The sequence below is a fragment of the Helianthus annuus genome, chromosome 17 (assembly GCF_002127325.2).
Source record: "Helianthus annuus cultivar XRQ/B chromosome 17, HanXRQr2.0-SUNRISE, whole genome shotgun sequence".
Lineage (NCBI taxonomy): Eukaryota > Viridiplantae > Streptophyta > Magnoliopsida > Asterales > Asteraceae > Helianthus > Helianthus annuus.
In genome coordinates this window covers 37257149-37379044 of record NC_035449.2, presented here as the reverse complement: position 1 = coordinate 37379044, position 121896 = coordinate 37257149, and the positions used below count along the sequence as shown (strand labels likewise).

The 121896-nt window shown below is 37.2% G+C and overlaps 9 protein-coding genes, 2 long non-coding RNA genes and 3 pseudogenes across 30 annotated transcripts; 7 read left to right on the top strand and 7 right to left on the bottom strand.

The window, feature by feature from the left end:
• Positions 1 to 7200: 7200 nt before the first annotated feature.
• On the top strand, positions 7201 to 17872 carry LOC110926026. 6 transcript variants are annotated; one of them, XR_004886888.1, is made up of 6 exons: positions 7201 to 8933; positions 9030 to 9208; positions 10085 to 10172; positions 15731 to 15909; positions 16788 to 16875; positions 17812 to 17872. It is a non-coding gene; the product is annotated as an uncharacterized LOC110926026 (long non-coding RNA). The 6 variants fall into 6 exon arrangements; XR_004886887.1 differs by having other exon boundaries at positions 7202 to 8933; positions 9010 to 9208; positions 10096 to 10172; XR_004886886.1 differs by having other exon boundaries at positions 7202 to 8933; positions 9010 to 9208.
• A 7548-nt stretch (positions 17873 to 25420) lies between these two features.
• LOC110921050 lies at positions 25421 to 29197 on the top strand. Its single transcript, XM_022165315.2, has 5 exons — positions 25421 to 25693; positions 27299 to 27433; positions 28139 to 28261; positions 28359 to 28461; positions 28705 to 29197. Exons 2-5 carry the CDS (start codon positions 27339 to 27341, stop codon positions 28939 to 28941), a joined length of 558 nt encoding a protein of 185 aa, XP_022021007.1. The 5' UTR covers positions 25421 to 25693; positions 27299 to 27338; the 3' UTR covers positions 28942 to 29197.
• Positions 29198 to 34447: 5250 nt separating this feature from the next.
• On the top strand, positions 34448 to 37410 carry LOC110922089. 2 transcript variants are annotated; one of them, XM_022166416.2, is made up of 7 exons: positions 34448 to 34603; positions 35255 to 35427; positions 35574 to 35636; positions 35738 to 35785; positions 35874 to 35924; positions 36940 to 37003; positions 37140 to 37410. In XM_022166416.2, the coding sequence occupies exons 2-7, from the start codon at positions 35281 to 35283 to the stop codon at positions 37262 to 37264; spliced, it is 498 nt and encodes a 165-aa protein (XP_022022108.1). In that variant the 5' UTR covers positions 34448 to 34603; positions 35255 to 35280; the 3' UTR covers positions 37265 to 37410. The 2 variants fall into 2 exon arrangements, with proteins under 2 accessions (XP_022022108.1, XP_022022109.1); XM_022166417.2 differs by having other exon boundaries at positions 34467 to 34603; positions 35237 to 35427.
• Positions 37411 to 37980: 570 nt separating this feature from the next.
• LOC110922194 (methyltransferase-like protein 7A) lies at positions 37981 to 39997 on the top strand. 14 transcript variants are annotated; one of them, XM_022166505.2, is made up of 6 exons: positions 37981 to 38261; positions 38507 to 38602; positions 39086 to 39310; positions 39421 to 39469; positions 39583 to 39645; positions 39722 to 39997. In XM_022166505.2, the coding sequence occupies exons 1-6, from the start codon at positions 38004 to 38006 to the stop codon at positions 39913 to 39915; spliced, it is 885 nt and encodes a 294-aa protein (XP_022022197.1). In that variant the 5' UTR covers positions 37981 to 38003; the 3' UTR covers positions 39916 to 39997. The 14 variants fall into 14 exon arrangements, with proteins under 14 accessions (XP_022022197.1, XP_035842864.1, XP_022022196.1 ...); XM_035986971.1 differs by having other exon boundaries at positions 39717 to 39997; XM_022166504.2 differs by having other exon boundaries at positions 39412 to 39469.
• A 2623-nt stretch (positions 39998 to 42620) lies between these two features.
• Positions 42621 to 45484, top strand: LOC110921017. The gene is made up of 4 exons (XM_022165278.2): positions 42621 to 42776; positions 43272 to 43736; positions 44407 to 44441; positions 44528 to 45484. Exons 2-4 carry the CDS (start codon positions 43415 to 43417, stop codon positions 45260 to 45262), a joined length of 1092 nt encoding a protein of 363 aa, XP_022020970.1. The 5' UTR covers positions 42621 to 42776; positions 43272 to 43414; the 3' UTR covers positions 45263 to 45484.
• Positions 45485 to 46648: 1164 nt separating this feature from the next.
• On the top strand, positions 46649 to 47485 carry LOC110922375 (protein DMP9). The gene has a single exon (XM_022166692.2). It carries the CDS (start codon positions 46715 to 46717, stop codon positions 47381 to 47383), a length of 669 nt encoding a protein of 222 aa, XP_022022384.1. The 5' UTR covers positions 46649 to 46714; the 3' UTR covers positions 47384 to 47485.
• Positions 47486 to 48765: 1280 nt separating this feature from the next.
• On the bottom strand, positions 48766 to 51464 carry LOC110921201 (ribosome production factor 2 homolog). Its single transcript, XM_022165490.2, has 6 exons — positions 51366 to 51464; positions 50426 to 50501; positions 50081 to 50284; positions 49481 to 49969; positions 49314 to 49379; positions 48766 to 49011 (listed from the first exon to the last, which is right to left on the bottom strand). The coding sequence occupies exons 2-6, from the start codon at positions 50492 to 50494 to the stop codon at positions 48883 to 48885; spliced, it is 957 nt and encodes a 318-aa protein (XP_022021182.1). The 5' UTR covers positions 50495 to 50501; positions 51366 to 51464; the 3' UTR covers positions 48766 to 48882.
• A 1214-nt stretch (positions 51465 to 52678) lies between these two features.
• On the bottom strand, positions 52679 to 55798 carry LOC110920836 (probable protein phosphatase 2C 38). The gene is made up of 4 exons (XM_022165038.2): positions 54841 to 55798; positions 54391 to 54758; positions 53751 to 53987; positions 52679 to 53212 (listed from the first exon to the last, which is right to left on the bottom strand). The coding sequence occupies exons 1-4, from the start codon at positions 55205 to 55207 to the stop codon at positions 52982 to 52984; spliced, it is 1203 nt and encodes a 400-aa protein (XP_022020730.1). The 5' UTR covers positions 55208 to 55798; the 3' UTR covers positions 52679 to 52981.
• Positions 55689 to 57388, bottom strand: LOC110924001. The gene is made up of 2 exons (XM_022168048.1): positions 56833 to 57388; positions 55689 to 55711 (listed from the first exon to the last, which is right to left on the bottom strand). Exons 1-2 carry the CDS (start codon positions 57386 to 57388, stop codon positions 55689 to 55691), a joined length of 579 nt encoding a protein of 192 aa, XP_022023740.1.
• A 2556-nt stretch (positions 57389 to 59944) lies between these two features.
• LOC118489597 lies at positions 59945 to 60038 on the bottom strand (annotated as a pseudogene).
• Positions 60039 to 60067: 29 nt separating this feature from the next.
• Positions 60068 to 60175, bottom strand: LOC118489593 (annotated as a pseudogene).
• A 66-nt stretch (positions 60176 to 60241) lies between these two features.
• Positions 60242 to 60350, bottom strand: LOC118489594 (annotated as a pseudogene).
• A 2774-nt stretch (positions 60351 to 63124) lies between these two features.
• LOC110922763 lies at positions 63125 to 64878 on the top strand. The gene is made up of 3 exons (XR_002583470.2): positions 63125 to 63372; positions 64561 to 64636; positions 64701 to 64878. It is a non-coding gene; the product is annotated as an uncharacterized LOC110922763 (long non-coding RNA).
• A 15237-nt stretch (positions 64879 to 80115) lies between these two features.
• On the bottom strand, positions 80116 to 81403 carry LOC118489245 (stemmadenine O-acetyltransferase-like). The gene is made up of 2 exons (XM_035986965.1): positions 80868 to 81403; positions 80116 to 80661 (listed from the first exon to the last, which is right to left on the bottom strand). The coding sequence occupies exons 1-2, from the start codon at positions 81380 to 81382 to the stop codon at positions 80658 to 80660; spliced, it is 519 nt and encodes a 172-aa protein (XP_035842858.1). The 5' UTR covers positions 81383 to 81403; the 3' UTR covers positions 80116 to 80657.
• Positions 81404 to 121896: the final 40493 nt, after the last annotated feature.

The window sequence follows — 121896 nt, the reverse complement described above, 5'->3', positions numbered from 1 at the left end:
TCGGATTACATGTAAATAAGTTATGGTTGTACAATATAATTTCGATTACCTTACATTTTGATCTAACCTCAATGCTATTGAGTTAAAAACACATTAACGTAATTTTGTATACTTTATATGTAGATCTTATATACACATTCATATATTTAGGCAACATATAAAATAAAAAATAAAAAACATGTTAAACCGATTAAGTTCACATGTCTTATATGCTTTTAAGGTCTGTGTTTTATTTTTTATGTTTGCAACAAGTAAGCCCTTGATCACTTAATGTTAATCATGAACACAACTTGTTAACAACAAAAAGCTCAAGAAGGTTGATAATAATGGTGCTCAGAGGTCAAAAATCGTTCAGAAGGCGCTAGAAAAAAAAACTTAGTAAACTATGCTCGGCAAAAGGCTTGTAACCAAGCATGTGCACGAAACATGTTTCTTTTTTGGTGGTTGACGGTTGATTTAGAGGTAGGATTAAGATCCATGGAAAATGGTCTTTGAGCTTATGTTACTTTTGTCATTTCAGTCTAGAAATGAAATTTTTTAATCTAGATCCCTAAGGTTTCATTTTATTGTCATTTTCATCCAATTTGCAAATTGGGTTAGAATTTTTTGTTAACTTCTCTTTTTTTGTTGTTTTCCTCATTATATTACGACATAAAATGACAATTGTACCATTCATTTAAACGAGGAAACGAAAAAAAAGAAAAAGCTAACAGAAAATTCTAACTCAGTTTATCAATTTGATGAAAATGGTAACAAAAATGAAACCTCAGGGATTAAGATACAAAAAGTTTCTTTTTTGGACTAAAGTAACAAAAGTTACCTAAACTCAGGACCATTTTGGCATTTTACTCAAAAAAAAAAAAAAACTGAGAGGGTGAGATCTTGGTTCAAGTGTCACGGACGAACCGTGGGTTGTATAGATTTTAAACCGAGTTTGAGGCTGAATCTGGAAAAGCCCAACCGAGAATCCGAGATTTATAATCCGAGAAGTCGCCCTATTTTCAGATTTTCGTCGAGGCTATACAGCAACTCCAATTAGGTAAGTTTCTCTTTTCATATTTCTTTGATTCTTGGTGCCATTTCACTACGGAATTTGGTTTAATGTATCAATTAGGAGATTCAAACCAGTATTATCGTTTCTACAAATTTGAATCCAATGTGTCATGATGGGTAGAAAACCTTGAAAACATTCTGAAATATGCATTCTTCCAGTTGTAGTTTTAGGGTTTTTATTATTCTGATGTTCTAAGTTTGATTGAGCTTGAGGTGTGATGAAAATATTAAGGTTGGTTCATCATGAAATTAAATATTTTTAACTTCTCATATTCTTATATGAGTTGCATTTGAAACAAAATTTCTTATCTAAGAACCAATGTTTTGAAAACCGTATTGGATCGGCCGGTCGGACCGGGAACCGGAGGTCTGACCGGTTCGGTTCAATATGTTGGACCGGATTTACATCGAACCGGGGTTGAACCGGTGAACCGGCGGTCGGACTGAAAAACCGGCCGGTTGAACCGGGTTATTAAGGGATTGAACCGGATTTCAGCATTTTTTTTTCAAATTTAACCCTATTAATTTTAAGAGACCTGCCGGTTCTTACATCCGGTCGGACCGGTTGAACTGGTCGGATCAATGGACCAGTAACCAAACCGGTTCAACGTCCGGTCCGGTTCTGAAAACATTGCTAAGAAGTAAGAACAAAATTATGTTGCATATGAAATATGACACGTCAGGTTGATTTACCTTGTACTTTTGTGATTGATTTATAGCTTTTGATTTGTTTGGTGAGAACTCGGGTTTTCATAGATAAGTTTGAGTTGCACTTAAGTCAGAATGTTGTACGAGTTTGGGTTGGACAACCAGAAAAAAAAAAGTTGGAGCAATGCATAAACATGATCAAATTCAAAGGCTTTGATGTCAATGGATTCGAATGTACTCATTTGTTTTAGATGACTTTGTTAGAAAATAGTTGTTTCTATTGTTGAGTTTAATATGGTAATTTTTGTTGAATATTTATTTATTATCTAGTAGTGACCCGACCTGAAGGAAACCCGTTCGACTTCCCTTCCAATCCAACTGACCTACTATCCCCAATGTTGTAAGAATCACTAGGCGTTAGCCGGTCAGTGGGGTACCGACTAACGATTAATCGGATCAGGATTTTTATATGAAATTTATAGTTATATATATACATACATTTTTATATGTAGTTTTTTAAATAGAGATGTTTTAACCTCTCATTGACCCATTTTCTTAAGTAACTTACGGGAATTTATAAGGTTTGGTCGAAATTTGGCAGGGATCTGGCCAAAATAGGACCGCCATTGACCGCATGCAGTCAATCTCGGCGTTATATCGGTGATATCTCGATGCTATATCGGTTATTGGACATTGAGTTACATATCGGTATTAAATATTGGTTATAATCTCAGTGGCGAGAATATCTGCGATAATCACCGATATATCGTCGATATTTTGTAAATTTCATATCCGCCATCTCGCCGAGAATATCTGTAGGCCCAAATTTGTTCTTTTCCCTTTAAAATCTGCCATATCCAACAAATCAAAGCCCATTCCATTTTCATAATTTTTGGCCCAATTATAACCTTAAAGAACCAGTTGCACATGATTCACACATATCGGCATACATTTATGAACCCTAAATCCATGGCACCTACCATCGAAGCTCCCACAGCTCCCACCCTGTAGCGTCGCTCTTCCAGATTGAGTCTCAGTTGCAATAGGTAAGTTTTTTACTTCTGTTTTCAGCTTTTTTTTGTTTCAAGAGTTTGTTGACGGTACGGATGGTCTTCGTTGGTCAGATGTACGAGAGGCAATGGGAGGAAACGAAGAAGTTGGGCCAAGTACTAGGACCAAAAGATCGCGCTATAGAGATGATGATGATGTTCCAATTCATGTGGAAGATGATCTTAATGTACAATTGGATGAGATGGTTGATGTGGACTTGGAGGAAGATTTTATGGCATATGATTAGGTTTTAGTGTTTTAAGCTATGATGAACAAATGAACAATCGGATGCCTTGGTTGATCTTGATGAACACTTCTTTATTTTGCTATTAATATTATATAGGTTCTAGACTTCTAGTATATATATATATATATATATATATATATATATATATATATATATATATAGGCTCTAGATAGGAATATATATACATATATATTTATGCATGATATTATAAATTACCTTTATCTCATCGTGATAAACGATATCTAAAATATCGGTCCTTGACTGATAACCAATATTTTTCCACATTAACTGCATACGCCTAGTGATTAATCGGACATATATCGGTGAACTCTCGATTAGTGATTAATCAGAGACTAGTCGGGATTTTTACAACCATGACTGTCCCACTCGGTCACTCGTTTTGCCAACTTTAGTTTTAGAGTTTTGAGGCTCTATTAGTTTTAGTCATGAGTGTAAACGTGTGTCTGTACATATACATACATAAAACTTTCTCTTCCACCATTTCTAAATATAAGTCTTGCTATTGTGTGGATGTTAGATAATTTAAGTGAAAGTGCTCCTCAGTTTCTGTATCTTGGGGATGAAACACGGCCTTTTTAAGAGATTTTTTTTTCTGCGTTTTGTGCTCCAATAATCCTTTATTTGACATCAATTATTTTCAGTCAGGTGTTTATTCTCTTCTGTTGAAAGCTTTCAATCATAGTTGTTATAGAGACAAACTTTTAGACTGGGTACGTTTGAGAATCTTGATTGCATTGCTTATAAAGAAGATGCACGTAACTATTTATAAGTCCTTAAGTGTACTTATTTATAAGTACAGGGTTGTTTCAAAATTTGGCCTAAGTTTTGTCAAATATGGTCTGAAGGATCGAAGCTAAATAGTTAAATTGGGAAGTTAATGAAGCCTCAAAGTTGCTATTTTAGAATCCAAATTTGTTTGTTTGCTTCTGAATCAGCTAATGCGGAGTTCACCTGTGATCTAGAGTTTCTAGACAGAAGTTGGAACAGTTCCATACGAAAATTAAACACTTGGTACAAATTGCTTTGAATGGCTCAGACTAATAGTTGATTACTGTTTATGACTGATCAAATCAATAGTTGATTTTAGTTAAGTTATTTGCTCGCATTTGTTTGTTTTCTGTTTATATTAATCGGATTAATAGTTGATTTTCTTGATATATTTTGATTTTTTGACATTCCTGGATTCTGTTGTTACAAGTAAAGAAGATTTTCTTTTTTTTTTTGTGTGTGTGTGTCAATTTGAAAACTAATTGCTGTCAAAGATATGTATTGTTTCCCTTTCTCTCATTTTTTATTCTGTCTATAACCAACTATAACAATGAAATTTAGTTTCTTGACAAAAAAAGTGATCAATTTCAGTCTTTCTTTTCATGTAACTGGCACACGTTATATTTTGTTGAATACATGTTTGATAAAATTTCTGAATGAAATCTTTGTTTATGTATGAAGTCAAATGTTATCTTCTTCAACAATCTTGTGAACAGTTGGCTCTCTTTTACTGCGATTATCTTTTATATAATTCTGCATACAGTTTTTCCCCAGACATATACTTCTATATTATTATTATGATTATTATTATTATTATTATTATCCATAGTTGTTTGAAAACATTTTTTGTCTGAAATTTATTTGCTTTAGTTTAATTATTAGTTTATGAACTTGAAAATTTATAAAAATTTGTAGTAACTTACTAGTGTTCTTAGTAAGCCTTGTTACCCTTTAAAGTGTAATTGATTTTCTAAAAACATCATTTTTAAAGAAAGTAGATCTTTACAACTTATATTCATGTTTTCTAAAAATGTTTCTTCATGGATATTTCTTGTTACATAAGTGTTTCTACACTTTATTAACCACCAAAAATAAGGTTTGTTTATGTAAGAACCAAGATCAAGTAAATCTTGTGTTTTTAACTTGGTTTCTTTGAAAAACCATCCATGAAATTTTAGATCTACAAGTATTACAACTTACTTTGATTGTTATTTTACAAGAAACAACATATTCTTTCAAGTTCATGCTTCTCATAAGGATGATCCATTAACTTCTACCATGTTCATCCTCTCATCTTGCTAGATTATGTTTTTAATCATGATCTAGCAAGATCATATGATGATCAACATCATTTTCACAAGCAATGAACAATCAACAAGTATTACAACACATAAACATTATGATTTCTTATGTATTCAAGCTTATGTTCATGTTTCAAGTTCAAGTTTCTTAGTGTTCTTCAAGATTATCACCATGAATCTTCTTTTAACCACTAATATAAGATGTAAAATAGAGTGTATGATGTTCTTACCACTAGCTCAAGGCTAGGGATGATCAAGTGAAGATAAGAGATGGATAAAAGCAAATGAAAGAGGGCCTTGAACTTCCAAAAGCTCCTAGCTTCTTTATGTAACCTCTAACACCTTGGTATATGCTTGTAATGTATGTAGGATGATTGAATGATAGTGATGATGGTGGTGGTGAGTTCGGCCGAGAGCACAAGAGGGAGGAGAGGAAAGAAGTGTGTGTTCTAGTGTGTGAGATTATGAGGCTTATGTTCTCTTAGGTTATACTTATAACCATTTCAAGTGTTCATCCAAAGTATAATATGTCTAAATGAGGGGAACACAATCTAATATTTTATCAAAATAAAATCAATATGGTGGGGCCATGTATGGGCCGTCCATAGGTGTGTGTGTGGGGGGGGGGTAGTAGATTAGGTACTAACCAATTAAGTTAGTTATTAGGTTAAAATGTAAGTATTAGTTAGACACTTTAGTTACTAGATATTTATGTAGTGTTATGATGTTCGGGGACCATAACTAGTTTGGTAATGTTAAAACAGTGCTTCTAGAGTAAATTTGGTGTTTCGGGTAGTGTCCGGTTGTTCGGTTGATTACCGGTTCGTTAAGGTGCTAAACTATGCAGTTTAGTGATTCCCAACACTTAGGAAAGCATTCAGGGCCATTTAACCATATTTCTGCATAATACAAGAGTGTTTAAATGCTGAAAATTGCTGATTTTGCCGAATTCAACACTTTATGTGAGTTTTAGGCACTTTCCGGCACTTAAACTATCACTAGAAAGGCAATTTTGTGATCCTTAATTTCCTACACACTATACTAGTGTAATACTTGGTTTCTGGCTCATTTTGTGTCTCAATACACTGTCTGTCTATGTACTGAACTCCGTCAGCATTTTTCTGATTTGTCTGATAATTTTGCTAACTGTGTTTCGTGCATCATTTGAGTCAAATAAAGTTCTCATGCAATAATGACATGACATTAAGCAATATATGAAGCACATGTATGTATATGGCAATAATCAGTAAGCAGTTAATTGTAATTCAGCATAGTCATTAAGCACAAATCATGGTTTAATCGTTGTATGGATACCTGAAATTTTGACAGTCGTCACATTTATACTTTTATACTTAAAATTACGAATCCGAACTCTCTACCAAATCCGAATACTCACACACCTTTGTTTCCTCTAATGTAGGGTAACTTCGGTGTTCTCGACTCTCAACGCATCACTCACGTACGCGAGATTTATACGCAAAACCGTGAGTATACTCGATCCCATTTTCCGTTTTATACACTTTGGGTGCAACATGTACACATATAAAAAAGCACGAATCACAATTAAACTTGTTTATGCACATGCTCTATCCATTAATAACATGATACTTGTATTCTCCTTGTTACTCGCCAACTTTTGTTGATCATTATTTTAATACATGCAGGAAACTAGTTGATGTTGATGAAAAACACTACTTAGTGTGGATTAGGAACACACCTGGATTTAAACTTATGTATTCCGTCTCATGTCGTTTTATTATTTCAGACTTGTTGTACTTTTATTTCCGAAACAATGTACTTGTCCTTTTGTAGCATCAATGAAATTGAATTGTTTAAATATTGTCACAGTTAGTCGTTATGAAGTCTCTTGCAATCTCGTCTTCATCTCACTCTGTTGTTTCCACCATCGGTTGGGGTGTGACATTTGTCCTTAAGACCGCCATTGTTGTGCTATGCTCCTAGTGTCATAATCAGTGAATTAATTTGTCTAAAAAGACTTAGAAGGTAAAAAATTCAAAAACATGGTTAACAATGTGACAACCGGTAATTAACGCCTCTTAATTACGCAATTAACAAATGTTTAAGGCGATAATTAATAGTGTTTAAGGCACAAATTAACCTAATTACGCTGTTGTAATGCTTAGGAACGCCTACTCGAGTTTAAAGTACGCGAACGATAATCTGCGGAGAAACTGCTTAACGTTAAACGACGAACTGATGCCGTACGAAATACTGACCACGCCGACAAATACGAATTTATACGTATAATTTAAATCTACGGATTTCATTTTGCGAAACTAGCATGCTTTCGAATGTCACAAAGCGCATACGTGAACGAAAAACGCGACTGTAGGAACGCACCGATAACAAAACGGAAGCATTAGACTCGTGTATTTCCTACAAAACCGAAATTTTATGATAAATTTAGATTCGTAATCGAATTTTAGTAACCACGTTCGAAATCGGATCGAGAAATGCATTAAAAACAACAACCGAAGTAATTTACGCGTTTTAGCGTAGCCGACGAACGTACGCAACTAATATCGAATACTGACACACAAGAGTGTTGATGATGATTACTTGAATGACTAGAAAAAGTTCTACATATTTATTTTCATTCATAAAAAAAGTATAATAGCATTAAAATGATCCTAAGTTCTAGGTCATGAAGAAACAAAAAGAGTTAAAATAATAATCAACTTTTGTCGTGGTGGACATTATTGTCGTTCACAAACATGCACTACTCACAAGTTGATTTTTTTTTATTCATTGAAAATAAATGGATGTACCAAATACATATTTGTATTTATTTTTATGTTAGAAAATATCCCCCATTTCTTTCTTTTACGCAAGCTTCAAGACACAATTATGATTTCTTTTCTTGGGGTGTTGCCTAAACATTTATGAGGCATGGTCAGTGATTTTAGAAAAGATCTAAACTCTATTCTTTTAATTAATCATTCAAATCTCAAGAAGTCACCTGCACTTTTTCATTTCAACCCTATCTCTAAACACGCACACAACTATTGATCTTCCCTTCACTTCACTGTTTTTGTTTTGACAGTATTAAAAAAAGAAAGAAAGAGAATACAATTAATTTACTTCACTGACACACTCAAGATAAATGCATGGCTCTAGATTTTTTTTATTTCTTTCATACATGTCTTTTGCAAACAAATGCACAGAGATACCCAATTCGAAAACCCTCAACCTCCATCTTTCTATACCTTACACACCTGAAACCTAGAGAGAGAGAGAGAGAGAGATCAGTGAGAGAGGGACAGAGCCGGCGACCGCCAGCGATGCTGACGATGATGACGTTGAAGGCGGCGACGAGCCGACAAGTGCCGGTCGTTTTCCGGCCAAACACACCTAAAACTCTCTCTCCTTATGTCTCCAGCCACACTCACCTGTGAAGATGGGAGGGAGAGAGAACGACGTCGACTTCTGTTCCGGCAATGGAGCTCCGGCCACCGCGGTTCCATCTCCGGTAAGCTCCTCGACTTCTTCTTTTCATTTTCAACTTGATCCTGTTCGATCTATGTCTTTCGGGCTGTCTTACTGTCGATTTAGGATATGAATGATGACCGATGATGATGTTGGTGGAGGTTTTGTTTTAGTTCAGTTCGGGTTCTGTTCTTGTTCGGGTTTTCGGGTCAACATTCGGGACCAACCCAAGACCACAAGAAGTATTTCGAGATCAACAGAAGAATATGTCTCCCTTGATTTTCGAGTTACATTAATACTCCAGTCTCCAATGCAATTTTAATTCACAGAATGTGTAATCACAAACACTAGAGCCGGGACAAACTATATCCTCACAGATTATGGATACTTTTACCAAGGTTCTATTTATGAAAATATTTTTCAAAATTATATAACCCATGAAAGGGCCTTAAGCCATACCATTTTAATGTTTAGTGTTTGATAATAATGGAAAGGGATCAAATTCAGTCAATGCGGTCGAAGATGCTCAACACGGTGAAAGCTGGTAAACTCGGTTCACATTTTCGGTTCGGTGTTCGGGTCCGCTGTGGTCAACGAAAGTCAACTGGTCGAAACCCAGTCAACGACAGTCAACTGTCGGGTCAACTGGTCAAACGCGGTCAACTCAGACCCGGTAAAGTTTTAATGACGCGAAATTTAGTTTAGCTCGACATAGATTTCAGACTTTTAGATTTATACGCGACCGAGCTCGAACCGATTCATTTATAATTTAGTTACGTTTTGATACCTTTGACGAAAACTATATATAGTTGATTATATTGATTGAAAAATTGTTGAATTTTGAAATTATACGACAACTTCTATTGTCGGGTTATTCCAAAAAACAGAGGAAACTCTGCCCGATTTTCATAAAAACCCGAATTACACAACGATAGTATATCTTAAAAACGACACCAATCGAAACTCTAGTTTTCGTATAAAACTAAAATATAAAAGTATATGTGTTTTAGTGTCGTTTTGTAACTTATAAACTGAAATTTTAACATTTCGACAAGGCACTAGTTACAACTTAACGAAACCCGACACTTATTTAGATAAATGTATTTATCTATATTTATTCGAACATCGATACTTCCAAGTACTTTCATAAAATAAGTATAACGATTTATATTTATTTCAAACGTCGTTACGTAGTGTATTTTTATAAGATAAATATAATGTTTATATTTATTTCATTACGATCTACGAAAGCTACGAAGAGTCATACAACTATTCACCTACGCCTTTAATTCACGACAACTAACATGACGCCACAAGTATATTTATATTTAAATATATAAATATATATCTTACAACACTCGAAAACTAAGTCGAATTCATGACTTCGTTTTATCCCGATTATAAGCGGGATCAACTAACAATAGTTTGGTTATTTCAAACCAAAATAATAACACCTTTATAGAATCGTTTAGTTAACGATTCGGTAGAGCTCGGACACGTAGTTTAACTACGTCTTTAAACTAGAAACTGATAAGTTATTCCCTGTTAGGAATACTATAGATGCACGCTAGCTACATCACATTCGTGGAATGACACTACGGAATTACTTCTAGCTAGCTTTGCACAGGAATGTCAAGGTGAGTTCATAACCCCCGCTTTTTACGGTTTTACATTTTTATAAATGTTTTCGGGGGTGGAAAGACATGCAAGTTTTTGCAAAAGAAAACACTATTTCGATGAACGAAAGAACATATTTATAAACCATCTTGCAAATGAATTTCAACAAACTCGAAAGGTTTACGAACGATTTATACAGACATACCGATTTTACAAAATGCATGATTTTCATGACAAAAGACGAGAATATTCTAGTTACAACAACGGGACTGGGTTGGCCTGCGTACGAAAAACGAGACAACTCAGTGAGATCATGTCCCCGTTTTCTTTCAACGTTTCAGGGGGGAAATACATGTCAAACTTAGGTATGATTAAGTTATGGAATGAACTCTTAGATCATGTGAGCATAGGCTGTAACTGAGGTGCCATTAATCCTTTTGAGGACCAAGGAACAAAGGTTAGATCTAATGGGTACGGGCGAGCCCCACTCACGGTCCATGGGTGACCACTTAGAGTGCTGTTGTGTCCCAGTCGAGGTGATTCGACACTAAAAATTGCCTACGCGGGTTGAGTACCTCCTATGTCGTCGCATATATTAATGTCCTCGCGAAACATTAATGATCAACATGTTCATAGACGCTTTTCATACCAACTTACAACACTATAACCTTCAAATGTTTTTTATATTCATTTGACACAAACTCATAATACATGTATTTACAAACTTTGATAATGTTTTCAACTTATGTACAAGTAAGAGGACGAGTTGGTCCTGCTTACAAAGACTCTCGTGGGCTAAACTCACAACTTTCATATATCATGCCGAGAAAATGATTTTACTATGTTTTCTCAACAACTTTAAAACCGGTTATCAAAAAGATTTATTTTAAATCTTTTCAAAACAAACTATGAACTCGCTCAACTTTATGTTGACTTTTTCGCATGTTCTTTCTCAGGTTGCATTTTTTAAAACTAAGGAACGGTTGGAATAGGAGAACCCATGGAAATTCGAGTACCTAGCAGGCGTTCACTGTTTAGAAGTCTTAGCCTTTTGCTTCCGCTGTGCAATGAAGATACCGGTCCAGTCACGCCAGCTCTGATATTTCGGGGTGTGACAGATTGGTATCAGAGCTATAGGTTTCAGCGAATTAGGTTCTTGTAGAGATACCTAGGCTTTAACCTCACTTTCCCTCTGGGTACTTAGATTTTTAAGACATTGAATACGTATTGAACGCCTAGGACTCGAATATGGGTTCCAACCGTTGCCGAAAACAATGAGTCAACAATTTTGGTTTTAAACATACACAAGTGTTGTGTTGATACACAGTTCATGAAACAAAGTCATACATTAAGCAAAACTTTGAGAGTTTTGGGATAACATGCATCTAGGACCTTTGGAGAATTTATGTCAAAATCCATTAAAGGTCATTACGTAGGAACTACGACTATTAACTCGGGCAAACACCATCATATTATGTCGTCTATGCTATTTCACGTACCCGAGCAGGTAACCTACGCGGAACGAAACGCTAGTTCACATGGATACATGAAACTCATATTATACGTCAACGGATGTCGGAGCACATCATATTCTACGCAGAACGAAACACTAGTGCCCAAGTATACATGAAACTTAAACTATACGTCAGCGGACGTCGAAGTACATCACACACAACTTTCAAGGCGAGGTCTTTGGAAACCCAATTGGACACGACAACAATGATGCTAACTTTGTCAGCGAGAGAATTACTGCTCGAAATGCGGCAAATAGCCACGCGATCATACAAGCGACATGATTCACGCTGAGGTACGTTTAAACAAGATTTCACACCGATCGATACTTAGTCTAAAGAGACTCGCAACTATTGGTGCTGCACAAGAAGTCACGTGTCTTTGCATTCCCCCTAATTCATTAATGGCGAATATGCTATGTTCGACATTCCATGGTAATGTCATCTAACAACCGGTTATCACACGAACTTCCAGGTAAAGTCCTCAAATTTCTTTTGATGAAATTCCAAATTTTTGCATATAGTGAGTAGATTTTCACGTCTCTACTCCCCCTAGTGGTCGTTGCACCACGAAGATTTTCTTCCATGATAGCAAACACTCAATTGTTTTATTTTTGATGAATTCATATGTACGCATGCATTATTTGTCGCGCATGTTGTTCGTTGATCCGTGAAGACCATTGGAGGGCTTCACTCCAAATTGTCGTTTTATCAAAGCTCAAATATCGTTCGCTATATTTGATCTTTGCATTGTGATCTAGATGACCCGCATTGTTGCGAAGTGTTGACTTTTTGATATCGAGTCAATGAAGTAGTTGAAACTCTTTTCTTTTGAATACATTACATGGTTTGTTCATTGTAACCATGTCGAAATCTCTTGTTAACACATGCATTCATCGTTGGAATGTGACTAAACCAAGTTCAATTGTTGAACTTGCTCGTAATATATATTCGATTCAAGATTCCATATGATGGATTGAGGCCATCATATTCGAAATAATCCCAACAAGCACTTCATTTGCTTTGAACCATAACATGCTTGTTTGGTCTTCGACTTCATTGAATCGTTTCTTTGATCACGATCACCTTGTGGTGGCGTTTTTCACAAGTTTGAAGCTTGCGCTAATCTCGTTGCTCACCTCATGTACGGATTTAATTATTTATTTATTTGTTTATTGATATTAAATCCGCTTTGTTGATTTATCATATTAAAGCAATCTTAATACAATCGTGTGTTAAGATAATGGTACACAAATTCATGTCATATTCCGGTGTACCTCTTAACGGTTCTTTCAGCATCGATCAAACATTTTGTAATATTTATTGCCCTTTCATTTTCGATCGAAAAACATTATTTATTTGTTTCGTTTTCAATTGAAAATCCTATGAGAATTGTTTGAAACAGACGTTCAGATTTACTTCGTTGAATCTCTCACTTGATTTCAAAACAAGGTGATGCTTGTTCAGTCACCACTATTATTGAATTATTTCGATCACTACGACACCTTGTGGTGTCGGTATAAACTTGTAGCTTGCGCTAATCATGATTGATCGTTTCATGCAAAACTACGTACGCTCTTTGCTTGACTAATCATTTAAATAGTCTTAATGCAACTATGTATTAAGACGATGATACACCAGGTTCAGTTGAATTTCATTTCGGTGTATCCTTGCAACTCAACAATGTCAACACGTTGATTTAATATTATTCATTTATTGGTTCAACAGTTGACAAATGATTTCATGATTCTATCTATTTGAGCTTGTTGATTCAGGTTTCAATCATACAACAACCAACGCAAGTTTCTGTTGGTAGTGAATTCTATTGTGTCAAAAATTGATTTGCATATTGTGAACAATCATTTGGAATTTTATTGGTCGAAACTCCTCTTTTGTTGAACCCCGTAAACTTGATCGCATTGGTGATAGTATCACTACGCTTCGTTCACTTGACATGGACTTCTGGAACAAACTCAGTTGAACCGCTGAGTTCTTATTGATGAAAAATGACCTTGAATTCACATATTTCGAATAATTCTTGACTTGATTAGGTGATCATTCACTTTGTTATTATTCGGACTTACCTAGGAATGACAAAACTCTGGGAAGATAACATAGTCTAAATTTCGAGGACGAAATTTCTGCAACAGGGGGAGAATGTGACAACCGGTAATTAACGCCTCTTAATTACGCAATTAACAAATGTTTAAGGTGATAATTAATAGTGTTTAAGGCACAAATTAACCTAATTACGCTGTTGTAATGCTTAGGAACGCCTACTCGAGTTTAAAGTACGCGAACGATAATCTGCGGAGAAACTGCTTAACGTTAAACGACGAACTGATGCCGTACGAAATACTGACCACGCCGACAAATACGAATTTATACGTATAATTTAAATCTACGGATTTCATTTTGCGAAACTAGCATGCTTTCGAATGTCACAAAGCGCATACGTGAACGAAAAACGCGACTGTAGGAACGCACCGATAACAAAACGGAAGCATTAGACTCGTGTATTTCCTACAAAACCGAAATTTTATGATAAATTTAGATTCGTAATCGAATTTTAGTAACCACGTTCGAAATCGGATCGAGAAATGCATTAAAAACAACAACCGAAGTAATTTACGCGTTTTAGCGTAGCCGACGAACGTACGCAACTAATATCGAATACTGACACACAAGAGTGTTGATGATGATTACTTGAATGACTAGAAAAAGTTCTACATATTTATTTTCATTCATAAAAAAAGTATAATAGCATTAAAATGATCCTAAGTTCTAGGTCATGAAGAAACAAAAAGAGTTAAAATAATAATCAACTTTTGTCGTGGTGGACATTATTGTCGTTCACAAACATGCACTACTCACAAGTTGATTTTTTTTTATTCATTGAAAATAAATGGATGTACCAAATACATATTTGTATTTATTTTTATGTTAGAAAATATCCCCCATTTCTTTCTTTTACGCAAGCTTCAAGACACAATTATGATTTCTTTTCTTGGGGTGTTGCCTAAACATTTATGAGGCATGGTCAGTGATTTTAGAAAAGATCTAAACTCTATTCTTTTAATTAATCATTCAAATCTCAAGAAGTCACCTGCACTTTTTCATTTCAACCCTATCTCTAAACACGCACACAACTATTGATCTTCCCTTCACTTCACTGTTTTTGTTTTGACAGTATTAAAAAAAGAAAGAAAGAGAATACAATTAATTTACTTCACTGACACACTCAAGATAAATGCATGGCTCTAGATTTTTTTTATTTCTTTCATACATGTCTTTTGCAAACAAATGCACAGAGATACCCAATTCGAAAACCCTCAACCTCCATCTTTCTATACCTTACACACCTGAAACCTAGAGAGAGAGAGAGAGAGAGATCAGTGAGAGAGGGACAGAGCCGGCGACCGCCAGCGATGCTGACGATGATGACGTTGAAGGCGGCGACGAGCCGACAAGTGCCGGTCGTTTTCCGGCCAAACACACCTAAAACTCTCTCTCCTTATGTCTCCAGCCACACTCACCTGTGAAGATGGGAGGGAGAGAGAACGACGTCGACTTCTGTTCCGGCAATGGAGCTCCGGCCACCGCGGTTCCATCTCCGGTAAGCTCCTCGACTTCTTCTTTTCATTTTCAACTTGATCCTGTTCGATCTATGTCTTTCGGGCTGTCTTACTGTCGATTTAGGATATGAATGATGACCGATGATGATGTTGGTGGAGGTTTTGTTTTAGTTCAGTTCGGGTTCTGTTCTTGTTCGGGTTTTCGGGTCAACATTCGGGACCAACCCAAGACCACAAGAAGTATTTCGAGATCAACAGAAGAATATGTCTCCCTTGATTTTCGAGTTACATTAATACTCCAGTCTCCAATGCAATTTTAATTCACAGAATGTGTAATCACAAACACTAGAGCCGGGACAAACTATATCCTCACAGATTATGGATACTTTTACCAAGGTTCTATTTATGAAAATATTTTTCAAAATTATATAACCCATGAAAGGGCCTTAAGCCATACCATTTTAATGTTTAGTGTTTGATAATAATGGAAAGGGATCAAATTCAGTCAATGCGGTCGAAGATGCTCAACACGGTGAAAGCTGGTAAACTCGGTTCACATTTTCGGTTCGGTGTTCGGGTCCGCTGTGGTCAACGAAAGTCAACTGGTCGAAACCCAGTCAACGACAGTCAACTGTCGGGTCAACTGGTCAAACGCGGTCAACTCAGACCCGGTAAAGTTTTAATGACGCGAAATTTAGTTTAGCTCGACATAGATTTCAGACTTTTAGATTTATACGCGACCGAGCTCGAACCGATTCATTTATAATTTAGTTACGTTTTGATACCTTTGACGAAAACTATATATAGTTGATTATATTGATTGAAAAATTGTTGAATTTTGAAATTATACGACAACTTCTATTGTCGGGTTATTCCAAAAAACAGAGGAAACTCTGCCCGATTTTCATAAAAACCCGAATTACACAACGATAGTATATCTTAAAAACGACACCAATCGAAACTCTAGTTTTCGTATAAAACTAAAATATAAAAGTATATGTGTTTTAGTGTCGTTTTGTAACTTATAAACTGAAATTTTAACATTTCGACAAGGCACTAGTTACAACTTAACGAAACCCGACACTTATTTAGATAAATGTATTTATCTATATTTATTCGAACATCGATACTTCCAAGTACTTTCATAAAATAAGTATAACGATTTATATTTATTTCAAACGTCGTTACGTAGTGTATTTTTATAAGATAAATATAATGTTTATATTTATTTCATTACGATCTACGAAAGCTACGAAGAGTCATACAACTATTCACCTACGCCTTTAATTCACGACAACTAACATGACGCCACAAGTATATTTATATTTAAATATATAAATATATATATCTTACAACACTCGAAAACTAAGTCGAATTCATGACTTCGTTTTATCCCGATTATAAGCGGGATCAACTAACAATAGTTTGGTTATTTCAAACCAAAATAATAACACCTTTATAGAATCGTTTAGTTAACGATTCGGTAGAGCTCGGACACGTAGTTTAACTACGTCTTTAAACTAGAAACTGATAAGTTATTCCCTGTTAGGAATACTATAGATGCACGCTAGCTACATCACATTCGTGGAATGACACTACGGAATTACTTCTAGCTAGCTTTGCACAGGAATGTCAAGGTGAGTTCATAACCCCCACTTTTTACGGTTTTACATTTTTATAAATGTTTTCGGGGGTGGAAAGACATGCAAGTTTTTGCAAAAGAAAACACTATTTCGATGAACGAAAGAACATATTTATAAACCATCTTGCAAATGAATTTCAACAAACTCGAAAGGTTTACGAACGATTTATACAGACATACCGATTTTACAAAATGCATGATTTTCATGACAAAAGACGAGAATATTCTAGTTACAACAACGGGACTGGGTTGGCCTGCGTACGAAAAACGAGACAACTCAGTGAGATCATGTCCCCGTTTTCTTTCAACGTTTCAGGGGGGAAATACATGTCAAACTTAGGTATGATTAAGTTATGGAATGAACTCTTAGATCATGTGAGCATAGGCTGTAACTGAGGTGCCATTAATCCTTTTGAGGACCAAGGAACAAAGGTTAGATCTAATGGGTACGGGCGAGCCCCACTCACGGTCCATGGGTGACCACTTAGAGTGCTGTTGTGTCCCAGTCGAGGTGATTCGACACTAAAAATTGCCTACGCGGGTTGAGTACCTCCTATGTCGTCGCATATATTAATGTCCTCGCGAAACATTAATGATCAACATGTTCATAGACGCTTTTCATACCAACTTACAACACTATAACCTTCAAATGTTTTTTATATTCATTTGACACAAACTCATAATACATGTATTTACAAACTTTGATAATGTTTTCAACTTATGTACAAGTAAGAGGACGAGTTGGTCCTGCTTACAAAGACTCTCGTGGGCTAAACTCACAACTTTCATATATCATGCCGAGAAAATGATTTTACTATGTTTTCTCAACAACTTTAAAACCGGTTATCAAAAAGATTTATTTTAAATCTTTTCAAAACAAACTATGAACTCGCTCAACTTTATGTTGACTTTTTCGCATGTTCTTTCTCAGGTTGCATTTTTTAAAACTAAGGAACGGTTGGAATAGGAGAACCCATGGAAATTCGAGTACCTAGCAGGCGTTCACTGTTTAGAAGTCTTAGCCTTTTGCTTCCGCTGTGCAATGAAGATACCGGTCCAGTCACGCCAGCTCTGATATTTCGGGGTGTGACAAACAAGATAGGGTTACGGGTTACCCATTAATTTTGTATAACTTTTTGAGTAATTTATGTAAACTGTTGTAGTGATTTGTAAAAAAGTAAGTTTTGTTATTTGCTTAAAAATATTAAGAAAAGGAAACCAAATTTCTATATAAATTTTTGAGTAAAGTACTTAAATCTTCTTAATTGTTATATTATATATTCAAGGCAAATGTCGATGGTTTTTCCACTCGCAGCCCCTAAAACTTTCACTAATTTACAATTTTAGTCTCTTATTCTTCCTCTCATCATACAACCCTTCAACTATAGAAAATTGAAATTTTAACCCTTATACTATTAATACATTTTACAACCCCCTCAATAGTTCCTGACATTACAAAAATGATTCCTACTTTTTCCACCTGCTATATAACCCCTTAACTTTTGAAAACTGCATTTTTAACCACTATACTATTACCTCACTTTTGAAAACATTGGTTACCCTTATCCTTTTGGGTTTAGGAGAGGTTGGTGGTCTTTTGATGGATTGAGTGGTAGTGATTTGAGTGGAAGGTTGCTGACTAACAGTTGTTGGAACAACTGGTGTTTCAACCACTGTTGTCATTACAACAGATGATGTGTCATCTGAAGTCTTCTGCTTTTTAGCAGGAGATGATGATGGTGATGAATTTGTTTTTGGTGGTGAGGTGATTTTTGGTGGTGATGATGTTTTTGGTGAGGCAGTGGTTGAAGTGGGAGCAGTAGTTGTTGGAACAACTGGTGTTTCAACCACTGTTGTCATTACAACAGATGATGTGTCATCTGAAGTCTTCTGCTTTTTAGCAGGAGATGATGATGGTGATGAAGTTGTTTTTGGTGGTGAGGTGATTTTTGGTGGTGATGATGTTTTTGGTGAGGCAGTGGTTGAAGTGAGAGCAGTAGTTGTAGTGTGTGTTGAAGTGGTGGCAGTTGTTTGGGTAACAGCTGTTGAAACCACTGAAGTACCAACAGTTGTTGATACAACATGAGTTTTAACATCTGTTGATTTGGGAGATTGATGTCTAGTGGGTTGCTTTCTTTTGACCTTAGGATTTTCTTCATCCTTTGGTTCTGAAATACCCTGCTCATTCATTTCCAAAAAAACTCTCTTCTCCTGTTCAAACCTTGCTTTATCCTTTGCCTCCATATCCCTTTTTACCCTTGCTTTTGCATCAACAATGACATTTGTGGTTACATTAATCTTTTTGGAACCATCTGGAAATGGGATGTCTGCAAGCATACTTGATTTGTCTGGTGCAATATACAATCCATCTTTATATCCCTTCTTTGTCAACTGCTTCATTTTCTCCCCCTTTTTGGCATCAGCTGGTGATGGGTTGTCCACAAAGATGATAGAGGGAGGAGCAGTGCCAGTGGTGTTTAGTAAATGGGCATTGATTGCCTTGATATCTGCCTGGGTGTCTTTAAACCTTGCTTCCATGAGATTTCTGATTTTTTGAACTTGTATCTCATGTTGCTGATCAGCTAATTCTCTTTGGTGGTGTAGCAGAGGTTGAAACAAACTCCACAGCTCATTTGGAGTGAGAGCAGATGAAGGAGCAGCTGTTGGAGTTGGTGCAGCAGTGGGTGGTACCTTTTGTGCTTTCAACAACTGTTGCAGCATGTCTTTGATTTTAAAAAGTGGCCAGCTTTCTTGAAATTGAATTACATCGACTTCGGCTCTACTCTTTTCTTTTCTTTACGTACGTGAAGTTTTCTCAGCGTTTGATGTTGACCAAAGTCGTACCCAAGATCACAAAGAAAAGACGTCGTTCGTGAATGTTGGTTATTATGTTTATGTTAGATGGTTAAGCATGAATATTAGCTGTCGTTTTATGGTTGGTTTGTGTTGATACTTGGGGATAGTATTGATGGTTTGTTAGACAAGGCTTTTGGTAATATGTATTTGTTGTTGGTATGCTTATGATGTGGTTAGTGTGAAATTCATTTTTTGTTACCATATAACCTATATAATAGAAAATAAATAAATAAAACCTAAATATATTGGTGATTATGAAGAAATATGTTTTTTTTTTCAAATTCCTTAACATTTGACTTTTATTATGATTCTTCAACCATCGTTTTATTTTCCTATTGATATGATATTTTTGGAATGTTCCACATAATTATAACAAATTATAAGGAAACAATTAAAATTGATTTATATCAATACATATTTGGAAATATATATCGTTAATTATTATATAAATTTTTAAAAGATTTGTAATAACATTTATTTGTTCTATTTTACTATATGTCACCAATCTATATATATATTCTCCATCACATTGTTGTTTATGTAACTAATCAGCATGGATTATGTAACATGTTTTTAAACTAATAAGCATATATTATCACATGGTTGATAAGGTTTCGGTATGTGTTTTCATTTATGTTTTTGAAGTAATCATATATTATCACATGGTTGATAAGCATATATTATTACAATTGATTTTATTTCATATATGTTTTTCAAGTAATCAACATATATTATGACTGAAATTAAAAATTAATTTAATTAATTTGGTAATTTACAATATATATATTCTTAATTGTTTTGTCTACGTTACATGTGTTTGTAGGTTAATCAGCCACATACCGTTTTATCATTTATTCATACACCTTATTCATCATAGAATTTTTCGTTTATTAATATATATGTATATATTTATTTGTTTAGAAAGATATATTAACAACCCGTGAGTATTCAGGGGTTATAACCTAGTTGTTATATTATATATTCAAGGCAAATGTCGATGGTTTTTCCACTCGCAGCCCCTAAAACTTTCACTAATTTACAATTTTAGTCTCTTATTCTTCCCCTCATCATACAACCCTTCAACTATAGAAAATTGAAATTTTAACCCTTATACTATTAATACATTTTACAACCCCTCAATAGTTCCTGACATTACAAAAATGATTCCTACTTTTTCCACCCACTATATAACCCCTTAACTTTTGAAAACTGCATTTTTAACCACTATACTATTACCTCACTTTACAACCCCCTTCACTTTTGAAAATTGCATTTTTTATCTAACCCAAACTAATCCCTATATATTTAATTAATTTTTCTTTCGCTAATTTATTTTTTTAAACTAATTTATCGCTGTCTTTAAGAACTTTGTAAAATATCATATGACCCACTCGAGATTCTAAAGTTTCGAGTTTACCCCCTTCGTTACTTTACTAATAAAAACTATATTTACGTGCTTAATTATATTTGTGTGCCGGTATAAATTCGAGTTTTCTAGGTTTCGACGTAAAGGTTTTTTGGAAGCAAGTCAGAACAATATAATACGTTTTCGTGCTTATTTTATGTACGTTTTTAGTTGGTCTACTTTTTCGTGTGAATTTAGTTCTAAATAAAATAGGGTCAAATATAATGTGTTCTCATTTGAAGGTATAAATTCAAGTTACTCTACGTTTCGAACGTGCCGCAACGCGCTAGGGGTAAAAATTCAATCCTTGATGTAAATAAGTCTTTTGATTACATGTGTCAGTTTTTCCTTTATACACGTTTTATGCATTTTTTGTATGTTTCTTATGTATGAGTCGGATTACATATAAATAAGTTATGATTGTACAATATAATTTCGATTACCTTACATTTTGATCTAACCACAATGCTATTGAGTTAAATCAGACACGTCACAATGCACGTTTTCATATGGTGGATGCATCACATAACGTTTGGACTAATCCGTTAGATGTTTACAATGTATTCGTGCCGCAACGCGCACAGGTCTAATTAATGGTTTGTTAAAAGTAAGTTTTACTCATTCTTTAAAAAATAATAAGTAAAGGAAACAAAAACATGTCACAAAATGATAAAAAAAATTAAGTATATAAATTCTTGAAGGTTAAACTCTAAAAATATTACTTTTATGATAAACTGTTTATGTAATCAAGTCTTTTAACTTTTTCTATGATGTCTGATGTACTCAAGTCTTTTAACATTTTATATGATGTCTGGTATATGAATAATTTATTTTTTAAATTTATTTTATAAAAGACATTAATGTAATGCTATATACTTTATATGTAGATTTTATATACACATTCATATATTTAGGCAACATATAAAATAAAAAATAAAACACATGTTAAACCGATTAAGTTCATGTGTCTTATATGCTTTTTAAGGTCCGTGTAAAGGACTAAACTTGCAATAAAATACCTAGTAAAGGACACCTCTAAAAAGTGGTATAAAGATAAAAGACAAAACTTGTAATTTTTCCGTATTTTTATGTTTGCAACAAGTAAGCCCTCAATCACTTTAATCATGAACACAACTTGTTAGCAACAAAAAGCTCAAGAAGGCTGATAATAATGGTGCGCATAGGTCAAAAATCGTTCAGAAGGCGCTAGAAAAAAAACTTAGTAAACTATGCTCGTCAAAAGGCTTGTAACCAAGTATGTGCATGAAACAGTTTCTTTTTTGGTGGTTGACTTTTGATTTAGAGGTAGGATTAAGATCCATGGAAGTTAGCTATTAAAGAAATTGGAGTAAAATGCGAAAATGGTCTCTGAGCTTTACTTTTGTCATTTCAGTATAAAAATGAAAATTTTTAATCTAGATCTCTAAGGTTTCATTTTATTGTCATTTTCATCCAATTTGTAAATTTGGTTAGAATTTTCTGTTAACTTCTCTTTTTTTGTTGTTTTCCTTATTTAATTAAAATATATTATGACATAAAATAACGATTGTACCATTCATTTAAACGAAGAAAACAAAAAAAGGAAAAGTTAACAGAAAAGTTTAACCAAGTTTGTCAATTGGATGAAAATGGTAACAAAAATAAAACCTTAGGGATTAAGATACAAAAAGTTTCATTTTTTGGACTAAAGTGACAAAAGTGATCTAAACTCGGGGACCATTTTGACATTTTACTAAAAAAAATAAATAAATAAAAAAACCCTAAAGGGTGAAGTGTCACGGACGAACTGTGGGTTGTATAGATTTTGAACCGGGTTTGAGGCTGAATCTGGAAAAGCCCAACCGAGATTTATAATCCGAGAAGTCGCCCTATTTTCAGATTTTTGTCGAGGCTATACAACAGCGACTCCAATTAGGTAAGTTTCTCTTTTCATATTTCTTTGATTCTTGGTGCCATTTCACTACGGAATTTGGTTTAATTTATGGATTAGGAGATTCAAACCAATCTGTCGTTTCTACAAATTTGAATCCAATGTGTCATGATGGGTAGAAAACCTTGAAAACATTCTGAAATATGCATTCTTCCAGTTGTAGTTTTAGGGTTTTTATCATTTTGATGTTCTAAGTTTGATTTAGCTTGCGGTGTGATAAAAATATTAAGTTTGGTTCATGAAATTAAATATTTTTAACTTCTCATATTCTTATATGAGTTGTATTTTAAACACAATTTCTTATCTAAGAACAAAATTATGTTGCATATGAAATATGACACATCAGGTTGATTCACCTTGTACTTTTGTGATTGATTTATAGCTTTTGATTTGTTTGGTGAGAACTCGGGTTCTCATAGATAAGTTTGAGTTGCACTTAAGTCAGAATGTTGTACGAGTTTGGACAACCAGAAAAGAAAATTTGGAGAAATGCAGAAACATGATCAAATTCAAAGGATTTGATGTCAATGGATTCGAATGTACTCATTTGTTTTAGATGACTTTGTCAGATATAGTTGTTTCTATTGTTAGTTTAATATGGTAGTTTTGTCGAATATTTATTTATTATCTAGTAGTGACCCGACCTGAAGGAAACCCGTTCAACTTGTTTTTAGAAACTACCCATTTGAACCCTTCCAATTAGGACTGTAAACGAACCGAACGTTCAGCCAACAGTTCCTGAACCATGCGGGAAGTTCGTTTACGTTTGTTCGTTTGATTAGTGAACGAACATGAACAAAAAATTATGTTCGGTTATTTAAATGAACGAACACGAACAAATGTCTCGTTCGCTCAATTGCGTTCCACTTTCCTTCTCATTATTCACATCGAAAAACACTATCGACCTTCGTCCAACGATTAAGCTCTTTCAAGGTCTAGTGCCGCTCTTTCAACATCCATCTCTAGCCACCGCCGTCTTTGCTGATTTTATCTATGTTCGTTTGTGATTCGTGAACATGTTCCTTTCTTTAATGAACGAACACGAACAAGGCCTTGTTCGTGTTCGTTTACATCCCTACTTCCAATCCAATGGACCTACTGGTCCCCACTCAGTCACTCGTTTTGGCAACTTTAGTTTTAGAGTTTTGATGCTCTAATTTTTGAACTGATATTTTCAATTCTAGTTCTATGGGATTGCATTAGAACTTAAAGGCCCAAAGATACCCTTAGTTTTATTCATGAGTGTTGTAAACGTGTGTACATACATAAAACTTTCTCTTCCACCATTTCTAAATATAAGACTTGATATTGTGTGGATGTTAGATAATTTAAGTGAAAGTGCTCCTCAGTTTCTGTAACTTGGGGAGGAAATATGGCCTTTTTAAGAGATTTTTTTTCTGCGTGAAACTATAGACTTGTCTTCCAATAATCCTTTATTTGACATCAGTTGTTTTCAGTCAGGTGTTTATTCTCTTCTGTTGAAAGTTTTCAATCATAGTTATTATAGAGAGATAAACTATTAGACTTTGTTACATTTGAGAATCTTGATCGCATTGCTTATAAAGAAGATGCACGTAACTATTTATCAGTCCTTAAGTGTAATTATTTATAAGTACAGGGTTGTTTCAAAATTTGGCCTAAGTTTTGGTAAATATGGTCTGAAGGATCGAAGCTAAATAGTTAAACTGGGAAATTAATGAAGCCTCAAAGTTGCTATTTTAGAATCCAAATTTGTTTGTTTGCTTCTGAATCAGCTAATGCGGAGTTCACCTGTGATCTAGACAGAAGTTGTAACAGTTCCATATGAAAAATTAAACACTTGGTACAAATTGCTTTTGAATGGCTCAGATTAATTGTTGATTTCTGTTTATGATTGATCAGATCAATAATTGATTTTAGACTAGGCTTGGCAAAACAAACCCATTAAGGGTGTACGGTGTGGTGATCGGTAAAGGGTGGCAAACCCCTTTACCGATCGGTAAACACCACCGCCAACATGTGTTTAATCACCAAAGTTTGCCAAATCGGTGGTGGCATGCCGAATCGGTAAGGGAGGAAGGAAAGAGATAGGGGGTGTGTGGGTGAGGTCCATTCCATCTCTCAACCAATCACACTTTTTCCTTTTTTTTAAAAAAAAAAAGTTTACCACTTTATCAAATGTCTAAACCATTGTCAACACTTTTCACCAAAGTTTAAACACTTTTCACTGATTGACATGGCGCGCTCTGATTGGCCGGTTTTTTAGTTTACCACTCCAAAGTGTTTAACCACTCCTAACTAAATTTTGGGTCAGGATGGGCATTTACTATAACAGTTTGGGTTGTCGGGGGCAGAAGTAAATTGTTGGTAGGTCTAAATGGGCCGAAGTAATTAAAACAGAAAATCAGGCTACAGAGCGGGTCAGGACGGACGATCTTTGCACAACCCTAATCGCCTGATTGCAATGATCTTCTTCACTCGCACAATAGCTAGTTCTTCTTCTTAATCAATGATTCCTTAAATCGAAGAGCCCTAATCCTGCTGGTTCTTCTTCTTCTTCTGCTGCTGCTGCTGCTGCTATTGTTGGTACTTGCTCCGACTAGTCGCACAACCCAAATCCCGCTTGTTCTTCTACTATTGTTGGTAAACCCTAAATCTTTTTGTTATCTGATTGATTATGATTTAACTTTGATTTGAAACCCTAATTTTTGTTAGTATTTTGTTAATTTGTCACGGTCTAGTTAAATTGGGATCACATAGAATAAATTTACGGTTGAAGGAATACCCATCAGCTTGCAAATCATGGTGAAGAAGATGAAGGAACTCTTTAAGCAATGTTGTATCTGTATATATTTTTTGTTACCTTTTTTTACTTTTAAAAGCTATGATTTTAAATTGATTTGTGTTACTATTTTGGTGCCCACTCTGATATTTGTTTTTATTATATATAACAATGATGATTCATAGATAAGTATTGTATATTGACTGTAGTAAAAGATTAAAGAGCAGATAAACCTTCTACCTTTATTCATGTATGATATAATTAAAACATATTGTATATTCAAACAACCATAATGCCTGTGTACCATGTACATTCTTACTGCAGCTCCCCAACAGGTGCTTCATTGAGCCATAGGAAATGAATAAAGTCATACAACTTCGCGCTTACACTAACTTGCCCAGCCAAAGACGACAAGTCATACTTTTTACATTTTTGTATGATTTAAGGTTTTTAGCATCGTTTATTGGCCCGAAAGTTTTATATTTTTTTAAGTTTTTTTTTAATATTTTTATAATTTTTTAAGTTTTTTTTCCCTTTTTTTATAATTTTATTTTTTTATATTTTATATATATATTTTTCATCTCATCCTTACCCGAACCCATCCTTACCCAAACTTATCCCAACCTTTTTTTTAATGTACCCACCGTGACCCATACCCATCCTAACCCAAACCCATCTTAGCCCATTACCCAAACCCACCCAACTTGCCCACTTTGCCACCCATAATTTTAGTTAAGTTATTTGCTCGAGTTTGTTTGTTTTCTGTTTATATTAATCAGATTAATAGTTGATTTTCTTGATATATTTTGATTTTTTGACATTCTTGGATTCTTTTGTTACCAGTAAAGAAGATTCTTGTGTGTGTGTGTGTGTGTGTCAATTGAGAACTAATTTCGGTCAAAGATATGTATTGTTTCCCTTCCTCTCATTTTTTATTCTGTATATAACCAACTATAACAATGAAATTTAGTTTCTTGACAAAAAAGGTGATCAATTTCAGTCTTTCTTTTCATGTAACTGGCACGTGTTATATTTTGTTGAATAGATGTTTGATAAAATTTCTGAATGAAATCTTTGTTTATGTATGAAGTCAAATGTTATCTTCTTCAACAATCTTGTGAACAGTTGGCTCTCTTTTACTGCGATTATCTTTTATATAATTCTGCATACAGTTTTTCCCCAGACATATACTTCTATATTATTATTATGATTATTATTATTATTATTATTATTATTATTATTATTATCCATAGTTGTTTGAAAACATTTTTTGTCTGAATTTTATTTGCTTTAGTTTAATTATTAGTTTATGTGAATCCTTTTTGAGTTTTGTGAAATCTTATTGAGTTGACGCTTTTCTTGATATCAAAGGGTTTGTTAGTTTGTAGTTTTACTAGTTAGTTTTATGTTCTATTTATCTGGTAAACGGGAAAGTTTAAGGGCTCTCATGTTTTTATTGATACCAGAAACTGAAGCACCATAAAGCCGTGCTGCAGAAGTAAAGCTATGTCGTTTACAAAGGGAGACTTGCTTACAAAAACAAGAAAGCTAGTACATGGTTTGGCCAAGGCCAAGCCCGTTTGGCTCAAAGCTATGGAAAAGTATGTACTCTTTTTTTCAAAACCTTTATAAAAGTTAGGTTTTAAGTCTTCAGCTTGTCAGTCGATTAATTCTCTGTGAATTAGGGGTGTTCAAAAAGCTCGCAGCTCGCTCGGAAAAAAGCTCAAAAAAAGCTTGGTTGTAAACAAGTCAGCTCGGCTCGTGAGCTCGCGAGCTGGCTCGAATTATGTATTTTATACAAATTAATTATTTTTTATTTTAAATGTATTAAAATAGTGGGAGGGGGTTGAAGTGTTAACATTTTAAGTTAGATTAATGAATAACATATAAAAATATGAGAAAATAAACAAAAACTATACATGTAATACTTTTAATATGCCGTTTGGTCTTTAAAATATTAGAAAAATAAAAATAATATATATAGATATATGTGTAATTTTTATTTTTATTTTTTGTTTTTTATGTGATCAATATTTGTAAAAAAACTAAAATAAATAGCGAGCCAACTCGATTTGGCTCGAGCTTGCTCGAACATGTTACGAGCCGAGCTCGTGCTCGAATTTTCAGCTCGATTAGATAAACGAGCCTAGCCGAGCTGCGTCGTTTAAGTTCGAGCCCAAACTCGACCTGGCTCGGCTCGATTACAGCCCTACTGTGAATACTCATTATCAGTAGATATTTTACTTCATTATAATCTTTAAATTTTTACCAACTTATTAAACTTCAATGTGAAATGAATTTTGTAGGTCCCCGCCTGCAGTATTTCCTCGGGCTGAAAAGAAAGTTGAGCGGATTTGCCTCCCTGAGGATGTTTATATCAATAAGTTCTATAAGAAGCATCCTGAATCGTTGCATGAAGATCCTATCAAGTACTTCTTCTCTCCCCATATTTATATCATTCTCTGGATCTTATGTAAAATACACTTAAATTTATGACAAGTACTGACACGTTTCTTTATACTATAGAATCTGTGATTTTGACCCGACCCCGTCACGCATTTTTGGTTGCCGGGTGCTAGAGTTGAAGGAGCAAGGTGTGGGTGAAGAGGAAGCTATAGATGTGGCAGATGTAAGTATCTATAAACTTTATCCTTTTTAAATCGAGTGTTTAATGGATGGGTTGTGTAAGCGGTAACTTTTCTATGTGAGTTGAAAAGGGTTGTCTTGTTGATTAGTCTCGAAATACTTTCTCTCAAGAAGTTAATGTTTTTTGTATATATCGACAACTATTTGTCTAATATCAGTGCAAAACTACTTTGTTTGAATGGATTTCGGAGGTTTAAACTTTAAAATACCACGTCTATGTTTACAGGCGGAGTACCGGCAACTTAAGAAAAGCAAAAAGAAGGCATACAAACGTCTGAAAGAAATAGCGCGAATAAGAGGAACAAAACCCCCGCAAAACCCATATCCAAGTGCTATAAAGGAGATACAAGCCGAAGAGAAGAAGTATGTTCACGACCGTTTCTTCAATCCAAGAATCTTGGAAATGGTTGACAGACTTAAGGAGCAGCATGATGCTGAGATGCAAGATAGAGGCAGAGCCTAGGCATGTAATCTCATATTTTGATCTCTCATATTCTTATGTTACTCCGTATTTTGATGCTTCAAAACACCGGCTCTACTTGTTTTTATTATAGATTAAGGTGGTTAAATTTTTCTGGGTTATTGTTAACTGTAATAAACGCGGACTTGACACCATGTGGTGTTTGGCATCTTTGTGTGTTATGCGGAATATGTGAAATCGCTTTCTTAACTGTTGTTTTGTTAATACTTTTGGTAAAGAAATATTAAGTGGGTTGTAATTCTCTCTCTTTAAATGATGGTGCGCTCTCTGGCATATATAATTTGGTCAAAAGGATTTGATACCTTTCTTGAAATACAACTTGTGGGGATGAAATAAACAATGAACCCATATTTCATGAAACTTGAAGATCAATGATGATGTGTACTTTGTGATTTTGTCGTTCACTCGTCCCATTTGAAATTACCACATTCGGTTTGGGAAGGGATTAGCTATCAGGGAAGCGATGTTAGCATTATTGTCGATTAGGGCATCTTGATTTTTCTTGTTGGTCGGGTTTGGGAAGAGATTAACTTCTTCGTTTTCCCCATTGCTATTGCATGGCTACGCCGCTTAATGTTTGATATTCTTGACTTCTGCATTTGGTTGTTCCCCAACAACACAAACCCTTGTTGAGTTTAAGAAAAGAAGTTAATTTAAACCAAATAATAAACAAACAAAAAAAGATTAGGTCAAATAAAAGCCCTAATTTTGGGATTTCTAAAACTATAAGGTTTTTAAAAGCTTAATAAGACGACCTGATTTAATCTAAAATAAGTTGCGGACATCAGCATTAAAATTTCTGCTTCATGACGCTTGACTTTCATCATTATTTGATAATTTTCTTTTTGTTTTGTAGGTGTGTGTGTTATTTTTATTTATTTATTTATTTATTTATTTATTTATTTATTTTAGAATGGCTTTAAACTTGATTAGAGTTCAAGAGATTGTGAAAACTTATACTAAGAAGATGCATGGGTTAGTATTCTATGTTAGGTTTTGGATTGACAATTTTAGAGTTCTTTAAGAGATTATGAAAACTTATACTAAGAAGATACATGAGTTAGTATTCTATGTTAGGTTTTGGATTGACAATTTATTTTTATTTGTATAAAGAAATCTTTATTTTGTAGAATATAAAGAAAGTCTTACGTCTTAGCCACTCAACTTGGGGTATTTTCATGGTTTTAGTCAACATTCAATCCTAACAAATAGTCTATTTTTGGTAATTGTTTGATTTAGATTCAAAAACCACATTATCTTTTCACCTTTTGGTATAAAGTGATTTATTATTTATAATGCTCTATAATTGAGGAAATATTCCTCTTTATAATTCATTAAAAAGCATATATTTCTTTCTATTGATTTTATATTTTATTTATGCAGTTACACATAAGATTAAGAGTTAATTACATAAATGGGTTCTGTGGTTTATACATAATTTCGTCTTTGGGTACTAACTTATTTTTTTAACAGGTTTAGGTTCTATGGTTTCAATTTTGTAACACCTTTGGGTACTAACACCAAAATTAGTTAATTAATGACTAAAATACCCTTGCATTTTTTTTAAGTTTATCAATGTAACACATTTGGGTACTAACACCTAATTTTATTTAAGTTTAAATCAATTTTACAAAATCTATTTATTTTTTTTATTTTCATCTTTTTATTATATCTCTTAATTAACATAAACTCTATTTATTTTTTTTATTTTCATCTTTTTATTATATCTCTTAATTAACATAAACTCTATTTATTTTTTTTATTTTCATATTTTTATTAAATTTCTTATTTAACATAAAATCTACTTGTTACAGAAGTATTTTTTAAATAAAATCTACTAGCTATATAGTTGTATGTAAATTAAATTTCTTACTAGTTTTAAATAATGTAAACCTTACTCGTTTTGAATTTTGGATATATATGATTGATAATTAATAATAATAATAATAATAATAATAATAATAATAATAATAATAATAATAATAATAATAATAAATATCTTTCATGTAAAAAAATTAAGCCATTTTTAACTCGTTTTTTGTTCATTTACATTTTACTATTTTAGAAAGATATTTAATTTACATAAAATCTACTAGTTGCACCAGTAAAATCTACTAGCTATATAGTTTTATGTAAATTAAAAAGCTATTTTACAAAAAAAAAAAAAAAACGAGTTAAAAAAAGGCTTAAATTTTTTTAGTTTTATCTAAAATACCTAGCTATATAGTTTTATCTAAAATACCTAGCTATATAGTTTTATGTAAATTAAATATCTTTCTAAAATAGTAAAATGTAAATGAACAAAAAAACGAGTTAAAAAAAGGCTTAAATTTTTTACATGAAAGATATTTATTATTATCAATCATTTCAATCCAAAATTGAAAACAAAATTTTAATTTACATAAACTATATAGCTAGTAGATTTTATTTAAAAAATCTATTTAAAAAAATACTGGTGTAACAAGCAGATTTTATGTTAAATAAGAAATTTAATAAAAATATGAAAATAAAAAAAATAAATAGAGTTTATGTTAATTAAGAGATATAATAAAATAATGAAAAAAAATAGATAGATTTTGTAAAATTGATTTAAACTTAAATAAAATTAGGTGTTAGTACCCAAATGTGTTACATTGATAAACTTAAAAAAATGCGAGGGTATTTTAGTCATTAATTAACTAATTTTGGTGTTAGTACCAAAAGGTGTTACAAAATTGAAACCACAGAACCTAAACCTGTTAAAAAAATAAGTTAGTACCCAAAGGCGAAATTATGTATAAACCACAGGACTCATTTGTGTAATTAACTCTAAGATTAATATACATTTAATTTAAGGGTTATTGGATTTTATCACCTCTAATTATTGGCTATTGGTCGCTGCCACCCCCAATTAATACTTTGACCCCCGTCAACCCCAACTTAACACTTAGTGTGACTTGTCACAACATCGTTAACTGATCACTAACTTTTGATCATGTTACTATACTTTTGGGGGTGTCATAAGGATCTTAGGACACATCAAAAGTATAGTAACATGATCAAAAGTTAGTGATCAGTTAACGACATGGTGACAGAACACATTAAGTGTTAAGTTGGGGGTGGCTGGCGTCAAAGTGATAGTTAGGGGGTGGTAGCAGCTAATAGCCAATAGTTAGGGGTGATAAAGTCCAATAACCTTTAATTTAAAGCCATTTGGAAAATCATGAAAATACTATTTTCTTTTTATTTACATCTATCTAATATAATTACAAAATTACTCATTTAACCATAAGATACTTGTCTAAGGCAACACGGTATGGGGGCTTAGAAGTGGTGTGGAGGCCCCTCCACGTCGGGCACACCGACCTTGGGTGGGTGGGGGGGGGGGGGCAGAGGTGGGGATGAGTTGGCGCGATTTCATTCGTTGTTTGTGGTTGGAGATTTGTTGATTGGTTAGTTTTATTTTTTTTAAACGTCTTCTTTCAAGCCTCTTCCATCCCATGCATTTTTAGGCTTGCCCCCTCTGCTGACGTGGCTGCCACATGTCATTTCATGCCCCTCCTTCAAACCACTCCACACCAACTCACCAAGGAGTCTAAGAATCATAAGTAAACTTCTACCTGAGTGTGTCAAAGTTTTATCATGTATGTATTACTTTGCATACATAAAAAGAAAAAAAAAATTAGGTTTAGCGAGTAAAAGTATACACACAAAAGATCATATATCTCATGCCTATGTGCGTGAAATTGTGTTGAAGTGACTATAAAGATACAAAGATACAAGTATACAATTGTTAAAACACTTGGTAAAACAATTATTTTCACATTTCTTTTAGAGTAAATTACAAGTTTTGTCCTTTTTGTTTGTACCAAATTACAGGCGGTGTCCTTTATCTTTAAATTTGACTAGTTTTGTCCTTAACGTTTCAAAATCTTACACATTATGTCCTTTAATCCTAACTCAGTCAAATTTTTTTTTGTTAAATAAGGGTATTCTTGTCATTTTACCTCCTTAGGGACTGTTGAGTAAATAATTTAATATTCAAGGGACTAATTTTGTAAGAAATAAAAAATAAATTATAAATATTAAAAACCTTGAATATTCTCTCCCTCTATCTCTGACTCTCTCTATCACACACCACCCACTACCACCACCTTCCACCACCACCTCCACCCCCACCACTGCCCTTCAGCCGCCGCCACACACCCCTGTATCAACCATCCAAAACCACAGTATTCACTCTCTATGTATAAACCATTATAAAACCTTAACAACATAAACAAACACCAATCAATACTTAATCTCCATGATGCTTTTGACTTCCGGCGAGTACATATGGTACACTAGGGCTTGCCGTTTGGCAACCTGCAGCTGATAATTGCCATCGGAGAAGGCGACGACAACAGAGCTAGGGTTTGTTAGGGTTTTTTTGTGGCAAAATGCGTCGATTGTACGGCGCTTTGTGTACTCTCTTATGTTGTAATCGGTGAATTGACGGGATAATCGAAGGAATGAGACGAAAAGTGAGAGGATTTGCTTCCGGGAGGGCGGTGGCGCCGCCGTGGCCATTTTGTTCAATGGTGGAAGGTGGCTGATCGGGTGTTTTGGATTTGTTTGTATATTTCAGATGCAGACATGGAAATTTCCATATGGTGAACAATGACTACACCCACTGGGAGATGTATGCCATTGGTGGAAGTGGAAACCTAGGCAACAGATACCTTGCCCCTAACAATCCCTTTGGTAAGTGGTGTGTGGCACCGGCTGGAGGGCAGTGGTGGGGGTGGAGGTGGTGGTGATGGTAGTGGGTGGTGTGTGATAGAGAGAGTGAGAGAGAGAGAGAATATTCAAGTTTTTAATATTTATAATTTATTTTTTATTTCTTACAAAATTAGTCCCTTGAATATCAAATTATTTACTCAACAGTCCCTAAGAAGGTAAAATGACAAGAATACCCTTATTTAACAAAAAAAATCTGACTGAGTTAGGGTTAAAGGACATAACGTGCAAGATTTTGAAACGTTAAGGACAAAACTAGTCAAATTTAAAGGTAAAGGACACCGCCTGCAATTTGGTACAAACATTAAGGACAAAAAACTTGTAATTTACTCTTTCTTTTATATAGAAACTCAAGTTGGCAAGCTAGTTTTAAAAGAAAAAAAAACGTAATTTAAAAAAAATATATAAAAGAATTATAGATTATTAACTCCATTTTAATTTTATGGTTTGTCTCTCTTTTATTTAACGTCTAACAAAGCCCAACCACATTGGTACATCCACAGCTAAAAGGTCACCTACGTCTGCGATCACAGACAACGCTGGTGACCCGACTCGTCATCAATTCCGTAGAAAACCCATCACTTGAATACCTACCAAGATAAAACCACTAACTTACGTATGACATTTTATCACAAACAAACTCCAATCAAATTAGCAACCTCCCCCAAAAAAACTCACCGGTCCATTAAATTTTCTAGATTACATCCAATAATAAATTAATATTCTTATTCTCCATAATAATGTCATTATTTAGATTTTGAAATTTAAAAAATTTTGGTCCTTGAAAATGGAACACAACAGCCTCTGAATTACGCAGAACACTCAGCCGGGATTCTCTCCTTTTTCTTCCCAACGCAAATCATTCGTCACCGATTTCCAATCGCAGGTAACTTGACAAATCACCCTCTTTCTTTAATTCGATCAAGTTTCAGTTTTTATCAAATCGGTTAACAATTTTTAGTTTGAATTTACTAACCCAGAGTTGGATTGTTGTGTAATCTCTTTAATCATAGGCATTGATTCCACTTTTAGTGTGTTTTTCTACAATCTTGCTAATCAATAAGTTAGAATAGTTGGGGGGCTCATTAAAATTTCTGGAATTTGTGAATTGTTATTGTTAATTTGTTATATGCTTTTAGATGTACAATTCTTGCTGTTTTAAAGTGGATATGGGTATGAGAGTAATAGATTTAGTGTTTGTGTTTGTTGTTGGATTTGTGTTTTATAAATAAAGTGTAAGCTTGATTGATATGATTGGATATTAATCTGTTGTAAAGAAAAAAGATTGTAAAAATATATAATTTAATTTGGGATAATGGTAACAAAGTAGGTTGTAGGTGAAAGAGTGTGGAATAAAGGGGATTTTGAACTTTATCTTTTAATCATGTTTCAAGAAAAAAAATGTATTTTTAGATTAAGTATAGAAATTTCTATCTGTAAATGTAACGACTTTGGTGTATTGCTTTGTACATTTCTTTTTCATCATGAATATCTTGAAATAATGTCGCTTGATATTAAGCGATTGTGTTTCCACCAGGTGTTGGGTGAATTTCTGCACACAAAATGTCTGCGATGGATGAGAGTTCTAAAGACGTTAATATTGTGAATAACGATCCAAAAGTTGAAGTAAACGATGAACCTTCTTCTGAAGAAGTCCAAATTCAAGTAGAAAAACCAGAGGATAATCCCATGCCCTCACCAGCCCAGGAGGTACAATTTCTCCGTTCCATGCATTTCGTTTTTTCGGATCAATTTTTTATATCTTAATTTACTTATCTGTCGATTGTCATCATTAGAAACGGATACCTATCTGTCGATTTTCTTCATTGTATGATCTCTTCAATAATTGTGTGCAGGAAGCAGTGATCAAGAAAAAGTATGGAGGATTACTACCAAGGAAAACCCCATTAATCTCAAAGGTAATATGACCAATTTCCATTACTTTTTTTTTCTCAATTTAGAGAAGACTTACGGGGTTGTAGTTCTGGTTACCAACACCACACCTTTCTTGCCTATGCAGGACCATGATCGTGCTTTCTTTGATTCTGCAGATTGGGCACTAGGAAAGGTATTAATGTAATTTCTTGAATCTTGATTTATTATATCGTTTTAATGCTTCATGCTATGGTTGTCTTTTGTGCAACACCTAATATTAGGGATCACAAAAGAGCAAAGGACCTCTAGAGGCACTGCGCCCAAAATTACAGGTACTTAGAAACACGAGTATATAGTTTCTTCTCATATTGGATTTATACTTGTATAAAATATAATGTATATGTGTGTGGGCCCTCGGGGGGCAAAAGTGAAAGTTCACTAATTTTAACGTTATTTTACTAATTTCGTGAAAATAACGAAAAAAACGGGGGACGGTTAATCATGCATCATGTGGTGGCATTGATAGCAAAGACTACGGGGTACATGCACTAATCGGCCTTTGTCCCAATTGTTGAGTGTTATGTGCCTTATGTCCAAGGCTTGATGCAAAACTACTATCGAGCCGGGGGTCTCACTGGAAGCAGCCTCTCTATTCCTATGGGGTAGAGGTAAGGTTGTCTATATCTTACCCTCCTCAGACCCTACCTTAGCCTTGCTATTGGTGGGATTTACTGAGTATGATGATGATGACTTGTATAAAATATAAGTACATGTGTATATATGGAAAGGGTCAATTTGGAATGTACTTGATTAACAAGACGCCAAACATAGAGAATTAGCTAAAAAGGATACGGGTCAAAAGTCGCCAAAATTGTAGTTAATTGATCATTTAGTCTTTTCCTTCACATAGGTTATATATAGCTAGCAGTACGGACCATTTCCTCATGTTTAGTACATTAAGAGTAAATTACAGTGGTTTACTAAAATTTGGGATTTGGTCCCTAGCTTTCCAAAATTACACGGATGGTCCTTGTGGTTTGCACTTTGTAACACACTAACACATTTAGTCCCCAACCAACAAATCGCAAGGTTTTAGCATGTCCAACAGTCCAAGTTAGGGACCAAATGCGTTACAAAGTGCAAACCACAGGGACCATCCGTGTACTTTTGGAAAAAGCTAGGAACTAAATGAGTTACAAAATGCAAACCACAGGGACCATCTGTGTACTTTTGGAAAGTTAGGGACCAAATCCAAAATTTTGGTAAACCACAAGGACCATCGGTGCACTTTACTCTTATATTACTCAGTCATTACTCACTTCTGTTTCACTTGATATTTTTCGACAGCCGACCCCACACCACCAAACTCGTTCAAGAAGATCCGCGTATGCCCCTGCAGATGAAGGCGAAGGTAGTACTTTCTACAATATTTTCCCCCAAAACCAAGAACACTCAACATGCGGTTTACTGTTAAAGATGAATCCTTTTTACTTTTTTTTTAATGTTTCTGAATGCTCTCCTAATGAGCTTACTTTTGGTTATGTTAGATGGTGGTAGCCCAAATCTTGCGGCTTCAGAGGATCAAGGGTCTGATGTAGACATGACAACCGAAGATAAATCTCATGACTCTGAAGATCATAGCCATCCATCCTCCGAACTGAGTGTTGTGTGACTTTTGTACCAATTGTTTCAGAATGAAGAACACATACATGACTGATGATACTATATCATTTTTGTATCTTGAGAGTCTTTGTCATCTTCAGAATGTTGTGTGTGGCCTCTTTTATATGATGGGCAGAATAAATTTCTTTTATGTCATTTGTTTACTTATACAGAACAAATAAATAGCTTAACTATGATTACAAAAACTTTACTACTATAAAATAATATGACATTATAACTAACTTGAATAAAATGATTTAGGAGTTCTTTTTATAATACCTTACTAAGAGCATTTGGCATCCATGGATCTTAGAGGAGGGAGTGAGATTGAATGAGGTGTATGGGTCGTAAACGGGATTGGATTAGAAACCGGACGAAGGTCAGGTGCGCTGGGTAGATGCCAGTTTGGGATGACTTGTCATTTTAGTTTTCTCTGTGGCACATGACATAGTGGTTAAGTGGTATGATCCTTGCCACAACAAAAATAGTATGAGTTCAAAAGTCATACAAATGTAAAGTTAAATGGTATTTAGGTGTCGTTGAAAAAAAAAAATAGTTAACAAGTAATCAAGGGATGACCAAACATTTATTTATTAAACAAGAAAAAAGAAATTCTTTTTTTAAGTTAACTGAAGGAAAAAGAACAAACATCTTATCTATCAATGTTTGGTTGGTAATCTGTTCTTTAAGGTTTGTGTTTATATAACTTCAACAGACCAAATATTTTTATAAAATAAAATAGTTATAAAATGTTTGTTGGTATATCTTCTCCAACTCAAATCACCTCCACACCCTTTTTTTCTAATATCAAAATCAAATTGAATTTGAACAATTCACACCAGTCAATACAAAACCTTGCAAAGTCACCATCATCATCATGTACAGGAGGAGGAAGCAACAACAACATTTGCTTATGTGGGAGAAGACCATTTCTAGCAACAATCTCCACTGCTCTCATCCCACTTCACCAATCCAACGCTTCAGATTCTTTTTCTGATGATCCCATCGTATGGTACCCTACCCACTTTAATTTATATTATTAATTTTGTTTGGTCAACTGGGGTTGGAGGCTTTTGTTTGTTTGATTGATAGAGTTGACTTTTAGGGCTCCAGAGAGAGTGATGAAGCTTATATTGATATAACTAATGTGCTAATTTAGATTTTGTTGATCATTTCATTAGTTAGCAGCAATGTAGATGCTTTCTGTATTATTTATAGTGAACAAGGGATTTAATGCTGCTGCTTTATGAAGGCTGTGCTGAACAGGGTTCACCCGCCAAGACCCGACTGGTATGAGGAGTTTTATGCTGTAGCTATGGATGCATCAATGAAATCTTATGAGGACGAGGTTAGTATAATCATGTTGTTTATGTAAGTTAGTTAAAGACTGCCAAAACGGGTGGGTCGGCTCATGTAACTTAGTAAGTACTGCTCAAATGGTTGTTTTAAGAAATTGAATCAAGTTGGTTCGGGTCAAAATGGTCCAGGGTTGAAACGGGCCGTTTTAGAGCGTCTGAATGGGTTCATCTGCTATATTTGTTTTTATTGCGACTAGTAGCTACAGTCGGCAGAGATGGTGGCGTGCAACGTTGCTGAAGATGGCGGCAATGTGGTGGTGGGTGGTGCTAGCTCATTTGGACTGGTTCTAAGTTACCAATTTTATAACAGTGGCCCAATTTGAGTAGACCCAAATTCAGCCATTTAGCAAACACAAATTACCCAAACTAACTTTTTTCTTGAAGAATGGGTCATTATTAATACACACAAATATTATACAAAACTTTGCTCTTTTTACTTGCTTTTGAGTAAATGACGGTTGTTATTTAATAAGATTGCAGGTTATAAGTCGGAGCTTTTTGCAAATTTAACAACAGGGAAGGCTGCAAAAATATTAGAGATTGGGATCGGAACAGGTCCTAATCTCAAATATTACAGCAATTTAGCTTCCGGTGCAAGTGTAGTTGGTGTAGACCCCAATAGAAAGATGGAAAAATACGCTCAAGCCGCAGCCCAAGCTTCTGGTTTGCCTCCAACAAAATTCCAGTTCATTCATGCCGTATGTCGTCCTCTTCATGATCTTCACTTATTTTAAAATAAATGATTTACTTCCATCCGCTTAATAAACTTGTATTACTACTTTATAATAAACGTGTGAAGTTTATGCAGGTTGCAGAAGCATTGCCTGTAAGCGATGCTTCCATGGATGCAGTCGTGGGTACGTTAGTGCTATGTTCTGTTAAGGATGTTAACAAGACTCTTCAGGGTACGTATGTTAGTTGTCGTCACATTATGATTCTTTCTAATCTGCATCAATATGATTGCGTGCAGAGGTCAAGAGGGTGCTTAAACCAGGTGGTATTTACATATTCGTGGAACATGTAGCTGCGGAAGGTACTAACTAAACTCAAATCTACTAACTTATGGTTTCAAAACTGCAAAAGTAATCGTTTATATTTTGTTAGAGCAGATGGTACATTTCTTAAAGTTATACAACGCGCTTTAGATCCACTGCAACAGGTGGTTGCGGATGGATGCCATCTTACAAGGGAAACCGGAGACAGTATATCTGCAGCAGGGTTCTCGAGTACTGACATAAAAAAAGTTTTCCTTTCTTCTGCATCACTCATTAATCCTCATGCCTATGGAATTGCTTATAAATAACAAAAGAATTATTACCTTTCATGTTCGAAATCGATTGTAATTTTGGCTTGTTGCTAGTAATGGAATACAAGTTGTGTCACTATTTGTATCTTTTCTATGTGCTCTGTGGTCACACCCATTGCCATGATGGTGATGATGTTTGAAGACATCTGATTAAAAAAAAAAAAAAAAAAAAACTTTGGAACAAAATGGAGACATCAAGCAAAAATTTGAAGACATTATAATTCATCTTTTGTGGTGTAAACAAGTTGAGTTGTTTGTAAGATGCTCAAGATTGGTTCACCAACAACTCGAACCGAGCCAAGCTTAAACAAGTCTGAACACGAGTCTATATTGGAGATCATTTAATAAATCGCCTCGAGCATGAGCATTTCATATGTCGGGCTTAATTATCTTACTAGTATATTAGTTTTCATTTATTTTTATATAATAATATATATTATCATACATATAAATAAACGAATCGAGCTTGAAAGTTATTCACAAGCTGAACACGAGCTTTATATATTAAGCTTGAAACGAGTTAAGCTCAAGCTTTACCAAAATTTAGCACGTTGAGATTTAGCTGGTGACGAATTTTGAGATGTGTAGCTATTATTCTTATGAATTGCGTTTTTATACCATAAACAAGTACAAATATGACAAAAATCGTATTATATACTAACATAAAGTTACACCTTTTTATATATTAATTTGGATTATTATTCTATTATAATAATTATAATATATACTTTTTAGTTACTTTTTGTGAGTCTACGATGAATATAATAGGGATGGCAAAGTTTGGGACGAGTTTTGGTACTCTCAACCTCAAACCCGGTTAGATAAGTTTTTCTAAAACGGTCTCAAAACATGTCGGGTTTCTAGCGGGTAAATACCCATCGGGTATCGGGTACACCTACGGGTTGGGTAAACCCGTTAATTTAAAAAAAATTACCCGTTGGGTATACGTATACCCAACCCAAAACCCATTGAGTAACTACTATTTTTGCATTTATCAAATATATCAAATAACTACAAATAAAATACCTATATGTCTGCTAATTAGTTGCATTCAGTATTATCATTATAGAAATATATCAAATAACTACAATGTATACGAAATAAAATACATATATGTATAAAAAACAGATGTATCATATATATACATATTTAAAAATATAAAAGAAATTATATCGGGTATACAATCGGGTAAACGGATGCACTTTAACGGCTAATTAGGTCGGGTAAACAGGTATATCACCAAATCCCAAATCTGCGAAAATATTAAAAACTAATCCCAAACCCGTCCCAAATATGTCGAGTTTTGGGTTTACCCATCGGGTTCAGGTTCGATTGCCATCCCTAATCCGATTCATTCGGCTTACCCATACCCAATAATTGGTGATGGTGATTTATTATCTAACGGTAAACTAAAAAACAAAGAGATAACGAGAGTAAAGTGTAATTTGTCTCCCTAAAGTTTGGTTCAGATTGTTGCCTGACTCCCTGTATTTTATTTTTTTGCCTGATGAGACCCTGACATGGGTATTTCATTGCCAAATGCCCCCAAACATTAGTCAAACGTCGAGCAAAAAATGAAATACAGGAGTCGGACGACGACAATCTGAACCAAACCTGAGGGAGACAAATTGCAATTTACCCAGAGAACAATATGTTTACAATTTTATTCGACTGGTTTTAATAACAAAAAGAGAGAACACAGTCGGTTCCATGTTTCAAACCAACCTGAATTGTTTAATTGGTAAATTGCCAAAAGCAAACCGTTGGAATCTCAAATAGGTTAAGACTTGTTTTAGTATGATAAGTTTGATTGGTTTTAATGGTTTATAAACACCTTGATAGTTTGTAATGGGAAAAAAAGTTTGTGAATAAAAATCGTATACACAAGCCGAGCCTGGTCTTGCCTAAGCTCAAGCTCGACTCGTTTAACTTTAAAAGGCTTTTGGTGATTTAATTTGGGAGAGATGACGCGACTTTAATGTTCGAGATATTGTAATGCAATGTTGTCGGTTTTTTTTTTGGACTCCCATTTCTTAATGTTTATTGTTCTATTTTGTGATCTAATAAAATAGCCGCTATTAAAAAGAATATTTGTATATACAATTTAGTTGTTTATATGATAACTACGATGTAAATAATAGACTTGTTTAGAATCGTAAGTCTAGCTGAACTCAACATGTAAAGTTCGGGCTCAAATTCATTTATCAAATACTCTCCAATATAAGTTTGACTCAAGAGTTATTTTCATGAATCGGTCTTGAACATTTCACAATTAGCTACCTCATTTAGACTATGTGTCATGGGTGCAAGAGGAACATTCGGGACACCTATGTGGAGGTGAGGGGTGGCGTGTAATGCCACACCCCTCCCCGCTTCCCTTGAATTTTCTAGGTGAAGGTGACCCTGGCTCCACTCATCACGCACTCATACAAAGGATTCAAAGTGTTGCGGGGAAGTTCTACGTGAAGCAGATGAGAGGGAACACCATCTCTCTTCCTGTGAGAGGTGAAGAGAGAAGTTGTAATCGGTACCGTAACCATAACACATAGCCTTGTATCAATAATAAATAAATAAAAAGTTATTGCTTTATTATCACTTAGAAAAGAATTAATCTTGATAGATTAAGATGTACATTTTGAAAAGGGAAAAAAAAAGAAAGAAAAAGAAAAGAAAAGAAAAGAAAGCATGAAAGTTGAAGAAAGTAAAGGCAAAAAGAAAAAAACAAAAAGAAGAAAGAAAACTGAAGAAGCAAAGCATGAAGCCAAATTTAGGGACAATGGTGCACTCTCCGTTTTATTAGGGTTTCTTTTTCCCCAAACACAACGCCACCAGATTTCCACCTTCTTCCCCAATATCCTGTAACAATACTCTCTCTCTCTCTCTCTCTACTTGTCTTATGCTGTTTCTTCATTCATTTTCTTAGGGTTTTCAATACTGTTCTTCAATCTTTGTTTCTGTTTAATGACTTCATTATGTTGTTTATACTGTTGCCCTTTTTGTTGATTTTTTTTTTACAAAGTTTTGTCTTCTTTTTTCTGGGAATTTTGTTGTACAAGATGCTGCTTACTTTCAGTTGAATTATAGAGATGTAACATTGATGTTATTATTAGACCATGTATGGCCTACTTTTTTTGCTTAAGAAAATAGAATAAAAATAATTACTTTCATGGTCAAAGTTTTCATCTTTGAATAGAAATGAATTCAATTTTTGTCTCTATGGGGATTGTTTAGTTTGATTCTTGGGTTTGACTTTATTGAATCATCAAGTATTTTTCTTCTTTTGGGTTGTTCATGTGTTGTTGAAAATTCCAAAGATTAATGTGGCTAAGTTACTCTATTTTTATTAATTTCAGGGCTTCTATTGTGAGTTCAAACATATTGCATAATTCTTTCTATATAAATAATAGTGTTGTTACAAAAGATAGCTAAAACGGGGTCGCTCTGTTGTGTGGCCGCAAGGCCACATGGGTCCAATGCGGTTAGCCAGGACTGGTCCATGGGTCCACACGAACCCTACTGGAGGACCAACACCAGCTTCTCACCACCCCCACCAAGATGGGATTTTCGGTTCCAAAATGAAGGCCAGTCGTTTGGTTCTCAAGAGGGAAGTCGGTTATATGGTTCGTCAACATCTTCAAACAGTAGAGGAAGTAGGAACTGGTTTAGGGGAAATTATTTACCCAATCATCGGCATTCGACTTCTGATGGATTTGGGGCGTTTTTTAGTAGTCCGTCTGAATTATCGCCAGCTCAGCAGTGGACTCCTCCTACTGTGCAAGAAATCAGCCTAGATGAATATGCTAATTCGTCAAAAAGAGGTAATGTTAATACTCGATTAGCTTTTGTTATGGTGTTTTCGATATTTATGTTACATCGTAGTATTATTGACACTTCATCATTCATCTATATTAATAATGGAGAGAAGAGTGTTGAATAGTGGGTAAACCCGACCCATTTTAACTGCTTATAATTGGATGAATCTAGATGTTATTATCTATGCAGTTAATATCGGTGATATACCGGTTATATCGGTCCCCTAGTGAAATATCAGTGTCAAATATCGGTCAAAATGTTGGTCTGATATTGTCGGCGATATAACCCACCGATATTTGACCGATATCACTGAATTATTAGTGTTAAGTGGCTATATATATAATCCCACCGATATCTCACCGAGATAACCTATATCTCAAATATCGGGCCTTGCCAGATATCCGATATTATAGGTTATTATCTTTATCTGATCTTGTGTCTATATTGTGTTGTCATATTTTATATACAGTTCAATTGCTATTGCTAATAAGTAGTTAATCAGGTAACAATATTAAATAGTAGCAGCCATGCTAATAAATTTGTTTTGATGAGATCTGTTGATGATTGAAATTAATTAGTATTTTTATAATTGATGTATGAAACTCTTTGTAGCGTTGACTGTTCATAAGATGTGACCATAATTCTTAACGTTTATTCTGCAATTCATTTTCACAGTTTTGGGGCCGCTATCCTTTTCGCCAACTTCTGAGGTATTTTTTTATATCCACAACTCGTGTATCATTTTTTTTTTATATCGAGCATGTATCATTTGATTATACGTTAAAAATATTTGTAGGGACTTTCGGCTCCCCATTACGGCAGAGCTTCGGTTTCTTCAAATTCAGACAGCAGCGATTACGAACCAATAGCAAAATCACAATCTAATTTCACTACTCGCGGTTGCTTCATGTCGAAACCCGTTCACCCGTTAGCCTTTCCAAACAATCCAAGATTTCAGGACCCCGATGACAACAACAACCTTCATTCTGAATACGACTTTTCAGATGTTTCCGAACCCGATTCCCTCAACAGATCCAACGCTCACAAATGCAACCTGTGTGAGCGATTTCTATCTCAACGATCACCTTGGAGTTCCCGTCAAATTATTAGAAGCGGAGATATGCCGGTCACAGGCGTTCTTTCTTGCCGTCATGTCTTCCACGCTGAATGTTTGGACCAAACAACACCAAAAACACAAAACGGGGACCCACCATGTCCCGTCTGTGCTAAATCCGAAACTAAATACTCTCCAGAACAACGGGTTTCATCAAAGTTGAAAAGCGGGTTCCCACGGGTCAGACCGTTTCGTGAGGATGGACCGTCTAGACCGTGGGGCTGTGTTCAGGCCGGAAATTGTGTTGAAGGGGCGCTGAGTGCACAACCATCACATAACACTATGCTGTTACTTAACCGTAATCGGGTCAAAAAGAGTCCGTCTTTGAAGAAAAGTGGCGTGGGTTCACCACAATCAGGTGGCGGTGAGGGGGTCGGGTGCTCTAAGTCAGCGTCAAGTTCGAGAAAGAAGTTATAAACTGGTGAGTGATGTGTATGTATATAACTGCAAGCACAAAATTTGGTTGTTTGAAGTTGGTGGTTTTGTTAACTTGATAGCTAGAGCCCCAAATTGCTAATAGTGGGTGCAATTTTCCTCTTTCTATAATGATATGTAAAATGTATCAAATCTAATTGCTGACTTTTGGAAGTCAATGTGCTGTAGTTGTGCTTGAAATATTACAAATCATTTAGTTTTCAATTTCAGGAAAACTTCATAGAGAAGTAACCAAGTTTATCTAGTGTTACACTCAAACCAATTCTCTTTTTCAAACTTAAAACTAAAAAATACATTTTTTTTTTAATTTTAATTATACAAATGACTATTTTTTAGACTTAAAGAATAAAATAAATGACTTTTTTTTTACTTTTGAAGAAAAAAATGAGTATTTTTTTATATTTCAAAAATTAAAACCATTTTGTAAAATTTTAAATTAAAAAATCAAGTGTAAATTTATATAATCAACATAAGTGTTACAAATTATAAACAAAAGTAACCTTTCATGTTATCAAGTGGTATCGTATTAACATGACAATTGCGTAACAAATAAAAGACAAAAGTCTTGGTGATTTAGTGAACCAGGTAGAACCTGTATTGCTGTTAAAAAAGTTAGAAAATTGTTTATTATTATGTGACGTTACCCGTAAATAGGGGTGTTCATCGGGTTTTTTCTTCGGATTTTGGGTTTTTCGGGTTTTCGTCTGGGAAAAATTGACCCAATAACCGACCCATTTAAAGTTTGGGTTAGTCGGTTTTGGGTTATTTGGGTTCGGGTTAGTTCGGTTTTCAGGTTTACATGTAAAATGAAAAATTTATGTTTTTTTTTACAAGATATCATCAAAATTCATATTGCTACTTTAAAAATATCATCAAAACTGAAACATTATTTGACAATATGCTATTATAATATTTAAAAGTCACAAAACTTAATGTTTCATATATTAAAGACTCCAAACCAAAACACTTCTATAAGAAAAAAACAATAAATGTTCAGGTTTTTTTCGGGTCGGGTTGTTCGGGTTTTTGGTAGGGAAAAAGTGACCCGATAACTGAACCATTTAAAGTTCGGGTTGGTCGGGTTCAGGTTTTTCGGATATTCGCTAATTCAGGTTCGGGTGGCTTTGAATTCGGGTCGGGTTTCGGGTTTTGGATAAAAGTGAACAGCCCTACCCGTAAATCTTAATACTAATTAACATCATCCTAAACCACATATAATTTTTTGAAGAGTTAAAAAGTAACAACCAACCAGAACGAAAAGGACGAAAAATGCCAATCTCATAATTTAAAGCCACAGTTATCAAACCCAAATAAACCACACTGCGGCAACAACCGTTGATTCAAATTTACAGTTACCACAACAATCCACATTAAAAAAAAAACCATACACCAACATTCACATTCACACTCACACAACTTTCCAATCCAAAAAACATGGAACAACCTGATGAATACGGTGTCCGGGTCTACACCCCCTCCCCACAGCCCAACTTCACCCGGGTCCCAACCCCGCCCCCACCGCCCCCGCTAGACCCCTCCGCCCCTAGCGGTGCTGCCCGAAGAAGGCGCGCGATGGCCAACGGCTTCCAAAAAACACTCTCAAAAACCTCAATGCTAGTAAACTTCCTCCCGAGCGGCACACTTCTAACGTTCGAGATGGTCCTTCCCTCGGTCTATGGCAAAGGCGAATGCACCGGGGTCACAACCCTCATGATCAATGTCCTACTAATGATTTGCACAATGTCTTGTTTTTTCTTCCATTTTACGGATAGTTTTCGTGGGGCGGATGGAAAGATTTATTACGGGTTTGCCACCCCGTGGGGCCTAAAAGTGTTTAAGACGGCCCCACCGGGTGTTGAAGTGCCGAAAGACGAGAGGTTTAAACTTGGGTTCTCGGACTTTGTGCACGCGATGATGTCGTCGATGGTTTTTCTAGCGATTGCGTTTTCGGACCATCGGGTTACGAATTGTTTGTTTCCTAGGCACACGGAGGAGATGGATGAAGTTATGCAAAGTTTTCCGTTGATGGTTGGGATTGTGTGTAGTGGTTTGTTTTTAGTGTTTCCGAATACCCGATACGGGATTGGATGTTTGTCGGCTTGATTTGTTTTCATCGTTTGTTGTTGTTTATGTGTTGTAGTTTGATCATGAATGTAACAGCTTTTAATGTAATGTTCAAACGCTAGTTCTGATGTTTAAAAGTTAGGTATGAATTTTTATAACATATTGGTTTATGATACAAATGATTTGTGGGGTGTATAAAAAACAAACATGATGTTCAAAAAACAGAATCAAGTTTTGAGTACATAAAAACCCAACAAACATGTTGATACATAAAGATGAAAGGGTAAAATATTATTTGTAAACTGTAATGAATGTTTTTTTTTTTATATTTGATATAGTATTTATAAAAAAACTAATAAGAAGACGACCAAAATCGTCCATAAGGTTTGGATAGATTTGTTTGTTCCATCAATTTTTTTTTTTTTGTATTTTGGTTAGGTTTGTAATTTGTTGTCATTATCATCCAATTCGCTAACACGGTTTTTTTCTATTAAGGTGAGGGGCTTTTTTTCGTTATTACTTTTTTTTTAACAGCAAATTTGGTGTAATTAATCTAAATAAATATAATTATTAATATTTTTTATATGATAATAACAAAAAGATCAATTTGACTATCAAGCAACAGGTATATAACTAACGGAATGGGATCAAATACAAACACTTAAGTTTGTAAGAACCGTAAGAACCAACAAATAATTGACAAGTGTCTATCAATAAAAAATTAGTTTAAGGGTAATTTAGACCTTTTGACCATATTTATTTAAAACTAATTAAAAATAATTACAAAAAATATAATCAGCACAACACTATATAATTAGCATAACATGCTTAATCGTTCTTCATTATCAGTACATCATCCTCAATCGTTCTCCATTATCAACATAAACGACATCAGCACAACAACCTCAATTGTTCTCTCTACTTTTGGTGTTTGGTTGTATTATTTTGTAATTAACACATAATCAGCACGTTATCAGCACAATTATAAAACACCTTTTGCTAACTTTTTTAAAAATCACTTTTATAAATACAAAAAAGTATAGCAATATGGTACTCATATTAAAGATAAAAAAATACTTGATTTTATGATATATTTTTTTTAAAAAAATAATGAAGTATATAAAAGTTATTTTAGTTTAAAAACCTTAGTGGAATTTGTATTTAATGGAAAATGGTCAAATGACTAGCAATTTTACAAAATTACCCCTAATTTTTTAGTAGTAACTTTTAATTATAAGGGTTTTTTTATAATCAATATCAACCCTTGATTTAAATTATCAATGGTTCAGATTTGTTCTTACGGTTCTTATAATTAACAATGTTTGTACAGGATCTCAACCAACAGTTAACAAGCTCAAATTGAGTAACATGACTACTTCCAAACAACATGACCTACCCAACTTTTTGCCATCTCTTACAGGTACAAAAATTGATGCCAAAGAACGCCAGTATATATAATTATAACATAAATCATGCCAATAAGACGGAAAATAAATAAAAACAAAATTGTTTCAAAGGTAAAGATACAGACACCATTATCAAGCAGAAGCATCATCATTCTGCTTCTGTTTCTTTTCAGCATGCTTCTTGTCTTCGCCTTTAGCCTTTGCTTCGCGACGCTCCCTTTTCACTCCCTTTGGTGTAAACGGTAAAGATGCACTTCCAACCTACAATGCAAAACACAATATGTCAATTAACTGAGCATACCAACATGGTTCCAGTCAGGGGTAAAATGGTCATTTAATGTCACTCGTGTGTTCATTCCAAGGACCTAACACGCACAAACAATAAACTTTCATAGTTTCATTTAATGTGTAATGTCAACAGACCTCTACATTTTATCACTATAACATCTAAAACAAACAGTTTTAGTCATAGGGGTAAAATGGTCATTAAATGTCACTAGCGTGTTCATTCTAAGTTCCTAACACACGTAAAAAATAAATTTTCATTTACTGTTTTCACTCACCTGTTGATCTGGAACGTAAATCTTCCCGATTTTCCCTGCAATTGCATCTTTGCTGACATTTTTCTCCTGAAAGTATTACAAGTAAAGAAACATAAACAATAGTTGCAAAGTACAAGCATCCAAATGAATTGCCATGCTAATAAAAACAATAAATAATTTAAATCAACCTTCTTCTTAATTAACTCATGAGGAATTTTATGAGCTTCTTTCTTTAGGCCTTCGTCAGGAAGCCGGTGTCTTCTAACTACCAAATCCATTGATGGGCCCACCTCAACCAACTCCACACGCGGAACAACTGTGCCAGATTTTTTAAGCCTCAAAGCACAATGTGTGAACAACACTTTGTTAGACGACACGGCTGTACAAACATACACGCGATCTAATCCAGCAAGATTTAAATTACTCACAACCTGTCCTCTGAACAGATCAAGCAAAACCTCCTTTAGGTGTTTCAGTTCTTCGACATTCTCGAATCCTTCTCCGATAAAAGCAAAAAAAGGTTTTGATCCGATTAACGGAGCTATTTTCTTATCGTATGAGCATGATGACATGCTTTTGAAATTTTCAACTCCGACCTCCACGAGGTCGTAAATGTGGTGATCATATGTTCGCCCTATCACAAGATTGTCAGGCCGTTTCTTTGAGTGTGAACCATACTGCAAGGTGCAGAAAATGTAATCTTGTTAGTTTTTAATCAAAAAATATTATATTGAATGGTTATTAAAAAAAACATACGGAACTTATGATGAAAACAGCATTTAACTTACCACAAACAAGCTGCAATCAGTTTTGAGTGAATAAAACTCTAGTGAAGTTTCACCTCCACTCTCAAACGGTCTGATGTTATCATTTCTACGGCTATATTTCACGGCATTATCCTTCTTAAGATGATAGATTTCTGTCAAAACAGCATTCAAGGTGTTGCTGGTCTTTGTCCCATGCAATATGAGTGTCTTTTTCCCAAGTTCCACCTGCAAAAATGCACGAATACACATGAGCTTTCATTACAAAGCAGCAAGATTAAACTTCATGACAAACTATCGAACTTTTTTTTTGAAAAAAAAATAATAATAACAGTAATATAAATAATAACAAAATTCTTTAAAAAATACCAGTTTTGGGGCACGCTTCTCAAGCTCCCGCTTGGCTCTCATTGATTTAGGGGTTTTTATACACAACATGATGTAGCTGCAACAAGGTAAAACATGTGAAATACTGTAAACAACATGATACTTTGTACTTGTTACCTGTAAATTTGAGCAGAACTATAACATTCTTTTTGGAGAAAAATAACATTTATTTTCATCATGATACCAAACTAGCCATATATTTTAGAAGCCAGTTTTTAAAACCAAACCCCATTTATCTAATAATCCTACTGCAATCTAAACATACTTGCAGCTCTCTATATTGTGCTTCTCTCAACCACTCAAAAGTGCTACAAATGTCATAGTGGTAAAGTGAAGCTGCACCTCAGCCAAAAAGCTAGGGCCTCAAGACGTTCAAGTCCCACATGTTTGGTAGAGAGGAAATTGGGATCCAGTAGCCAACTTCCAGCCATGATAAAAAAAAATTATATAAGGCTGGAATCAACCCAAATTGCCTAAACTGGCCTGAAGCATGTCTAAAACCCTTAAAAAATGGTACTTTATAGTTTATACTATGCGCGTCTAGCTTAAAAAAGCCCTCCTAAAAACATACTACCACACACATAATCCTCAAAATTGCCTAAACTATCTGCTGTGTTTAATTTGGTTATGTGATCGATCAAAAGCGAAATGTTTCCTTTTCATCTTTACTACATCTGATCATCAAATGCTATTACCATATCAGAATCAATCTGACTATCAAATCAACAACATGAAAACACAATAATCAAAACATACTACCACACACATAATCCCCAAAAATAACACTACTTTGAGCTTAATCTTTGGAACTAGCTATTCAGCATCAAATCATACACACTTTTCAACAATTATTAAACCTAAATAAATGAGAAGAGAACAATTTCAGGTAATGAAGTAGATAACTGAAAGTGATGATGCATACCGAATGAGTGATGATGACGTGTAGGTTTCCGGTGAGACCTTGAAGAAAGAAGAAGAAGAAAGAGCGGTTGGTTGTGTTTGGGAAGCAAAACCCTAACTGAGGACAGGGGTTAAGATTTTGGGTTTATATTAGTGGGGTTTTTTCTTGTTTGGGCTTCAAATGATTTGGGCCACAATAAAAACAAAAATAAGTATATTTTTGCTTGAAACTAAAATCACAAGGCTTTATGTCTACATGATACGAATACGAACAAATCATGAAGAATAACAAAAATCATGAAGAATAACATTACGGGTATGTTTGGCAAAAGTAGCTAGTGGTTGGAAGTTGGTAGCTGGTGGTTGTAAGCTGGTAGCTAGTAGCTGTAGCTTTTTAGATATATTTGGTGTTTGGCAGAGTACCTGAAGCTTTTAATAAAATGTATAAAATGATCAAAATGGACATAACTAAAAATTTAAGAAGTTTGTGAATTAAAAAGTTCATTATCGTTAAAGGTCAAAATAGTCATTTTTTCCCTAAAAGCTTGTAGCCCCCTTCTAAACGTTACTAGTAGGAGCGTTCAACCAAAAGCTTCAAGTTGCTAACCTAAAAACTTCAAGCTCCTTCAACCAAACAAGGCTTTTTATTAAGTAAGAGATTTTTCTTAAAAGCTTAAAGCTATAAGCTCCTAAAAGCTCCATGCCGAACATACCCTACGCCATATATATAATAGAAGAATACGAAATAAACAAAAATAACTAGTTCTATACCCGTCCGTCCGGTGGACGGGTATATTAATGGTATAAACCAAAATTTTGTATTTTTTTAGTAATTATATTATCTATCTTATATCTCTATCTCTATCTCTATCTATATACTAATAAAGTAAAACCAAGTTTCACATATCCAAAGCATACATCTGGGTTACATGGTGATCCATCAGATTTAATTGACCCGGAAACAATAAAACGGTTCCTTTACTAATTATTAATACATCATTACGTTCTATCAGGCCAGCTAAACCACTTTGGAGGCTTAAAGTAGATGGAAGAATTGAGGCCCTTTTCGGAATAGTTACTCCATTTCTTTTGATCCTATATTTTGTGGTCCGTAATCTCAAAAAATAAAAAACCAAGTTGATTTGTCTCTATGTAAAACATTTACTTAATAAGGAGAGGTTATGGGTTGATTATTCTGTAAAATAACTATAAACTTGTTTTTTCTTTTACCTCTAATATTCTATAGACTTCCCATACCCATAATTATTATAGGTAAAAATCAATCAAATGGTCGGTTTTTGTTTTCTACAAACTTCATAAACTCTTTATCAAATATTGTCACCACATATCCGCATTTAAACACTTTATATCAAATATTGTTGCCATATATACACATTTAAACACTGTCACGTTTCCTTTCTTCACGATCATTATCCTAAGAGACAAGACCTTCACACCTCATCCACAAATGATCCCAAAAAAAAAAAAAAAAAAAAAAATTGTAAGATTTTCGTCTACGATAGAGGATGATGCCCTGACACTCGAAACTATGGCTAACAACCTCGTTTTGCACATGTTAAAATAAAATACATGCTTTTAGTTTACACACATTCACTCAACAAAAACCACATTTTGGTGCTACAAGTTGTTGGTGCGAGGTAATCCTCGGGTTCCTTTTATTGATAGAACCGAAGCACGAGTGGAAGTTCGGTTTGTCGATGGCGGGTCTAAAAACATGACAACTACTGTGATGTCATCATGGAAATGTCTTCTAACCCCTCTATCAATTTTCTTCAAATCTGAATATCTCATTTCTCTTTTCTTGGCTGCTAGTTGAAGTGCAGCCTTCACTAGTCTTCTTGCAATTCCCTAAAAACACAAAAAAAACAAGATTCTAATCAGTTTGGTTTATGATATCTTTTGTTTAACCCTGAGAACCCGTTTACAGGACCCCATTAATACCCTGCTAACCAATAAGATCGGGTAAAACAAGGGTTTCCGGTATTCGACACCAACGTAAGATGAAAAGACAACAAAAGTACGAATCTCTAATCTAAACGAGTCTAAGGGGTGTATAATTAATTGGATTTGTGTTTTAGAATGAAATATCCGTTTAGATAAGAAGATTTTGCATTATGCAACGGGTTTTGGTAAATGGGCAAACAAAAATATTTATGTTTTCTTTCAACCGAAAATATTTACAAATTCTTTCATTTTTCACAAAACAAAGAAATGTTCTTTTCAGTTATTTTATATGTTAACTTGTTATATAAATAAATTGTGCACTGATATTATGTTTATTACAACTTCAAACCACAAAAACACATCCAAACAATTTGATTATTCCATGTCAGATAATCATTTGCAATAGGAAAAACTGAGGAATAAAAAAGATTATAAAACTTACGTTACGTGGATAATTATAAACGATATCAACTGCCTCCTCATTGCTAAGATGCTCCCATAGACCATCAGACGCAAATATGAGAAACTGATCCTTCGGGGTTAGTTTGTGTATATATATTGACGGTTCTGGATTAAGAATCGGCTTTGAAAATGGTTCGGGCAGCCTAAACTTTGCCAATAAAGGTTCTCTATTGAACTCTGCCTTCTTTAAATATGCATCACCAATGGATCTTGAAACCTGAAAACCAAAACAGTTATACTAATTGTATTAATATTATTATTAAGTTATCTCGTTTAGCGATTTAAAATATATTTTTGCGTGTTTACATGTTTAAAATAGTGTTAAGACATTTGACAATAAGCCTTTAACTAAACTACTCAAAAAGTTTAAGATAGTGATTTCTTGATGAAGAAAAGAAGCATTCACATAGATTTCATAGTTGACTTTTGGGAGTCAAACGAGTTGCAATTCATTTTCAAAATCGACATGAACCGTTATGATAATTGAGAAAACAACTCTATATTGCAACTGCAAAACAAGCAATACAACTTAAGAAAGAATTGAACTAAAAAACAAAAAAACATCAACCAGAATTTGATTTGAAGGATACCAGGTTTGACTTTCTAAAATTCAAACTAACCTGTATGATCCCTTTAACGCGCCAAACATTGTGTTTCATCACAACAATCTTCGGATCATCAGGATGCTCGGAATGAAGCTCGTCTCTAACAGAAGCATAGCTTGCATTATGCTCTGTTGATAACTGCACAGCCAAAACCCCTCTAACACCCCTATCCGCTCGCCCTAACACTGCTCTCGAATCTCCAGCATTAGCGATGTATACTAACCCGTTGCAAATAACACCCACCAAACAACACGTCCCTACAGTCGCTATTTGTGGACACACACGCCATTGTTCTCTTACAATCGACAGAAATTCATCTTCCGTTGCTAAAAACGCTTTCTTGATCACATCTGCTGACATTTCTTCATCTTCAGATGCAAATTCTGAACCAAAGTAAAGTTTCTCTTCATTATAAAGTTTCGTAACCGAATTCAATTAGTACTTTTAATATATAACAAAACTTACTCTTAAGATTAGCAAACAGATTCTCATTCACAAATCTTGATGTCTCCGGTCCACCATGTCCATCATAGACGCCGATAAACGTTCCGTTGGGGCCCGAATTCGAAGAACTTAACAGCCCTGATTCAACTTGGGTCTGATCTTCCAACAAATTGTTTGCTTGGATAGCAGCCATTGAAAATTCACCACTCATGTGAACCCCTAAATCTTTATACCATAATAACCCATCTGTTCTTCCAATTTGATCTGCAGATTTTCTTACACAACCCTCATCACCTTCCAAAGATGGCCTCCAACAGGGTTTGACTATGTTCAGATAATTATTCCCAGACACCATGAATTTCACATATAAATCATCCACAATATTCATCAAGAATCAAAACCCTAAACCCCAAATCTACTAACACATTCTAGAAATTTGTTTGATGGGCATCTAAGATTCTTGAAATCGTATAATACCCAACAAATAGAAAACCCTAAACCCCAATTCAGCTAACAAATTCTTTAACTTTGTTTGATGGGCATCCAAGATTCTTGAAATTATAACCCTAAATCCCAAATCAACTAACAAATTCTTGAAATTTGTTTGATGGGCATCTAAGATTCTTGAAATTGTATAATACCCAACAACTAGAAAACCCTAAAACCCAATTCAACTAACAAATTCTTGAACTTTGTTTGATGGGCATCCAAGATTCTTGAAATTAGATAATACCCAACAAGAAGAAAGCACTAAATACCATTAAAATGAAGTGGGTATGGGTCAAGAAGATTACTCAAGAGAATATGAAGGTGTGCAATGTGCGTACAAGGAACCCTCCCTCTTAATTTATGTGGGCCTCACCCTTGTGTCACCTACCAAGAACAGCCCTAGCTGTAAAAGCCCATGTAGATTGTGACAGAATAATAAGAGAATAATAGGGGAAACTAAAAAGTTTTGGATGATTTGGGTAGATCTTTTATAATGGGTGGCAGATTGGAATCTCAGGGTATAAGGAGTGGTTAAACACTTTAAAGTGGCAAACCAAAAAACCGACCAATCAGAGTGTGCCATGTCAATTAGGTAAAAGTGTTTAAACTTTGCTGAAAAGTGTTGGCAATGGTTTAAACACTTGCTGAAGTGGTAAACTTTTATTATTATTTTTTTTTGCAATAATTTATTTAATATAAATAAATTTAGGATATATACATTAAATTAAAAAACAATAAAGTTTCATAAATTAAACTAAAAACATCAAAGTTACACTAAATTAAAAAACAATAAAATTACATTAACATGAAACAATTTAAACTAGTCTTCGTCGGAATCGGCCAAAAGATGGGGTAAATTTTGACTTGCGAGATGATCTATGAGATCGTGTTTGAGTCTCCAATGGGTGTCTTCATTGATCAACTCGCCCAGCACCGTATCGTCTAGAGCCGGCTCGACCGGAGGATCCCGAATGTGCACCGGTGCTATCGCCTTTCCATCATCTTTCAAAATCATGTTGTGTAAAATAATACACGTGTACACGACATTCCTAATTTTTTTAACCGATCTTGCTCGCATCGGTCGACTCAATACACCCCATTTCCCCTTCAAAACACCAAAAGCCCGTTCGACGTCTTTTCTTGCCGCCTCATGTTGCCTCTTGAATTTCTTTTCGTTTACTTCGTGAGGGTAAGGGATCGACTTCACAAACACGGACCACGAAGGGTAGATTCCATCCACGAGCAAATAACCACGTTTGTATAAATGGTTGTTAACGTAAAATGGACATTTTGGCGCGGTTCCATTTCGTTCCGTTAAAAATAACGGAGATTGTTGTAGAACATTGATATCGTTTTGAGAACCGGGTGGACCGGCAAAAGCATGCCAAAACCATAAGTCTTGAGAAGCAACCGCTTCGAGCATAACAGTCGGGTATCTATGATCTCCTCGCATATATTGGCCTCGATATTCTGTCGGACAAAAACGCCAAACGAAATGGGTGCAATCAAGGCTACCGAACATACCTGGAAGGTGATGTTTTTCCTCATGAGCTTGGTATAAAAGTGCCATGTCGTGGCTTGTCGGTCTACGTAAGAACTCTGGACCATATATTTTGCAAACCGTGTCACAAAAATATTCTAGGCACTCGCGGGAAGTTCTTTCGGCCATATGCAAGTACTCGTCGTTCTCGTCTGGAGTGTTTCCAGTTGCGAGCTGTTTAATAGCCGATGTCACCTTTTGCAAGGGCGTAAAGCCCTTCCTACCTCGCGCATCGGGAGCCTCTACAAACCACGGGTCGTTCTCTTCCACATCGGACACAATTTTTAGAAACAAACGTTTCGACATACGGAACCTATGCCGAAAGATATCTTCGTTGTACTTCGGGTCTTCGACAAAATAATCCGCCATGAGTGTCTCATGCCCCTCCTCACGTTGACGTTCAATATATCTCCTTTGGTTAGACGTGCCGGTATCTTGAAGTTCGGCTTCTTCGATGAGATTTTGAAAAAAAAGAATGCTACTATCGGATGAATCGTCGCTACTCATGGGTGGGAACCATAACGGGAGTTCATCCGCCATTTTTTATGGTAAACTTTTACAAGGAATTGGTGGTATTTTTTGGTTTGTTTGAGTATAAACTTGAAGGTATATGGTTAAATGGTTTATTGTGATATATATATAGTTTAATTTTTTTTAAAAAAATTATTTTTTTTAACGGTAATATTACCGTTGGAGGTGCCCCCCCTTTTTCCATTTCGCTTTCCCGAGTCGGCAAAGGGTTACCGATTTGCAAAGTTTGCCGCATCGCCAATAGGTTGGCGGCGGTGTTTGCCGATCGGCAAACCTCTTTGCCGCTCCTAACCGCATGCCACTCCGTATCCCCTCAAGGGAGTTTAAAAACTACAGTAGATACATTGTAGGCGTTTAGAACAAATATTGTAACTTGGATCTATTTTAAAACTACATCAACTTGACCACTCCAAAGATTGTAAATTGGATCTATTTTGAACCCATAGAAACCCGATATCTCCTCCTCAATCCGAGTAAACCCAATAGTAAAAGGCTACTCATGTCTATAAACGCAGTTGAAGATGGTGACCCACTGACCTAACCCGTCATCATTTTAGAGGAAACCCACTACCCAAAGGCTCACTGTAGTAAAGTCTCTATTCAACCCTGAGGAATTTTGTTTCCGGTGAGACTTCAACCCATGATCTCCACTTTAGAAGATCATGGGGCTACTAGTCCATCATAAGTTCATTGGTTGTATTGGTTATGGTTAATTTTTTAAATTGAAATATTGAGAGTTATAAGTCATTGTGTGGTTATTTGGTTCTTTAACTAAAATGAGAAATCTTTAGAGGTATGAATTTATGACACGATACGAAAATACACACGAATATAAAATATACTTATGGATTTGAGTTTAGTCTAAATGGATTTGAGCCAGGTTCAGATGGAACATGTTGATACATTTAGCTAAATGAGTCGTATTCGGGTTGACCTATTTAACCTTTTTTTATATAATTGTTAAAAATGTGTCATATATAATGAGATTTTGTCTTTTTAGCCCTTTCGTCTTCACTTTTTGCTAGGCCTGTCAAACCGTGTCAGACACGACCTGTTAAGACAAGAACACGAAACAGGTAAACACGATCACGACACGAAATCTTATTGTGTAAGTTTTCCAAACACGAACACGAATTTGATAATAAATCTGTTATACGAACACGACCTGTTAAGACACGAAAAATTTACAAGCGTATCATACTACTTGTTAAGACACGAACTCGCCTTGGAGGGGTGGTGTCTGGAGTCTAGGGTTGGCATATCGTGTTAGATACGACCTGTTAAGGCACAAACATAACCTGTTAAGACATGAACACGATAAGACACGGACACGAAACAGGTAAACACGAACTCGCCTTGGAGGGGTGGTGTCTGGAGTCTAGGGTTGGCATATCGTGTCAGATACGACCTGTTAAGGCACAAACATAACCTGTTAAGACATGAACACGATAAGACACAGACACGAAACAGGTAAACACGAACACGAACATGACACGAAAACTAACAGGTTTCATCGCGTCGATCTGTTTAAGACATGAAACCTGTTAAGGGTCAAAGACGAATTTGTTAAGATCATGTTGTTTCGTATCGTGTTTTCGTGTCTGTGTTGGATATCACTAGCCATACTCTTCGCCCTCATTTCCTTTTATTTTTTTCAGACGACAAAATTCAAATTTAAAACTCTGATATCTTTTTGATTTTAAATTATATTTCATGCTACATTACTGAGCAAGTTTAAGATCTTGATAAGTTTTTGAAATTTGAACTATGAGTTACAAACGAGTTATAGAAGGGTTCGTAGATTTGATCTGGTTTGTTTTAGTAGGAACTAGGAAACTGAATGGAAAAGGTTTTGTTATTTTCTTGAATATTGCATGAATAGGAAAACATGTGTTACATCATAAATTTCCAATTAAATATTTCCAAACTTTATATACAATAATATTACTTCATGTAAAACCTTTTACGAAATATTAGTTTATAATACAATTTGTTTGTTGAAATATGCAACAAAAGATCTATAGCCTCATTATAATAATCTTCAGTTCTTCACTTACTTTCAAGTCTTTATGGTCACCTTGTCGTCGTCTATGTGAATTTCATTCTCAATAATCTAATTATGCTCACATCCCAAGATACAAATTACACACGTTTGCAATATAGCTAAATGAATTCACTTTTTTTTTCTTTTTACTTTTTTAATATTCACAACAATATATGAGAATAGAAGTTAACAAGTGAAAATATATTTTATCTAAACACCACATATTCGTACTAAAATCCCCTTTCTATACTAACACAAAGTGTTAACCCCAACACTAATAATTACAACTTAGATGGTGTTTGTTTCTTCAGAGGTAAAACATCTGCAGTCTACGGACCACATCTGCAGACATCTGCAGTTGAAGAGGTGAACCAAACCTCTGCAGTCTGCAAGAAGAACACTGTTTGTTTTTTAACTTTTTCAAGCTTAATTTCAAACACCTTAATTTCAAACAGTGGAACAGACTCAACAAAAGTATATTTGAACTCAATGGATCAAACTTTGAACAAAAACGTAGTTTAGCCTCTTCAGTTCAAGTCTCCAATAACCGTTTCCGCATAGATGGATATCATCCTCGGAAGAACGAAAGTTTTTATTTGAATCATCATCAGAGGAACTCATATTTTTATCAACATAAACAGAGATAGGATCAGAATTCTGGCTTGGATTCTCTATAACGTAATAGAGAATATAATTAAATGCGCATAGTATAATCAACTTCGATCATCTGGGGAAATAATCATCATTTTCACTCTCTGATTATCAAAACACATAACAAAAATCAACTATTTGTAATTAAACAAAACACAATTTTGAAGATGGATCATATTTATATTTCTGGCTTGAATTTCACCAAAAGAAGAAACCTGAATTGTGCGCTCAGTTAATTCAGATTCGATCATTTGGGGAAATAATCATCACATCCACACATAAGAACAACAAACAATTTTTTGAAAAAAATAAAATAAAACTTAAAACATACCCTGTGTCGGCTGAGGTGGTGTCGGCCGGAGAAGGTTGACGGCGGAGGCGGTGTCGGCTGGAGAAGGTTGACGGCGGAGGCTGCAGGGTCGGCGATAGAGGTGGAGGCAACGGTGGGTGTCGACTGGAGATGGGTGAACGACTGGAGATGGGTGAACGACGGTGGAAAGGCGGCGGAGGTGGAGGGGGTGGCGGAGGAGGTGAGGTGTCGACTGGAGAAGTGGAGATGGGTGCTAGGGTTTTGAGGTTTGAAGATGTGGAGGTGTTTTGAAAGAGAGATGAGTTTTGAAGAAGTTTGAAGAGGTGAGTTTAGATCTGCGCATGGTCTGCACGGCGCAGGCATAGAGGTCAGGAAGTACTTCTTGCAAAAAACAAACACCCCCTTACAAGACCCCTAACTATAATGGTTTTATCCACTTTAGTGTTATCTATAACACATATCTAATATCAGAAGCACTAAGACCATGGTGTGAAAACTAGAAAATAATGACACTAAAGTGGTGTTTATTTTTTTAAAAAGATCTGCGCAGACTCTTTTGTCTGCGCCGCGCAAACCACGCGTAGACATTGTCATCTACAGATTGTTTGTTTTTTCAAAAATGTTTTATTAAAATACGTCTGCTCGAGGTTTTTTTTTTTTTTTTTTTTTTTTGTGCAGACTTGGTCCAGCCGCTTCTAAGATCTTCTAAGATCTGCATAGGGTTAAACCCCACCACCCACCATCACCATCCACCGTCCACCATCATCAGTTGGAGTTATGATTAAAAGACTAAGGTGCTGTTTGTTTTTTAAGAGGTAAAATATCTGCAATCTCGAACCACATCTGCAAATATTTGTAGAAGAAGAGGTGGACCAAAACTTCTGCAGTTTGCAAGAAGAAGGTTGTTTGTTTCTTAACGTATGTAGACTTCTAAAATAAAATGGTGGTGGTGTACGAACAGTAGTGGTGGGTGGTGGTGTGGTGGGTGGTGGACGTGGATGGTGGGTGGTGGGTGGTGGTGGACAGTGGTTGGTAGATGGTGGTGGATAGTGGGGGTGGTGGTGATGAACGATGGTGGGTGGTGACGGTGGTGGTGGTGTTGGACGGTGGTGGTGCTTAACCCTTTGTAGATTTTAAAAGATCTTAGAAGTTGTTGGGCCAAGTCTGCACCAAAAAGAGCTCGCGCAAACGTTTTTTTTAATGAACGTCTTCGATAAAACAAACAGTCTGCAGATGACAATGTCTGCGCGTGATATATGCGGCACAGATAGAAGAGACTGCGCACATCCTTTTAAAAAAACAAAGAACGTCTAAGTTGATCCTCATGTATTGCAATTCACCTTTAGTTCCTTCGTGTTTGACTTATCATTTGACCATTGACTTTGACCAATTTTCATCATTTTTATACCGATTCCACTTACAATTTGTCACAAGTTATAACACAATTCTTATATTTTGTCTTTCCATCAATTAAATAAAATCTTAATATTTTCTTTCTAAAACGTGTATTGAATTTGAGAACTCCTTTGACTAATTAACTACCAACAATTTTAGATTTTAAGGTGTTATAACTTAAAAATATGATTTTTTTTTTGTAAACTATGTGATCGTTGTCGGTATAGTGTGAGAATAGATATAATCCAACGAAAAAGATAAACGAAAATGAGTTTTGGGTGTAAATATGATCAAGCATTCTTGTGGTTTTGATTTGTTATAAGAAGTTAGGCTTATTTATTAGGTTAACTTGAGATTAGTTGTAAATATTTTTTAGTTAAATTTGAATTGAAGAACATGAATGATAAGAAGTAGAAGAGATTTTGAAGAAAATGAAATAAACCCAAAATACCTCACATGACTCACACATAAGATCAAACAGGTAGTAAAGTGAGGCACATGAATTCATGAAATTTATGACCAAATCTTAATATCTGAATTGCCTAATTACATACATACGTATATTAGACTAGACGGTATGGGGGACGGCTAAGGCCCGGCGAGCCCCGGCGCCGGTCCCCCACACCGCCCCCCTCCCTTCCGTTCCGTCGTCCCCGGCTCCCCACAGACGATTGTGACGGGCCTCTCTCCTCTCTCCTTCTCTCACGTATACCTATACATACATACATACATACATACATACATATATATATATATATATATATATATATATTATAATAAATCAAAGGTGATAAATCCTAGGTGTCAACATTTGAAGGCCTCCCCATTAATCTGATCTTAGGTGTCAAATTTCTAGCCAATCCACGTCATACTTTCCTATGTGTAATTTTGTGAGAATTTTCAATTTTTATGTATTATTAATTAATTGTTTCAAACTTGCTGAAATGTTTGGGCGGTCAAATCAGGCTTCAAAATTTTCATTCAAATTTCAAATCACGTGTCTCTCTTCGAAAAGTCCTTTTGTTGCTCTCTTCCCCCTTCTCTCTCCTTCATTCTCGAAACCCTAAAATCTAGAGCAGCTCCTTCTCTCTCCTTTATTCTTTCACTATTCTTTCATCTTCATCTTCTGCCAGAGAAACCCTAAAAGGCAAAGTTAGTCAGATCTTGAAGACCTTAAATCACTTTTAGGGGGCTACAATCAAATGAACAAGAGGCTGAGAGGTATTGATTTTGTCATAATCGAAAGAAGGATGAAGGCGCAGTGATGAACTGGGTTTTGATAGGAGTTTCAAGGGTAAGTTTTTGAGTGTTCTTTTGCTTATTGGCTCGAAAGAAATTACAGAGAGAGAGAGAGGCAGGAAAGAGACACGGCGGCGACGTTTAGGGTTCCGCCGCAAACAAAACGACGGTGACGACTGTGGTTGACGTCGCAAGCTCCGGTTCCGGCAAGAGATAAGTGGATGCTATTGTGGTTAATAGTCATGATAAGAGGATGCAATGACTTTTGTGTATTCCTTTTTGTCACCGTCCCTTCTACCGCCTTACCTAACCTTCTAATTCGGCCGTTTCGAACCTCCTTCAACCGGGTTTCAAGTATTCCTTTTTGTTTTTGTTTTTTCTTTCAGGCATTTCGTCGAACACTTGCTGGATAATGTATAGTTTGATGTTTATAAGTGTTTAGAAAGATTTTGGAATTTTGGGTATTATAGATTTGAGTATGGGTTCATGTTGTGTGCTAGACATTTATTGTTATGTGTGATTAAAGTATTAGATTTTGTTAGATATCATAATCTATTGAGTGGATGGAAGTTTGGTCTTTCTAAAGAACAAATTTCAAACAAGAAAATATCTTTTAGGCAATTAGAAGTGACTTAAATTATCTAATTTATGGACTGATTTAAAATTGAATTGAAGTATGAAACTGAACTTGCAAGCTGGCCCTGTTAGAACAAGAAAGGTGTATGAATTGTGTGTGCTTAGTTGATATTATCTTGGCAATGGTTTAAACCAAATTCGGTTAAATTTTTATGGATTTGTGTTTATGTACTTTTATCAGTTTTGTGTGTTATGATAAATAATCTGCTATCTTTCATAAGTGTTTGGTCTATTTTAAGCAAACAAGAATCTAGATGCTTTTTTTAGTTTTTAAAAGTTATCTGAATTATGTACTTTTCCTCTATCCTCTATGAATATTTTTAATTTGATTTTGATTGTTTATAGGAATTAACTTTACACTATGTTATTCTTGATTAGTCATCAAACACAATGGGCGATTAAATTATTTTATACTTATTTTTATTGTTGATGCCGAATCTTTTTATCGATTGAAAGTGTACATGTGGAGGAGAATCACATTATTGATCAAGTTGTTGAACCACCAGAGAAAGTCTCAAGTTGCCGAGCCGAGTCCAGTTTTAGGTGTTTTATATATAACTTTCAAGTATTTGGTAGGTCGGTTGGGCTGTGTAGTGGGTAAAAAAGGGTTTAGGTCAACAAGGCTTGAAACGAGCTCGGTCGGGGAGAAACTGACCCATAACACATTATTTATGTGTTAATAATCTGAGATTACTATTGCATTAGGCTTTAATGATTGGCTGGTATACATAAACATTGTATGCCTAGAGGTTAAACTTATAGATTTCCGAATTAAGAGATGTTATTGATGCTTTTCTACGATTTTTTTTAATAAAAAGTAGAGCCTATTTTTTTACTTGGTGTGTTTTCTTTGTTTACAAAGAAAAGAAAAAAAAAAGATCATTCACCAATTTATTGTTTATACAGGGTGGTGGTGAAAGCCTGAATCAACTCTATAAACGTTGTACAAATTCACTGCAAGCGATTGGCAGTAAACACCAAGGTAAAATTTTGTCTTACCCTCCTGTTTTAGTTTTCACTTAGATTAATGATTGTTGAGATGATAGGGGAGCGGGTTGTGGTGGTGACTCATGGTGGTGTGATCAGAGCACTTCATGAGTGGGCTTCTTTAGGTACAGGACACCGAGCAGGAAGGATACTGAACAGTCAATGTATTACACTTATCGGATCCCGACAAATAGGTCATCAAATCATGGGGGGATGTCAGTCAGTCATCTGAATGGAGCCGGGTACTTAGGTATGGGATTACCAATACCCGACCCGAGCCTGACCCATTGCCATCCCTAGGCTTGAGTTGAAACCAGGTTGTATTATGAAAAAAATTATATCTTTTCATGGCAGTATCAACATATTCTCTAATGGGTCAAATGAGCTTTTTAAAGAAGTTGGTAGTTCATATTCTCTACTACACGTTAGTTTGGGGTAAAATAAAACATCATTGTGCCTAACCTGAGTGTGCATAAATGATAAAATCATGAAATTAGTTATATGGTTAATGAATGTTGAACTTAAGCATAATATATGCGTACTGCGTACTTATGATGTTTGACTTTAGGATGTCAACAAGGTGATATGAAGATTCACAATGTAGGAACACGAGAAACCAATGTGAGTTCATACCACCCCCTATCTAATATTGGTTGTATATTTGTGATCTTAGAGCATTCACACCCAAGGCATCATATTCTCAGTGTGGTGCTTTTAAAATATAAAAAGTATAAAAAGTGGTGAGTGAAGGAGAGAGAAAATGTTACTATTCATCTGTATATTTGAGGGGACACTGTTCACCCACTATAATTTTTTAATATATATTGAAAGTGGTTGTGAGTGAAGGAGAGAGAAAAATGTAATGATAAAGGTATAAAAATATTATTTAATTGAAAAGGAGAGAGAAAAAGTATTTGTTGTTAGTGGAAATATATTGATATAGGAGTTGTTTTTTAGTGGAATGTATGTATCATTTTAGGGGGTTGGATGTGAATGCTCTTATATCGAGTTTTACTTATATTTGTTATATTGATTGAGAAGCATAGAATAGAGTGTAATGTGTATTAATTGAACTCCAAGTTTGGAATTTCATGAACAAATAGCAATACACAATATGAGTAGGTAATGTATTTTCCTACTTGTTTATGTTTAAAGAATGTATATTTGTATGCTGGTTGGAAGGAAGTTTCAGAATGTATGTCATATGAGCATGAAGTGAACAAGGAAATGCTTTTACTGTTAGTTAATTTATTATTATTAAAATTTTGAGAATTTTGATGTGTTAACCATATGCCAAAGGGTGAACACTTCAATATATCGCGTATTTTTTAGTACATGACATCAGTCATATATTTAACTTAAAATTTATGAATAACTCTTTCTGTTTATATAGTGGATTTTCGTTGTTGCGATACCCACATCGTAACAAAGGTCTGGCCTTTACTGACAAAGAGAGAGATGCTCATTATTTACGTGGTTTTTTCCTCTGGTTGTCGATCACGATCTTCAGGTTTTTATATTTTTTGTACTCACCCCAGCTTCTGTTTTTCTACATCTTTTCTGAATTGTCAACTAGCCCAAGTGACTGAACGAACTTTGGATAGTTTGGTAACTCACACACCTATCTACGCTTAACGAGGTAAAAATTTATAAAATGTTACTAAGTTGTAATGGCTTTGTGATGTCAGGGAGCTGAGAGCCATTGGAAGGTTTCTATATAAGTACTCCTAAGCTGAAGCCGTAGAATATAATAATTTTCAAAGACTGGTAAGTAAGTCTTAGTTTAACCAGGTGCTTAATATCTACCTTGAGTATGTCATGGCGGCTTGCAAGTTCTAGATGAATCATAGGAACCCAAGTTTATGGTGATTATGGCTTTAAAAACACATCACACCAAGTTTTTCCAAACCAACTCTTCCACCAGGTTTAATATTTTTTTTTTTATTTAAAAAGTTGTGATGTTGAGATAACTAAACAAACAAAAACTAAATTTCGCACTCTTCCTTTGGTTACATGAACGATTTTTTACAATAAAGTTTGCCATCTTAAATACAATGGCTTCTACTTATGCGCTCAGAGTGGACCCATTGCGAGTGTTATATACCAAACCACAAATTTTATACTTGCTTAAAACGTATGATGATGGGATTATATGTTGTTTTTTATTTAGGGAACCACCCGACCCGCTCATTACCATGTACTTCTCAATCAGATTGGCTTCTCTGCATATTAGTTACATCCTATGTGTAAGTTGTATAATTAGTTAACTAATACAAATGAATTATAAATTCAAGATTAATGTTAAAACTGTTTGCATAACTTTGCATAATGCAGGTATCAAAGAAGCACAAGTGCTATTGAGAAAGTGAAAAGCGTTTCAGTATCAGGTAGGGTAAGGATTGAAAATAATTTTTTGAGGCTAAAGTGTCTGAATTGAACGGCTTTCTTCTGCCCTTTCTGCAGTGGATAGGGGTCAGGGCCAGACAGGTGGAGGTGCTATTTAGAAGGCTCGGGCGAGTTTACTGTTTGCAACCTTCATTACAAGCTACAAAGGTATGGTGCATTCAGTAGTGGGTTATGTTTCTGCCAGAACAATTGGTCTCTTTTGAAAGTGATTTTTTTAGCGTGGAGGGTTGCTTTAAATGGGTTACCCACGTTGACAGCCTTACAACAGAGAGGAATTGGTTTGGGCTCGGTCCGATAGCCTAATATATTAATTTCCAGGGTCTCTAAATATATGTAATAATTTCTTTTTTGGGTTGTCCCAAAATAAATGCACTGTATGGTACATTTTTTTTATTGGTAATGTTTGCCAAACATGAATGGTTATCCACTTATAAGAAATCATATAAAAAATTTCTTTTGTAAATATAACTTTTTTAACATAACCCATAACCCGTGAAGCTCACGGGTAAATAACCTAGTATATATATATATAAAGAGGTTCATCCCCCACCCCCTAGGTCCATCACCCTCAAGCTCTTCCTACATGGCGGTGATGTGATGGCCCATCCTCTTGAGTGTTAGCGAGTGTTAGTTTAATATTTCTTAAAAGTCTTAGTGCAATTAGGATACACAAACATGTAAATGACAAATAATGAGTCATTAGTTGATCGTAACAACTATTTTACTTAAAATTAGGTTTTGCGTAACATCAAGAGTATGCAAATGTTTTTGGATTCTTATTTATTTAGAATTAACTTGAGATTGCAAAATTATGTTATGATGTTATGAAAGTGACTTATATATAATTACTACTTATTTTTTTTTATGACAAATGGGATTTGTTTATACCCTAAATTTTATCAAACACTTAGTATCAATTACGTAATGCAAATATTGCATATAAAAATGTATTAACTATTCAAGCAAGTATTATTTCTATAAAAATAAAATTCTATAAATCAAGACTTACTAAAGAAGTAAGTGACCTCAATATCTCATTTCACGAACGACTTTGTTGTTTTCAAGAATCGTGTTTTTGAACATTTTGACAAGGTTGTGCCTTAATGCGCAATGATACTCCAGTAGTCTATTAGTGATCTAAATTTGTCGTTAAAAATGAAAAAAGAAAAAAATATATATATAAGATAGAAAATGACATTGTAATACACTATAAAAGCCGGAAATTAGTTCTTTTATATTACATTTGATCGTTTTATGTATTAGTTATATACAAGGTTGTAGACACTTGGCACACGTGCATAGGCCATACAAAGCATATACCATTTAATTGTATTTAATTTTGTCAGACTTTATAATATTGTATAATATACTTTAGGGTTAGGCTTCATAATATTGTATAATACATTTTAGATACGCGGTACACGCTTAAGACGGTGTAGAATTGATGATGTGGCAACTTGCTACTAACGACCTTAGTATCGAAAACTTTCACCCCACACAATATAACGGTCAAGGTCATCCCACCCTTCTCCAACAGTCGTAAGATCACTTTCACCCCACACAATATAACGGTCAACGGTTGTAAGATCGTTACCAATTTTTAAAAGTAATTAATTAATTTAAAATCAAACATTTCAATTTTTTTATATTTTTACACAAATCTAAAATCTCCCTCCCCATTTTTTTTTATATTTTTACACAAATCTAACTCCCTCCCAAAATTTCAACCCACAATATCCATTGATGCCCTTTGATTCCACCCTTGTCCAAAATAATCGTTAGAATATGAAAACTAATTTTTAGATAACAATAAATAACTATTAAAAACTTTTAACTTCACTTTTTCAATTTAAAAGAGTATAGATTAAAAGTATTTGTCATGTGTTTGTTGCGCACCTATAATATAATTGATGAACGACAATAGCTTTGTTTTTAACATTCGATAGACAATCCAACAAAATATTACATATTTATATGATTCATAGTTTAGCTACTTGTATGTATCTGTTATTGTTTTATTTTATGAAAATCACCTTAGCATATTCTCTATGAATATTATCTTTTTAATTAAATAGAATCATATTATATGTATTGACGATTGACAGAAAAAATATATTTCATCTAACCCATTAAACTTTAATATAAGGGCCGGGTCAAGAACTATTAAGAGTGGGTCAAAACAAATCACCCATTTAATTATTAAATATGGGTCAAACAAATATTATATATGAGTTAAATGGGTAAGACCACTTGGTGTGGTGACGTGGAGAGGGGGGCAAGTCCCTTCACGCCCACCACACCACCTTGCCGACTCAGAAAGGGGCGTTGTCCAAAGCCAATGGCAAGGTCTTGTCCGCGTTGTCTCTCATTTCACTCTCATTTGACTTTGCCTCTTGCTTTTCACCACCCCTTCTTTTTTGTGCTTTGAAAGAAAAACCCTTAAAGTCTAAGTGAGGCTTACGTAGTTGTCTCCACCTAATTTCAAAAAAAAAGTTGTCTCCACCTAAACTTCTATCACACCACCATCATACTCACTGGCACACGGTCCAACATTGTACATAAATACATAATGATACAAAAATGATATGGACCCAAAAAAAATATATATATCACACAGATATAGAGAGTATTTATTTAGATTAATTTGAATCCTTAGTTTAATTTATTGCAACTAAATGAACTTGTTAAATATGAAAGAAATTAACTTGTTAAAATATAAAGGATAGAAATGTGTACACATGTTCGCATGCAATACCTAAGGGAGAGGATAAAATAGAAAGATAGTTTTTCATTAGGAAGGTTAAGAAACTAGATTGTAAAATAGATGGCTAGGATTAAATGATTGGAATTGAACAATTAAAAAAAGGGTGTAGGTTTTTTAAGGGTATTAGACTGAAGGGAGTGGTGGCGTTTAGGGGTGAGCAAAAGTCCATACCCGACCCGACCCTATCAGAACCCGACCCGGCCCGAGAACCGAAAATACATAAATGAGGGAACCGAATCACTACCCGAAAATACAGGGTCGGTTCCGGGTATGTACACATTCGGGTATGTTGGTCCAAGATATAAACACCGACCCGACTTTTCAGTTGCTTTATAGCTTGTTTGTGATGATATTAGAATGAATCAGAGCTATGGACTTATGCTCACCCATAGGTTAAATTGAAGAACGAAGAGATATATTCATTCCAAAATACGATTCAATTAGTTGGTGAGTGCAATGAGTTGCTAGAAAGCAAAATCAGTGATCTATTTGAGAAAACAGAGGAGCTTCATTTACAAGTGAATGATATGAATCCTCTTGAAATTGTGTCGATGCATCACTCATTTTCCAATTTAAAGTTCCTTCATTTTTCTGATTGTAAAGAGTTGACATACCTCTTCACAGTTGCCATTGCAAGTGGTTTGAAGAAACTGGAGCCAGGGGCGGACCCACATACAGTGGGTCGGGGTTCCCAGACCCCAATGTTTTTTAAAAAATAGTAGATTCGGTATATAAAATTGTATAAGTAACCCATAAATACAATTAGGTGGACACTATTAAAAGAAAAGGAAACCTGGTGTAATGGTAAATCCCTTAATTAACCGATAAGAGGTCATGGGTTCAATCCTTGTATAGCTTGTTTTTCTTGTTTTTTTTAAATCTACTTCAAACCTCGCTATGACCCGACCCGTACGAGGACCGACCCGAAAATTTTAACGTTTTGTTATGAAAATTTTTAACACTGAAAAAAATGGACCCCATTGAAAAAAATCCTGGGTCCGCCACTGACTGGAGCGGCTCAAAATCTCCAATTGCCCAGTTTTAGAACACTGGTTGGTGAGGATATATATATTAAACACCCCCGTGTCTAGCGACAACATCAATCAACTTTTAATATAAGTATAAACCAAAATATGAAATATATTTTACATATATATTGTTTGAATATTTATATCTTACTTACAGTTCCAGGAAACCATACCTCAACCTCGTGAAGCAGCTGCAACAATTATTAACAGTATTGAAGATTTATTGAAGTATGGCTTTAGTTCTGATATATCTTACTTACTGTTTGATATATCACGAATTAGGTTAACTCATTTTGATGGGCTTTGGCCCAGATTAGTTTTTACAGAATCCATACATTTATCTCGGTTCCACAGGTTTGGCTTCGGTTCTTTGTTGTTCCCGACTCGACCCGACCCGATATACTTGATTTACAGGAACCGAACAAATACCCTATATCCTATATTAGGGTCGGTTTCGGGTATTTTTCGGTTTGGTTCTCGGTTCTAATCGGGTTGGACCTATTTATGCTCACCCCTAGTGGCGTTGGTTAGGCAGGGGAAGCCAGGCAACGCTGGCTAGCCTACTATTGGTTGTGGCATATGACAGTTGGGCTAGCCGTTGGCCAACGGCTATTTAAAAAAATATTATATTTATAATCTATATATATCAAACAATACTTACCATTTTTACTATCAAAAAATTCAAAAACTACTACCAATTTCCAATGGATTGATTCTTCAAGTTCAAGCGATTCATATGATAGATTTGTTTTGTCATCCTCGTCCAACGACAGAACAGAAATATTATTATCAACAGTGGCGAAGGTCGTGAAAGCTATTGTTGAAGCAGATGAAGGGACTTCCCAACCCGAACCCAAACGGAGAAAGTACATAGTTCGTGAACTCGAAACCGCAAATGATTTGCTGGTAAGAGATTATTTCTCACCCGAACCAACGTATGATGAAAACATGTTTAGGCGTCGTTTTCGTATGAGTAAAATTTTATTTTTAATAATATCAAAGGATTTAGAGGATAATTATCCTTATTTCCAACAAAGACCCGATGCGCGTGGTAAGATCGGATTTACTACGTGGCAAAAGGTCACGGCCGCCCTAAGACAATTGTCTTACGGCAATAGTTCCGACATAATGGACGACTATTTAAAAATGTCGGCATGAGTGGCTAGGGAAAGTCTTCAAAATTTTTGTGCATATATCAATGAACTATATATGAAAAGAACTTGAGCAAACTGACGTTTAGTGATATGCATTCTTTGGTATGCCATGTTCACATAACGATATAAAAATGGGTCATAATATTAATACATGGCAAAAACTTATTTACACATGGTGTATACGGGCCGTATACAGTTATACGGCCCGTATAGAATGAAATAAAACTAACAAAGTCTGTGCCAGCAGACTTTGTCAGTTTTTTACATTCCATACGGGCCGTATAACTGTATACGGCCCGTATACACCATGTGTAAATAATTTGCCTGGTCGTATACAATGTATACGAACGATGTATACGAGCCGTATAACCGTATACAGCCCGTATGAAACGAAAATTAGATTTTACCCAAAGTATTTAAGGTGTCAATCACACGAGACATTTTACAGTCCTTAGGTGGTCAAATCTTTCTAATAGTAGAAAAAAAAATAAAACATTAACAAGTAACAAAGATTGAAGACCAAAAAAACGTGTCGTATGACTGTAATAAAAAGGAAGGGTGAGGCATTTGATGAGAGTTGTAACGAGAAGCGTTTTAGTCACTTGTTTTCAACGGGGATGTAATGCAATGATTCTGCTAGTGGTCGGACTTCCAATGCTTACACAGGGTGATAAACAACGCTGATATGAACACAAACCAACTGCTTTGTCTTGAGTCGTCGGAAAAACTTTTTCCTCTGGGGAGGGTGAGTAGTATGAGTCTGAGTCCATTGTGGTTCGTGAATGTTTCGAATCATCATAGAAGACGTGTCGGGTTCCGCTAGAAGAGTATCAGGATTTTGTTGGTTTTGTTTCCAGGTAGGGTTTAGAATGTTTGAAGTATTCTTGGTTCAATACCAACTCTTCTGAAAGACAAGAATACAACGTTCATGTATCACAAGGAATGACCGATCTAAGGCAGAGAACCTGATTTAGATACACAAATTCATCACTGGTTTCTACAGCACAAGCACATACACAATTTGTTGGAAGAACCCGACACGTCTTCTGCTACTTACTCTTTTCTTCGATTTCAACAAATCTTTCAAGGTCTTAAGTGATGGACAATTGGTTAAAAGATGTAGAAGAGTTTGTGTAGAGATCTTTACATACAAATTTGCATCATCCTTACGGTTACAAATGAAGTATTAAAAGATGTTAGTTTCTTGACAATATGGTTTCTCGACAAATGAAGTATTATCTGTCCTTGCTGCCTCTTCGGTTGGTAAAAGACATAGGATGGTTTCTAATACAGGCTCTTTTAGAGAAGCGTTGGGATTCAAGGGTTTATGAGTAAAAGATGTTAGTTTCTTGACAGTATGGTTTCTCGACAAATGAAGTATTATCTGTCCTTGCTGCCTCTTCGGTTGGTAAAAGACATAGGATGGTTTCTAATACAGGCTCTTTTAGAGAAGCGTTGGGATTCAAGGGTTTATGAGTAAAAGATGTTAGTTTCTTGACAGTATGGTTTCTCGACAAATGAAGTATTATCTGTCCTTGCTGCCTCTTCGGTTGGTAAAAGACATAGGATGGTTTCTAATATAGGCTCTTTGTCAGTTGTGGTTGATTTATAGGAGGAGGTTATGAAACGAATATATGTTTATGCGAATTCCCAACATCCTTGCTTTATTCTCTTTAATCTATTAGAACGATCCTTGTTTTGTCACGTACATGCGTTTAATTCCCAACATCCTTATTGTATCAGACTCTCTCCCCTCATTTTCTCTCTCTGACAACCCTAGACCCAAACCACCGCAATCCACCACGTTCTGCGAAAAAAAAACATCATCTGTTCATCATTGTTCTTGAAGATGAAGATGAAGAAACAAGGGTTTATTCTCTTTAATCTATTAGAACGATCCTTGACTTGAATTTGTGGATTTCGGTTGGGTCAGAAACTTAACAAGAGAAGCAACTAAAAAAATACAATTGATTACTCGGTCGAATAATGGGTCCGTTCAAGTTGAGCTTCCTGATGCAATTTTCACAGTGGTACCAATGTCCTACTACTACAATTCTTCCAACGCCTGATTCTGATACGGGCCCACAAGAGTTCAGCAAGAATTGGGTCCGTCGCATGATAGAAGATACATATGGCGAGTTATTTCAGTCTTGCAAGACTGTTTGTCGGGCTTCCAATGCTCACACAGGGTGAAAAACAACCCTTGATGTTGAAACCGGTTTTACCTCATGAAAAGGAAAGAAAGAATTTTTTTTAGAGAAGCATTGGGATTAACGGTTTATGACTCAAAGTTAACATTCTGATTCAAATTCAGGAAGCAGATGATTAGTAGTGTTTGAGAAACTAATAAGTTAAACCTGAATTTTCAAAATTTTAGACACTTACTTGAACCGTTAGTAATGCTAGATGTCATTTTGGCTGAACCACAACCTATTACAGCACTGTATGAACCTGTGTTTTGAAAATAGGCTTTGTTCTTTGTTTATTGGATCGTTCTAATAGATTAAAGAGGTTTTTACCATTTTTACCATATGTATACGGGTCGTATACGGTTTATACGGCCGTATACTCTTGGTAAAAAATATTTTTACCGATCGTATACAATGTATACGATGATTGTATACGGGCCGTATATTGTTATACGGCTCGTATACTATTGGTAGAAAATGGTAAAAAGGGTTTATTCTCTTTAATCTATTAGAACGATCCTTGTCTTGAGAACTTGATTCTGATTTAAACAATGGAATTTGTGGATCAACAGAAATAACTGAAAATAACTCGCCATTTTCTTGCACCTATATACGTTGATTATGGATTTAACTTGCAAGAATTGTGTCCGTCGCATGATAGAAGATACATATCGTCCGTTCAAGTTGAGCTTCCTGATCTGACAATTTGTTGAAAATTGTTGATTTCTGTTGGTTCAGATCTCGGAAGTACTAGCAGAAGAACCCGACACGTCTTCTGTGATGATTCGAAACATTCTGAATAACTAGCAGAAGAACCCGACACGTCTTCTGTGATGATTAGAACGATCCTTGTTTTGTCACATACATGGAAAAACAAGGACCATTCACCTCTTTCAACCTACCAAAACACCAAAACCCGTACCGGTGATTGTTTATCCATACTATTCTTCATAGCCATATTCCAGTTGTTGATACATATCGTCCTTTCAAGTTGAGCTTCCTAATACATATCGTTTGTAAGAAACTTTTCATGCACTGAACCATCAGTTGTGTACCCTTTAATCTTCTTGAGTATTTTTCTAACTTTATGCTTGCATCCACCACAGTGAATATTAACTTTGAGTGAAAGAGAAGCAACTAAAAAAATACAATTGATTACTCGGTCGAATAATTGCCAATAATCCGTTCATAATCGTTGACGACATCACTGGGGTTTTTTCTCTTCCGGTTACCAGGCCTATCATCTCCGTCTACGTTTGGTTTCCTCAACGAAGAACCATTAGCCATTATCAGCCCTTTTTCCTTTGGTTTCTGGTTGATTTTGAGGGTGAGGGTTTTGAATTGATTCATGCGCTCAAGTTTCAACTACTGGAGTGAAATATTTGTTGGAATTTGTGGATCAACAGAAATAACTGAATACAACTGGTCAAATCACACACTATATAAAGTGTAAACTTATCGTGTGTTGTAGTTTGGAAAGATGACCGAATAGAGATCTGAATCAAGATTTACGTCTGATGTCCAAGTTTGATCGCATTTGACTTTGTTCTTCGTTTTTTGGATCGTTGTAATAGATTAAAGAGAGTAAACCATTTTTTACCCTGAGAATACGGGTCGTATACTATTATACGGCCCGTATACACCATGTGAAAAAAATTTACCGGGTCATTTTTTACCCTTTAAATACGGGTCGTATACTATTATACGGCCGTATACAACATGTGAAAAAATTTTAACCGATCGTATACTATGTATACGATGATTGTATACGGGCCGTATATTGCTATACGGCCCGTATACTATGGGTAAAAAAAATGGTAAAAATTGGTTTATTCTCTTTATTCTATTAGAACGATCCTTGTAATCATCAACCGGCTTTAAACGACTGTAGAACACTCGGTAATCCTCAACCGGCGTTGAAACCGGACGGAATCTACGAAGAAACTGTTGGAATTTGTGGATTTTGGGTGAATAGTTTTTAGTAGATACCTTTGGCTGCTTTTTGAATATGAAGATGAAGATGAAGAAACGAGGGTTTATTCTCTTTAATCTATTAGAACGATCCCGATTCTGATTTAAACAATGGAATTTGTGGATCAACAGAAATAACTGAAATAACTCGCCATTCTCTTGCACCTGTATACGTTGATTGTGGATTTAACTTGCAAGAATTGGGCCCGTCGCATGATAGAAGATACATATCGTCCGTTCAAGTTGAGCTTCCTGATGCAATTTGTTGGAATTTGTGGATTTCGATTGGTTCAGATCTCGGAAATACTGAACAACAGAAATAACAGCTTCGGTTTCATCAACCGATTTTTTGACAAATCATCTGTTTCCTGAATCTGAATATGAAAGTTAACTAGACCCCGCAAGTTGTCATTCATAACAACTAAGCGTCTGGAGAAGAGTATGTTGATATAGGAGAGTTGATGCAATTTTCCAAGAATTTTATCGTGTGTTGTAATTTTAATGAAGCAATGAAGATTGAATATGCAAACCGCATCCGTCGTCTGTTATGATTCGAAACATTCCGAATAACTAGCAGAACCCGACACGTCTTCTGTGATGATTCGAAACATTTCGAATAACTAGCAGAACCCGACATGTCTTTTGTGATGATTCGAAACATTTCGAATAACTAGCAGAACCCGACATGTCTTTTGTGATGATTTGAAACATTCTGAATAACTAGCAGAACCCGACACGTCTTCATAGCCATATTCCCACTCACTCGATCCACTTACATTCGAATAACGCTGAGAATCCACAACGCTTATGGCCAGATTCTTTCCTTAAATCTTGGCAAAATCAATGCCTGCTTGATTTATTATCACGAAAGTACTGAACAACCGAGATAACAGCTCCAGTATTTATCACCAACTCAACTTTAGTAGTGTTTGTTTGAGAACCTAATTCAGATACACAACGGTCTCTATTCGGTCATCTTTCCAAACTGTAACACACGATAAGTTCTCCAAAAGAATGCATACACAAATAGTTGGAGCATGAAGAAACGAAACCCTAACAACTGATTCAGATTTAAACAACTTATTTGTGTATGCACTCTTTTGGTAGTTAATGATATCGATTGCTATAACAGGATGGATGTGACACACACAGATAGATAAGCTGTCACAGTTGTCAAGACTGTTTGTCGGGTTTCCAATGCTCAAACAGGGTGATAAACAATGCTGATGCGAACACATGTGTTTCGAAATAGGCTTTTTTCTTGGTTTCCCATAGTCACAAAAGATTGCAGTTTGTATTTCGCATAGCCACCATTTCCGTAGTAAAAAATGGTTGCGGTTTGTATTTCGCATAGCCACCGTTTCCGTAGTAAAAAACGGTTGGGTTTGCACATTCAATCTTCAATACTTCCTTAAAAATACCACTAGTAGAAGAACCCGACACGTCTTCATGTTACGGAGAATGTTCTAGAAATTGAAGGAAAAGGAAAAGATTTGTTGAAATCGAATTTGATAACTAAGACAGCTTATTAAAAGTAGCAATCACCTCCAATCATTTCCTGGTCAAATCACACACTATAAAGTTTAAAGTTATCGTGTGTTGTAGTTTGGAAAGATGACCGAATAGAGATCTGAATAACAAACTGTGGAAAACTTGTTTGTGTCGGGTTCTTCTGCTAGTTACTCGATCAACGGACTGATCGGTAACGTTACTCTACTTGTGCTCCGATTTAAGCGGCGTGTTCCGATCAACTTTGTTAAAGGTGATGAAAAGTTTAGAAACCCTAGAATAATGGTGTTTTTACTAGAAAGAATGTGATACTTGAAAAAACATCCATATATACAACCCGTATACATTTGGTAACATCAAAAACTTCCCAAAATAAATCCATTGAGCCGTATAGTGTTTACAAATCGTATACACATGTATACGGCTCGTATAACTATATACGGGCCGTATATAGTAAAATCAAAAAAACATTCTCTGCGCATTTTCCTATTCAAAAACATTCTATACGGGCCGTATTTTTTATACGGCCCGTATACACTAGGGATGTGAAAATAAGATATAGGGGGTGTGGGAACAAGGGGAGCCTATGAAAATTATACATCACTCCCCCCTTTTCAATGATATAATAAATGGCGTTGGACCAAAAGGAACATTTATTGTAAATGGCATTGAATACAAGTATGGATATTATCTTGTTGATGGAATTTACCCTGAGTGGACTGTTTTTGTGAAATCATTTTCAAGAGAGGGAACCCTAGATCCTAAAAGAATAAAATTTAACAAAGTTCAGATGGCGGCACACAAAGACATCGAGCGAGTATTTGGTGTTTTGTAGAAAAGGTGACGCATTTTGAGCATGCCTTGTAGATTGTATGAAAAAGATCAAATAAGAAACGTGATGTACGCGTGCATCATTTTACACAACATGATTTTAGAGGATGAAGGGCGTGCAATAGTTGAATATTATGGCGAGGAGAGGCATCAAATAACGAATACGTTAGTAACGAATAAAGAACACAAAACTAAAATCTAATCGAGTCAAGACAAATAAGTTCAAACCTTCGAGCTGATTTGGTACAACATGTTTTGACGCTTCCTAGATTCGACTCAATGGAAGATGAAGATGATTGATTGTTTTTTTTTTGTAATGTATTATTTTATTGTAGTTTTTTAAAATCACTTTATTTAAATTCTATGTTAATATAAAAAAACAAAAAAAAAAATTCTATCACATGTGGCACCCCCACGACGCTAACCGACGCCCCTTCCACACCCCACTTTTTTTGGGTGTAGAGTGGTGGAGTCCACAAGTGCCATGTGTTATGCAAAGCCCCCAACCCAAGCCCCCCCCCCACTTCCCGTTGTCTTATGGTCTCTCCAAGTGAATAATTTCTCTTTTATCCAATTCCCCATGTTTTTAAATCGTTAATCACTCTTTCATACGGCATTATTTTTTTTATAAAACTTGCACCATAAAAACGAGTGTTTTTTATCTTTAAAACCACTATACTATTGCTATACGTTTGATTTTTTTTCTCGAAAACCCAGATGGTAAAACGCAATTGTAAAACCCAGGTTGTAAAAAGCAATTACATTGTTAAACCCCAAGATCTAAAACGAAATTTAAAAACCCAGGTCGTAAAACACAACTCACAATGGTAAAACCCAGATTGTAAAACGCAATTCGAAAACCCATATCGTAAAACGCTATTCACAGTGGTAAAACCCATATCGTAAAACGCAATTCGAAAAAACGCAGGTCGTAAAATGCAATTCACAATGGTAAAATCTAGATCGTAAAACGCAATTTGAAAACCTAGATCGTAAAACGCAATGATTGACGAAATTCTTCAGATCACTTACAGAAATTAAAGCCACTTTCTTAGGATTTCTTCAATGATTGACGAAATCTGAATGCTATAAACACTAACAACCTAATCAAATAAATCGATTGATTCGCTTTAAAAACACGAGAAAAAATGAGAAAATTGTCTGAACGTGAATTGGGTTTCTTCAAAAAAAGTTGAAGAACACGTTGATTGAGTGTTTGAATCATTGATTGATAGAGAAAATCGTAATATGATTTAGTGATTATAAAGAGAGAAAGTGAAGAAAATGTTGAAAATGATGGGTTTTGAAGATACAGAGAAAAAAGTGAAAAGATGAGATTAAATTGACTAAAATGCCTATATCTTTTTTTTAACTTGACACATGTCACAACCTCATTCCTTCCTAGCCTTCTCACCAAAACCCAACTTCCTATTTGATCCTTTCTCGTATGCCCAATACAAACATTGATCTCTACCATTATCGTCACCAGTACTACAGTTGTCTGTCACCTATCGTGCATTCTCTACGAACATTCCTAAATCCTCATCTTTGACTACCCTTTCTGCCAATGACCTCCCTATCTTCGAACTCCGTCATGGAACATGTTTGTCTTGGTTCTATGGAAATGACGACGAAGAAATCATAAACAACCACTAAGAGAAAAGCGTAAACCTACTGATGATCAATTATCCATCCAAATCCTTCGCAAATGTTTGTCCTAACCCTTGATTTTATGACGTAAAAGTCCATACAACTCGTCAATGACCATTGTGCATCTGCTATCATGTTGACCTCCATCCATCCATCCACCTTCAAATTCTTGTTAATTTACATGTGAATTTACGTTATGAAATTTTATTTAAACTAATAGTAACTAGACACTTAGAAAGAAACCATGTCAAAACATCAACACGAGTGGCGTTAGTGATCATGGTTTTATCTTTGAGTTTAATAAGCTCGTCTATCTTCGAGTATGGGAATGTGAAATTCCTTGTCACACACTCTTTTGTTCCATTAGGCGTAAAGGAGTTGGAGTTTATGTTGTTATATGGGAAAGAAATAAACTTGGGGTCGGAGGGAGGTTCGGCATGTTCCAACTTTTGTAAGTAGAGTTGTGTCGTTTTTGCCCAATCATGGACAAAATGAAAACAACTGATTGCATCCGCTACCTATTGAATAAAGGAAATATTAAATAGTTAGTAAAAAAGATTTAGGAAATATAAAATGATATTTTGAGATAAGATTTGATTGAAAATACATATATGTGAGTACTTTAATTAACTTCTTTAAATTAAGAAATAGAATAATTAGTAGATATTGTACACTTGATCAATAATACATAATACCTTACTAGGTTTTCATTATTCTATACTACCTTGTGGATAATGATACTGCCACCGCCACTCCTCCACATTCAAAATGGTTAATCTGAACCGCGAGTGGGATCATGACTTGGTCGCTTTCAGTTTTACGATCTGAATTAAACCATACTTGACGATATGGAAAAAATTGATCGAGATCTTCATGTTGTGAATTTTGCAGAAAATCGGATAGTGTAGTATCAATAGATCCTGCAAGAAACTCAGCACCATCATCATTGCAGTCTACATGGGCTGGTGCAGCTTTGGCATACCTGCCAGCAAAAGGATAGTACTTTGTTAAGATTTGAGATAATGAGTTCTTCATATCAAGTTTTTTAGCATGGAAACTGCGATTTTCGGTGTTGGGGTAGAATAAAAGCAAAGGTATAAAGTTATTACTGTTCATTGTTTGATCAATTAAGGAAAGATTGTATGTTTTGAGGTGTGAAGGGGTTGGAGAAGAGGGTTTGATGATTTCTGTTGAGATGATGTGAAGCTTCATCTTTCTGGCCTTGATGATATTATTCATGTAATTTTTTCTTCATATATAGGTTGTATTGGGTTGTTAATAAAATTGAGTTGTGAATTTAGTGGAAATGAAGTTTCAAAGAAGTTAGGCAATGTTTAATATGCATAGCAAGTAGGTTATAGGTAATACAAGAAGTAAGAATTTATAGTGTGTGGCTATCTCTACTATGTAGTCATAGGTTCTACTACAGCCTCACGCCTTACTATACAAATAAGTATCATCGGCGAAAATGTACCACTAGATAGGATTAGTCAGAATTTACCATCCAACAAATGGAAAAAGAAAGTGTAATCCATTTTTTAACGCCAATAGCTACCATGAGGTAGTGGTGGAGTGGTTGGGGAAAAATTTGGTGTTCCTTGTGACCCAGGTTCGACTCCCCCCCCCAATTATTTTCTGCGGCATCCTGTGAAGGGCGAATACGGGTGGCGCCGGTTCGTCTTAGATGATAGGCGGGGTTTTACCTATTATTCGTTTGTCATGCCTTTGGGCGGGTGGAGGTCGGGTTTCCTCACATTTGGAAGAGCTAAGGGGCTGGCAACGGTCGAGTAGTCGGCCTTGGGCACAGCGCAAGGTATCACGCTGGTTGGCACGTCGTTCCTTGCCGTTCAAAATAAAAATAGCTACCATAACCTAGGAAAAATTTCTTATCGCATTCATGAACAAGAACCCCCAAACTAGGGATGGCAAAAAAGCCCAAGCCCGACGGGTATGCCCGAAAACCTAAAGAGTTGTCTATGTTACAAACTATGAAGTGATTTTTTTCCATCAAAGCATAATAACACATTATAACAGAGGCGTCTCTGAGAATTTACGTACCCTGTTCGAGCTTAAAAAATGTGCCCTTTCGTAATGTTTTATTATTATTAAAAAAATCAAGTTAGTAATGGGCTCAATAAACCTAATGCCAAATGGGCTAAATTCTAAACCATAAAAAATTATTCGTAAATAGGCCTATATTAGAATTGGTATGTGTTTACTATCTAAAAAATAACCTATATATATCGGATTTTTTTTAAATCGCGTGCCCCTCGAAATCACGGGCCTTGTGCGGAGGTCCTTCCCGCTCACCATCAAAGCGGCCACTGCATTATAATAGATAGAAAGCCAAAACATACACACACGTCAATTTACAACCACACTACATTTGCTTCTTACGCCGTTAAAAAGTAAAAGCCGAATCAAAAGTCAAGTTGATGAACAAAAGAAGAAAGTGGTGGTTGAAGGTTCTCGACAAAAAAAAAAGAATTGAAATGGGGTCGGGGTCACTACCCTTTCTCAATGAAAGAAGAAGAGGCAGCTGTAGGGATGGTTGGTTGCAACGATAGACATCATGATGGTTGTGGTACCAAGGGTTTAGCGGTGGCCATTGAGAGCGTTAAGATGGATATTAATTCGGGGCATCTTCATCTAATTTGACCTAAATATTAGTGACAGATATCGACCACAATCCTATAAAATTGGTGTGTAGTACAGAGCCATAATGGGTCTTGTCATATGTTAGTGAGTTGGTTTACGTCATACAAAGTCCCGTCACAACAAGTCATTTTGGTATTAAATTAATGTGTATAATGGCTAGTACACTAATACGCATTGTCATGTGTTAGCGAGTTGTTTTTTGCTACACAAACTCAAGTGATTTTGGTGTCTGTTAATGACGTGTATGATGACTTGTACATTGATGGAACTTAACATCCGTTTAAATGTGTTGGTGAGTTGGTTTTTTTTTTCCTTTTGTTATAAGTAATTTGTTGTTAAACACATATTTATGATGGCTATATACTAATGATTAGTAAGGTGTTTGTGGTTACACAAAGTCACATTAGTTCATAGAAAGTTATCTTAGGGGCTGTTTGGTAGCCTCTGAATGGTCGTTAAGAGGCTACCTCTTAATGGAACCATTAAGAATTTTACTAATGAGAAGGTAGAAGAATGTGACATGTGATGATTTATCATTCAGAGGTTACCTCTTAACCATTCAGACTTGAGGTTACCTCTTATTCATTCAGAGGTTTTAAACCATTAAAAAAGGTAGCATCTGAATGGTCATTAAGAGACTACCAAACAGCCCCTTAGTGTTAAAGACATGTATGATGACTATTATATTAATGGACATTGGCAAGTCATTTGGTGTTAAATTACATTTTTAAGTCTCACATATAAGCATGACATTCGCGCCAAGTGTCCTAAACTACATTTCCAGATAAATATAATCTTATTACTAGATTACATTTATAGATCATACAAATGTGCCTTACCATGTGCACTACGAGTTTCCATATCCTCATCTTAGATTTTCTAGCACACCAACTTTATAGTATTTTTTTTTTTTAAATCTAAATTCATTAGCATTACTTTGAAGGACATTGGTGGTGACAATAAAGTTTAAAACTAGGCTTCTATGGAGGTCTTCAGTTTAAAACCGGGTTTTAACGCAGTAGGCCTTTAGGCAGGCAGGTTTTCCCTAGAACTGGTGGTTTGGGTATGCATCAAACTCTGACGTTATGAAGGAGATAATGCATTTGCTCGATTAAGGACATCTCAGGATGCTTATCCGGTGATTTAGTTGACCGGAATATACACAATTAGGTAGCGTTTGGTATGAATGAATGAAATGTGGAATGGAATGGATCATTCTGATGGAATGAAAGGAAACATGTTTGGTTATAATGTGGTAATGGAATGGAGCATTCCAAAGGAATGTAACTCCTTCCAAATATAATAATTTCCATTCCTTGGCATGTATATGTTTTTTTTTCCATTCCTTCAAGGAATAGAAAGAAATATCTTAGGGTCTGTTTGGTATAGGGTAATGGAATGGGCGAAGGAATGGAATGGACGAGGTAATGGAATGGATGAGGGAATGCAATGGATCATTACCATTCCATGTCTTGTTTGGTTACCATGTGAATGAAATGAATTATTATTATGTATTGTTTGGTAGGCAAGAAAAACGGAGTAATAAAATTAGCGGTGAGTGGTGGTGGTGGTCGGTGGTAGTGATTGTGGGTGGTTATAGGTGGCGGTGGTGGGTGTCGGCGGCGAGGATGGGTGGTGGTGGCGGCAGCGAGTGGCGGTGCGGCAGTGACGAGGAGTGGTGGTGGCGACAAGGTGGCCGTTGGTGGTGGGTGGAAGCAAAGGTGGCAGTTGGTGGTGGCGGCGTTGACGATGGTGGTGGGCGGCGGCGGCGAGTGGCGTTGGCGGTTGGTCGCAGCTGTTTTGGTCAAAAAATCACACAAGGATAATGCAACCAAACTCTATGTAATCGGGGAATGATGCTTGGTTTGATGAAAAAGTAAAGGATCACTTTAGTATGAAATATGCAAGTGACACAAGGATTTATACGAGGAAAAAGCCCTTGATCAATGAATGATCTCTGGCATAAAAAACCTCGGGTGATGGCTGTTTTGGTCAAAAATCACACAAGGATAATGTAACCAAACTTTATGTAAACGGGGTATGATGCTTGGTTAATTATAAAAGTAAAGGATCACTTTTGTGAGAAATATGCAAAGACACAATGATTTATACGAGGAAAAAGCCCTTGATCAATGTATGATCTCCGGCATAAAAAACCTCGGGTGATGGCAACTACCGATCACCAAACTTCAATATAAGAAAAATATAGTTACAACTTCGGATGATAATGAGCTGAGTACAAGGATCACTATAGTTTTGAGTGTCTAAGCGTGTGAGAGTTGTGTTGTGTGTTGTCGTGTGTTCTTCCAAATGAGGAAGAGTGGTATTTATACAAGTGTAGGTGACCTATTTTAGGTAAAAAGACTAATAATCAGCTCATTACCCCTTTAGAAATAATAGACAATCTAGCCTAAATTGCCGCCCATAAATCAAGCTAAGTTTCCATATCCTTTGCAACGTCTATCTTCGATTAAGCTCATGCTATAATTGTGAAGACGCGTCCCTTGATTATGATGCTAAGAGCGTATCCTGCTAGATGTTCCTGCAAAATAACATTGTTTTAAACGAAGGTAACTGTTAGCAGGAGGATCCTTTGATGGTCCATGATCCTGATCCTGAAGTCCTGCTGAGGATCATTGTCTGCCAAAGAAACAAGGATCACTGGTTAGGATCACGTATAAGGATCACGTATAATAAAAATCCAGCCCTAACAATGGCAACTACCGATCACCAAACTTCAATATAACAAATAATGATTACAACTTCGGATGGTAACGAGCTGAGTACAAGGATCACTATAGTATTGTGTCTAAGCGTGTGAGGAATGTGTTGTGTGTCTTCCGAATGTGGAAGAGTGCTATATATACAAGTGTGAGTGGCCCTATTTTAGGTAAATAGACTAACTATCAGCTCATTACCCCTTTAGGAATAAAAGTAAATCTAGCCTAAATTATCGCCCTTAAATCATGCTGAGTTTCCATATCCTCTACAACGTTCATCTCTGATTAAGCATATGCCAAAGTTGTAAAGACGAGTCCCTTGATTACGTTGCTAAGAGCGGATCCTGCTAGACATTCCTGTAAGATAACATTAAATCCAATGAAAACAACTGTTAGCATGAGGATCCCTATGATGGTCCGTGATCCTGATCCTGGAACTCTTCTGAGGATCACTATCTGCCAAAGAAATAAGGATCACTGGTTAGGATCACATGTAAGGATCATATGTCATAAAAATCCAGCCCTAACAATTGCCCCCAAAATATAAGGAGTAATATTGTAAATAAATGAGTTATATTTTGCTTGATCTTATCCGCAACAAGTTAATCGGATAACTAGCCGTTGAAGTCGGACTAGCCGTTGCAATTCTTACGTCACAGAAGTGACAGCCCTGCAGATCATCATTATAAATAGGAGATAGAGATAGGATCAATTTGCATTTAAATTCAAGAGAAACTCCCTTTATAATCTCGTCCGAAGATTGATCAGGTATTCCCTCTTTTCTTCCTTCTCTTACTCTGTTTCTCTGTCTCTTTCCATTCTTCTGCAAATATGTTGCTCCGGAATTCCCCTCATAAGGATCCTGAGAAGAACAGTCCCTTGAAGGGTCAAGGGATCATCAAAGATTCTCCTGCCGAGAGGTGCTGCTTTACCGATCCTCAGGTTGACAAGATCCGTCATTGTTTTCCGGCGAACACCATCTTCAAGTCTTTTACTTCTACCGCTTTGAGTGATTTTATCTCTGATTCTTGGGTAGCCTTTCCTGTTACTCCGTTCTTGATAGGATATTCATATCCTTTCCCACAGTTCACTCAGTCCTTCTTTTCCCTCACCGGCATCTCCTATATCCAGGCCATGCCAATGATCTGGAGGGTTTTATATACCCTTGAAAGGATCATTGAGCAGGAAGGGATTGATTTAGGAATGGCGGAGCTGGCTGAGATGTATGATCTCACAACGTTTGGATCCTGTCGATATTTGTTTAAACGGAAAGCCGGAGAGGATCACCCTGTTCTCAAGGTCACCAAGAATGACACGAATTGGAAGCGACGGTTCTTCTTTGTTAGGAGGGATACCATCCCTGATGGGAAGGATCTGCCCAAGGAGTGGGCTACTCATGGTAGGATAGAGGATCCTAGAAGGATCACCATCAGATTTGTTCCTTAGGATGAAGATCACTAATATTTTCTTTGTTTTTTGTTTATTGTGCAGCTATCTCCATCTCTCATCTGAAGCTGACACCTGCTGCAAAAGAGAGGCTTTTGGCCTTCAAGAAGCTTGATCCGGAGACAAGAAGTTTTCAAGTTGCCACCCAAGATTCACAGGAAGTATCCTCCGCATCTGCCACAATGTCAAGTAAGTATCCTCATTTAAAAAGTAGTTTTACGTAGGATTTCTAAATCAGTTAGAATACTTATCTTATTTTGGTTGTGTAGGTGCAGGAAAATCTGCTAAATCTGCCTCCAAGTTTGGCATTGATGATCTTGCTAATGTCAAATCTGCAAGGAAGAAGACTCCTGCTGCCAGCCCAACTGCTTCAGCCCCTAAAGCACCTATTAGGGGTAAAGGAAAGAAGAGAAAGGCCTCTGAGGATCTACAAGGCCTGCCCCTGCTTCGCCAACAGTTTCTGGACTACTTCAACGAGGTAAGGATCGCTGCCCCTGTTCGTTATCCTGACAATTTTGAGGATCACTTGTTTTTGACGTTATGCCTTGTTTTCCTTGCAGAAATTTGCTGAAATAGAAACTTATGTTGGCCACGTCGAGGATCAAGATCGCCAAATTGCTGACCTCCAACAGATGGGTGTGCTGAAGGACCTCAAGATTGCTGATCTTGAGAAGGAGCTCCGGGCCACCAAGGATAAAGCTGCCAGGATGCTGATCAATTTTGATTATGAGAAGCATGACATTACCCAGGATGCCAAGGTCTCTGCTGCGATAACCATGTATAAGATCCAGCTGCAGATGGCTGCGGAGGCTCAGGATCCTTCCTTCGACAAGAGCACATGGGACGTGGAGGGCTGGAAGGCGAGGCTGGCAGAGTTGGAGGATGATGAGGAGGCTGAGGAGATCCCAATGCTTGAAGGAGGTGATGCTGGCAAGGATCAGGAGGAAGCAAGTGGAGCTGGTGGTGATGGTGCAGCGAAGGTTTGAGCTGCAGAATTGGGCGATGAAGGAAACTTCTAGACATAGCCGGAGCCCAATTTTTTAATTTTGGTAGTGGTTTCTTTTGTGGTTGTGATGTTTTAAACAATGATGGTCTGTAACTTAAACAATAGTTTTTAGGATCAAGGATCCAGGATCCTTCAGACAATAGGTAGGATTGCAAATGGTGGAGGGGTCCTCTGTTTGGGGGATGAAGCCTTTGTGATCCTGCCGCTTTTTATTGTCCTACATGCTACGACCGCACAAACAATGGACACCCTTTGCCAACCCATGTGGACGGGCCACGTTTTGCTGGTAGAAACGTGGGTTGGCAATTTTGACAACTTTGAAGGGTTTAAAATCCTTTGTTAATAAAATAACTCTAATCTTTTTGGCTTATCTCGTGTTGTTATCCTTTGTTTATCCTCTTATTTTCCAATTGTTTAAAAACATATTCATTTGAGTAAGAAATGTTAAGCAAATCATGTTCAAGAATTTTAGGATATGATCCTGGATCAAATATCCTATAATCGAAAATTTTCAAGGTAGTTTATTTTAAGAATCATAGGTTCAGTTGTCAAGGTCTAAGGGTTATTCAAATGAATAATGAATGAAATTAAAAATAGTTAAGGATCATACCTGAGGATCCAAGTTAGGATCCTAACCTTTAATCAGGATAACCATAAGTAAAACTTTAATGGATAATAAGGATTAAGGATCCTTAATTGTTTAACTTCGAAAACCTGAAAAAATGGAATATAACTTGGGACTAAGCCAATATAAAGGATAAGTTAGTAACTGGGGACAAGCCCAAAGGATAACTGGGGACAAGCCCATAGGATCACTGGGGACAAGCCCGAAGGATAACTAGGGACAAGCCCAAGGATCGTATGTAAACTGGAGTATGGCCCTTACTGGCGACTATCCAAACTTAGTGACATGAAAATGCCAAAACCTTAGCTAACGTGAAAACGTTAGAAACCTTAGGAACGGATGTATGGTACGTCTACCATTATACGTAGGATCCTAGGTATAGCCAGTACGATGAGGTTATCAGCCCCGAAGTGGGTACTGGTCCCAAAGACGTGAACTATACCAGGATCATCGTGCGCTACAGGCGGAAACTGGGGACAAGCCCAAGGATAACTGGGGTTGAACCCAAGGATCTGAGATGCTTTTGAAGATTCTTAATGATATGCTGAGGATACCTGGACTATCAGAACTTAAATTCTCGTGAGAAGAGGATGAAGGATGCATGATCCTTATCCTTAGGTAAAAATAAGAAAATGAAATTGTTTAGGATTAGGATTTTACCAGAGTAAGGATCATTGACATTATCGGGATCCTTCGAGGATGCTTTCAATGTAGGGATCATATGTGCCAGGAGGATCCTGTTCACATGAAATATTTCTTTAAGTGAACAGCATTCCAGGCTCTAGGTAACAAATTTCCTTCCATGGTTAGCAATCTATATGCCCCTTTTCCTGCTTCAGCTTCAATCAAGTAAGGACCTTCCCACTTTGGTGCTAATTTCCCGTCAGCAGGATTGATGGTATTTTGGAATGCTTTTCTCAATACTGTTTTGGTCAAAAATCACACAAGGATAATGTAACCAAACTTTATGTAAACGGGGTATGATGCTTGGTTAACTATAAAAGTAAAGGATCACTTTTGTGAGAAATATGCAAAGACACAATGATTTATACGAGGAAAAAGCCCTTGATCAATGTATGATCTCCGGCATAAAAAACCTCGGGTGATGGCAACTACCGATCACCAAACTTCAATATAAGAAAAATATAGTTACAACTTCGGATGATAATGAGCTGAGTACAAGGATCACTATAGTTTCGAGTGTCTAAGCGTGTGAGAGTTGTGTTGTGTGTTGTCGTGTGTTCTTCCAAATGAGGAAGAGTGGTATTTATACAAGTGTAGGTGACCTATTTTAGGTAAAAAGACTAATAATCAGCTCATTACCCCTTTAGAAATAATAGACAATCTAGCCTAAATTGCCGCCCATAAATCAAGCTAAGTTTCCATATCCTTTGCAACGTCTATCTTCGATTAAGCTCATGCTATAATTGTGAAGACGCGTCCCTTGATTATGATGCTAAGAGCGTATCCTGCTAGATGTTCCTGCAAAATAACATTGTTTTAAACGAAGGTAACTGTTAGCATGAGGATCCTTTGATGGTCCATGATCCTGATCCTGAAATCCTGCTGAGGATCACTGTCTGCCAAAGAAACAAGGATCACTGGTTAGGATCACGTATAAGGAACACGTATAATAAAAATCCAGCCCTAACAATTGCCCCCAAAATATAAGGAGTTTATTGTAAATTAATGAGTTATATTTTGCTCTGATCTTATCTTCAACGGACTACTCGGATAACTAGCCGTTATCAGCGAACTAGCCGTTGTGATCATTACGTCACGGATGTGACAATCCCTGCAAATCATGATTATAAATAGGAGATAGGGTTGGAATCACTCTGCATTTAAATTCAGGATATACTCCCTTTATAATCTCCACCGAAGATTGACCAGGTATTCTCTTCTTCTCTCTTTCCTTTCTTCCTTCTCTTGCTCTGTTTTTTCTGCTTTTACTCTGTTTCTGTTCCACCACGAGTATGTTGCTTCGAAATTCTCCACATAAGGATTCCAAGAAGAGCAGTCCCCTAAAAAGCCAAGGGATCATCAAGGACTCTCCTACGGAGAGATGTTGCTTTACTGATGCTCATGTAGACATGATTCGTCATTGCTTTCCGGCGAATGCTGTTTTCAAATCCTTCATACCTACTGCTTTGAGCGACTTTGTTTCAGACGTCTGGGTGGCCTTTCCTGCTACTCCGTTCACCATAGGGTATTCGTATCCTTTTCCGGCCTTCACCCAATCCTTCTTTTCTTTAACCGGCATATCTTATATCCAAGCTATGCCGATGATCTGGAGGGTCCTGTATACCTTCGAGAGGATCATCGAGCAGAAGGGAATTGATTTGGGGATGGCAGAGTTGGCCGCACTTTATGATCTTACCACGTTCGGTTCTTGCCGATATCTGCTAAAACGGAAAGCTGGGGAGGATCACCCTGTCTTCAAGGTTACTAAGAATGACACAAACTGGAAGCGTCGCTTTTTCTTTGTTAGAAGGGATACCATCCCAGATGGGAAGGATCTGCCCAAGGAATGGGCCACTCATGGTGGGGTAGAGGATCCTGGAAGGATCACTATCAGACTTGTCTCATACGATGAGGATCACTAACGTCTTTTTTATTTTTTGTGCAGCTATATCCATTGCTTATCTTAAGTTAACCCTGCTGCAAGAGAAAGAGTCTTAGCTTTTAAAAAGCTTAATCCTGAGGTCAGAAGTTTCCAAGTCACCGTCCAAGATTCACAGGAAGTATCCTCCGCATCTGCCACTATGTCAAGTAAGTATCCTTGTAAAAAGTAAGTTATATGTGAGATTGTTTGATTAATAAGGGAACTTATCTTGTTTCTGATTGTGTAGGCGCTGGAAAGTCTACCAAATCTGCCAAGTCTACTTCCAAGTTTGGGATAAGTGATCTTGCCAACGTCAAGTCTTCGAGGAGGAAGACTTCTGCTGCCAGTCCCTCTACTTCAGCCCTTAAAGCACCCATTCGGGGTAAGGGAAAAAAGAGAAAGACTTCTGAAGATCTCCAGGGATTTCCTCTGCTTCGCCAACAGTTTCTCGACTATGTTAATGAGGTAAGGATCACTGCCCCTGTTGGTTATCCTTCTTAAGTATCCTGCTTGAATATCCTGCTTCCTTTTGGATCGCCTGATCCTGAATCTTCCTTATACCTCTTCTGCAGAAACTTGCTGAGATCGAGACCTATCTTGGCCATGTCGAGGATCAAGAAAGCCAAATTGCTGATCTTCAACAAATGGGCGTATTGAAGGATCTCAAGATAGCAGATCTTGAGAAGGAACTCCGGGCTACGAAGGATGAGGCTGCTCAAAGATTGATTGATATGGATAGCGAGAAGCAGGAGATCATCCAGGATGCCAAAGTCTCTGCGGCAATTGCCATGTACAAGATACAACTTCAGATGGCTGCGGAGGCTCAGGATCCTTCCTTCGACAAGAGCACATGGGATGTTGAAGATTGGAAGGCAAGGCTGGCGGAACTGGGAGACGAGGATGAAGCTGAGGATATCCCAATGCTGGAGGGTGGTGATGCTGACAAGGATCAGGGCGGAGAAGCTGGTGGTGATGGAGCAGCAAAGGTGTAAGCTGCATGATTGGGCGATGATGGATATTTGTGACTAGGCCGGAGCCCAATTTTTTTTAGTATGGTAGTGGTTTGTGGTAGTGGTATTTGGAACAATTATGGTCTGTAATTTGAACAATAGCTCTTAGGGTTAAGGATCCTGGATCCTTTGGACAATAGGTAGGATTACAAAAGGTGGAGGGATCCTCTGTTTGGGGGATGAAGCCTTTGTGATCCTGCCGCTTTTACTTTCCTGCACCTGCTAAGACCGCAAAGACAATGGACACCCTTTGCCAACCCATGTGGACGGGCCACGTTTTGCTGGTAGAAATGTGGGTTGGCAATTTTGACAACTTTTGAAGGGTTAATCCTTTCGTTAATAAATAAAATCTTAAACTTTTGTCGCTTATCTTGTGTTATTATCCTTTTTATTTTCAATTGTTTTGGGCACATGTTTGTTTGAGTAAGAAAAGTTGAGCAAATTATGTTTAAGAAGTTTAGGATATGATCCTGGATCAAATATCCTATAATCGAAAATTTTCAAGATAGTTTATTTTAAGGATCATAGGTTCAGTTGTCAAGGTCTAAAGGGTATTCAAATGAATAATGAAATTGAAAATAGTTAAGGATCATACCTGAGGATCCAAGTTAGGATCCTAACCTTTAATCGGGATAACCATAAGTAAAACTTTAATGGATAATAAGGATTAAGGATCCTTAAATGTTTAACCTCGAGAACCTGAAAAATGGAATATAACTTGAGACTAAGCCAATATAAAAGATAAGTTAGTAACTGGGGACAAGCCCATAGGATCACTGAGGATGATCCCAAAGGATTACTGGGGACAAGCCCAAAGGATAACTGGGGACAAGCCCAAAGGATCGTATGTAAACTGGAGTATGGCCCTTACTGGCGACTATCCAAACTTAGTGACATGAAAATGTCAAAACCTTAGCTAACGTGAAAACGTTAGAAACCTTATGAACGGATGTATGGTACGCCTACCATTATACGTAGGATCCTGGGTATAGCCAGTACGATGAGGTTGTCAGCCCCGGAAGTGGGTACTGGTCCCAAAGACGTGAACTATATCAGGATCATCGTGCGCTGCTGGCGGAAACTGGGGATAATCCCAAGGATAACTGGGGACAAGCCCAAGGATCTGCGTTGCTTTTGAAGATCTTTGACGATATGCTGTAGATACCTGAACTATCATAACTCAAATGGTTCGTGAGAAGAGGATGAAGGATACATGATCCTTATCCTTTGGTAAAAAGTAAGGAAACGTAAATGTTTTAAGAGAAGGATATTACCAGAGTAAGGATCATTGACATCACCGGGATCCTTCGAGGATACTTCAGTGTAAGGATCACATGCTTGAAGGATCATGTTCACATAAAGTATCTCTTTAAGTGAACAGCATTCCAGGCTCTTGGTAACAAGTTTCCTTCCATAGTTAGCAATCTGTATGCCCCCTTTCCTGCTTCAGCTTCAATCAAGTAAGGGCCTTCCCACTTTGGTGCTAATTTCCCGTCAGCAGGATTAATAGTGTTTTGGAATGTTTTTCTCAACACCATATCTCCGACTTGAAACTTCCTTATCCTAACATTTTTGTTGTAAGCACCAGCCATTCTTTGTTGGTAGCTTGCCATCCTTATCCTAGCCAGATCCCTGATTTCTTCAATAGTATCCAAATCCTGAGCCAGGATTGTAGCATTTTCTCCAGGATCACGGGTACTTGTTCTAGCAGTTGGGATCACCATCTCTGTTGGGATCACTGCTTCTGCCCCAAATACCAAAGAAAAAGGTGTTTGACCAGTGGCACTCTTGGGAGTTGTTCTATCAGCCCATAGCACATAAGGTAACTCCTCTGCCCATTTTCCCTTCTTGGATCCTAGTTTCTTCTTCAGATTGTTGATGATGATCTTGTTGGATGATTCTGCTTGGCCATTGGTCTGTGGATGAACTGGTGTTGATGTTATCATCTTGATTCCCCAACTGTCACAAAAGTTAGTAGCTCTGCTTCCAATGAATTGGGAACCATTATCACATACAATTTCAGAGGGAATGCCAAATCTAGTTATAATGTTTCTTTTGATAAAGGATATAACTTCTTTTTCTCTGACTTGAGCAAAAGCTTCAGCTTCTATCCACTTAGAGAAGTAGTCAGTCATGGCAAGCATAAATACTTTTCCACCAGGTGCTTTAGGGAGCTTGCCAACTATATCCATTCCCCATCTCATGAATGGCCAAGAGGATGGTATAGGGTGTAGCAATTCAGCTGGTTGATGAAGGATATTGCTGTGTCTTTGGCAAGGATCACATTTCCTAGCATATTCTACAGCATCCCTTTTCATGGTTGGCCAGTAGTATCCTGTTCTTAGGATCCTTGAGAATAATGCCCTGCCCCCAGTGTGGTTTCCACAATCTCCTTCATGGAAGTCTCTCAACACTTCTTCAATTTCGGGATCCTCAATACATCTTAAATATGGTCCTGCAAGGGATCGTTTATATAGCACATTATTTAAGATTGTAAATTGAGATACCTTAATCCTGAAAGCTCTAGGATTTTCTCCCATCGGAATCTCCCCGTGTTGCAAGTATTTCATGATTGGTGAGACCCATGATCCTGCATAAGATTGAGCTTCTTCACTAGGGATTACTGCAGTATCCTCTTCTATTTCCATGGCCACTTGATTTTCAATAGCAGGAGCCAGGATATGGATGATAGGGATACTTATGTCTTCTGGAATTTTTAAGGATGATCCTAAGTTGGCCAATGCATCAGCTTCCGTGTTATCCTCCCTTGGTACCTGTGTTAAGCTGAAAGAAACAAAAGAGAGTGCCAATTTTTTGACTATTTCTAAATATTTGGTTAGTTTTTCTCCTTTAACAGCATAGGATCCATTAAAGTGATTGGTGATCAATAATGAATCTACATATACTTTAAGATATTTCACCCCCATATCCTTAGCAATTTGCAAGCCAGCGATTAAGGCTTCGTATTCAGCCTCATTGTTAGTTGATTGGAACTCACAGGCTATGGAGTGGGTATTATGTCCCCCTGTGGCGATTTTAGTAGTATCCCGAGCCCTGTGCCCTTGACATTTGAGGATCCATCGGTGTGTAGTATCCAAGGATCCTTGGTTTCATCCAGCTGCTGGACTTCCAATTCTGCTTCTTTTTGTAGATCACTACTGAAATCAGCCACAAAGTCAGCTAATGCTTGGGATTTAATGGCTGTTCTTGGCTCGTATCTTATATCATGGGCACTAAGCTTTACTGCCCACTTAGCCATTCTTCCTGACATCTCTGGTTTCCTGAGGACATTCTTAATTGGAAAGTTAGTTCTAACAACAATAGTGTTAGGGCTGGATTTTTATTATACGTGATCCTTATACGTGATCCTAACCAGTGATCCTTGTTTCTTTGGCAGACAGTGATCCTCAGCAGGACTTCAGGATCAGGATCATGGACCATCAAAGGATCCTCATGCTAACAGTTACCTTCGTTTAAAACAATGTTATTTTGCAGGAACATCTAGCAGGATACGCTCTTAGCATCATAATCAAGGGACGCGTCTTCACAATTATAGCATGAGCTTAATCGAAGATAGACGTTGCAAAGGATATGGAAACTTAGCTTGATTTATGGGCGGCAATTTAGGCTAGATTGTCTATTATTTCTAAAGGGGTAATGAGCTGATTATTAGTCTTTTTACCTAAAATAGGTCACCTACACTTGTATAAATACCACTCTTCCTCATTTGGAAGAACACACGACAACACACAACACAACTCTCACACGCTTAGACACTCGAAACTATAGTGATCCTTGTACTCAGCTCATTATCATCCGAAGTTGTAACTATATTTTTCTTATATTGAAGTTTGGTGATCGGTAGTTGCCATCACACGAGGTTTTTTATGCCGGAGATCATACATTGATCAAGGGCTTTTTCCTCGTATAAATCATTGTGTCTTTGCATATTTCTCACAAAAGTGATCCTTTACTTTTATAATTAACCAAGCATCATACCCCGTTTACATAAAGTTTGGTTACATTATCCTTGTGTGATTTTTGACCAAAACAAATAGTATGGGTTTCAAAATAATGCCTTAACTTAGTTGATGCCATGATTAATGCAAGAATAAGCTTTTCGAGGTGTGAGTACCTGGATTCGGCATCAAGTAAACTCTTACTTACGTAGTAGATAGGATATTGTGTACCTTCATGATCCTTAACAAGGACAGCACTTACAGCGGTTGAGGATACCGCCAGATATAAGGATAACACATCTCCTTTTTCGGGCTTTGATAATGCTGGTGCTGAGGACATATATTCTTTAAGGGCTTGTAAAGCATTCTCATGTTTCTCAGTCCATTCAAACTTCTTGTTCTTCCTTAGGATATCGTAAAATTCTTTACATTTTTCTGAGGATTTTGATATGAACCTGTTCAGAGCTGCTATCCTGCCTGTTAGCCTTTGCACATCCTTAGCATTGGCAGGGGACTTGATGTTCACTAGTGCTTTAATTTGCTCCGGACTTGCTTCAATACCTCTCTGAGTTACCATATATCCTAGGAATTTACCTGCCTTAACACCAAAGTGGCACTTCGAAGGATTAAGCTTCATGTTATAATTATCAAGGATATCAAATGCTTCCTCCAAATCCCTTAGGTGATCCTCAGCTTTCTTTGATTTGACTACCATATCATCTATGTATACTTCCATAGTTTGTCCAATTTGATCTTTGAACATCATATTCACCAGCCTTTGATATGTTGCACCTGCATTTCTTAATCCAAAAGGCATGGCAATATAACAATACAAACCTGTTGGGGTCATAAAGGCTGTATCCTCTTGGTCAGATGGTTCCATCTGAATTTGCTGGAATCCAGATGATGCATCCATAAAGGTCAACAGTTCATGCCCCGCTGTTGCATCCACCATGGAGTCAATGTGGGGTAATGGGAAAGGATCCTTGGGACATGCCTTATTCAGATCAGTGAAATCGACACATACCCTCCACTTTCCGTTTTTCTTTTGGACAACGACCACATTGGCTAACCATTTTGGATACTTTACCTCTCTGATCATACCTGCTCGAAGTAGTCTCTCTACTTCTTCTTGGATAATGGCATTCCTTTCTGGTGCAAACTTCCTCCTTTTTTGATGGATTGGTTTGATAGACCTGTCAATGCCAAGTTTGTGAGTAATAATATCCTTAGATATACCTGTCATATCTTCATGTTTCCAAGCAAAGGTAGATTTTCTTCTTTTGAGGAAGGATATTAAGTCTTCTTTCATCCTGCCAAGGATCCCTGATCCGATATAGATTTTTGATTCAGGATCACTAGGATCCAAGAGGATTTCGTCCACATCTTGTTCCCTTGCCTCCAAGACATTCCTCGGAGGATACTGTAATTGCTATTGCTCCCTTGGCTTCGAGGTTGGCTTCATGGATGATGTATAACAATCCTTAGCCTCCTGCTGATCACCGTCGATCTTGATTATTCCCCATGGGCTAGGGAGTTTCACACATTGATGATAGGTGGATGGGACTGCTTTCATATCATGTATCCAGGGCCTGCCAAGGATTACATTGCAACAAGATAAACAGTCAATAACACAAAATTTTTGATAATTTTGTAATCCTTCCACGTAGATTGGGAGTTTGATGTCCCCCAGAGTTTTCTTCGTTTCTCCACTGAATCCTACAAGCACAGAGGATCTTGGTGTGATGTCTGATTCTGGAATACCCATTTTCTTCAGAACATCAAGCTGGATAATGTTCACTGAGCTTCCTCCATCGATAAGGATCCTGCGGACAAAATGGTTAGAGATAAAGAGAGTGATAACCAAACTATCATGATGAGGATCCTGAATGTTAATGCGATCCTCCTCATCAAACGTTATCCTCTTCCCCTCTGAGACACTTGATGTCCTAATAGGTCTTTCTCCATTATCCATTTTTGACTCCTTTGCATGCCTTTTGGCCGCCGAGAAGGATGTACCATAGATGTCTGATCCTCCGGAAATAAAGTTGATCACTTGTGCATTTGCCGGAGGTGCTGGAGCCTTTTCAGGGATCCTTTCAGGATCCTGAGTCCTTTGCTTTTTTCTTCCCAACAATTCTTTTAGGTGCCCCTTGCTTAATAGATATCCAATTTCTTTTCTTAAAACTATGCATTCTTCAGTTAGGTGCCCGAAATCCTCATGGTATGCACACCATTTTGACTTGTCTTTAGTCTCGGACGGTTTATCATTCTTCCTGGGCCACCTAGCTTTTTCACCTAGATTCTGCATTGCAAGGATTAGTTCATGATTATCAACGGAAAAACAGTATTCTGAGATTGGAGGATAATCTTCATCATCCTCTTCTTGGTCAACAGCATGCACATTCTGGTTCTCATTTCTATGGTAGGATTTGAATTTGTTGTTCTTGAAGGAGGATCCTTGCTTCTCTTGTTTTGAGGATCCTACTTGTCTTTCCTGGATCCTCTTGTCATCCTCTAGCCGGATGAACCTGAGTGCCCGAGTCCTTACTTCATCTAGATTCCTGCATGGTGTCATAACAAGATCATCATAGAATAATGAATCCTTAAGCAGTCCCATTTTGAAGGCTTCAATAGCCGTAGCCATATCCATGTTGGGAATGTCCAAGGATTCTTTACTAAATTTAGTTATATAATCCCTTAATGATTCATTATGACCTTGAGTTACCCTATATAAATCACTGGTTAATCTTTCAAATTTTCTACTACAAGAGAATTGGTTATTGAATAAATTAACTAAATTAGCAAATGAAGTAATAGAGTAAGGGGGACGACTTAGCAGCCACTTAAGAGCTGATCCAGTGAGAGTGGATCCAAATCCTTTACATAGGCATGCTTCCTTCAACTTTTCTGGGATAGGATTGATCTCCATCCTCTCCCTGTATTGTGCTATGTGTTCCTCTGGATCCGTTGTACCATCATACAGCTTCATAGTAGGGATATGAAACCTTTTGGGTACCTCTGCATCACAAATTGGTGGTGCAAAGCGAGATACCTTGTGGCTTCCATCTGCAATCTCAGGGATAGGCTTGACTACCCCTGGAACACTTGAGATCATATCTTTTAGCTTCTGCAATTCCCTGGCCATAGCATGATTGATACCTGTATCCTGCATGAATCCATGGTTAGTGGTAAGATAATTATTTAAAGTGTTACCTCCTATTGGGTTCAAGTTAGTGAATCCATATTGCTGGGATTCTGGAATAACGGAGGGAGCAGTGGAAGCAATGGTCTGCATTGGAATGAAGTCCCCTTGATGGACATCTAGATTTCCTGTTTGCAAATTTTTTAGGGATCCTGGCATCTGGAAGGATCCTGGTATCTGGAAGGATCCTGGTATCTGGGATGATCCTGGGACGAAGGAGGATCCTTGACCGTGGGATGATCCTGGAACGAAGTAGGATCCTTGAAACTGCTGTGCTCCCGGATAAGCTCCCGAATTCATGAAGGATCCCATATGCTGGGGATAGGATCCTGCCGGCTGAAAGTGTGAGCCTGATGCCTGAGTCATTGCTGTCGATCCGAGGTGCAATCCTCTTGATTCTCCCATAATTTGCACGTCTGGAATTCCCGATGGCTGAGAAGTGATCATTGGAGTATCAAAGCTCAAGGATTTGGGCATCAGTGGGGAATGATCCTATGCCGTTCTCTTTTGTCTTTTGAGATCTCCAATTTCCCTGAGGATCCTATCATTAGTTTCATCCTGCCGCTGCATACGATCCTTCATCTGCAAAATCAAAGTAAATACATCACTAGTACTGGGAATATAAGAATTCATAGCAGAAGAAGATGGAGGTTTAGGGTTAGTAGGAGTTTGTCTCTTCTCAGCATTCTTCTGGGATCCTGCCGGTGGAGGAGGCAGAATGTTCTGGGACGAGGTGACTGCAGACATTGCCGTGGACATGTTTTTCAATGATGAAGCCATGTAACTCTTCGAAATGATTTCAAACAACAGGTTTTTTTATGAATGAAGCACCAATTGCCCCACGGTGGGCGCCAAACTGTTTTGGTCAAAAATCACACAAGGATAATGTAACCAAACTTTATGTAAACGGGGTATGATGCTTGGTTAATTATAAAAGTAAAGGATCACTTTTGTGAGAAATATGCAAAGACACAATGATTTATACGAGGAAAAAGCCCTTGATCAATGTATGATCTCCGGCATAAAAAACCTCGGGTGATGGCAACTACCGATCACCAAACTTCAATATAAGAAAAATATAGTTACAACTTCGGATGATAATGAGCTGAGTACAAGGATCACTATAGTTTCGAGTGTCTAAGCGTGTGAGAGTTGTGTTGTGTGTTGTCGTGTGTTCTTCCAAATGAGGAAGAGTGGTATTTATACAAGTGTAGGTGACCTATTTTAGGTAAAAAGACTAATAATCAGCTCATTACCCCTTTAGAAATAATAGACAATCTAGCCTAAATTGCCGCCCATAAATCAAGCTAAGTTTCCATATCCTTTGCAACGTCTATCTTCGATTAAGCTCATGCTATAATTGTGAAGACGCGTCCCTTGATTATGATGCTAAGAGCGTATCCTGCTAGATGTTCCTGCAAAATAACATTGTTTTAAACGAAGGTAACTGTTAGCATGAGGATCCTTTGATGGTCCATGATCCTGATCCTGAAGTCCTGCTGAGGATCACTGTCTGCCAAAGAAGCAAGGATCACTGGTTAGGATCACGTATAAGGATCACGTATAATAAAAATCCAGCCCTAACAAATACCATATCCCCCACTTGGAATTTCCTTATTCTGACATTTTTGTTATAAGCACCAGCCATTCTTTGTTGGTAGCTAGCCATCCTTATCCTAGCCAGATCCCTGATTTCTTCAATAGTATCTGTTAGGGCTGGATTTTTACTATAAGTGATCCTTATACGTGATCCTAACCAGTGATCCTTGTTTCTTTGGCAGGCAGTGATCCTCAGCCGGACTTCAGGATCAGGATCATGGGACGTTATGGTGATCCTTATACTAACGGTCACCTTCGCTTACTACAATATTATTTTGCAGGAACATCTAGCAGGATATGCTCTAGGCATCATGATCAAGGGACGCGTTTTCACAATTATGGCAAGAGCTAAATTGAAGATAGACGTTGTACCGGATATGGAAACTTGGCTTGATCTAAGGGCAGCAATTTAGGCTAGATTATCTTTATCTCTAAAGGGGTAATGAGCTGATTAATAGTTTACCTACCTTAAATAGGTCACCTACACTAGTATAAATACTACTCTTCCTCATTCGGAAGAACACACACGACATACGACACAACTCTCAAACACTTAGACACTCAGTGATCCTTGTACTCAGCTCATTATCATCCAAAGTTGTAATCATATTTTTGTTATATTGAAGTTGGTGATCGGTAGTTGCCATCACCCGAGGTTTTTTATGCCGGAGATCATTCATTGATCAAGGGCTTTTTCCTCGTATAAATCATCGTGTCTTTGCATCTTTATCACAAAAGTGATCCTTTACTTTCATAATTAACCAAGCATCATACCCCGTTTTCATAAAGTTTGGTTACATTATCCTTGTGTGATTTTTGACCAAAACAGTTTGGCGCCCACCGTGGGGCCATTGGTGCTTCATTCATAAGAAAATCTTTTGTTCGAAATCATTTCAGAGAATTACATGGCTTCATCATTGAAGAACACGTCCACAGCAATGTCTGCGGTCACTCCATCACAGATCACCTTGCCTCCTCCACCGGCAGGATCTCAGAGAAATACTGAGAAGAGATCAACTCCCACTTCCTCTAAACCTCTATCTTCTTCTGCTATGAATTCTTCTATTCCCAGTACTAGTGATGTATTTGCTTTAATTTTGCAGATGAAGGATCGTATGCAGCGGCAAGATGAAACTAACGAAAGGATCCTCAGGGAAATTGGAGATCTCAAAAGACAAAAGAAAGCGGCAGAGGATCATTCTCCACTGATGCCCAAATCCTTGAGCTTTGATACTCCAATGATCACTTCCCAGCCATCAGGGATCCCGGACGTGCAAATTATAGGGGAGTCAAGAGGATCACATCTCAACTCGGCAGCAATGACTCAGACATCAGGCTCACATTTTCAGCCCGTAGGATCCTATCCTCAGTACATGGGATCCTTCAGGAATTCGGGAGCCTATCCGGAGACACAACAGTTTCCAGGATCCTACTTTGTTCCAGGATCATCCCAGGTTCAAGAATCCTCCTTTGTTCCAGGATCATCCCAGGTTCAAGGATCCTCCTTCGTTCCAGGATCATCCCAGATACCAGGATCCTTACAGATGCCAGGATCCCTAAAAAGTTTGCAAACAGGAAGTCTAGATGTCCATCAAGGGGACTTCATTCCAATGCAGACCATTGCTTCCACTGGTCCCTCCGTTGTTCCAGAATCCCAGCAATATGGATTCCCTAACTTGAACCCAATGGGGAGTAACACTTTCAATAATTATCCTACTACTAACCTTGGATTCATGCAGGATACAGGTACCAATCATGCTATGGCCAGGGAATTACAGAAACTAAAGGACATGATCTCAAGTGTTCCAGGGGTAGTCAAGCCTATCCCAGAGATTGCAGATGGAAGCCACAAGATATCTCGTTTTGCACCACCAATTTGTGACGCAGAGGTACCCAAAAGGTTCCATATCCCTACCATGAAGTTGTATGATGGCACAACGGATCCGGAGGAGCATATAGCACAATACAGGGAGAGGATGGAGATCAATCCTATCCCAGAAAAATTGAAGGAAGCATGCCTATGTAAAGGATTTGGATCTACTCTTACTGGATCAGCTCTTAAGTGGCTGCTAAGTCTTCCCCCTTACTCTATTACTTCATTTGCCAATTTAGTTAATTTATTCAATAACCAATTCTCTTGTAGTAGAAAATTTGAAAAATTAACTAGCGATTTATACAGGATAACTCAAAATCATAACGAATCATTAAGGGATTATATAACTAAATTTAGTAAAGAATCCTTGGACATTCCCAACTTGGATATGGCTACGGCTGTTGAAGCCTTCAAAATGGGACTGCTTAAGGATTCATTATTCTATGATGATCTTGTTATGACACCATGTAGGAATTTAGATGAAGTAAGAACTCGAGCACTCAGGTTTATCCGGCTAGAGGATGACAAGAGGATCCAGGAAAGACAAGTAGGATCCTCAAAACAAGATAAGCAAGGATCCTCCTTCAAAAGCAACAAGTTCAAATCCTACCATAGAAACGAGAACAAGAATGTGCATGCTGTTGACCAAGAAGAGGATGATGAAGAATATCCTCCAATCTCAGAATATTGTTTTTCCGTCGATAATCATGAACTGATCCTTGCAATGCAGAATCTAGGTGAAAAAGCTAGATGGCCCAGGAAGAATGATAAACCATCCGGGACTAAAGATAAGTCCAAATGGTGTGCATACCATGAGGATTTCGGGCATCTAACTGAAGATTGCATAGCCTTAAGAAAAGAAATTGGATACCTGCTAACCAAGGGGCATCTAAAAGAATTATTGGGGAGAAAAAAGCAAAGGACCCAGGATCCTGAAAGGATCCCTGAAAAGGCTCCAGCACCTCCGGCAGACGCACAAGTGATTAACTTTATATCCGGAGGATCGGACATTTGTGGTACATCCTTTTCAGCGGCCAAAAGACATGCAAAAGAATCAAAAATGGATAATGGAGAAAGGCCTATTAGAACCTCAAGTGTCTCAAAAGGGAAGATGATAACATTTGATGAGAATGATCGCATTAACATTCAGGATCCTCACCATGATAGTTTAGTGATCACTCTCTTTATCTCTAACCATTTTGTCCGCAGGATCCTTATTGACGGAGGGAGCTCAGTGAACATTATCCAGCTTGATGTCCTGAAGAAGATGGGAATCCCAGAATCAGACATCACACCAAGATCCTCCGTGCTTGTAGGATTCAGTGGAGAAACGAAGAAAACTCTGGGGGACATCAAACTCCCAATCTACGTGGAAGGATTACATAATTATCAAAAATTTTGTGTTATTGACTGTTTATCTTGTTGCAACGTTATCCTTGGCAGGCCTTGGATACATGACATGAAAGCAGTTCCATCTACCTACCATCAATGTGTGAAGCTCCCTAGCCCATGGGGAATAATCAAGATCGATAGTGACCAGCAGGAGGCTAAGGATTGTTATACCTCATCTATGAAGCCAACCTCGAAGCCAAGGGAGCAATAGCAATTACAGTATCCTCCAAGGAATGTCTTGGAGGCAAGGGAACAAGATGTAGATGAAATCCTCTTGGATCCTAGTGATCCTGAATCAAAAATCTATATCGGATCAGGGATCCTTGGCAAGATGAAAGAAGACATGATATCCTTCCTCAAAAGAAGAAAATCTACCTTTGCTTGGAAACATGAAGATATGACAGGTATATCTAAGGATATTATTACTCACAAACTTGGCATTGACAGGTCTATCAAACCAATCCATCAAAAAAGGAGGAAGTTTGCACCAGAAAGGAATGCCATTATCCAAGAAGTAGAGAGACTACTTCGAGCAGGTATGATCAGAGAGGTAAAGTATCCAAAATGGTTAGCCAATGTGGTTGTTGTCCAAAAGAAAAACGGAAAGTGGAGGGTATGTGTCGATTTCACTGATTTGAATAAGGCATGTCCCAAGGATCCTTTCCCATTACCCCACATTGACTCCATGGTGGATGCAACGGCGGGGCATGAACTGCTGACCTTTATGGATGCATCATCTGGATTCCAACAAATTCAGATGGAACCATCTGACCAAGAGGATACAGCCTTTATGACCCCAACCGGTTTATATTGTTATATTGCCATGCCTTTTGGACTAAGAAATGCAGGTGCAACATATCAAAGGCTGGTAAATATGATGTTCAAAGATCAAATTGGAAAAACTATGGAGGTGTACATAGATGATATGGTGGTCAAGTCAAAGAAAGCTGAGGATCACCTAAGGGACTTGGAAGAAGCATTCGATATCCTGGATAATTACAACATGAAGCTTAATCCTTCAAAATGCCATTTTGGTGTTAAGGCAGGAAAGTTCTTAGGATACATGGTAACCCAGAGGGGCATTGAAGCAAGCCCGGAACAAATCAAAGCATTGATAAATATTAAATCTCCTACCAATGCCAAGGATGTTCAAAGACTGACAGGCAGGATAGCAGCCTTAAACAGGTTCATATCGAAATCCTCAGAAAAATGCAAAGAATTCTACGATATCCTAAGGAAGAATAAGAAGTTTGAGTGGACTGAGAAACATGAGAACGCTTTACAAGCCCTTAAAGAATATATGTCCTCAGCACCAGCATTAGCAAAACCGGAAAAAGGAGATGTGTTATCCTTATACCTGGCGGTATCCTCAACCGCTGTAAGTGCTGTCCTTGTTAAGGATCACGAAGGTACACAATATCCTATCTACTATGTAAGTAAAAGTCTACTTGATGCCGAATCCAGGTACTCACACCTCGAAAAACTTATCCTTGCATTAATCATGGCATCGACTAAGTTAAGGCATTATTTTGAAACCCATACTATTGTTGTTGAAACTAATTTTCCAATTAAGAATGTCCTCAGGAAACCGGATATGTCAGGAAGAATGGCTAAGTGGGCAGTGAAGCTTAGTGCCCATGATATAAGATACGAACCAAGAACAGCCATTAAATCTCAAGCATTAGCTGACTTTGTGGCTGATTTCAGTAGTGATCTACAAAAGGAAGCAGAATTGGAGGTCCAGCAGCTGGATGAGACCAAGGATCCTTGGATACTACACACTGACGGATCCTCAAATATCAAAGGCACAGGGCTAGGGATCCTACTAAAATCGCCACAGGGGGACATAATACCCCACTCCATAGCCTGTGAGTTCCAAGCAACTAACAATGAGGCTGAATATGAAGCCTTAATCGCTGGCTTACAAATCGCTAAGGATATGGGGGTAAAGTATCTTAACGTATATGTAGATTCATTATTGATCACTAATCACTTTAACGGATCCTATGCTGTTAAAGGTGAAAAACTAACCAAATATTTAGAGATAGTCAAAGAATTGGCACTCTCTTTTGTTTCTTTCAGCTTGACACAGGTACCAAGGGAGGAGAACACAGGGGCTGATGCATTGGCCAACCTAGGATCATCCTTGAAGATTCCAGAAGATATAAGTATCCCTATCATCCATATCCTGGCTCCTGCTATTGAAAATCAGGTGGCCATGGAAATAGTAGAGGATACTGCAGTAATCCCTAGTGAAGAAGCTCAACCTTATTCAGGATCATGGATCCCACCAATAATGAAATACTTGCAAAACGGAGAGATTCCAATGGGAGAAAATCCTAGAGCTTTCAGGATCAAGGTATCTCAATTCACAATCTTGAATAATGTGCTATATAAACGATCCCTTGCAGGACCATATTTAAGATGTATTGAGGATCCTGAAATTGAAGAAGTGTTGAGGGACTTCCATGAAGGAGATTGTGGAAACCACACTGGGGGCAGGGCATTATTCTCAAGGATCCTTAGAACAGGATACTACTGGCCAACCATGAAAAGGGATGCTATAGAGTATGCTAAGAGGTGTGATCCCTGCCAAAGACATAGCAATATCCTTCACCAACCAGCTGAATTACTACACCCCATACCATCCTCTTGGCCATTCATGAGATGGGGGATGGATATAGTTGGCAAGCTCCCTAAAGCACCTGGTGGAAAAGTATTTATGCTTGCCATGACTGACTATTTTTCCAAGTGGATAGAAGCTGAAGCCTTCGCTCAAGTCAGAGAAAAGGAAGTCATATCCTTCATTAAAAGAAACATTATAACTAGATTTGGCATTCCCTCTGAAATTGTATGAGATAATGGCTCCCAATTCATTGGAAGCAGAACCACTAACTTTTGTGACAGTTGGGGAATCAAGATGATCACATCAACACCAGTTCACCCACAAGCCAATGGTCAAGCAGAATCATCCAACAAGATCATCATCAACAATCTGAAGAAGAGGCTAGGATCCAAGAAAGGGAAATGGGCAGAAGAGTTACCTTATGTGCTATGGGCTGATAGGACAACTCCCAAGAATGCCACCGGTCAAACACCCTTCTCTTTAGTATTTGGGGCAGAAGCAGTGATCCCAACAGAGATGGTGATCCCAACTGCTAGAACAAGTGCTCGTGATCCTGAAGAAAATACTACAATCCTAACTCAGGATTTGGATACTATTGAGGAAAACAGGGATCTAGCTAGGATAAGGATGGCAAGCTACCAACAAAGGATGGCTGGTGCCTACAACAAGAATGTCAGGATAAGGAAGTTCCAAGTCGGAGATATGGTGTTGAGAAAAGCATTTCAAAATACTATCAATCCTGCTGACGGGAAGCTAGCACCAAAATGGGAAGGTCCTTACTTAATTGAAGCTGAAGCAGGAAAGGGGGCATACAGGTTGCTAACCATGGAAGGAAACTTATTACCAAGAGCCTGGAATGCTGTTCACCTAAAGAAATATTTCATGTGAACATGATCCTTCCTGCATGTGATCCTTACATTGAAGTATCCTTGAAGGATCCTGGAGATATCGGTGATCCTTACTCTGGTAATATGCTTATCCTAAAACTATTGCATTTTCTTGCTTTTTACCTAACGATAAGGATCATGTATCCTTCATCCTCTACTCACAAACCATTTGAGTTATGATAGTTCAGGTATCTTCAGCAAGTCGTCAAAGATCTCCAAAAGCACCACAGATCCTTGGGTCCAACCCCAGTTATCCTTGGGATTATCCCCAGTTTCCGCCAGCAGCGCACGATGATCCTGGTATAGTTCACGTCTTTGGGACCAGTACCCACTTTCGGGGCTGACAACCTCATCGTACTGACTATATTAAGGATCCTACGTATAATGGTGGACGCACCATACATCCGTTCCTAAGGTTTCTAACGTTTTCACGTTAGCTAAGGTTTTGACATTTTCATGTCACTAAGTCCGGATAGTTGCCAGAAAGGGCCATACTCCAGTTTACATACGATCCTTTGGGCTTGTCCCCAATGATCCTTTGGGCTTGTCCCCAGTTATCTTTTTGGGCTTGTCCCCAGTGATCCTCCGGGATCATCCCCAGTTATCCTTTGGGCATGTCCCCAGTCACTAATTTATCTTTTACATTGGCTTAGTCCCAAGTTATATCTCACTTTTCAGGTTTTGGAAGTCTAAACATATAAGGGTCCTTAATCCTTATTAACTATCAAAGTCTTATCTACGAATATCTTGATTGAAGGTTAGGATCCTAACGTGGATCCTCAGGTATGATCCTTGACTATTTTTGATTATACTCTAACCAACCCTGATACTTTGACAACCGAACCTATGATCCTTGAACTAAAACACTTTGAGAATTTTCAATATGAGGATATTTGATCCAGGATCATATCCTAAGTTTATTAAACACTTTGTCAACTCTTGTTATTTTAACAAATATAGCAATTGAGAAATAAGAGGATTATTGAAGGATAACAACACAAGATAAGCCAGAAAAGTTAAATTATATTATTAAACAAAAGGATCATTAACCCTTTCAAAAGATTGTCAAAATTGCCAACCCACATTTCTACCAGCAAAACGTGGCCCGTCCACATGGGTTGGCAAAGGGTGTCCATTGTCTATGCGGTCTTAGCATTGTGCAGGAAATTAAAAGCGGCAGGATCACAAAGGCTTCATCCCCCAAACAGAGGATCCCTCCACCTTTTGTAATCCTACCTATTGTTCAAAGGATCCAGGATCCTTAACCCTAAGAAACTATTGTTCAGAGATTACAAACCATAATTGTTCACAAACACCACTACCACAAAAAACCACTACGAATCCTAAAAAATTGGGCTCCGGCCTAGTCTCGAAATATCCATCATCGCCCAATCATGCAGCCTACACCTTCGCTGCTTCGTCACCACCAGCATTGCCACCTTGATCCTTCTCAGCATCACCGCCTTCCAGCATGGGGATCTCCTCAGCCTCATCCTCGTCTTCCAGGTCCGCCAGCCGTGCCTTCCAACCTTCAACGTCCCACGAGCTTTTGTCAAAGGTAGGATCCTGAGCCTCCTCAGCCATCTGAAGTTGTATCTTGTACATAGCAATTGCCGCGGAGACCTTGGCGTCTTGGGTGATCTCCTGCTTCTCATTATCCATGTCAATCAACCTCTGAGCAGCCTCAGCTTTCATGGCCCGGAGTTCCTTCTCAAGATCTGCTATTTTGAGATCCTTAAGCACGCCCATTTGTTGAAGGTCAGCAATCTGGCTCTCTTGATCCTCAACATGGCCAAGATAGGTCTCGATCTCGGCAAGTTTCTGCAAAGAGGGAAATAAGGTAAGATCAGAACCGGATGATCCTCGAAGAAACAGGATATTCGAAACGGATGACCAATAGGGGCAGTGATCCTCACCTCATTCACGTAGTCAAGGAATTGTTGACGGAGGAGGGGAAATCCTTGAAGATCCTCAGAAACTTTCCTCTTCTTTCCCTTACCCCTAATGAGTAATTTAGGGGCTGAAGCAGAAGGACTAGCAACCGAAGTCTTCTTCTTCGAAGACGTGACCTTGGCAAGATCATCAATCCCAAACAAGGAGGCAGATTTGGCAGACTTGGCAGATTTTCCAGCACCTACACAATTCCAAAAACAAGATAAGTTCCCTTGTTAAATTAAATACTTTTACATAAAACTTACTTTCTATGAGGATACTTACTTGACATGGTGGCAGATGCAGAGGATATCTCTTGAGAATCTTAAATAGTGACTTGGAAGCTTCTAACTTCAGGATCAAGCTTTTTAAAAGCTAGGACTCTCTCTTTTGCAGCGGGGCTTAACTTTAGATGAGTAATGGATATAGCTGCACAAGAAATAAAAAGAGATATTAGTGATCTTCATCAAATGAGACAAGACTGATAGTGATCCTTCGAGGATCCTCTACCCTACCATGAGTAACCCACTCCTTGGGCAGATCATTCCCATTAGGGAGGGAATCCCTTCTCACGAAGAAGAAACGGCGCTTCCAATTTGTGTCATTTTTGGTAACTTTCAAAACAGGATGATCCTCCCCGGCCTTCCGTTTCAACAAATATCGATGAGAGCCAAACGTGGTAAGATCATAAAGTGCGGCCAGCTCTGCCATCCCTAAATCAATCCCCTTCTGCTCGATGATCCTCTCGAAGGTATACAAGACCCTCCAGATCATCGGCATGGCTTGGATATAAGATATGCCGGTCAGAGAAAAGAAAGATTGGGTGAAGGCCGGAAAAGGATACGAATATCCTATGATAAATGGAGTTGCAGGAAAGATCACCCAGGTATCTGAAGTAAAATCACTCAAAGCAGTGGGTGTGAAGGATTTGAAAACGGCATCCGCCGGAAAGCAATGTCGAATCCTATCTACATGAGCATCGGTAAAGCAACATCTCTCCGTAGGAGAATCCTTAATGATCCCTTGGCTTTTCAGGGGACTATCCTTCTTGGAATCCTTGTGTGGAGAATTCCGGAGCAACATGTTTGTGACGGAACAGAAACAGAGACGGAGTAGAAAAAACAGAGCAAAGAGAAGGAAGAAGGGAAAGAGAGAAGCAGAGGATACCTGATCAGTCTTCGGTAGCGGTTATAAAGGGAAGATATCTCAAATGCAAAATGATCCTAACCCTATCTCCTATTTATAATGATGATTTGCAGGGATTGTCACACCTATGACGTAATGATCACAACGGCTAGTCCATGTGTAACGGCTAGTTATTCGGAATCGCCCGTTAGAGATAAGATCGAAACAAAATATAACTCGTCTATTTACAATTAACTCCTTATATTTTGGGGGCAATTGTTAGGGCTGGATTTTTACTATAAGTGATCCTTATACGTGATCCTAACCAGTGATCCTTGTTTCTTTGGCAGGCAGTGATCCTCAGCCGGACTTCAGGATCAGGATCATGGGACGTTATGGTGATCCTTATACTAACGGTCACCTTCGCTTACTACAATATTATTTTGCAAGAACATCTAGCAGGATATGCTCTAGGCATCATGATCAAGGGACGCGTTTTCACAATTATGGCAAGAGCTAAATTGAAGATAGACGTTGTACCGGATATGGAAACTTGGCTTGATCTAAGGGCAGCAATTTAGGCTAGATTATCTTTATCTCTAAAGGGGTAATGAGCTGATTAATAGTTTACCTACCTTAAATAGGTCACCTACACTAGTATAAATACTACTCTTCCTCATTCGGAAGAACACACACGACATACGACACAACTCTCAAACACTTAGACACTCAGTGATCCTTGTACTCAGCTCATTATCATCCAAAGTTGTAATCATATTTTTGTTATATTGAAGTTGGTGATCGGTAGTTGCCATCACCCGAGGTTTTTTATGCCGGAGATCATTCATTGATCAAGGGCTTTTTCCTCGTATAAATCATCGTGTCTTTGCATCTTTATCACAAAAGTGATCCTTTACTTTCATAATTAACCAAGCATCATACCCCGTTTTCATAAAGTTTGGTTACATTATCCTTGTGTGATTTTTGACCAAAACAGTATCCAAATCCTGAGCCAAGTTTGCAGCATTCTCTTCAGGATCACGGGTACTTGTTCTAGCAGTTGGAACCACCATTTCTATTGGGATCACTGCTTCTGCCCCAAACACCAAGGAGAAGGGTGTTTGACCAGTAGCATTCTTGGGAGTTGTCCTTGTTTTGGTCAAAAATCACACAAGGATAATGTAACCAAACTTTATGTAAACGGGGTATGATGCTTGGTTAATTACAAAAGTAAAGGATCACTTTTATGAGAAATATGCAAAGACACAATGATTTATACGAGGAAAAAGCCCTTGATCAATGTATGATCTCCGGCATAAAAAACCTCGGGTGATGGCAACTACCGATCACCAACTTCAATATAAGAAAAATATAGTTACAACTTCGGATGATAATGAGCTGAGTACAAGGATCACTATAGTTTCGAGTGTCTAAGCGTGTGAGAATTGTGTTGTGTGTTCTTCCGAATGAAGAAGAGTGTTATATATACAAGTGTAGGTGACCTATTTTAGGTAAAAAGACTAATAATCAGCTCATTACCCCTTTAGAAATAAAAGACAATCTAGCCTAAATTGCCGCCCTTAAATCAAGCTAAGTTTCCATATCCTTTGCAACGTCTATCTCCGATTAAGCTAATGCCATAATTGTGAAGACGCGTCCTTTAATTGAGATGCTTAAGAGCGGATCCTGCTAGATGTCCTGCAAAACAACATTAAATTCAACGAAAGCAACTGTTAGTATGAGGATCCTATGATGGTCCGTGATCCTGATCCTGGGACTCTGCTGAGGATCACTATCTGTCAAAGAAACAAGGATCACTGGTTAGGATCACATGCGAGGATCATGTATTGTAAAAATCCAACCCTAACAATTGCCCCTAAAATATAAGGAGTTTATTGTAAATAAACGAGTTATATTTTGCTTTGATCTTATCTGCAACGAATGACTCGGATAACTAGCCGTTAATATCGAACTAGCCGTTGCAACCCTTACGTCATAGATGTGACAATCCCTGCAAATCATGATTATAAATAGGAGATAGGGTTGGGATCATTCTGCATTAAAATTCGAGATATCTTCCCTTTATAATCGCTACCGAAGATCGATCAGGTATTCTCTTTTCTTCTCTTTTCATTCTTCCTTCTCTTGCTCTGTTTTTCTGCTCCCCTGTTTTTATTCTGCTGTGAGGATGTTGCTCCGAAACTCTCCCCATAAGGATCACGAGAAGAGCAGTCCCCTGAAAAGCCAAGGAATCATTAAGGACTCTCCTACGGAGAGATGTTGCTTTACCGATGCTCATGTAGATAGGATTCGTCATTGCTTTCCGGCGGATGCTGTTTTCAAATCCTTCACATCCACTGCTTTGAGTGACTTTGTTTCAGACACCTGGGTGATCTTTCCTGCAACTCCATTTACCATAGGATATTCGTATCCTTTTCCGGCCTTCACCCAATCTTTCTTTTCTCTGACCGGCATATCTTATATCCAAGCTATGCCGATGATCTGGAGGGTCTTGTATACCTTCGAGAGGATCATTGAGCAGGAGGGGATTGATTTAGGGATGACAGAGCTGGCCGAGCTTTATGATCTTACCACGTTTGGTTCTCATCGATATTTGCTGAAACGGAAGGCCGGGGAGGATCACCCTGTTTTGAAAGTTACCAAAAATGACACAAACTGGAAGCGTCGTTTCTTCTTTGTGAGAAGGGATTCCCTCCCTGATGGGAATGATCTGCCCAAGGAGTGGGCCACCCATGGTAGGATAGAGGATCCTGGAAGGATCACCATCAGACTGGTCTCTTATGATGAGGATCACTAATGTCTTGTTTTTTGTTTATTGTGCAGCTGTCTCCATTGCTCATCTCAAGTTAACCCCTGCTGCCAGAGAGAGGGTCCTTGCTTTCAAGAAGCTTGATCCTGAAATCAGAAGTTTTCAAGTCACCGTCCAAGATTCCCAAGAAGTATCCTCTGCATCTGCCACTATGTCAAGTAAGTATCCTTATTAAAAAGTAAGTTATATGTAAAACTGTTTAGTTAGTAAGGGAACTTATCTTGTTTTGGTTGTGTAGGCGCTGGGAAACCTGCTAAGTCTGCCAAGTCTGCATCCAAGTTCGGGATTGATGAACTTGCCAACGTCAAGTCTTCACGAAAGAAGGCTTCTGTTGCCAGTCCCTCTGCTTCGGCTCCTAAAACACCTGTTAGAGGTAAGGGGAAGAAGAGGAAGACTTCTGAGGATCTCCAAGGATTTCCCCTGATCCGCCAACAGTTCCTTGACTATGTCAATGAGGTAAGGATCATTGCCCCTGTTGGTTATCCTTCTCGAATATCTTGCTTGTATATTCTGCCTGTATGTCCTGCTTTTTTGAGGATCACCTGATCCTGAACTTACCTTTTTTCTCTTTTGCAGAAACTTGCTGAGATTGAGACCTACCTTGGCCACGTCGAGGATCAGGAGAGCCAAATCGCCGACCTCCAACAAATGGGCGTGTTAAAGGATCTCAAGATAGCCGATCTTGAGAAGGAACTCCGGGCTACAAAGGATGAGGCTGCTCAAAGGCTAATTGACATGGATGGCGAGAAGCAGGAGATCATCCAGGATGCCAAGGTCTCTGCCGCAACTGCTATGTACAAGATACAACTACAAATGGCTGCGGAGGCTCAGGATCCTGCCTTTGACAAGAGCTCATGGGACGTGGAGGGTTGGAAGGCAAGATTGGCAGAGCTGGAGGATGAGGACGAAGCAGAGGAGATCCCGATGCTGGAGGGCGGTGATGCTGACAAGGATCAGGGTGGAGAAGCTGGTGGTGATGGAGCAGCAAAGGTGTGAGCTGCTGGATTGGGCGATGATGGATATTTCGAGACTAGGCCGGAGCCCAATTTTTTGAGTTTGGTAGTGGTTTTTTTGTGGTTGTGGTGTTTGAAACAATTATGGTTTGTAACCTTGAACAATAGTTTTTAGGATTAAGGATCCTGGATCCTTTGAACAATAGGTAGGATCGCAAATGGTGGAGGGATCCTCTGTTTGGGGGATGAAGCCTTTGTGATCCTGCCGCCTTTAATTTCCTGCACCTGCTAAGACCGCATAGACAATGGACACCCTTTGCCAACCCATGTGGACGGGCCACGTTTTGCTGGTAGAAATGTGGGTTGGCAATTTTGACAACTTTTTGAAAGGGTTTAAGATCCTTTTGTTAATAATATAACTTTTAATCTTTCTGGCTTATCTCGTGTTGTTATCCTTTATTTATCTTCTTATTTTCCAGTTTGTTTTAGAAACATATTTGTTAGAGTAATGAGAGTTGAGCAAACCATGTTTAAGAAATTTAGGATATGATCTTGGATCAAATATCCTATAATCGAAAATTTTCAAGGTAGTTTATTTTAAGGATCATAGGTTCAGTTGTCAAGGTCTAAAGGTTATTCAAATGAATAATGGAATTAAAAATAGTTAAGGATCATACCTGAGGATCCAAGTTAGGATCCTAACCTTTAATCGGGATAACCATAAGTAAAACTTTAATGGATAATAAGGATTAAGGATCCTTAATTGTTTAACTTCGAAAACCTGAAAAAATGGAATATAACTTGGGACTAAGCCAATATAAAAGATAAGTTAGTAACTGGGGACAAGCCCAAAGGATAACTGGGGACAAGCCCAAAGGATAACTGGGGACAAGCCCAAAGGATCGTATGTAAACTGGAGTATGGCCCTTACTGGCGACTATCCAAACTTAGTGACATGAAAATGTCAAAACCTTAGCTAACGTGAAAACGTTAGAAACCTTAGGAACGGATGTATGGTACGTCTACCATTATACGGAGGATCCTGGGTATAGCCAGTACGATGAGGTTGTCAGCCCCAGAAGTGGGTACTGGTCCCAAAGACGTGAACTATATCAGGATCATCGTGCGCTGCTGGCGGAAACTGGGGATAATCCCAAGGATAACTGGGGTTAGACCCAAGGATCTGCGTTGCTTTTGAAGATCTTTGACGATATGCTGTAGATACCTGAATTATCATAACTCAAATGGTTCGTGAGAAGAGGATGAAGGATACAGGATCCTTATCCTTTGGTAAAAAGTAAGGAAATGTAATAGTTTTAAGATAAGGACATTACCAGAGTAAGGATCACTGACATCACCGGGATTCTTTGAGGATACTTCGATGTAAGGATCACATGCTTGAAGGATCATGTTCACATAAAGTATCTCTTTAAGTGAACAGCATTCCAGGCTCTTGGTAACAAGTTTCCTTCCATAGTTAGCAATCTGTATGCCCCCTTTCCTGCTTCAGCTTCAATCAAGTAAGGGCCTTCCCACTTTGGTGCTAACTTCCCGTCAGCAGGATTAATAGTGTTTTGGAATGTTTTTCTCAACACCATATCTCCGACTTGGAACTTCCTTATCCTAACATTTTTGTTGTAAGCACCAGCCATTCTTTGTTGGTAGCTTGCCATCCTTATCCTAGCTAGATCCCTGATTTCCTCAATAGTATCCAAATCCTGAGCCAGGATTGCAGCATTTTCTTCAGGATCACGAGCACTTGTTCTAGCAGTTGGGATCACCATCTCTGTTGGGATCACTGCTTCTGCCCCAAATACTAAAGAAAAAGGTGTTTGACCAGTGGCATTCTTGGGAGTTGTTCTATCAGCCCATAGCACATAAGGTAACTCCTCTGCCCATTTTCCCTTTTTGGATCCTAGCTTCTTCTTCAGATTGTTGATGATGATCTTGTTGGATGATTCTGCTTGGCCATTGGCCTGTGGATGAACTGGCGTTGATGTTATCATCTTGATTCCCCAACTGTCACAAAAGTTAGTAGTTCTGCTTCCAATGAATTGGGAACCGTTATCACATACAATTTCAGAGGGGATGCCAAATCTAGTTATAATGTTTCTTTTGATAAAGGATATAACTTCTTTTTCTCTGACTTGAGCAAAAGCTTCAGCTTCTATCCACTTAGAGAAGTAGTCAGTCATGGCAAGCATAAATACTTTTCCACCAGGTGCTTTAGGGAGCTTGCCAACTATATCCATCCCCCATCTCATGAATGGCCAAGAGGATGGTATAGGGTGTAGCAGTTCAGCTGGTTGATGAAGGATATTGCTGTGTCTTTGACAAGGATCACATTTCCTAGCATATTCTACTGCATCCCTTTTCATGGTTGGCCAGTAGTATCCTGTTCTAAGGATCCTTGAGAACAATGCCCTGCCCCCAGTGTGGTTTCCACAATCTCCTTCATGGAAGTCTCTCAATACTTCTTCAATTTCAGGATCCTCGATACATCTTAAATATGGTCCTGCAAGAGATCGTTTATACAATACATTATTTAAGATTGTGAATTGAGATACCTTAATCCTGAAAGCTTTAGGATTTTCTCCCATCGGAATCTCCCCGTGTTGCAAGTATCTCATGATTGGTAAGATCCATGATCCTGAATAAGATTGAGCTTCTTCACTAGGGATTACTGCAGTATCCTCTTCTATTTCCATGGCCACCTGATTTTCAATAGCAGGAGCCAGGATATGGATGATAGGGATACTTATGTCTTCTGGAATTTTTAAGGATGATCCTAAGTTGGCCAATGCATCAGCTTCCGTGTTATCCTCCCTTGGTACCTGTGTTAAGCTGAAAGAAACAAAAGAGAGTGCCAATTCTTTGACTATCTCTAAATATTTGGTTAGTTTTTCACCTTTAACAGCATAGGATCCATTAAAGTGATTGGTGATCAATAATGAGTCTACATATACTTTAAGATATTTTACCCCCATATCCTTAGCAATTTGCAAGCCAGCAATTAAGGCTTCATATTCAGCCTCATTGTTAGTTGCTTGGAACTCACAGGCTATGGAGTGGGGTATTATGTCCCCCTGTGGCGATTTTAGTAGTATCCCGAGCCCTGTGCCCTTGACATTTGAGGATCCATCAGTGTGTAGTATCCAAGGATCCTTGGTCTCATCCAGCTGTTGGACCTCCAATTCTGCTTCTTTTTGTAGATCACTACTGAAATCAGCCACAAAGTCAGCTAGTGCTTGGGATTTAATGGCTGTTCTTGGCTCATATCTTATATCATGGGCACTAAGCTTTACTGCCCACTTAGCCATTCTTCCTGACATCTCTGGTTTCCTGAGGACATTCTTAATTGGAAAGTTAGTTCTAACAACAATAGTATGGGTTTCAAAATAATGCCTTAGCTTAGTTGATGCCATGATTAATGCAAGAATAAGTTTTTCGAGGTGTGAGTACCTGGATTCGGCATCAAGTAAACTCTTACTTACATAGTAGATAGGATATTGTGTACCTTCGTGATCCTTAACAAGGACAACACTTACAGCGGTTGAGGATACTGCCAAATATAAGGATAACACATCTCCTTTTTCGGGCTTTGATAATGCTGGTGCTGAGGACATATATTTTTTAAGGGCTTGTAAAGCATTCTCATGTTTCTCAGTCCATTCAAACTTCTTGTTCTTCTTTAGGATATCGTAAAACTCTTTACATTTTTCTGAGGATTTTGATATGAACCTGTTCAGAGCTGCTATCCTGCCTGTTAGCCTTTGCACATCCTTAGCATTGGCAGGGGACTTGATGTTTACTAGTGCTTTAATTTGCTCCGGACTTGCCTCAATGCCCCTCTGAGTTACCATATATCCTAGGAATTTACCTGCCTTAACACCAAAGTGGCACTTTGAAGGATTAAGCTTCATGTTATAATTATCAAGGATATCAAATGCTTCCTCCAAATCCCTTAGGTGATCCTCAGCTTTCTTTGATTTGACTACCATATCATCTATGTATACTTCCATAGTTTGTCCAATTTGATCTTTGAACATCATATTCACCAGCCTTTGATATGTTGCACCTGCATTTCTTAATCCAAAAGGCATGGCAATATAACAATACAAACCTGTTGGGGTCATAAAGGCTGTATCCTCTTGGTCAGATGGTTCCATCTGAATTTGTTGGAATCCAGATGATTCATCCATAAAGGTTAACAGTTCATGCCCCGCTATTGCATCCACCATGGAGTCAATGTGGGGTAATGGGAAAGGATCCTTGGGACATGCCTTATTTAAATCAGTGAAATCGACACATACCCTCCACTTTCCGTTTTTCTTTTGGACAACGACCACATTGGCTAACCATTTTGGATACTTTACCTCTCTGATCATACCTGCTCGAAGTAGTCTCTCTACTTCTTCTTGGATAATGGCATTCCTTTCCGGTGCAAATTTCCTCCTTTTTTGATGGATTGGTTTGATAGACCTGTCAATGCCAAGTTTATGAGTAATAATATCCTTAGATATACCTGTCATATCTTCATGTTTCCAAGCAAAGGTAGATTTCCTTCTTTTGAGGAAGGATATTAAGTCTTCTTTCATCTTGCCAAGGATCCCTGATCCGATATAGATTTTTGATTCAGGATCACTAGGATCCAAGAGGTTTTCGTCCACATCTTGTTCTCTTGCCTCCAAGACATTCCTCGGAGGATACTGTAATTGCTATTGCTCCCTTGGCTTCGAGGTTGGCTTCATGGATGAGGTATAACAATCCTTAGCCTCCTGCTGATCACTGTCGATCTTGATTATTCCCCATGGGCTAGGGAGCTTCACACATTGATGGTAGGTGGATGGGACTGCTTTCATATCATGTATCCAAGGCCTGCCAAGGATAACATTGCAACAAGATAAACAGTCAATAACACAAAATTTCTGATAATTATGTAATCCTTCCACGTAGATTGGGAGTTTGATGTCCCCCAGAGTTTTCTTCGTTTCTCCACTGAATCCTACAAGCACGGAGGATCTTGGTGTGATGTCTGATTCTGGGATACCCATTTTCTTCAGAACATCAAGCTGGATAATGTTCACTGAGCTTCCTCCATCGATAAGGATCCTGCGGACAAAATGGTTAGAGATAAAGAGAGTAATAACTAAACTATCATGATGAGGATCCTGAATGTTAATGCGATCATCCTCATCAAACGTTATCATTTTCCCCTCTGAGACACTTGATGTTCTAATAGGTCTTTCTCCATTATCCATTTTTGACTCCTTTGCATGCCTTTTGGCCGCCGAGAAGGATGTACCACAGATGTCTGATCCTCCGGAAATAAAGTTGATCACTTGTGCATTTGCCGGAGGTGCTGGAGCCTTCTCAGGGATCCTTTCAGGATCCTGAGTCCTTTGCTTTTTTCTTCCCAATAATTCTTTTAGGTGCCCCTTGCTTAACAGATATCCAATCTCTTTTCTTAAAGCTATGCATTCTTCAGTTAGATGCCCGAAATCCTCATGGTATGCACACCATTTTGACTTGTCTTTAGTCCCGGATGGTTTATCATTCTTCCTGGGCCACCTAGCTTTTTCACCTAGATTCTGCATTGCAAGGATTAGTTCATGATTATCAACGGAAAAACAATATTCTGAGATTGGAGGATAATCCTCATCATCCTCTTCTTGGTCAATAGCGTGCACATTCTGGTTCTCATTTCTATGGTAGGATTTGAATTTGTTGTTCTTGAAGGAGGATCCTTGCTTCTCCTGTTTTGAGGATCCTACTTGTCTCTCTTGGATCCTCTTGTCATCCTCTAGCCGGATGAACCTGAGTGCCCGAGTTCTTACTTCATCTAAATTCCTGCATGGTGTCATAACAAGATCATCATAGAATAATGAATCCTTAAGCAATCCCATTTTGAAGGCTTCAACAGCCGTAGCCATATCCAGGTTGGGAATGTCCAAGGATTCTTTACTAAATTTAGTTATGTAATCCCTTAATGATTCATTATGACCTTGGGTTACCCTATATAAATCACTGGTTAATCTTTCAAATTTTCTACTACAAGAGAATTGGTTATTGAATAAATTAACTAAATTAGCAAATGAAGTAATAGAGTAAGGGGGAAGACTTAGCAGCCACTTAAGAGCTGATCCAGTAAGAGTGGATCCAAATCCTTTACATAGGCATGCTTCCTTCAGCTTTTCTGGGATAGGATTGATCTCCATCCTCTCCCTGTATTGTGCTATGTGCTCCTCTGGATCCGTTGTACCATCATACAGCTTCATAGTAGGGATATGGAACCTTTTGGGTACCTCTGCATCACAAATTGGTGGTGCAAAGCGAGATACCTTGTGGCTTCCATCTGCAATCTCTGGGATAGGCTTGACTACCCCTGGAACACTTGAGATCATATCTTTTAGCTTCTGCAATTCCCTGGCCATAGCATGATTGATACCTGTATCCTGCATGAATCCATGGTTAGTAGTAAGATGATTATTTAAAGTGTTACCTCCCATTGAGTTCAAGTTAGTGAATCCATATTGCTGGGATTCGGGGATAACGGAGGGACCAGTGGAAGCAATGGTCTGCAGTGGAATGAAGTCCCCTTGATGGACATCTAGACTTCCTGTTTGCAAATTTTTTAGGGATCCTGGCATCTGGAAGGATCCTGGTATCTGGAAGGATCCTGGAGGAGGATCCTTGACCCTGGGATGATCCTGGAACAAAGTAGGATCCTTGACCCTGGGAAGATCCTGGAACAAAGTAGGATCCTTGACCCTGGGAAGATCCTGGAACAAAGTAGGATCCTTGAAGCTGCTGTGTTCCCGGATAGGCTCCCGAATTCATGAAGGATCCCATATGCTGGGGATAGGATCCTGCCGGTTGAAAGTGTGAGCTTGATGCCTGAGTCATTGCTGTCGATCCGAGGTGCAATCCTCTTGATTCTCCCACAATTTGCACGTCTGGAATTCCCGATGGCTGAGAAGTGATCATTGGAGTATCAAAGCTCAAGGATTTGGGCATCAGTGGGGAATGATCCTCTGCCGTTCTCTTTTGTCTTTTGAGATCTCCAATTTCCCTGAGGATCCTATCATTAGTTTCATCCTGCCGCTGCATACGATCCTTCATCTGCAAAATCAAAGTAAATACATCACTAGTACTGGGAATATAGGAATTCATAGCAGAAGGAGATGGAGGTTTAGAGTTAGTAGGAGTTTGTCTCTTCTCAGCATTCTTCTGGGATCCTGCCGGTGGAGGAGGCAGAGTGTTCTGAGACGAGGTGACTGCAGACATTGCCGTGGACATGTT

Excerpts from the sequence above, each read along its gene's own strand:
- LOC110921050 (XM_022165315.2), top strand. The coding sequence starts at position 27,339 with ATGTCGTTTACAAAGGGAGACTTGCTTACAAAAACAAGAAAGCTAGTA. Across the intron at positions 28,262-28,358 it reads TTGCATGAAGATCCTATCAA|AATCTGTGATTTTGACCCGA; the intron begins GTACTTCTTCTC and ends TTTATACTATAG. Across the intron at positions 28,462-28,704 it reads AAGCTATAGATGTGGCAGAT|GCGGAGTACCGGCAACTTAA; the intron begins GTAAGTATCTAT and ends CTATGTTTACAG.
- LOC110922089 (XM_022166416.2), top strand. The coding sequence starts at position 35,281 with ATGTCTGCGATGGATGAGAGTTCTAAAGACGTTAATATTGTGAATAAC. Across the intron at positions 35,925-36,939 it reads CACTGCGCCCAAAATTACAG|CCGACCCCACACCACCAAAC; the intron begins GTACTTAGAAAC and ends ATTTTTCGACAG. Across the intron at positions 37,004-37,139 it reads CCCTGCAGATGAAGGCGAAG|ATGGTGGTAGCCCAAATCTT; the intron begins GTAGTACTTTCT and ends TGGTTATGTTAG.
- LOC110922194 (XM_022166502.2), top strand. The coding sequence starts at position 38,004 with ATGTTTGTTGGTATATCTTCTCCAACTCAAATCACCTCCACACCCTTT. Across the intron at positions 39,311-39,411 it reads AATTCCAGTTCATTCATGCC|TTTATGCAGGTTGCAGAAGC; the intron begins GTATGTCGTCCT and ends AAACGTGTGAAG. Across the intron at positions 39,646-39,721 it reads GGAACATGTAGCTGCGGAAG|ATGGTACATTTCTTAAAGTT; the intron begins GTACTAACTAAA and ends TTGTTAGAGCAG.
- LOC110921017 (XM_022165278.2), top strand. The coding sequence starts at position 43,415 with ATGGGTCCACACGAACCCTACTGGAGGACCAACACCAGCTTCTCACCA. Across the intron at positions 43,737-44,406 it reads TGCTAATTCGTCAAAAAGAG|TTTTGGGGCCGCTATCCTTT; the intron begins GTAATGTTAATA and ends TCATTTTCACAG. Across the intron at positions 44,442-44,527 it reads CCTTTTCGCCAACTTCTGAG|GGACTTTCGGCTCCCCATTA; the intron begins GTATTTTTTTAT and ends AAATATTTGTAG.
- LOC110922375 (XM_022166692.2), top strand. The coding sequence starts at position 46,715 with ATGGAACAACCTGATGAATACGGTGTCCGGGTCTACACCCCCTCCCCA.
- LOC110921201 (XM_022165490.2), bottom strand. The coding sequence starts at position 50,494 with ATGTTGTGTATAAAAACCCCTAAATCAATGAGAGCCAAGCGGGAGCTT. Across the intron at positions 50,285-50,425 it reads AGAAGCGTGCCCCAAAACTG|GTGGAACTTGGGAAAAAGAC; the intron begins GTATTTTTTAAA and ends GCATTTTTGCAG. Across the intron at positions 49,970-50,080 it reads CTGATTGCAGCTTGTTTGTG|TATGGTTCACACTCAAAGAA; the intron begins GTAAGTTAAATG and ends TGCACCTTGCAG.
- LOC110920836 (XM_022165038.2), bottom strand. The coding sequence starts at position 55,207 with ATGAATATTGTGGATGATTTATATGTGAAATTCATGGTGTCTGGGAAT. Across the intron at positions 54,759-54,840 it reads TCTGTTTGCTAATCTTAAGA|AATTTGCATCTGAAGATGAA; the intron begins GTAAGTTTTGTT and ends ACTTTGGTTCAG. Across the intron at positions 53,213-53,750 it reads TTTATAATTATCCACGTAAC|GGAATTGCAAGAAGACTAGT; the intron begins GTAAGTTTTATA and ends TTGTGTTTTTAG.
- LOC110924001 (XM_022168048.1), bottom strand. The coding sequence starts at position 57,388 with ATGGCGGATGAACTCCCGTTATGGTTCCCACCCATGAGTAGCGACGAT. Across the intron at positions 55,712-56,832 it reads GGAAAAACATCACCTTCCAG|CTAGGGCTGTTCTTGGTAGG; the intron begins GTATGTTCGGTA and ends GGGCTTTTACAG.
- LOC118489245 (XM_035986965.1), bottom strand. The coding sequence starts at position 81,382 with ATGAATAATATCATCAAGGCCAGAAAGATGAAGCTTCACATCATCTCA.